General features: G+C 34.0%; 6 protein-coding genes and 1 long non-coding RNA gene across 7 annotated transcripts; 4 read left to right on the top strand and 3 right to left on the bottom strand.

The window, feature by feature from the left end:
• The first annotated feature begins 5914 nt into the window (after positions 1-5914).
• On the top strand, positions 5915-6486 carry LOC149940490 (uncharacterized). Its single transcript, XM_090180178.1, has 2 exons — positions 5915-6075; positions 6167-6486. Exons 1-2 carry the CDS (start codon positions 5925-5927, stop codon positions 6415-6417), a joined length of 402 nt encoding a protein of 133 aa, XP_090036304.1. The 5' UTR covers positions 5915-5924; the 3' UTR covers positions 6418-6486.
• A 36233-nt stretch (positions 6487-42719) lies between these two features.
• LOC149940489 (uncharacterized) lies at positions 42720-43367 on the bottom strand. The gene is made up of 2 exons (XM_090178315.1): positions 43256-43367; positions 42720-43165 (listed from the first exon to the last, which is right to left on the bottom strand). Exon 2 carries the CDS (start codon positions 43155-43157, stop codon positions 42849-42851), a length of 309 nt encoding a protein of 102 aa, XP_090034441.1. The 5' UTR covers positions 43158-43165; positions 43256-43367; the 3' UTR covers positions 42720-42848.
• A 52-nt stretch (positions 43368-43419) lies between these two features.
• Positions 43420-44649, bottom strand: LOC149940488 (uncharacterized). Its single transcript, XR_016481264.1, has 4 exons — positions 44176-44649; positions 43905-44116; positions 43683-43822; positions 43420-43576 (listed from the first exon to the last, which is right to left on the bottom strand). It is a non-coding gene; the product is annotated as an uncharacterized LOC149940488 (long non-coding RNA).
• Positions 44650-45433: 784 nt separating this feature from the next.
• Positions 45434-91976, bottom strand: LOC149940485 (cytochrome P450 3A14-like). The gene is made up of 14 exons (XM_090178439.1): positions 91841-91976; positions 91336-91435; positions 84209-84261; positions 78536-78632; positions 72899-73018; positions 72549-72637; positions 71642-71787; positions 69177-69292; positions 67558-67702; positions 66878-67038; positions 51348-51436; positions 50656-50799; positions 49548-49710; positions 45434-45700 (listed from the first exon to the last, which is right to left on the bottom strand). The coding sequence occupies exons 1-14, from the start codon at positions 91921-91923 to the stop codon at positions 45626-45628; spliced, it is 1581 nt and encodes a 526-aa protein (XP_090034565.1). The 5' UTR covers positions 91924-91976; the 3' UTR covers positions 45434-45625.
• On the top strand, positions 62457-64378 carry LOC149940487 (uncharacterized). The gene is made up of 3 exons (XM_090177483.1): positions 62457-62763; positions 62833-63404; positions 64292-64378. The coding sequence occupies exons 1-3, from the start codon at positions 62745-62747 to the stop codon at positions 64376-64378; spliced, it is 678 nt and encodes a 225-aa protein (XP_090033609.1). The 5' UTR covers positions 62457-62744.
• On the top strand, positions 64350-64964 carry LOC149940486 (death-associated inhibitor of apoptosis 2-like). Its single transcript, XM_090178440.1, has 2 exons — positions 64350-64370; positions 64555-64964. The coding sequence occupies exon 2, from the start codon at positions 64563-64565 to the stop codon at positions 64923-64925; it is 363 nt and encodes a 120-aa protein (XP_090034566.1). The 5' UTR covers positions 64350-64370; positions 64555-64562; the 3' UTR covers positions 64926-64964.
• Positions 91977-98213: 6237 nt separating the features above from the next.
• LOC149940484 (cytochrome P450 3A25-like) lies at positions 98214-126348 on the top strand. Its single transcript, XM_090177476.1, has 14 exons — positions 98214-98331; positions 98946-99045; positions 100908-100960; positions 101644-101740; positions 113730-113849; positions 115338-115426; positions 115785-115930; positions 116505-116620; positions 117003-117147; positions 118330-118490; positions 119849-119937; positions 120282-120425; positions 123409-123571; positions 125830-126348. The coding sequence occupies exons 1-14, from the start codon at positions 98249-98251 to the stop codon at positions 125902-125904; spliced, it is 1581 nt and encodes a 526-aa protein (XP_090033602.1). The 5' UTR covers positions 98214-98248; the 3' UTR covers positions 125905-126348.
• The last annotated feature ends 17831 nt before the right edge of the window (positions 126349-144179 follow it).

The raw sequence follows: 144179 nt of genomic DNA, 5'->3' as shown, positions 1-144179 counted from the left end.
CATCTTTGGAATCCATCTGTTAAGCTCAGAAATGTCAATTCCTAGAAAATAAAAACATTATGTGGCCTAGAAAAATAAAAAAGATAATTATTTTAACGGAGCAATATTTTTATCTTTGATTGTTTTATTATCGATAATAAAATATAAAATTTATATTTAATTTTTACCTCTCCGAGGGGACAAAGTCCCCTAGGAGCGGTTACATAATCACCGTGTCTGTCCGTTTGTCTATCCTTGCATTATCCGTGCAAAGGTTAATCATTGCGTGCGCAGTTTCTCGAAGGGTTGGCAAAACAACCATGTGACGGTAACGCATTAATTTGCGATTGGGTTTGGTTTGGACGGTTTTTCTTTCGTTAACGTTCACTGTCGCGATGGCTTTAACTACGCTGATTGGATATTTCGATATTGTAATGTTAATGTGTAGGTTGTGAATGTTGAGTTCGTGTTATGACAGTTGTGGGTGTTGAGTTTGTGGTGTTTGGGTTATGATGGTTGTGAATGTTCAGTCTGTTGTGTTGTTACGGGTGTTTTCTCTCCATTTTCTTCTTAGTGACTTTGGGACGGACCGAGTGCTGAGTGTTATGCAACCTCTCAACGTCCAATGGCAGGGTTTCCACCAATTGTACACGGTATTTATCTTGGTATCAATTTGCGATTTATTGGCGCCGGCCGGGAATCGAACCGGGGTCTGCCTCGTGCAAGAGATTTAGTCTAACCACTCAGCCACCAACGCTTGTTAAGTTTGGGTGTTTTTCTAAAAAACAGCTTTGGTGAATGTCCTTTACAAAGTTATAATATTAGGTACTATAATTTATTCTACATCATTTTAAATATTTATAAATTATTTTAATCTTATATTTAATGAAATATTTATAAATTATATTAATCTTATATTTAATTAAATATTTATAAATTATATTAATCTTATATGTAATTAAATATTTATAAATTATATTAATCTTATATTTAATGAAATATTTATAAATTATATTAATCTTATGTTTAATGAAATATTTATAAATTATATTAATCTTATATTTAATGAAATATTTATAAATTATATTAATCTTATATTTAATGAAATATTTATAAATTATATTAATCTTATATTTAATGAAATATTTATAAATTATATTAATCTTATATTTAATTAAATATTTATAAATTATATTAATCTTATATTTAATTAAATATTTATAAATTATATTAATCTTATATTTAATTAAATATTTATAAATTATATTAATCTTATATTTAATTAAATATTTATAAATTATATTAATCTTATATTTAATTAAATATTTATAAATTATATTAATCTTATATTTAATTAAATATTTATAAATTATATTAATCTTATATTTAATTAAATATTTATAAATTATATTAATCTTATATTTAATTAAATATTTATAAATTATATTAATCTTATATTTAATTAAATATTTTTAAATTATATTAATCTTATATTTAATTAAATATTTTTAAATTATATTAATCTTATATTTAATTAAATATTTTTAAATTATATTAATCTTATATTTAATTAAATATTTATAAATTATATTAATCTTATATTTAATTAAATATTTATAAATTATATTAATCTTATATTTAATTAAATATTTATAAATTATATTAATCTTATATTTAATTAAATATTTATAAATTATATTAATCTTATATTTAATTAAATATTTATAAATTATATTAATCTTATATTTAATTAAATATTTATAAATTATATTAATCTTATATTTAATTAAATATTTATAAATTATATTAATCTTATATTTAATTAAATATTTATAAATTATATTAATCTTATATTTAATTAAATATTTATAAATTATATTAATCTTATATTTAATTAAATATTTATAAATTATATTAATCTTATATTTAATTAAATATTTATAAATTATATTAATCTTATATTTAATTAAATATTTATAAATTATATTAATCTTATATTTAATTAAATATTTATAAATTATATTAATCTTATATTTAATTAAATATTTATAAATTATATTAATCTTATATTTAATTAAATATTTATAAATTATATTAATCTTATATTTAATTAAATATTTATAAATTATATTAATCTTATATTTAATTAAATATTTATAAATTATATTAATCTTATATTTAATTAAATATTTATAAATTATATTAATCTTATATTTAATTAAAAATTTATAAATTATATTAATCTTATATTTAATTAAAAATTTATAAATTATATTAATCTTATATTTAATTAAATATTTATAAATTATATTAATCTTATATTTAATTAAATATTTATAAATTATATTAATCTTATATTTAATTAAATATTTATAAATTATATTAATCTTATATTTAATTAAATATTTATAAATTATATTAATCTTATATTTAATTAAATATTTTTAAATTATATTAATCTTATATTTAATTAAATATTTTTAAATTATATTAATCTTATATTTAATTAAATATTTTTAAATTATATTAATCTTATATTTAATTAAATATTTTTAAATTATATTAATCTTATATTTAATTAAATATTTATAAATTATATTAATCTTATATTTAATTAAATATTTATAAATTATATTAATCTTATATTTAATTAAATATTTATAAATTATATTAATCTTATATTTAATTAAATATTTATAAATTATATTAATCTTATATTTAATTAAATATTTATAAATTATATTAATCTTATATTTAATTAAATATTTATAAATTATATTAATCTTATATTTAATTAAATATTTATAAATTATATTAATCTTATATTTAATTAAATATTTATAAATTATATTAATCTTATATTTAATTAAATATTTATAAATTATATTAATCTTATATTTAATTAAATATTTATAAATTATATTAATCTTATATTTAATTAAATATTTATAAATTATATTAATCTTATATTTAATTAAATATTTATAAATTATATTAATCTTATATTTAATTAAATATTTATAAATTATATTAATCTTATATTTAATTAAATATTTATAAATTATATTAATCTTATATTTAATTAAATATTTATAAATTATATTAATCTTATATTTAATTAAATATTTATAAATTATATTAATCTTATATTTAATTAAATATTTATAAATTATATTAATCTTATATTTAATTAAATATTTATAAATTATATTAATCTTATATTTAATTAAATATTTATAAATTATATTAATCTTATATTTAATTAAATATTTATAAATTATATTAATCTTATATTTAATTAAATATTTATAAATTATATTAATCTTATATTTAATTAAATATTTATAAATTATATTAATCTTATATTTAATTAAATATTTATAAATTATATTAATCTTATATTTAATTAAATATTTATAAATTATATTAATCTTATATTTAATTAAATATTTATAAATTATATTAATCTTATATTTAATTAAATATTTATAAATTATATTAATCTTATATTTAATTAAATATTTAAGTATTTTAATGTAAAATGTGATCGTGATCAGGAATTGAACTCGGGTCGCATTGTTACCATGCGGATAATTCACCGCCGAGGAGCGCGGTTTTAGGACTTTGATTCGTTGCCGCTGTGTTATTGATTCCTTTTACGGTGTGTTTTAAATCTGTAATATATTATTCAATGACGATGTTAAACTCTTTAATTGTCAGTAGGTTTAGTTTTTTCGGATACTCTTTTTTAATATAATATGTATCTGGGTTTTAGGCAAAGGAAGGGTCGTATGTTATTTATACTTATCGAGATAATGTTGTTTTTTGTCTATTCTTTGATCTTATATTTTTATCTTTTGTTTTTTGAGTTAATTTTTGTTTCACGAAAACGTACAGTTTTGGAGGAGACTTTATAGTGTGTACGTCGTGTTGTTTAGCTTATCCGGTTTCATGATAATAACGTCGAAAATTCCTGTTTGTTAATGGTAAGGTGTCGCACTAACTATTCCGTCTACGGTCATTTATTGACAAACGAGCTGTGGTTTAGTCAAGTGGCTTTCTGTGCTTTGTGATGGTAAGTTTTTCGCTTCTTGTTAATTCATTTTTATTGGTGTGGATATTTGGACATATACGATTCCTAATGCAGTCATTGATTTCCTGGGTGTGCGAGTCATTATGTGATATTGGAAATTGGACGGTATTGGTCTTTTTCATGCGGTATGTGTCACAACGTGAACCGGAAGTTTACGAGTCGTCCAATACCAGATGTCGAATACAGCTATTCTAAGGGCGAGTGTTGAAATAACATAAACGTTAAAGATGCGGCTAGTATTTTGTAAGCGAAACAAGTTGGCAAGCCAAAATATACCTCTCCTCGGAAGAGTTTCTAATTTTTTGTATCCGTGGTTCTGTGGTAGAATGCTCACCTGACGTGCAGGAGGGCTCGGGTTCGAATCCCGCCCGGTGCTAACGCAACTTGAAAAATATTTATAATACACCCAATGACAACAAAAAACGAGCCCTTTTGGAAAAACCTTTTCCCTAATTCTAAGAAACTGCGTACGCAGCGATTACCCTTTGCCCCGAAAATGCGAACGCGTTCGCAGGCCTGACAGACAGACCCACAGACAGACAGACAGACCCACAGACAGACACGGTGGTTGTATAACCCCTCCTAGGGTAAAAAGTCCCCTCGGAGAGGTAAAAATTTACAAAAGTGTAAAATGTTGTAGGAATAAAATTGACATCAATAACTTAATAACAGCTTAAAGGACTATCGCTTAGCTGTTTTTGAAAAACACCGAAGCTTAACAAGCGTCGGTGGCTGAGGTGTTAGAGTAAATCTCTCCACGCAGCAGACCCGGGTTTGATTCCCGGCCGGTGGCAATAAATCGCACATAGACACTAAGACGAATACCGTGAACAATTGGTGGAAGTTGAGAGGTTATTAAACACTCAGCATTCGGTCCATCCCAAAAGTCAACAAGAAAAAGTTGGAGAGAAAATGCATGTACACACAACCAACCCAAACATAACCCATACATAACACAACCAACACTAACACAACCAACACTAACATAACACACTCAACACCCACAACCGTCATAACACAAACTAAACATTCACACCCTACACATAAACATTAAAATAACGTAATATCGAATGAAACTGCATCCACACTGTCGCGCCAGTGAGCGTAAAACCATCAAAACCAAACCCAACCGCATTGTAATCCGTTAACGCTCACCGTCAAACAGTGGTTTTGCCATCCGTTAGACTTCGCTCCCTAATTCCTAGCAACTGCAAACGCAATGAGCCCTAGCAACTGCGAACGCGGTGATTTCAACACAAAGCGTACGCAGTGATTACACTTTGCCCCGAAAATGCGTACGCGTTCGCAGGACACACACACCCACACACACACACACACCCACCCACAGACACGGTGATTGTATAACCCCTCCAGGGTACAAAGTACTCTCGGAGAGGTAAAAAGTACACATACACTCTGAAGATATTTCTTTCATTTAAATTTGCTTTGAAATATATTTAACTGTTAAACTTGTTCTGTAAATAGGGTTAAATTCAATTGTGCATTGTTTTAGTACGTATAACTCGCTGTTGTAACTACTTAATTTATATTATTCTGAATAAATTAAACTCGGTTGTTTCGTCTCATTTATTTTAATTCAAATTAAAATTTTATACCGGGCGGGATTGAACCGGGATTACTTTTTTAGTAAATAACTCTGAATTGCGGAGATATCTTTAAGTGTCATCTCGATAAATTAATACCACTAGGGACAATTCTTCAGAGGAGAGGTATATTTTGGCTTGCCAACTTGTTATATCCAGCTATTAAAAAATTTAACGTTAAGTATATAAATACATACATCTAACAGAAGTAATTTTTTCCGAGTTAGCAGCACGTCGAAATCGTAATCATGGGAGGTTTAGTTTATATCTTTTTGCTCACAAGCGTCATTTTTCAATTGGCTTTTACCAGAGTAGAAGGAATTCATAATAACTCAATCTTGAGTATTTATGATTCAAATTCGAATTCGACTGGACAATCCACATTCGAAAATGGAACCGGTAAGTTATTTTTAGCTTTTTTACCACCAGGAAATAAAAACTATGCAGTTAAAGATATCAGTGTAAAAATATATATGGTTTGCATCTTCAGAATATCCGATGCTTATTACGGAACAAGGATCCGTTGAGTCATCGTTAAAACTAACTGTATCTGCAATGGACGATGGAACAACTACTGTCTCTAAGAATGAGTCTGTAAATCAATCGGATAGGGACTTCGAAACCATTTCGAATTTAACAGATCCCACCGGAAGTACGAGTGTCACTGACTTCTTGGACGTGGACCAACTTGCGGATCAACCAGAACCTAGTACGTCAAGTGACCCTTCTTTTAACTGTTAAATAGACGACGAAGACACGGTTGTATTGTTACCCCATCCAACGCTACCTGGCAGTTTTTATAAATGTTCTCACGGTGTAGCCAATCAACTTTCTTATCCCGCTGGCTTAATTTACAAATCCGACATATCAATCTGTGACTGGTTCTAATTTATCACGATACTTATGTAAGATAAGACGAAAATAAATTATTTTTAATCCAAATTCCACCGGAGTCTGGAAATCAACTCGAAGCAATTCTTATCCAAGAAATTCCAACTTTTCCCGGATGCTTCTTACTTTTGACCATTATCGAACATTACACCACACACCGGCACCAGATTTTCGCATTAGAGAACGTCATCTTATACGTAGCTTGTATTCTTTAAGGACCTACCACTCCTGGGGTGTTTTTCGACTAACCCACACTGCAATCAAAAGACGAGCGGTACAAACATATTTACAAGGAAATATTTTTGTACGTGTTCTTTCATTAGCTCGAGGAAAAGAGTTTTTCTAAGTAAGGCCATGGAGGAAAGATAAGGAGGGCTGACTCCCCCGATTTCTTGAAAACTGGTTGGTAGCACTGCAAATTATACTTTATCCGCAAAATTTATAGATGGCGCTATGTTTTTTTATCTGCTGTTTAAAAATTGGCGGTAAATTCAATAAATAATATTTTAGTTAATACAAATAACTACAAAGAGTTGACAGAGGCAAGATTAGGAAAAGAAATTGATTAAAAAAGTAAAGTTTTGTTTAATTTTAAACTATGACTATTTGTGTGTAAGTTTTGAGAGGTTACGCATAGCAGAGTCCCTTTTAGACTTTGGAAATGATTTATTTTCCATTAGCTGTTTTGCTCTCTTCTTTTTCTCATTCTCCTTCCTTTTCCTCTCCTTTTCTTCAAACAACCATCTGTTTTTGAATTATCATCCGAATGTACGTAGAGCTTGATAATTTTTTCTTTGGTTATTTCACATATTTCAGGAAATGAGATTTGACTAAGACCACTCAAAAGTGTTTCAGCTAGTCCTTTCTCCCAGATGATTTTAGGAAAAAACTCCTTATAACTAATTTCCATTTTCTCAACTGTCTCAAAGAAATTTTGTGTCACCAAAGTTAATTTCCCAACATCGCTACCCTCTTCTTCACGGTGAGCTTTCAGTAAAGTAAGTGTTTCCCTTGATGATGTTATGGTTTTTGTGTCTTTAATGATTGAATTTTTGCAAACGTTACAGTCGTGAAAGGGTAAATATTTTTTAGCCATGTAGCCGGCAATGGACGTTACAACATTGGCGTGTTTACCTTCCTCTTGTTCTGGAATATTTATATCGCTAACTGATATTTCATCTGGACCAAAACATGATACTTTTTCTTCTGTATATGTATTTGACTGACTTGTAGATTTTGTACTCAATAAGTCACACAAAAAATCACCTACATCTGAACTGCCACTGCAATTGGCCGAAAGCGGAACTTGAAAGAGAGATGATGCCATAACCTTTCGAAGGTGCAAACGGAATAGCTGTGGAGTTGGATTTTCGCAACAACCACCCAATCTTCTAATTTTTCCAAAAGTATTTTCCAAGACATCTTGGCTAACCAGATTAATAAAAGGAAATTACCCGTGCACATTACATATATCACCTTTAGTCTGACTAGATACTGATGGTGAATGAAAACATGAAATTTCTTGGCTACGAACAACAGGGGTTAGACTAACTACAGAACATATAGAACATAAATGATTTCCTAAGCTTTAGATGACCAGATTAATAAGTGTAAATTACCCGTGAGCATTACATATATCACCTTTAGGCTGACTAGATACAGACGGTGAATGAAAACCTGAAATTTCTTGGCTAAGAACCACAGGGGTTAGACTAACTACAGAACCTATAGAACATAAATGATTTCCTAAGCTTTAGATGACCAGATTAATAAGTGAAAATTACCCGTGCACATTACATATATCACCTTTAGTCTGACTAGATGCTGATGGTGAATGAAAACATGAAATTTCTTGGCTACGAACAACAGGGGTTAGACTAACTACTGAACCTATAGAACATAAATGATTTCCTAAGCCTTAGATGACCAGATTAATAAGTGGAAATTACCCGTGCACATTACGTATATCACCTTTAGTCTGACTAGATACAGACGGTGAATGAAAACCTGAAATTTCTTGGCTAAGAACCACAGGGGTTAGACTAACTACAGAACATATAGAACATAAATGATTTCCTAAGCTTTAGATGACCAGATTAATAAGTGTAAATTACCCGTGCGCATTACATATATCACCTTTAGTCTGACTAGATGCTGATGGTGAATGAAACAGTGGCGTAGCTAGGAAAATTTGACCTATGGCAAACCATAGAAATTGCGCCCCTTCCTAGGTGGTCAGAATTATAGGAAATGGAATATAAGTGAAACCATAAGTAGATCATTCTCTCTACGATCAATGAAGTTCCATCTAAGGCGAATCGTGGGACTGACTGCTTTGACGTTCGAAGAGATGAATACCTTACTATGCCAAGTCGAAGCGTGCCTGAATTCTAGACCCTTGTCAGCATTATCAACTGATCCCGACAGCCTTGTGGCTTTAACACCCGGACATTTCCTGATTGGTGACGCCTTGACTGCAATCCCAGAACCTGACCTAACGACTACCAAAACAAACCGTCTCACACGATGGCAGTTGGGACAACAACTCCTTCAGATTACAACAATGCCCTAAATGGCTTTCAGTCAAACGAAACTTACAAGTCAACGATCTCGTCCTACTTAAGAACGAAGATCTTCCTCCGACCAAATGGAAGCTGGGCAGAATACAGGAGATGCATCCTGGCGCAGACGGTTGTGTAAGAGTGGTCACCGTCAAGACAACTGACCGTGTGTTGCAGCGACCCATCAATAAATAATGCTTACTACCAATGGAATAATAATAATTCCTCTGAATAATTAAAATGAGATTTTAAGGACACCGGGATGTTCGCAACTACACGTTTTTATTATTTGTAATGTGTTTTTTAATCGCAGAGTAAGATGATTGTTATCTAAACTTTATTTTTATATTCTGATTTTCTGTATAAATATCATGGCCTTTCAATTTATGGGCAGTATTGTTTAATATTCGAAGTAGACATGAACAATAAATAAATTACAATTCGGTACTTTTAATTCGTGAGTTATTATTTCGGTCACTAACTGGGCTGATATGCGCAACATTATTGCGATGTTACAATTTTTAACGATTAACTTGTTGTAAAAGATACGAAGTCTAGCTTGTAATTGATTTTGAAGTCTTTCTATTAACACCCGACGCGAGTTTAAAATAATTTTTCTCAAATAGTTTCGTTGTATATATGTTACAAACCCGAAAATATTAAACAACTGAAATAAGCTTTGACCAATTTGATTCGCGTCCATTTCCACTCTGGAAAGTCCTCCTAAAAAATAATAAAAAAAACCTAAAAAAGATCGCCCCGATTTCCCGTCGGTCAAAGTTCGACCTTGTAAACCCGTTTCGAAAACGCGTCGAGCAAAAGGATTAGTAATGGTGCGGCTTCGAATGGTTCGACGCTACGTATGTAAACCCCCTCTCACAAAACCTTCCTTCACCCCAACGGGGGCGCATTCGAAAAAATAAGTTGCTTCTCTGGTGAAAACGCTCGTTCTTTCCTTCCTTCTCTTGCGCAGACGCGAGTGATGTCACTGGCTATCGCTTTCTATTTAGGGAGACCTTTTCGGTTTACCGGTATTTGTCTGTCACCTCCGTAGTCACGTAGCAGTCGTAAATATTAGACCGTTATTTGGGAAAATTTTCAAAGTTTAATTTTTTAATTAGAATAGATTAAACATAGCATACATAAAATATTTAGCTTTGTCTAAAAATTCTGAGACCTATTTTAATTAGTTGGGACCATTTAAATTCAAATTAAAACATGTTATGTTGCCATGACCAGGTGTACGTTAGATACCGAGCTTTAAAAATGCTATGATAGTAAAGTAAAATAAAAACATCTAATCAGCACCAGGTTTTACCAACGCTTTGCAATAGTTATATTATTAGTTTCAAAATAACTTGACTTCTTAAGCAATATTGACTTGATATACATAATTAATTGCAATTATTTTTAGTAATTACCTGCGATTATTGATAATTCGTAACCTTTGCTAAGTTATACGATTATTTTTAATTGAATATATGTTGAACAATTCGAGTGATGAAGCACATTAATTTAAAAATAGAGCCAAATAGAAAAAAAAGTTCAGACAGATACCAGAAAAATTATTCAAATGATCATTATATTAACTTTGAAAGTTTCGGTTAAGAAATTTCAATAGGAAAAATCTACAGATTTTAATTCAATTATATTTAATCGTGACTTAATAATTAGGAGATTTTTCTTAACAAGGCTAAATATCTATCAGCCCATAAAATTTAGTAACCCCTGAACGATACTTTGGCCTTTTTCAAGTAATTAATTAATTAATTAATAATTCATTTACCAAGTTAAATTGATGTATTTTTGATAAACGTTTTAAGTGTAGAATGTTATTTTTTTTTACATTTCGACTTAATTACAACAATACTAAATGCACGGCTTCTGTAAATCAAGCCATAACGGCTAAATTTTAAACTTTACGCGCCCAATTCGAAGGAAGAAGAAACGAAGACTGAAAATGTTCTTTTTTCGAAAAACTTTCTTGGGGCTAACAATAGAGGCAGATGTATATCTATTGAAATCAGTGACAAAGAACTTTTACATTTCTGAAATTCCGCTGTCAAGTGACCATGCTAGAAGTTGGATTGAAATTCTTGTAAAAAAGGAACAGGGACGACTTGTTGTCTGACATCCAGTGACGTTTCTTTCGGGGAATAAGTCGATGTCTTTCCCCTTTTCTCTCCTTCGCAAGTTTTTATATTTACTCGTTTGAAAAGGGGCTTTATGCGCCAACCTAATTGTAAGCGTAGCTTTTTTCTAGGAACCTTGTCTTCACCCCAGGCATTTTTCCAGGAAGTAACCTGAATCTAATTTCAACTTAGAGATATATATAACGGAAATATAAACATTAAAAAAAACCTAAAACACAACACCAAAGCAGACCGCCAAAAAAATTTAACACATAATTTGGCGCCCCCCGTCGAGTTGCGCCCATGGCACGCGCCATGGCTGCCATACCCTAGATACGCCTCTGGAATGAAAACATGAAATTTCTTGCCTACGAACCACAGGGGTTAGACTAACTACTGAACCTATAGAACATAAATGATTTCCTAAGCTTTAGATGACCAGATTAATAAGTGTAAATTACCCGTGCGCATTACATATATCACCTTTAGGCTGACTAGATACAGATGATGAAAGAAAAACTGACATTTCTTGGCTACGAACATCAGGGGTTAGACTAACTACTGAACCTATAGAAGATAAACAATTCTCCCAGTTTAGAAATAATGTTATAACCGTAGTAATATTTATTGCATCTCCATTTTGACTAGATATTGACTGATTATCTGAAACTGTGTAAACTGAGGTGACATTTTCCTTATATTTATCTGGGACCGCATTCCAAACTAATCTCGATCTATAAAGGTTTTTAACTTCAGTACTTAACTAGCCTACTTTATTATTATTATTACCTATTTATATTACGGAACTGACTATGGGTAAAATGGTCACTACAAATTGTCCACGGTTTTTTATACACATATTCCTCTCTTCCCAATAGATCCTGTCTTCTAACTTTTTTTAGCCATTGCTCACATCTATAAAATTATGTAAACAAAGCCATGTGCTTGACTAAGGCTAAGCCAAAATCAACTTTTTTGTGTGAAAAAACCTTTTATAATCCCTCGGAAAGCCAAAAAAAGAAGCTCCGGGCTTTTTTCTACCTTGAGCATTGCTGCAATTTACGTAGCAACAACTTTTACCGTTGTAATATTCCCTATTTTTCCAATTATTGGCACTAACAGCAGAAACAGACGCCATCACGATAATAAATAATGAAGGGATTTTATCCGCAAAATGTATAGATGGCGATAGCGTCGCGTTTCAAAAAATAGTTTTCATAGCTCAAAGGCAGAGTAAGCCCTCCTTGTCTTTCCTCCATGGTAAGGCCTATACTGGTCAAAGCGGGGACATAATAACATGGATAGGCCATTGTTAGAATTAGTAGGAATAATATTAAATTTAAGTAAAAGAAAATGAGTCGATAAATTAAAAGTTAAGTTGAAATTTGTATAAAATTATTTATTTCGTCGAATCTTACATAAGTTACGCGATATATTAAATCCAGTCACAGACTGATATGTTGGGGTTGTAAATTAAGCCAGCAGGACAAGAAAGTTGATAAGCAACACCGTGAGAGCATTTGTAGAAACTGTTTGGCAGCGTTGGATGCAGAAACAATACAACAGTGTCTTCGTCGTCTTTGGGACAGTTACTGGAAGGGTCTCTTGACGCACTAGGCTCTTGTTCATCCGCTAGGAGTTGAACATCCACGAAGTCGGTGACATTCGCACTGGAGGAGGCATCTCTTGATTTAATAAGTTGTTCATGAGAAAATGAGTCAGTGACTTCCGTGATATTCGAAGTCGTTTCGTTAAATGAGCTACCACCATCCGACTGACGAACCGACTCATTCGTAGATAGAATTATTGTTCCTTCGTCAGTCGCCCTTGTATCAGATGCAGTTAGATTTAACGACGGCTCAACGGATCGTTGCTTGGTAAGAAGCACCGGGTATTCTAAAGAGGGATCGATATTTATAGATTAACTGTAGCTGCATGGTTTTTATTTTCTGGTATTAAGAGAGTTAGATACAACTTACCGGTTTCATTATCGACTGATATATCTACCGTCGTATTTGAATCAAATGTGCTAAATCTTAAGTTATCAAAAAATCCCCCTTCGCGGGTAAATACCAGTTGAAAAACTGCGCTAGTGATCAACAATTTATGAATTAAACCTTTCATGACGGCAATTTCGACGTACAACAATTATAAACTAGCTTGGAAATAATAAAGTTTGAGAATTGTATTTACTTATATACTGAACATTTTCTTTTTTAAATCTGGATATAAAAATTAAATATAAACATTGCTTAGTGATTTGATCGATAATAAAAAAAAAAATATTTTTCCCGTTAAAATATATATATATTTTATTTTCATAGGCTTAGATAAATAACCACATAATTTTGATTTATTTCTTCGGAATTGTCATTTTCAAAAATCCTAAGATGGTGTTCAGATAGCCTGTTGTTTTGTTAAAAAAATATTTTTTTTAAACCTTTTTTTTATATAATCTTTTTTGCAATTCGTACTTAACTTCTAAATTAATGAATAGTCACGTTGATTTTAGCTTATAAAATGAGAAAGTGGTTTTCACCTTATATTAAAGAATTAAATAAATTCTAAAATAATTAAAAATATTTAAATTGTGGACTATTTATACGAAAGCAGGCTACCTACAAACTAAAATTTATGAAATAGGCGAAACTTTTCCAATTATTGTGGTGGCATTAATTTATTTTTCAAATGACTTCTCACTGTTTTTCTATAACGACATTGATAGAAATTCGGACCATAAGTCGCGGTACTGCGAATCAAATTACTTCTTATGATCGGATATAACTTGCAAAAATGTTTTTAAGCCCATTCCATATTGAAATTCATCTTTACGGGAAGGCGACTAAGCAGACGACGTTATATCGTAGATTAAGTGATTTTTCAGAACAAAAAGGTAAAGGTATTAACAGCCACTCAGTTTTGGAATCGATCTATTTAGTTCAGAAATGTCAATTTTGAAGAAATAAATCAAAATTATGAAAATAAAAAATATATATATTTTAACGGGAAAAATATTTTTATCCTTGATGTTTTTATTATCGATCAAATCACTAAGCAATGTTTATATTTAATTTTTATATTCAGATTTAAAAAAAAAGAAAATGTTCAGTATATAAGTAAATACAATTCACAAACTTTATTATTTCCAAGCTAGTTTATTATTGTTGCACATTTAAATTACAGTCATGAAAGGTTCAGTTTTTAAAATTTTGATCACAAGCGCATTTTTTCAACTGGTATTTACCAGCGACGGGGGATTTTTTGATAACTTAAGATTTAGCACATTTGATTCAAATACGACGGTAGATACATCAGTCGATAATGGAACCGGTAAGTTGTATCTAACTCTCTTAATACCAGAAAATAAAAACCATGCAGCTACAGTTAATCTATAAATATCGTTCCCTCTTTAGAATACCCGGTGCTTCTTACCAAGCAACGATCCGTTGAGCCGTCGTTAAATCTAACTGCATCTGATACAAGGGCGACTGACGAAGGAACAATTATTCTATCTACGAATGAGTCGGTTCGTCAGTCGGACGGTGGTAGCTCATTTAACGAAACGACTTCGAATTTCACGGAAGTCACCGACTCAGTGGCTCATGAACAACTTATTAAATCAAGAGATGCCTCCTCCAGTGCGAATGTCACCGACTTCGTGGATGTTGAACTCCTAGCGGATGAACCAGAGCCTAGTACGTCAAGAGACCCTTCCAGTAATTGTCCCAAAGACGACGAAGACACGGTTGTATTGTTTCCGCATCCAACGCTGCCGAACAGTTTCTTCAAATGCTCTCACGGTGTTGCTTATCAACTTTCTTGTCCTGCTGGCTTAATTTACAACCCCGACATATCGGTCTGTGACTGGATTTAATATATCGCGTAACTTATGTAAGATTTGACGAAATAAATAATTTTATACAAATTTCAACTTGACTTTTAGTTTATTGACTTATTTTCTTATACTTAAATTTTAATATTATTCCTACTAATTCTAACAATGGCCTATCCATGTTATTATGTCCCCGCTTTGACCAGTATAGGCCTTACTTAGAAAAGCTCTTTTCCTCGAGCTAACGAAAGAACACGTATACACATATTTCCTTGTAAATGTTCGTACCGCTCGTCATTGATTGCAGTGTGGGTTAGTCGAAAAACACCCCAGGGACCTACGTTGGTAGTGACGTAGGAGTGGTAGGTCCTTAAAGAATACTAGCTACGTACAAGTTGAAGTTCTCTAATGCGAAAATCTGGTGCCGGTGTTTGGTGTAATGTTCGATAATGGTGAAAAGTAAGAAGCATTCGGATAAAGTTGGAAATTCTTGGAAAAGATTTGCTTCGACTCGATTTCCTGAATAAGAGTGAATCTGGTTCAAGTCCTGTGGAGATTTATCGCTCCAGTCATCGGAACCACCAAAGCCACCCGCAATCCTGTCGTTGGATCGTCCGCTCCAATTAGCCACGGCTGAAGAAAAGTACACTTCACGGGCTACGCGTACTAAAAGCCGCAATGTCAGTCATTCCTTGGCGTTGAAAGAGCTTCGCTTGAGATTCGTCTCCTGCGAAATTTTCAGGGTATTATTTCTAGTGTGGGATCACTTTAATTTCGTGTTTTTGTAAAAAATATTTTTCACCGGTAGGTGCTAGAAAAAACGTTTCAATGCGAAAGTTGTAGAGTGCTGTCGAAAATGTTCTAAGAAATTGGTTTCATTGGAAAAGAACACGCTGTCCATAGGGGCCAATAGCCTTTGCATTTTTGTACGTAAATGAAAGAAATGTCTGAAAGATTTAATTGAACATTTTATTCAAATAAACATCAGAATTTTACAAGTGAGTTTCTTTGATACCTCCGTTTGCCGCGATACATGTTTGGGCACGATGAAGCATGTTTTGAAACGAGCACCTGATCATATCAGGAGTGACAAGTTTGAAGGCTCTAATGATTCGGTGACGCAAATCTTCGATGTTCTCAACGGGCGTCACGTAAACTTGTGCTTTGATGAAAAAGTCCATCGGAATTAGGTCCGGTGACCTTGCAGGCCATTGAACGTGACCGTTTCTGCCAACCCAAGGCTGACGTAACTCGTTGTTAAGATGCTACACTACGTGGGGTGGTGCTCCCGCGCTGTTATGTTAGTACCACATCTGTCTGTAAGCTTCCTGTGGAATTTCTTCTTAAGCGTCTGATATTTCACTTTGGAAAAGCGCCAAGTAGCGTTGTCCATTAAGACGAGCTGGGATGAACATTCAGCCGGATTTTTGTTGGTGATGGCGAGGAAAACCGCAGTGAGGATTTACGTCACACCACATGTGCGTATTTTGATGGTTGAAAGGCCCATCTCTCACAAAGGAACACTCGTCGGTCACCAAAATTTGAGTGATGAAATTGGGGTTATCATCAGACATGGTTATTTGACAGTTGCAGAAATAAATCCACGTTCTATATCTCCTTCGTGCAAAGCATGGTCGAGGGTTGCTTGTTACGGATCTAAGTTGTGATTATGAAAAGTAGACCTCACGTAGTTCGTCGATAATCGGAGATCGTCTCTTGCACCTCTGACGCTTGCTCGAGGATGCGCAACAAAATAGGCTAGAACGGAGTCTTCCATGTTAACGTTTTGACTACCTGGTCCACGAAATCTGAGACTGAAAGTCACCAACAGCTCCAGGAACGGTGTTGTGGCTTGGTCTTCTCTCTGGATAGACGGTGAACAATTCACTAACCCTATGCGCGTTACGATTGGATTCACCATAATGGCATGTTGATTAAATTCAATAAACGCTATAGAATGGTTGAAAACAAAACGTTTTCACATTAAATACTAATTGAAAACTTGACCGGTGTGCGTAGTTGGCCTACTGATATGTTTTTATGCCTAATTTGGCATTTTTGGTAAATTACGTGTACTTTTTTTATGAAATAGGCAGTTAAATAAACCCCTCTTTGACTGTCTTGCCCCCCTGTTGAAAAAAGCTGCCAGATCTAGGCATGGAAAATTATCAACTTTGGCAGTATGAAGAGGAACTATAGACAAGCCCGTTATATGTCTAGTCGCAACAACACCAATTCTATAATCGGCTATGCATGATCTTTTATTTAAAGGACTATTTAATCTTTTAACGTCATTTCTTTGCTGCTATGGACAGCTGGTTTTTTTTAAATGCCCAGTCAGAGCAATTCAAAACACCCTGTATAACGGTAACACGGTGTATAAGGATCACCTAAACAAATTATTATTTCGTCTTGTGTGGTCGTGCACCCTACTACATCATTTAAAATATGTCACGTTTGAGGGAAACGATAAAGTTTTAGTCCCTCTTTCGAATATGTAACGTCCACAGTCCACCCAGGTTGGTTCTTACGCTTTTAAACGGTTAATTCAGGATTTTATGCAATTACTATATGTATTAACAAAATCATGTAAAAATAATGAAGTTATAAAAAATACCGAATAGAAATAGAACTTACAAACTTAAATTTCAGTGTCAACTGTGAAATGAGTGATCTACATACAGAGGCAACTACAAGGTATCCAATTGTCAAACCGTTTTCTAACTCAAGGTTATTATTACGTTAATAGCCGCCGGACTCAGGAAAGCAAAATAAGTATAAGGATAATACTAATACAGATGTATGCATATTTATGCTTTATTATTTTCAAGTTTTAGATAAATATTTTCACTGCTCGAACCTTTTTGACCGCGATCAGGGGAACTATGTTTGGCACTTTAGGGGCGCCGAGCCCTTTTTTACCCTCGGGGCGCACCGGGCGCGCGCCCGATCGCCCTTATGACCAGTCCGGGCCTGTGTCTTATGTTAAACAAACGAAATTTGTCTGGGATAAAAATAACATAATTTTTATAGACATGTGCGTTATACAGTTTCTAAATAAGTGCAGGATCTTAGTTTTTAACCTTGGTGCTCGGGCGGAATGATGCTAATCAGTTGACTTGAAGAATACCTTGTTTATGGATAAACGATAGTCAAAATTATATTAATTTCAACAATAAGCACCCACTCGTCTGCAATTAATATGTTTTTGCTTCTCCTTGTTCCAAAGATGTTATTATGTCAGTGAAATCCTATTGAAAATTGTGCTACTGACTGGTTCACTACCCACTACTTTATTAATAAAGGATACTTGCCTTCATTTGTGAAATTCGTTAAGAGTCTATTGATAAATTTGGTGACCGCTTATTCATGTCTTTTTTGCAAAATTCTGCGACATTTCCAACAACCATTTAAATGCGTTATTCACTTAAATGATGCAATTTTATTATTAAGACGATTATTCGGGCATAAGCGTTTTAACTATTCCGATAGATATAACAGCGGGGAACTTAAAATCGCTGTAGTGGTGTAAGAGGCGTCGAAGGGAATGTAACTTTCAAAAGCGGAATAATGGTACGCATGCTGTCGTAGAATCCGTACTAAAGCTCAAACATGTCGTCGTTTCTAATAGCTGTTGTTCAGTCAATTGTTACTTTCAATTAGTTGATTATTTTCGGCTACGGTGCCTATTCCTACGTTTGTTTAAAATCGATTAAATTTTTAAATGCACCTTATGGTGTAAGCTAACACTTTGTTCCTCGCCAAAATAGGACGAATCAGGTCTATCGTTGGAATTTCTGGTTATTTTAGTTTTTAACTCGAAGACATATTTGGTTCGAGATTAACGTATTTGTCTTTGCTCGAAGACCTTATGTATGTAAGTAGAGTAGGACTAAATATGAACATGTAAATCCAAGATGGCCGCCAAGATGGCCGCCATAACCCCACCAAGACACCCCCAAAATATTTTCCAAAAACAAAATTTTTGTCCTTGGAAAAATAGAAAAACATATTTTTGTTTTCAATCTCAACTTTCACCTTGAAGATGATCCTTGACCTCGACGCTCGAGCACTGTCTACCACCCCTAAGCCTCGGACTATCACCCCAACAAGTTGGGACACGATCGGACAAGGTCGGCCCGAGATATGGGCGGTAATATGTAATCCCCCCGATTACGTCAACTTATTTTCTTTTGGTGTCACTTTTTTCGTTTTTTCGTTTTTTCGCCATTTAAAATGCTAATTAGTTATTTGCGAGATGGGGAAACCTTCGTTTTGTCATGCCATCTGATGAGCAGATGGAAGCTATTATTTTTTTTCAAGAATATTGTAAAAATAATCAAATTTTAACTCTTAATCAAGTTGAAACGCCCATCGAGGTTTTAGAAAATCTTGAACAAACTTGTCAAATGATTGAAAATATGTGAATAAATATGTTTTCTAATAAATATATTGTGCTTATTTTTCCTACGTAAAAATAGATAATTTAACTCTTTCGTGTTAAGGTTTAGTGTGGTAGATCGGTAGCGTTGCAGGATGTTAATCAAATAGTCTCAAGTTCAACTCCCAATACTTTCGATCTATTACGCTAAATCTTTTATTAATATAAAACGAGATGTTTCTACCTTCGAACGCATCACCCGATATTTACTCGGAAAATACGCCTTCTAACTTTAAAGTACAGTTATCAAAACCTTTAAATTTTAACAATGAAAAATGGGCTTGCTCATTAGCAGAAATAATTCTTCCTGAAACTTATTCGAATATAACAAATGAGTATTCGCATTTCCAAGTAGGGCACGTGTCAGATGTTATTTCACCCGAAGGAAATCAATGGGATTATATTAAAATTGAAATTCCACCCAAACGTTACGAGTGTGATCTAGACAGAAATAAGAATAATATTCCAACATCTCTTCAAAATAATATACTCAACGAGTTTGCTAAAACTATTGAGGCCAATCAAACACTTAAAGGAAAAATACAAATAAATACGGTAAAAGCAGATGAAAACGAAGCTAGTTCAAAATTAAAAATACAGTTACAAAAAGATGTGCAAGTAAGAATACCTCAAGCATCGCCCCTAGCGTCTGTTCTGGAATTTCGAGAAAATGATTTTGTCGACAGTGATTATCATTCTAATTATCCACTCTCGAATCACGCCAAAACTATTTCTTTAACTTACGCAACAAATTTTATCGAAGTACGAATTAAAAAAGCGTTAGTTGTGAATAAATATCAACAAAAATATTTACCACGACAAATTCCCGTGGAAGAAATACAATCACAACCCAGGAGGAAAAAACAGAAAATTAACAAGAAACCGAAACTAAAACTAGAAGTAAAACAAGAAGAAAAACCAAAACTTGAACCAAAAACAAATTTAGAAGAAAAGTCAAATTTGAAACCAGAAGAAAATCTAAACAACATTTTACCAACTGACCCTTTAATTCCAAATATTAATGGAGACGTCAACCAACCAAAAGTTTTAAATCCTTCCGAAGAAAATAATCTACCAAGTTCTCTTCCAATACCAGTTAATCTACCATCTCAGTCTGTTATTAAACAAATACAATGGAATAATTACGCAATTGTGTTTGAGGCGGGCAGATATGAGGGAGAAAGACAATATAATAATGAAATTCAACCATTCACATTACACTTAATTATACGCGATTTATTAGAACGATGTAAACCAAGACAGTTTGATGGATTAAAAACCGCGATATCGTACGATGATGAAGATAATTTATATTTTAATTTAGAAATACCGGTAGGGATGGAAATTAAATTTCAAAATCCATTAGCAGATCTTTTTAAAATTCCACCAGACACTTATTTTACGGGTATTCAAAAATTTGGCCCGTTAAATAATTTAAATAATATTACTTTTAGTTCGAGCAACAATTTTATCGACATACCTATTGAGACTACAAAAATACCGCAATTTGAGCAGGAAGATTGGGCTTTCTACTCCGTATCAATTATACAGCCTTTTTATTTGAAGGTCAGAGAGATGATTTTGGAAATATTATCCCATTATCTTTGCATCGGCAATTTAAAAACGAGATTCCACAAGCTACAAACTACCCCCCTTTGAATCGGTACGAAATTAGTTACGCAATAGAAGAAATAAATCGAGGTCATTACTTAAGAATTTCATTCCCTCAAGATCTACAGATGGCCTTCACCGGGAGATTAGCAAATATTTTTAATATAAACGCGCCAGAATTTCAAAATGGTGTAATTAGCAGTCAAAATCCTTTAAAAGTGTATGAGGAAAAATTTTTGTCAGATGAGGAATCTGTTATAGATTTTAGATATAATAAAAATTTTCCAATTGAAGCCCCTAACTGGGAAAATGACAGTTATACGTTTGAACGTAATTATTACGAGTCTGATAAGGATTTAAGTGGGAATTTTAAACCGTTATCTCTTCATTTCAAAATTTTAAATGAACTTCAAAGATATTTTGATTCGCATTTCTCACTTAACGCTGGATTTTTTATTTTCAAAGAAAATGGAAATTATTATTTTCAAATTGAGTTAATGAGTGGGTTGGAAATTAAAATATTCGGTCCTCTAGCAGACCTCTTACAAATTGAGTACAAAGTAGATTATATCTCCTCAATTTATAAAAGCAAAGCATTAGACCCACTTCAAATTAGATTAGAATTAGATAATACAGTTAATTTTATAATTTTTCGAAACGGTTTAAACAGAGTTGAGAATAGTCGACGACAAAAACGTGATATTGATTTCCCCAATTACGAACATGGTAAAAATAATAAACTAAATGTTGTAGACAAATTCCATTGTCGAATTCCAACTGGTGTTTACCACACTATTGATAATGTTTTAATTGCGATGAAACATTCATTACCACATCAGAGTTGGGCTAAATTCGAGTTTAATTTTAATTCAGATTCGACAGTTTCAGTTAAAGGTTTGGGTGGAAACAGTTTTTTAACCTTTCCAATAGATAACCCCAAACTCGGGCAAATGTTAGGTTTTTCAAACAATCAAATTGAAAGACCTCTTTTTAACGAAATAGGTATGTACCCCGCAAATCTCAACCACGGAATATCCGGAATTTATGTCTATACAAACATTATACAACCTGTAATTACAGGCCACACTAATACACCCTTGCTGAGAATTATCAAATTTAACGAAAATAAAAATCGAGCACAAGTTGAAAGATTTCATTTTTTAGACTATTTTCCAGTTCTCTACGATCAAATACAAACTATAGAAATTTCTTTAAGGTCGGATTACGATGAACTCCTGCCATATAAAACAGGCAAGACTTTTATAAAATTAATATTTAAAAGATTGGATTCTTAGTCTAAAGTACACTTAAAACAAGCTCATCATGGAAAGATATTATCATCATTATGTACAAACAGGACGCGGATATAACATCTTTCGAGGAAGCCAATATAAAACTGGTCGTGGATTTGGGTCAATTTTTAAAAGTTTAGCAAGATTCGTAACACCTCTTTTTCGACCCGTAGCTAAATCACTCGGTATTCAAGGGTTGGTTATGGGGAAGAGAATTATGGATGATGTTGTTGCGGCTCAAAATTTTAAGGAGTCTTTTAAAAAAAATAGTAAAATTGCTGGAACAAATCTTTTAAATAGTCTCGGTGATTCCATATTAAATACACAGAAAGGCTCTGGAGTTCGGAGAGTAAAGAAGCGCAAATCAAAATTACGCAATAATCAAAGAAAACGCAAGAGAACAAAAACCGATTTTCTTGACTAAAGCATTATGCCTCAATTTGAATCTATGTGTTCAGAGTTAGAGCTTTTTAACGAACCCCTGATTAATGGCAATATTGAGGGGAATAAATTTGTAGATTATTTCCCTATAGCTCCCTTGTCTAATGCTACACAGATTGATTTTTCTATCCCCGGGGGAGATTATTATATTGACATGTCAAAATTGATGCTTAAAATTCGAATTCGTGTTAAAAAAGAACAAAACGGGATTTTAATAGATATTCCTGCAGTCGAAAAAAAGTATCCCTATGTAACCTTCCATTGCATTCTATTTTTAGCCAAATAGACGTATTTATGAATGAGACTTTAGTACAATCTAGCAACAACTGCTACCCATACTTAGCATATTTAGCAACAGTTTTAAATTTTGATAAGGGAGCCAAACAATCTTACAAAACCGCCGAGGGCTATTACGAAGACGGTTTTTGCGACCCAGCGCTAGCGTTTGACGATGTTAATAAAGATAAAAAAATAATGGAATTTTAAAAAGAAGTAAAGATATTGCGGGATCGAAAGTTTGTGAATATATGGGTAGACTTCATGTAGACTCTTGTAAAATAGACAAATTTCTTTTAAACAAAGTGAATTTAAGAATTCGACTCTTGAAAAATTCCGATGAATTTATAATTATTTCCCATGAAGATGTTAATAAGAAATTTAAATTGATTATCGAATATGCGGTTCTTACGGCTAAGCATATTCTCGTTAATCCAGATCTCCAGCTGGCACATAATGTGATACTGCAGAAACAGAGAGCTTTGTACGATCTAACACAAACTATTGTTAAAACTCTGACAATCTCAGCAGGCACGAGCGATTTCGTGAAGTCAAATATTTTTTTAGGTAAAATTCCAAATCGGGTAATAATCGGAATGGTAAACAATTCTGCTTACAATGGGTCTAGTCGAGAAAATCCCTTTCAATTTAACCATAATAATCTCTCGTTCTTACAACTTTCATTAGATGACCAGAATATACCAGAAACTGCTCTAACTCCAGATTTTAATAAAAATCTCTACACTAGGTCATATTATTCACTATTCTCGGCAATGGATTTAATTGGAAATAACTCTGGTAATTGTATTGATTACGAAAATTATAAAAACGGTAATTCGCGTTTGATTTAACTTACGATTCCTCGGCAAACTCTAACAATCTCTCAATTCAACGAAATGGTAGTTTACGGATGGTAATGAAGTTTTCTTCCCCCTTAACTAATATTCAAAACATAATTATTATTGGAGAATACGAAAACCGATTTGTCATTAACCAAGAGCGTCAAGTTACGTATATTACGGAATAAAATCAATCAACGAGGGCAAAGATTGGTTAGTTGTTTGGCGAAATCGTAGTGGTAAAGATGTCTCGAACTCACAGTCTCTCACCTAAACAAGAAGTATCGGTGGTAGGTTATGTTAACCCATCCATCAAAATTTACCGACTAGACACTTGCGCCGAATTTGAACTGAATTTGGAAGCCTGGCAATCTCTATTCACATTCGAAAAGGAAATAACTGATTTTTTTGAAGACCATGTTGCTAGTTTTCACACCTGGCTTCCTCTTGAAGGTTCAAAGATAAAAATCGACTGTTTCAAGGGACAAAAGGAAAAAACTCGTGGATGTACGCGCTTGTGCAAGAGGAAAAAACCATTTGTATCATATTTTTTATTCAACAAATTATGGTTTTACTCACAACCAAGCAGGGTGGAAAAGATTAAAACATTGTAAACATACAATCGATCAGTAGATTAATTTAATTTTGTCGGCAAAAAATATTATGCGTGACATAATTGTACATGAGCTCACAGATAAAATGCTTGAAATTACCGAAAATTGTGAGAATCCACATTGTAAATCTTCGATTACTCACGATCTCTCTTGTAAACTAGGATTTAGCACAAATTTTGAAAACCGAGTGGAAAATATGATATTATTAGCTATCCCCCAATTAAACTACGATCATATTGTTGTTAGATTCCAAAAGGAATTTGGTCTTGACCCCTTAATAGTAGAAAGTCAATTATATTTTGATATTGTTCAAAATGTGTCAAACTTAAAATGTGATTTAATTTATTAAAATAAAAACTTTTACTATAATCTGTTTTTATTATTTCTATTCATACATTTAAAGATGGTGGTGTCAAAAACAGACAAACAATTAAGTAAAGTTTATTACGATGTTGAAAGCCCATACAGTTATTCTGACAGTGTTACTTTAAGAAAAAATTTTCCCAAAAATTCGGAAAAAGGAATTAAAAATTTTCTCAGCAAACAACCAACTTACACGCAACACAGAGCTAGGAGGTTAAATTTTAAACGTAACAAATTATATGTAACAACTATTGATGAGACATTTATGGCCGATTTATTAGACCTCCCTATTTTACAAACTTTTAATAAAAATTACCGTAAAACGTTATTAGTTCAGGATATCTTAAGCAAATTCGTTTTTATTCTGCCAATTAAAAATAAAACCTCGAGCGAGATTGTGAAGGTTTTTAGAGAGATTTTCAAAAAACGGGTACCCCTTAATTTATGTACCGACGCAGGGTCAGAATTTCGAAACGCTCCATTTCGCGCTCTCTTAAAGCGTTATAACATCCACCATTACCTCACATACTCCGAGAAAAAGGCCTCAATGGTTGAGAGATTGGTTCGTACGGTAAAATCTAAAATTTTTAAAATAATTAGCAAGACCGGCGATTTAAATTATCTTAATAAACTAGCATTAATTGCAAAATCTTATAACGCTCGAAAACATTCAACAACAGGAATCGCCCCTAAAGATGTCAATAAAAACAATGAATCGGCAATTTGAAAAAAAAAACTATGGCAACCTTAGTATGATTGGGAAGTCAACTTTAAAAATTGGGGATAAAATTCGATTAGCCGTTGCAAAAGCAACATTTGATAAAGCATACAGAGGAACGTTTACAGCCGAAATATTTGAAATTCATAGAGTAATTACGAGAGATCCCTGTATGTATATTGTGAAAGATTTGACCGGCAATATAATTAAATGGGCGTTTTACGCTCAAGAAATAGTTAAAATTCAAGTGTAGAGCGCTAAAGTCTTTATTCAACATTTTGTTAACCATGGGTTAAGTACACATTCTCCTGGGTCTCGCGATTGTAATATTTGGCGTTAGTGCCACAATAGTGACATCCGCGATGAAATTTAAATAAAGAAGTCCCGAATATAGCCTAGACATTGGAGTTTGTGACAAAGCATACGATCTAGGAAAAGACACGTACCTCGTAAAATGTAACGAGACTTTCGACGTGCGACATTTCAAGAAAGAAGACGGGAGTTTGAAGCCATCTATCAGGGGAATCAACTTAACAAAAGATCAATATGAAAAATTATGCATTTTGACAGTGACGTGAAAAATGAACACTAATCAAATCCAATCTATACTTAAGTGTGACCCCCGCTTGAGAGATAAATTTATCGGAGTGTTTCCCGCTAATAGATTACCAAAAGTTCCAATTAAAAAAAAATCATATTGTTTCGTAATCAACACCGATCCTGATACGCTTCCAGGCTCTCATTGGACGGCTTTTTACAAATCGGGCGACACTCTGGACTTTTTTGTTCTCTAGGAAGATCACATCGTGACTATGGATTTTTGCTAGAACGATATAGCAAGCGTATTCAATTCAATACTCATAAATTTCAATCAAATAAAAACCAAAACTGCGGACCACATGTAATTTATTTTCTAACCTCGAGATGTATGGGGATTTCTTACAGTAAAATAATTAACGAATTGTATAATTTCGATTTAAAAAGAAATGATAGTTTAGCGTTGTTGAATATATGTATTCATTTGATGAAAGAGTGGAAACAAAATAAATCGATTTGTTTAAAATAAAAAAAATGTTTATTTATTTCACACATAATTATTTTTACACATTTTTATTATTCTTGCCAACGAGAAGGAGGCCGGGTCTGTCTTTTGGGCCTGGGAGATTTTTTAGGGGATGGTAATTTTAATTTTTTTTGCGGCGATATTGGAACGTCACCAACAGCACCCTCCTCCAAAGATAGCTTCGATCCCAATCATCTTCCTTGCTTAATTGACTTCCAATATCGGTATTTTCTAAGTATTGTTCAAATATTTCATTTTCTCGATTTAATCGTTTTTGTATTCTATCCTCAGTAATTGTCTTTTGTTGCTTAACAATCGGCGTAGATGATTTCCTTTTCCAAGAATCTACAGTCTTTAAGAAACTCGGGAATTTCCTAGTTTGTTCATTTTCTCTCTCGCTGAGATAGTCTTTCATTTTGCGTGTCATAGTATTTAAACGCAGCTCCGCAGCGTCGCCAGCGTTAACTCCCTCGGGCGTTTTGAAGGGTGAATAAATTTGCGAGGTGAACGGGGAATTTAATGGGGCAACAGGTACGGGTGCTTGAAAGTTTGTAATTTCAACTTTAGGTACCGGTATCGCTTTTCTCATTTCCCGGGCCTCGCTCAGTATTTTTAGAAATTCTCGTAATTTAGAGCGGCTGTTTAAATTAGAAGTTAATATATTTTGCATCTTATTATCTAATAAGTTATAATATGTTTCCTGGGGAGAAACAAGCTGTTTATTTTCTTGAGATATTTGTCCGACACTCGATGCGGGAACTAAAATCATTTTTTTCATTTTATCTTTTATTGAATAAATTGGCAATTAAAGGAACAATAGATCCTAATGAAGCCGGTATGAAGAATCCCGTACCTTTCTGAATTATTAGAGCACGCTTCCTTTTTTGCGAAATTTTCGGACTGGCTAAGAACCGTATTGTTTTTTTATATTTAGAAAGTTGTTTTTTTTGGCTTTAGATAATATAATTCCACCCCCTTTCAAGTTTTTGCAAACGGTCTGTAAGGCTTTTAATTGCGTTGGAGAACTGTTAGCTAATAAATTTTTACGTATCCCTCCTTTAGATTTATACAATAAATTTAAATATGGATAGTGTGTTTTAAACCTGTCAGAGGGATTTGCAATAGGAGTCGTTTTTTTACGTACTGTCTTTTTTGGAGCCATTTTCTTTAATGAAGTTGCTAATAATATAGTAAATTATTTATTATTGAAAAAAACTACCATTTGTGGTCCGTTTTGATTAAATGTGAACGATCTTAATCGTAAGCTATCTGGAGTGGTGACAGATGTGTCTATAAATAGGGAATTGTGAGGTTCTCTAGTAGCCATATCGTAGGCCATTTTAATTATTTTTGTATTATTTGGAGATATTTGATTGGCCAGATATTGGATTTGACTTAGATCTCGAGGAGATTTAAACAGATTTAGATATGACATATTAAGAGAGATTAAACGAGATTGTTTGCCTCGAGGAAATAGGGTTTGTGAGATTAATACGACTGAAATTTCATAATGATGACTGTATACGGTAACCAATTTAGCAATTTGATCATTTTTGTAAAGTTCTTCTGCTAAGTCGTCAATAATAAGTAAAGAATTTCTATTTGATTCCCAAAACTCGCTGTCCATCGGAGGAAGTCCTTGAATAAACTCTATATCTGTTAAAAACTGAGATAAATCATGGTAACCTGATTGCCAAACCGAATAACAATAAATAATTTTAATAGGAGGTTTATCGATCAATTCATTCCTCCATCTAATTAGTGAGTTCGTCCATGATGATTTGCTTGACATAGTAGGCCCTGACACCATCATTCGAAACGGTGAAAGAAATTTTATATAAGACATTACTGTTTAAACAAAGACAACATACTACGTATTTTGTTAGTAAATTGACTGATTTATAGAATATATGTAAAAATAAACAAACACATTTTAAATTAAAAAAATTATTGTGTTAAAGAATAATGTTTCTTATCAAAATCCATTCCTTTACCAGTTATATAAACTTCATAATAACATACAAAAATAACATTTTTGAATAAAAAATAAATCATAATATCTCTTTCACCAAAAAAATTATTAATTCCCGTTTTTTAGTAAAAATTCAATTTTGGAAGTTAAAAGTTTAAATCTTAGGTTATTTAAAAATAAAGTATTTACTCGATTTTCGGAAGAGATTTCATTTTCGATAACTATGTTGTTAAATGAAACCTGTTTTGCGGGGGTTTTTTTTACATAATTTTTAGACTTATAATTAAAAGATGACAATTTTATTTTACAATTCATCATCTTCACATTCTAAATAGCCGTAGGGGACACTAGAAATATTCTCTTTTAGCACACGTTTACAAAAAGTTTTTTTGAAAGTTTTACTTAAGTTGCCAACACGTAAAAGCATTTTGTACTTATCTTTTATTACGTTAAAGGGAATTTTCACCTTAAACTCGGTATTTGGTACAAAAATCATTTGTTTGAAGGCGTTGAAATGTATGATGTCTGAATTCTCCCTGGTAAGAGTTATTCCTTTTAGTTTTATAATTGTCTGATTATTTTTAAGTTGAAAACTGTAGCTTTTTGGTCCAGTTGATACGAATTTTGTGATATATGTATTCGGAGTCTCGCACGTTAGTTCACCTAAATTACCACCGAGGGGGGGTAGCCACTCGTTTGGTTGATGTGTAAATTTTACTCCATCCGTGTCATAATAAATTACACGCTTTCCCAACTTATTAATTAACTTATGCAGATGAATACGCCCGTAACTGGTGACAAACGAAACAACAATAACATTACCTTTTGAAAATCTTGGGGCTAGCTCACTTTTTTTTATAGCTTACCATGGCAACATCGTTGTTGATTAAATGAAAGTCTGTTAATTTATTCGTTGTGTCTGCTATAATCTCGGTTAATTGGGAGTAGCGATGGATAATTTTAGTTGATGATTTATCCATTCTTACCGCCATTCTGCCATATAACGAATTTTGCGCCAATTTCGCGGAAGTTCTTAAGGATGGGTTATCAACAATTTCCTCAGGCTCTAACCTTACTCCTTCAGCTTCGTATATCGCGTCTAAATACTCTTTTTGCTCTTGATATGTTTTAATATTGGGTGGAAATCCTGAATTTTTTACTTTTGCTCTAAAAAAATGTCAATATATGGTTTGAAAACATTTGTTGTAATACTATAGTGGTAAACTTCGAAAATTTCTAACAGTTTGTAGTTACACTCTTTTATTGAGTAGTAGATTTCCACCGAAGGTAAAACTACCGTTATAGCTCGTTCGTCAATACTATGGGTACATTTTTCATCATTATTTATCACACAACTTCCGCATAAAGGATAATAAAGTTTCTTATTAAATCAGTAGGGAAGAACGGGTAAGTAGAGGTCTCTGGGGGGAAGTATTCGACAACTAATTATTCCAAAATAGGCGTCCGGTGCATAATCAAAGTTGTGTGTGATAACTTTAACATTTTTACAACCGTATTCCATTTTTTGTAAGCAATACACATACAGACTACAAAAATCAAAATATCGGATTTGTTTTCCAATTAAGGGTTCTACTTCATGGTACAGCTTAATTGTTTCTACACGCCCTCCAACTAAAGAATCTCTAGGGTTAATTTTAGGAATAATTTTAATTGTATTAAAAAATGCTTTCGCCTCGGCATTTTTTCTCAACAATTCTAATATCTCACATTCAAAAATTTGAATATATGTGTGGTTTGGTAAATTTTGTTCAATAAATTCTTTTCGGTCTAATTCTCTTTCTATAATTTCTTTGAATGTTTTTCCGACAATTGAATTAAAGCTCGAGCCAGAAAAATGTTTTGGACAACCGTGCCAGAAATCACCCATTACATCAATTACTATGGGTGGATTTTCACAGTAGCCATCTACGAAATACGGACCTACAGACTGTTCCCCAGCCGCGGATCTGACCGTTTGCAAAATTAAATTATTTTCCTTCTCATACCAAGATAAATATTTTAATGCAATCTCGCTTTGATTCTGTCTACTTGCCAAACCGATAGCCGGTATAGTACATAGTGTATATGGTTCTAAAAACTTGTCGATAAATACATTATTAAGTGCCCCAGAAAGAGAAATACCACCATAATTACTGATATCAATTTCAATTAGTTCTTTATATAAGATGCGAAATTTCTGCATAGCTAAGCGTAATAAATTACAATCTAAAAGACAATACGCTCTGGATTATGATTTAATACAATATACCGGTTCGAGCTGTTTGTGTGAATACCAATTTTTAAATTCTCTGTATTACAATTTTTTCATTTTATTAGGCTCAAAATATTTTTCGTCCGGAATTGGTCCTGAATAATTCTAAGTTGTTTTCGTCCAAAAAATATAGGGAAAATATCCTTTAGATTGAGGCAAAGAAAACATTTTAGGCAAATGTCTTAGTGGAGCACTAACATAGTTTAATGAATCTACAAAACGAATGTCTACCCCTTTAATATAAATAGTAATAATTTTGGCTCCATCGTAAATAACCTCGGGAATGACATGATTAATTAATTTAGAAATAATAAACATTCCGTCGAAAGATCTTAGATTATGGGCCATTACGATGAGGTTGGTAAATTTCGGTCTAATTGTTTTTCTTTTCCGTTTCCCATCCGTAAGTAAAATAGTTTCATGTTGAAACAAAAAATTGAGAAAGTTATTTACACAATATTGTCCTTCAAAAACCGTGGTTTCCACAGGCTGATTTAAAATTTCGCTTTGGGCCACTAGCAGAATAGGTTTATGCATATTATTCTCGATTATAGTTTTAATATCGAAATATACATAGGATCGTGTTTTTTTTTTAAATGTCGACTGTTTAACATAATGCTGGTTTGGAGGATGTTCAATTTTACAAGAGTTGCAAGCTGTTTCACATTTGTGAGTTTTTGAAGTTTCAAATTAAATACAGCATTTTTCACATCTGTGGAAAAGCTTGCAAGTTTCATTTTTCAGGTGAAAACTGTAACATTCACCTTGTTTTAAATACCTATTACAAAGTTTACAACGAATTAAAGGAATTTCTAAAATTTCGTGAAAATCTCGACCTAAATACCTTTTACATTTAATATTTCTAGTGTCAAAGCAGTGGTGTTTGTTCCTACGAGCGGTGGAATAAAAAAAAATTCACAGTCTAAGCACGAAGCTACCCCACCCCAAATGGAATGTAGATTTTTAGCTAAATGAACGTGCGTGCCAATTTTTACAAGTAGAATTTTGTTTTCGGCAGGGGGAAAACCCTTGAAATAAATTTGAAAATTTTCCGTGGCGTTAAATATTATTATCTGATACTTTGGGGCTAAATATGATTGAAATTTAGCTATGTCACCAATTTCTACAGCTCCTTGTGCAATTCCTACATCATCATGCAATTTCTTAGCGGCTTTAGTTTGCAATTTACTACGAAAGAATGTTAAGGCTCTATATTCTTTAAGAACACTTGTTAATGGAAGTTTTTTCTTTTTATACTCGGCAATTTCACAGAGTTTTATTCCGACTGTGAGGCCTCTCGCTACGCATAAATTATCGATGTTGTTTATATAGTAAAAATTGGTTTTAGTTTTTAAAAAAGCATCAAGATCGATAATGTCTCTGTTTTTTAGAGATAAATTTTTTTTTCCCATTTTCTGTGGGGATTTCAAAAGAATTATACTAAATTTAATTTCTCCATCTAGTAAGAAATCTTTTTTCGATTGAGCAATGCGAGCTATATGGTTAAATATTCGAGAAACAGTTAACTGATCAATTTTAATAAATTTAATGTTAATTGGATGTTCTAAATTTTCCGATTGAATTGCAAATCTGAGGAAATCGCAACCTGGTGCCTCTTGTCTTACGTATTTGATAATTTTGGACAGAATCTTTTCAAATACTGTAAAAAATAAATGTGTGGGGATTTCGTTTAAATCTATTAGTTCTAGATCAATATCCAGTTGTTTACATTTCCACTTTTTTGAATTTCTAGGGCTTAATTTTTTAATTTTATAAAACTTTTTATAATTAAAACTGTTTAAAGATGAAAAGTCTAAATCACTGTCCGAATAGTAATCACTGGAGTCTTCCATATTCTAATTTCGTTTCCAGGTCTAAAATATTATTCTAATTACTATTACGAATAATTAATTAATGAGTTTAACTTGCCTTCGTGGGTGGGCAAACAATTTTTCCTTCCGTCTGGTCAATTATCTTTTTCAGATTGTTTGTTGAGTTTATGATTCGAATAACGTCCATGGATAGGGTGTTAGCTAAGAATTTCACCCTTTTATAATCACCTTTCCAGAGTTCATCTTGGGGAAGATGTTTAATGTTTTTATACGAATATATCTGAATATCTAGATATATTCCCTTGTCGCACGCTTTTTTTCTCGGAGTTTTAGTTTCGTAAGACACTCCACCTTTTTTAACTTTCACTGATTGTTCGATTCCAACTTCTTCGATGTTTGACATCCTACGGACCTCTTGAATAAAGTCCCCATCCGATTCGTCCGACTCTAATAACATCTCCTCTTCAGGCCTATCAAAAACTGAAACTGCTTGACTCGCGGAGCTTTGACTATTGCTTGTGGAAGCCATTTTAGCCTGTTATGTTTTAATAGTAAAATTTTGCCCTTTTATACCAAAAGTTTTTATTTTTTCATTAATTTTTTCAAAAATATAAAACCTTGAATATTAAAGTGATTAATACTACAAGGATAGAACCTAGTTATAATTTATCAGTATGTAAATGGTATTTAAAATTGTTTGTGAATGTCAATTTAAATATAGATATGTATAAAAATATAAAATAATTAATTATTTTTTTGAAGGACTTTATATTTAATTCCGTGACAAAAAAGACAACGCCCTAAGAGTTTTAATATTTTTGCTTTAAAAATCGATTATAGATGTAAGAATTTTGTTAATTACAGGGTTAGATGTTTTAAAATTCTATGGGAAGAAATATATTTCTGCGAGGTATAAAATTTAAACGAAGGGATAAAATTATATTTCTGCAGGGTGTATTTGATAAAAAATTGTCTTTTGACTTGATTTTAAAACAGGTTAAAATCAGGATGTAAAAATTAGATATTCTGAAATTTTTCTTATAAAAAGAGTGTTTTTCAACGTATTCGTTTTATAAACCATGGGCTCTCGCGAAGTTTTGACTGTTTCTGGTAAGATTTCTCATCCTCTCGCTATTAACCCTTTTTCACTTAAATATCTAGCATTACGCAAAGTTAGGAATTGTAATCTTTTTAAAATTAACGAAGTTTCAATTAGAGTTGAAAATTACTGTATGAAAACAGTCTTTCTTGAGTGTCAAGCCTTAGTAGAACCTTTTAAAAAAATCATTTTTGCTTGCCCCTTTATAAAAAAATCTTTCAAATTATCACCAGCTGTTTTTGCTTCGGTTTTTTCTAGAAGAATCAATAACAATTCTTGTCTATTTGACGTTCATTCTATTAATTTTGTCTGTCCCCACGACGGTTTTGAGTTTGACGGGTTACTGTTCCACACTCAATACACTCTTGAAGGTTGGTTTTCTTACGAAATTTTACGCTTAATTGGAAAACATATGCGACTATATCAAAATTTAAATAAGATCCCATGGTTTCGTCAGCATAGAAATCGTAGGAATCTTCAACACAATCTTCTAATTCTCTACCAATTACAGCAACTTTCTTTCTTTCGAAAAAAACAATTAACTTTATCTACCGACTTTCATCTAACAAGATATACTATCCGTTTAGAATTAGGAATGATAGTTCTATTTTTTATTAATGATTTGGATCGACAAGAAGTTAAAATAGTTACAACTTTAGAGTAAGGAATACTAATTTTAAAAAAATAATTACAATAATTAAGATAAATATTTTTATTTAGTTGCAAATTATCTCGACCAATTCAAAATTTAAACGATCGTCGGCAACTTTTTCAATTACGACTCAAGGTATTTACAATATTTTTTTATTTATTTAAAAAAATTAAATTTATTATTTTTTAAATAGGACTCAAATCTTATAAAATTCTAATATTGTTCATCAGACTATTTTATTTAAAGACTTTATTTGTGTTTTTTATTTTAATTGTTTTATTTGGTGAAAGATTTTAATTTTTGAAATGTTTTATATTTTTTATTTAAATTGTTTTTATTTTAAAAGGTTTAAGTGTTTTTTAAATATGTTTTCCAAAATAACTAGTTTTATTAATTTAATTCAGGCGGTGGAGGCTCTTTTTAATACTTCATAATCTACTTTTTCTTTTTTAACTAGCTTTATTAATTTAATGTTGGGATTGGTGTAAAGTTTTTTTCTCTATATTAAAAATCCTTTGTTTTCATCTTTTTTATCCAGTGAATTTTCAAGAAATTTTATTCTTATCTTTTTTGTCAGGTATCAAATTTTTTTGGTTAAATTAATTCGGTTATATAAATATCTTTTTGTTTTTTTATTAATATTAGTTTTTTTATATTTTTTATTATTATTATTATTATTATTATTAATTAATAATTAATTAATTAATAATATAACGGCCTTTGAAGTGACAAGTCGCTTAATTTTTCGCTCCGCGTTTATCGAGTATTGCATATAATTCTTGAGTCTTATAGTTTATCTAATTGATTGAGTGTCGGGCTTTCCATTGGTGTGCTCGGTATCATCGTCTGAATCTTCGTTCAAAAGGTATTCGAAATTCGCTACTACTCATCAAGTGCTTCGGCCTAAAATTACGGCTTTTCGCCGTCGAGTTTCGTCGTGCGGGGTCGGCGTCTAGCCTCGATATCTTTTCACCGCGATCTGTGACCCCAACGTTTTTCGTATGTATATTGATGTGCGCTTTCTGGCCTTTGTGAAGATGCTCTCGGATTTATTGTGCGATTTGTTTCTACGGTGTTATTAACATTTTTGTGCCCTAAATGGTACATATTGAACTTTTTCGGTGATATTTGTTTTAGAATTTCTTTGGTACTTTGCGTTTCGTTTTATAAGTTAATGTATGTTTATTCATCGTGTGCGCGTACTCAAGACCAACATTTGGACACCTCATTTAGCCATATCGGTTAAGTACTTGTTTTGTAATCTCTAAATTTATAACTTCATATTTCATATTTTATTCATTTTTGGGCCTATTTTCTCAATTGTAAATTTATGTCGGTTAATTTTAAGTTTTAAACTCCTCTTATCGCTCACGTTCTCCATGCACGCGTGGAATGCTTCAACTTCTACATTTTTTTCTCATCGGCACGCGTTTTAAATTTATGAACTGCAATTGACTTTTTAAGTATTAAGTTGCAACAAACGTGTATCGCCGCTTCGGCTTTATTTTTTTCTCTATTTTATTTCCAATTTGTTTAATTATAGTGATCTCTTATCTAAATATTTTCTATAATTATAGTCCTCACGTTATTACGCCTGTATATCTGTATTTCATAAGGTACTTTGTCCATGCTCAAGCTGTTTATATATAATGGCGGGTTCTAAAACTAAATGCCTAAAATGTCAAAAGTCTTTTGTGGGGAAGCAAAGAAATCTAAAATGTCAATCCTGTAGCAGGAAGATTCATCTTAATTGCACGACTTTAACGGAAGAACAATATGTTGAGTACAAGGAACAAGATAACTACTGTTGCAAGAAATGTAAACAAAATAACTCGGACTCTTTATCCGCAAGTTGCTCTCAAGTTGAGGATTGCGACATTATTGGTCCATCAACATTAATTGATATACTAAATGAATTTACGAAGACCGACAGCCTCACGAGGGACAAAGATTCGGCAATTAACTTTCTATGCACGACTATTGCTGATATATCCTATAAGCTATCATCCATGCAATCTGCAATTGAGGAACTCCAAAAGGAAAACGTTCTCCTCTGACGGACGATTATCAGTAATAAGTCAGACACCGACATAGTAGCTATCCGGACTAGGTCAACCTCACCACCACGAGCGTCCACGTCTAAGGAGAAGTCATGCGCTGGCGTAGCCTCTCAAAAGGCACCTTCTACTCGAAATAGAGCCGGTGAGGACTCAACTACACCACAACCCCGGGACTCGACTAAACGCCCACAATCGCTTTCTGTACAAGCGCGTGGTAGTAAAGAGCGGAAACCCACGAACGACTCAAAGCTTAATGGTAAATTTAAACTAACGTTAAAGGGTTCGAAGTCTAGCACATCTATTAAAGCCGTTCCGAAGGTGGTAAAACCAAGACGCAAGGCAGTATTTGTCACGAGACTTGACCCCGCCCTTACGTCTTTGCAACTGATGGATTGTTTAATGGCTGAAAACGAGTTAAAGACGATTGAATGCGTACGACTTAAAACTCGTTATCCGAGTTACTCTTCTTTCTATGTTTCTGCTAATGAGTCTGAGTATCAGATACTAAAGGACGAGAACACATGGCCGGTGGACTGCCTAATTAATGACTATTTTGGCCCATTGCACGGAGATAGAAAGCACGAGTCAGAGTCCGTTGCTTCTAACTCTAACGAGAGCATGTCATCTGCGCAAATTAACAACATTGAAGAATCTAAGTCGGAGGTAGCTATCGCATTGGGTCCGCTAGCCCAACCCTTACCATCTAATGACCAACCGACCCACTAACGCGCTTACCAACCCGGTGATTTTTTACCAAAACACCAGGGGTTTGCGGACTAAATCTCAAGAACTTTATTCAAGTATTCTTCTAAATAATTATTCTATAATTTGCTTAACAGAGACATGGTTCACGGAGAACAATTTTTCTATAGACTATATACCTGACTCTTATCACGTTTTACGATCAGATCGACGCTCTGAGAATGGCAATCTGACAACCGGAGGTGGAGCTTTGATAGCCTTGATACATAATATGTCCTTTATAAGACGCACCGATCTGGAGGTTATCGATGAATGCGTATTTGTGCAGATCCGTACCATCGATAACGCTAGCTTCATCGTTGGAACACTATATATTACACCTCGATTGACTCCTGACGTTGTTTTAAACGCACTCTCTACACTCTCATCGAAACTATCCCTAATTAAAGAGGACGTAATCTTAATAGGTGACTTTAATGTCCCTGGTATTGATTGGGACATGCTATCCAATATCAACTGCAATCCTAACATCCGTACGAAAGCTAAGGCAGTGATTGATTTCTGTGCAGAGTGTAACTTTATGCAGCTAAACCGTGCTCGTAATGTGAAGGGAAATATTATAGACTTAGTTCTGGTTAATAACCACTTCGTGACCATGGACACAACAACCTTACCACTTGTTACAGAAGACCCGGCCCATCCGGTATTCTCCGTCACCTATCACAGCGCCATCTCAGGATTTAACGCTGTGGCAGACTCTAAATTTTGTTATCGTCGCGGAGACTACCTGAACCTTTACCAAGACCTAGACTGCACGGATTGGTCAGAGCTTCTCGCTTCTCAAGATGTAGACGATTGTGTTACCATCCTCACACATCGTGTGCAAGACGTAATGAATGAAAACATCCCGAAAGCGCGACGACCGAGAATTTCAAGCTACCCGATGTGGTATTCGAAAGAATTAATCCGAGCCATTAAACGTAAGGCCTATTTTCATCGGAAAACTAAACGGCGAGGTCAGATAGACGACAGAGAAAGATACGAGTCACTGAGAAAGGAAGTTAAACTGCTGCTATCCCGTGACAAACTTGAGCACGCTAAACTCACCTATGAAAACTCACTAGAGAATCCAAAACACCTTTGGAACTTTGTAAACCAACGGCTCAACGACAAACCACATCCGATTGCACTACACCTTCCATCAGGTGTGTCGTCCGTCCCTACGATCTTAGCGGAGGAATTCGCACGAAATTTTGAAAATGTGGCCACTGACACGTTAAAGGACACCACCAAATATTCTCTCGGCGACTTCCACCCAGCCGATAACGTGCTGAATAACATCACCGTAGACGAAGCAGCCGTTCGGATCACTCTAAAGAAGCTAAAAAACACTAATTCTACCGGCATAGACAACATACCAGTCTTCATTGTCAAGGGCTGTATGGACATTTTCGCTCCGCTTCTTTGCTATATCTTTAATCTATCCATCAAAACCGGATCTTTCCCGTCACTGTGGAAGAAAGTCATTATATCGCCGATATTCAAAGCTGGCTTCGCCGGCGATGCAAAGAATTATCGCCCTATTTCGCTACTTTGCGTCTTTGCAAAAATTTTCGATTCATTGATGCACGACATACTTTACAACTGGTTTAAACCTAACTTAGCTGAGACGCAACATGGATTCATCAGATCACGATCCGTGGAGACCAACCATCTTTCATTTTTTAACGACGTTATGCCCGTTGTGTTTGGACAAGGTCAAGTCGACGTGATATCGATTGACCTATCGAAAGCTTTCGACCGCGTGTCACACGGACTATTAATGACAAAACTGAAAATGTATGGACTGGTTGGTCCAGCGTATTTATGGGTGGAGGACTATCTGAATAACAGATATAACATCCTAAAATGTAATGGCACAACAACGAACGTTTCATTTCCAACTACATGCGGAGTCCCCCAAGGCAGCTCCCTTGGACCGTTGTTGTACAATATTTACGCCAATGACCTCCACCGCGTCGTTAAAAATTCCAACTTAAAGCAATTCGCGGATGACACTAAAATTTACCATGTGATTACGACCACCGATAACTGCCAACAACTGCAGGACGACCTCTATCACGTTGCTAACTGGTGCGCGTCTAACAATCTAATAGTTAATGAATCAAAAAGTGCAGTCATAACGCTAACGAGAAAAGTCAATACAACAATGTACTCCTACAAATTAAACAACAGAGCTATATCGAGGACTGACACTCTCAAAGACCTTGGTATTTTGTTAGACAAAGGACTTTACTTCCGAGAACAGATTTCAAACGTCGTAGGGCGATCTAAACGATTACTCTACGGCATTCTACGGCTATCCCGGGACCTAGGATCCGTACGATGTTTCAAAACACTATATATCGCTCTAGTTCGGACAACACTGACATATGGCATGCTGTCGTGGGGTGGATGCGCAGATTATTTAATTCAAAAAGTCGAAAATGTGCAACGAAAGTTCGTAGAATTGGCCCACACGTACTTTTTAAATAAAAAACCATATGATTATACATATATATTGGAATGCTTGAGCATGGATAGGGTACATTTATTTATAAATAAACGTGAACTCTTGTTTTAAAAAAAACCATATCCAAATCATCATGTACGGACCTAACTGGTTCCTTAAATTTTCACGTGCCCAATCATAATACAAGGCAAAAAATTACTTTCGTTAACGACTCCATTGGGCCTATATCACCAATGCTGCGTATGCAGAAAACATGTAATAAATTTTCCGAAACCCTAGATATTTTTTCTTGTAAAATCTCCGAAATTTTGAACATAACAGATTAACATTAAAACCCTATATACTACGCCTCACTGATACAAACCTACTATATTAAACTACATTATTTTTCCCTAGAAATTTTTCTGTCTTGTAAAAACTCCGAAATTTAAAAAAAATGGCTGTATTACTCAAAAACATTATTTTTTTTCCTATGTAAAACTGGCAATTTTATTCAACTGCGTGTACAACCTCGAAGGTTCAATATATGTAACTGTTGTTGTGCACATTAAACAAAACATTTCATTTCATTTCATTATAATTATTATTATTTAAAAAATTTCTTGAAAATTTCTTGTTTAAAACTGATTTAAACAAAGTTCATCTGGGATACAATCTATCGCCTGTATCAAACGACCCATTGCTTGTTTCAAACTACTCATTGGCTATTTTTTAATCTTTTTGATTTTTTTCATGTCCTCTATGTACTTTTTTATACTAATATCGGTTAAATTTAATGCTTTATGTTTTTTTGGTAATTGATAATTATATTAACTGAAATTGTATAAGTACATTTTGTACTAGGTTGTTTAAAAATTGAATATAATTGATTTTATTAATTTATAAAAACTTGTTTAAGAAGGATAGGGATAATTAGTTAACCTTAGTTGTATTAAAAAATTAATAATTATTCCCAAAGACAATATTTTTAAATTTTAAAATAAAGGTCGGGCTTAAACTATAAAATCTCAATGTAAAGGATTTTACCAGGAGAAATCTAGAATCAAGATGTTTGGTGAATTACATCTAAAGCCTGTACTCTCGAATTATATCTAAAGCCTGTACTTTCTTTGCCACGATCTTTAAAAATTATCTCTCTTTGAGTAGTAAGAATGTATAATCTTTTGTAATACTCGTCAAATTTCTTGGTGGAATCACAATAATTTAAAAAGTTTGAGTCTGAACTTTATGTGTTAGATCAAATTCAACATGTTGGCACTGTACAACATACCGTTCGATCTGTTTTAATTAATTCAGACATTCTCGAACTATATACTTCCGAAGCGATTAAGACCAAAACCAGTGTTTTTATTCGTGCGATGTTACAGCAACAAAAAAAGTTAAAGAATTCTTGTGGTAAATATTTTTTAGATATATTCATTTTTAATAGATTAATTTATTTATATTTATAAATTCTAGCCCAAATTTCCAACCCGACATCTCGTTTTGTACCGAAGAGGAAAAATACCTTCTACGAATTGATGTAATTATAATAATTTTTAATTATACACTTAAAATATTTTTAACATTGTGTTTTTTATATTTTTCAGCCTTCAAATTATTTATACCCCCTTCTTTAATTCTTTATTATTTATTAATTTAATTTGTTAGATTATATTTTAGTTTTATTGGTAGTGTTTCATATGTTGTTAAGTGTTTAAAAAAATATATTGTTTGAAATATCATAGTTATTAAATATTATAATAACTAATTGTGTTTTTACTTTTACTAAAACTAACATTGTTTTAAAATAATAAAACTATTAAAATATTTGCGAAAAATGAAAAACTTATTTATATTAGTTTAATTATTTAAAGTATTTTGGGTGGGGCCAAAACCGCCAAGGGTATAAAACGAAGGTCGCGAATTCGTTTCCCCATCTCGCAAATGACTAATTAGCATTTTAAATGGCGAAAAAACGAAAAAACGAAAAAACGACACCAAAAGTAAATAAGTTGACGTAATCGGGGGGGTTACATATTACCGCCCATATCTCGGGCCGACCTTGTCCGATCGTGTCCCAACTTGTTGGGGTGATAGTCCGAGGCTTAGGGGTGGTAGACAGTGCTAGAGCGTCGAGGTCAAGGATCATCTTCAAGGTGAAAGTTGAGATTGAAAACAAAAATATGTTTTTCGATTTTTCCAAGGACAAAAATTTTGTTTTTGGAAAATATTTTGGGGGTGTCTTGGGGGGTTATGGCGGCCATCTTGGCGGCCATCTTGGATTTACATGTTCATATTTAGTCCTACTCTACTTATGTAGTACAAGTTATTATTAATTTGTTTAATTTCCTTAAATTTATTTAGGGTTTTGCTTCTTTTTCAGTTTTCATTAAGGACTATTCTACCTATTTTCATGTTTTATCTCTAAAGAAAGTCATAACTTTCACAATGCTGAAAAGTCTCGTTTTCAACAATATTCTGGTTCGAACTGGTCGCTCCTTACTTAGACTTTAAGCGAACATTACTCCACAAACCTGCTTTTTGCATTCGGGAATTTGCTTCATAGCTAGTAGCTAATATCCATTTAGCTCACTGCGAACCAATATAGCCCCAGGGTTTTTCCACTAGCCAACATTTTCAAAACACAAAAAAAAACAATACCAAGATGTGTGTGGTACAAACATTTTTGAAATTAAATTTGATCTTCACATTATATTAGCTTTGAGAAAAACGTAGGTCTATAATTAAGCCTATTCGTGAGGGCTGGAACATTAAAATACATTCAAGGGTGCTTATTAACGTGTATAGGTTTATATATATATTAGTTAGAATAATATAAAAATTTAAGTGTTACGTCGTCACGTTATAAGTCAGGTGGAATTTGTTTTAAAAATTATTTATTTTCGTCTTATCTTACATAAGTAACGTGATATATTAGATCCAGTCACAGACTGATATGTCGGATTTGTAAATTAAGCCAGCGGGACAAGAAAGTTGATAGGCTACACCGTGAGATCATTTATAAAAACTGCCAGGTAGCGTTGGATGGGGTAACAATACAACCGTGTCTTCGTCGTCTTTGGGACAGTTACTAGAAGGGTCACTCGACGTACTAGGCTCTGGTTGATCCGCAAGTTGGTCCACGTCCAAGAAGTCAGTGACGCTCGTACTTCCGGTGGGATCTGTTAAATTCGAAATGGTTTCGAAGTCCATATCCGATTGATTAACAGACTCATTCTTAGAGACAGTAGTTGTTCCATCGTCCATTGCAGATACAGTTAGTTTTAACGATGACTCAACGGATCCTTGTTCCGTAATAAGCATCGGATATTCTGAAGATGCATACCATATATATTGTTACACGGATATCTTTAACTGCACAATTTTTATTTCCTGGTGGTAAAAGGCTCGAAATAACTTACCGGTTCCATTTTCGAATGTGGATTATCCAGTCAAATTCGAATTTGAATCAGAGATACTCAAGATTGAGTTACTAAAAATTCCTTCTTCTCTGGTAAAAGCCAATTGAAGCAGTTAAAGCAATAAATTTATTAGTTAATTACATGCAGGCAAGAACCTTTCCTTTCTTCAAAACGAGAGAAAAGTTACGTATCACAGTGAACAAGCAAATTTTTAATTCTGAATTGTCGTTTTCAATTGCGTTCATAGACCGGTGTCACCAGTGTTAAATAAAGTACGTTAAATTTCAACTTACCGTTGTAATTTACAGAGAAAAACAATGTCTGCAATATTACAATCGAAGTATTAATAAATTTTATTATTAATTTTATTATAAATAAAAATGGCTAAAAAAATCTCTAGTTTGGAAAAAATAATGATTTTATTTACTTTTTTAAAATTAGTGAACTCCAACGAAGCAACTGGTTTTGCGGACACCATACTGGGCTGTCTGAAGATGCATTTTCTTAAATCCAGAATGTATTTTAAGCCTCGTACCCTCGAAAGCGTAATGAACACCCTCGTGGCCTCTGGGCGGAAAAGAAAAGATCATGGGACCTTTACCCGTTTAAGTTGCTTTTCTGGGACAACCAAGCAAGATAACCAGCTTACTTTGGTACAGAAACGCGATTTTATAAGGTATATATCGCTGCTACTATTAAGCTTGTGGGAGTGGATGAGAAAACGACGTAACGGACGTTTGGTCAAAAGTGAAGCGTGTCTTCCCAAGATAGGGGAAGGGAATGTTCAGCCATTGACTTTCGGAATCGCCCTCTAGAGTCCTCTAGCGGCAATTGTTCTCGGTAAAAAACGGCTTCTGAGAGCTACTTCAAATATATCAAATAATTATAAATATATTAAACTTAAATTTTCGTGAAAATACCATTATTAATACTTAGGGATATGCCGTTGAATCGCGTCGGGAGACGTCAGTGTTAAGGGACCGATGAGATAAGGAGAACTGGTGCAAGGCTAAAAATCGTCTTCGCATAGTCATTATCTCTAAGGGTACGCTCAATAAGTCTCACCGATGACATCGGTTAGTAATCGCTGACATCAGTTTCCTATTGTACGCTTTTTCGCGTTTCTGGTTTTGACGGCCTGATCGTCATCGGTTCCTCACCGAAGTCACCGGCTGGAAGAGTCTTTTTTTCCGATGTCTTATGTCATTACTGACGTAAATTAATTTTTCTTTGGAGAGAAATTCATCTGCACATAGTTTATTGGAGCGCAGAGGATTTTTTTATCCTGGAATTGTAGCAATTATATCGCCCTGTTTTTGTGTTTTTGGGGTTTTTTTTTAAACGATTGACTGCCACTGATAGCTACAGTATTTTCTTCTATTTTTTCATCATTTACCATTAAATAAAGGAGTTTTCGCTTTCTTCGATTTTCTAGCCCGGGAAAAAATTAGCTTCATTTTAGAAAACACCGATGGCTGAAATAAAAGTGTTCAACCACTTACGACAAAATTAAGACGAAAAAGCTCATCCAATGAAATTTTAAAATCGTCGGGTTATTTTACGATGATAGTTATTGTATGTATATATACATAAATTCATTTTTGGTAGATTAAAATTTTAATGCACACCATTTTAAAAATTATTTGGAGAAACTAGACGATTTTAAAAATTAAGTTTCAGTAGCCCGTTTCACCGTATTTCACTTGTCTGAATAAAATTCCGCTGTATATCTTTGTCTTTGTTACTTAGTTCTAAAACAATCTCGGGCCAGGTGGGCGTGTGGGCAGCGAACCTTAAACCAAATACTGAATATTTTTAGGTAAAAATCAGTATTTTTAGGTAAAAAGCAGTATGTAAAAAGCAGTATTACCAGTATTACAGCTAAATCTCTGTCATTCTCTAATGAAATGACTAATATTGAGAAAAAAAAGTGTCCTCGATTTTCAAGAAATCAGGATTGGTACAAAAGCAAATAAAAGTCCGACTAAAACCAAAATGAACTCTTATGAAGTTTAAACATCCAACACGCATAAATTACCAATTTCACAAGACGGGCCTCATGACGTAAGTTACAATAAATATTTGTTATTAAATTCAATACAGCGTGGAATTCTTGAGACTTTGCTATACAACGTACTAACAAATTGTAAGTTTTATAAATGAATCGCGGCTTTACAATTTAATTAAATTTAAACAATGATATTTAGTAATAAAAATACAGTACAATAACAATATTATAAATTTTTATAATGTTTTGGCGACTACCTATATTTTACAAGGACAACAATATTAGTCTACTTTTAACACAGAAGGCTATTTTTAAAATTGAGCTAAAGAGTACAATATCCGAAATATTCAATTGTTTGTATTTTAATTTCTTTTCGTAAAATGAAGAATAACATCCTTTGGCTGGAGAAGTGGACTGTTGTGAAATTCAATTGGAATCTACAACAACAGAAAAAAAATATTTTGAAATACATTTTGTAGGCCTTAGATGGCACATAGTAATGGTTTACTTTTCGGAACGAACTCTATCATTTCAGAGGAAGCCGATTTTTGAATCATTATAAATTTGAAAAATATTTGATATCGGGATGTAAATTGTACACTTTTATTTGTTCCGTTCATCACATGAAACAATGTTCTTTTATTACCCATTTCACAACATATCTTAACATAATAATAATTCAATTTACAAATTACTTCCTTTACGATAGAGATACTTATTATTTAAAAGTTCAGGTTTTAGAAGGTTTTTTTATGCTCTGATTAGACAGAATTATATTCATCCAAAAACTCAATTCACCACAAAGCTGGTGTAACACTAAATATTGCGGTTTAATTCCCATTTAATATAATCCATATTGTATTAATAGTTAATTTAATTCTACTAGGGCTGTTCGAGTACTCGGCCTCGAATAAGTAACTGGAAAATGCTCGTTGACTATCGAGTACCAAAAAGTCGGGTACCCGATTACTCGAACATAGCCGTCTGTAATACAGGCCATATTATGAACATTAATTGTTTTTTAAATCTGTCTCTTAGCTTTCGCATTTGATAACCGCCAGATGTCGGTAATAAGTAGAAAAAACCACCCGTGTGACGTCAGCTTGCTAGTCAACTGCAGCTGCATTTAAACGGTGGCGCGTGTGAATTTTCAAACGTTTTAATACATCAAGCTAAGGCTTAATTGCTTACTTTATATGATAACCTTACACATTTAATGCAATTGACATTAAAGAATTGTCTGCTACTATTTAGTACCATCATGGTTCATTATTGTTTGATCAAAAATTGCTTGTCGACTAAAAAGCAAACTGACGCTGCTTTAACTAAAGTTAGTTTCCACAATTTCCTCAAAATAAACAACTTCGACGGAAATGGGAGAAGATTTCTTGTGACAATGAAAATAAACCAGTTACCTTGAACATAGACGAAAATCAGCGTTTTGTAGTAAGCATTTCCTAGTAAAAATTTTGTACAAACATGCGCTGTGATATATTGTGATATTACTCATCTCTATTCACTTGCTTAATATTTTTAAAATCAAATATATTAACAGATAAAGTATTTTGTAATATTTTCACAATCAAAAATGCGTAAATTAATCAAGTACTTTGTTATATTTTCATAATTACATTGATATTTTAAGGCTTAGGGTGAAACAAAATTTTAACTTTTGGGTAATGCCGCCCTCTCGAATTTCTCTATAATATGGCCTGTATTACAGACGGCTATGTTTCGAATAAGCTGCTGTAACACACCGATTTTGTTCAATCTCGGGGTTTTGGTAGACCTTCATGTAACTTGAAAAACTCTGAAGGGAAATGTCTCCATAGACAACCGTTTTGCCTTGGCAACCAAAAATGTTTTTGACAACACCAAATAGAAATTTTACTATTGAATATAACATGGGAATCGGAACCTGAAAATATTTTAATGAATTTAGAACTTTTTCATTATTTTTTTATATTTTCTATTTTAAGCATTTTCAAAAATTAAGATTTTTAAAATTGGTCAGATTCCCTTGTTTTTTTTTTCAATGGGAAAATTTCCAGTTTGTATTGTGAAAAACATTTTTGGTTGCCATTGAATAAATCCCCTCAATGGTTTTTCAGGGTATATGAAGGTCTACCAAACCCTCGAGTTTGAAGAAAATCGGTGTGTTACACCTTGGATCGTCTCCTTCAAAGAGAAGTTTTGGCAACTTTTTGGTGTGGAAATAATAAACGGTACCTACAAGACGCACAAACAACAAATGCTTTGACATTGGGGATGGATCACGGCTTTTATTACGTAGTGCGCCTGTGTGGTTTTTCTTCAAAGAATTATATTAAGTTTTGGTTTTGGTTTGGAGTTAGAGCTCTCAAGTTTTAACTTCATAAGCAATTTATATGGTTTTGTTATTGTATTCAATATTATTTACTATAATTAGGCTAGTAGGCTAGTATACTAGTCTTTAATATCTCACTACTCACTATAATGTGCAAACTGTGATTCGTTTAAATTAAAGGAATATCTTTCAGCATTGAAAATTAGTTTATACTCATTTTAATTTAATTTCCTAATTACTCGAATAAAACCAGCTCCTAATCAAGTATACTCGATTTACCGACTCGTTAAAAATATTACTTGAGGTTTTTTCTGAATATCGTGACTTGGATACGAGAAAAGTACTCGATACTGGAATCGATTTCCAAAATCCACTACTCTCACAGCTAAATTCTACTCATTACTTTTTATACCTACATAATTTTATCCATATAGAATACAGTAACTTTTATTTTCTAGTTCTTCCAATGCTCGTTTAAAAGCGATCAATCATCCGTTATGGACGCTGGTCATCCTTCCCTTTTTAACGGTTTTCGGTTTTACATCAAGCGCGCGGCGAGTGTCCCCTCCTGGTATATTCGCCGGGTCGCTCATGGCCCACTATTCCCCGTAATGTCACTTTTGACCTTGTTCCGAATGTGCTCGCGAAGCTTCACTTTTGGTCTTTGTAAGGACCCTCTCAAATCCCAAAATAGTTTAATTTTGCAACCCTTTTCTTTACCATACTTTGGTTTTAAAGATAAGAATTGAGAATTGCCAAAAATTCCAGTAATGGCTTAATTTTATATTTTCTAAGAATTAATAATTTCTGTTATTTCTATTTTTAATTGTATTTTACTCTTTTTTAGTTTCATTTTGGGCTTTTTAAGTATAACGAGATAAAACTACCTGACATCGTTTTGGTTTCTGCACGTGTCATTATTATAGTCAAAAGCAGAGTTTTGCAAAGAGTACATAAAAAAGCTAACTTTAAGGAAAGGTTTGAAAACCGTTTAGTGGTGCACCGAGGGGTGACGGCTCCCTCCCCACAATGTAACAGATACCCTAAATTTTTTTCCATAAATTATGGTTCAGTACACTGTACAGTGTACGATTTACTCTTAAACAAGAATAGAAGCACTGCGACCACTGGCTTGGAAATAGTGATTTTTTAACGTGGGTCTTTCGGGCTCCCGACCCTCTTTAAGTTTATTTTTATTGAGGGTCAGTGGGCCAAGGGAGGTGAAATGGGGGAAGACATTTTAAAATAGGGAAAGAAAATACAAGAATAAGAATTGGTTACGTTACTTACGTAAACATTAATTGACTTTAAAACGTTAACTTTAACGCTAGATTTCGCTCTCGACTAGAATAGGAAAACAGTGTTTCAGCAACGCCGTAAAAAATATTTTTCAGAAATTTCCGTTAAATTTTGTATAAATATTTTTGTTTAATTTGAGGGCCCAGGTGGCCCGCAACCCCAGTTCAAATGATTTATTTTAAGAGTCATTGGCCGCACGACTCCCGCTATTTCCATGTCTGAGCGGAACTAGCTTCCGTGAAGGAATATAAAATACGGCAATGGATAGTACACTATCAGATTAGTCAATTTGGAAAGTTTCAGCTTCTTAGGTATATTCAAAACTCATTTTCGGCCATGTTCAGAAGGGTATTTATCATTTGGAAATGTCCAAATTGACTAATCTGATGGTGTATTGTCTATTGCCGTCGCCGGGTTTTGATATTCCTTACGCCGCCAGGGGTCGCAGTGCTCCCGTTCTTGTAGAATAGTAAATCATACAGTGTAAAAAATATATCAACAATATCTTTCGTGGAAATTATTCAAAAATTTGGAGATCTCTGGAACACTCTGCTCAAGAGCGTTCAAAATTAAATAGAATTTTTGGTTTCATCCGAGTTCCTGCCCTCCTTTGAATGAATTTGTTCGCGCCAATGAAACAAGAGTTATGGAAGGCTTACCTTTGTTTGGGCGGATGGTGTAAGGGTGAAATCCCTTAAGATATAAAGAAGGCATAATTGGGCTTCGAGCAGTGCAAGTCTCATCGCGATGCAGCTCCTTGGACCAGCTCCGAAAGGCAAGTACGTGTAAGGATTCATATTCTGTTTCTCTTCATCCAAAAATCTGGAAAATGTATGATTTTTGATAATTTAACTTCCGTTACCTGGAGACAGCAATCAGGGCTATTACGCTTTACAAAAGATGCAGAGATATTTGTTTTTCAGGAAAGTAACATTAGATTTGAGAATAAGCTAGTCAAAATGACCTGGTCGGGGATACTGCCTCGTTCAAAATTACTCCTTTACTTAAATCCTTAACATAACAAAACCCTGCCGGTTACTGGACATGGTTGAATAAGAAGTGAAGATCACTTCCTGGATCAAACACTAACACTATCTTGAGAATAGAGTAATATCATATTGCTATAGACTTAAAGCAAGAAGCGACTCCATAAACCCATTTGATACTTTTCCGTATTACACCCAAACAACCCCATAAAGTATCTTCCCCTTTCGTAGCCTCAGCGCGAAACATTTGAAGTTTATCATCCGACGATTAGCTCCGACGATTTCTCGGTTTAACCACCAAAGAAAATAACTCGTCACTCTTTAAAAAATTGTTAATCAACTTACTTTGGTTTAAAAATTAACGCTAAGCTATAAGACGGTGAACGTGTTCTATTCTGACGTATGGCTCGACGTTGCGGTAGTTTCAACCAATCGTACCTTATACACGAAGGCAAACGAGCTGCTGAAAACGTCTAACATTCAGGTACTACACTAATAACAGTAAGGAAGTCTTAATCCTTTCTCTATTTTCACCCAGAAAGTCGATCCCAATAAATAGTAGTTTTTCATACTCCAAAGTTGAGCATCGTTTTTGTTCTACACGTTTTAGAAGCTTTGTTGAACTCTTTTCGGCACAACGTGGCCTCCTTGTTTGGAAATATCTCTTTTCGACCTGTTTGCCATCGGGAAAGAAAACACCGGGCTCTCTGATATACCGGGTCCGGGTTCCCGGTAAGATGGCTTACTATCAAATAGTTAATTAATTTGATAACCTGATTACCTTTCCGGTTTAAATATTTCGGGTTCTGGGAAAAATTCAGGGTCCCGGTGAATGGCGTAAACGGGAATTTGTATCAACATTCCTTTGGGTATAACGAAGCCAGTGTCCGCCAGTTCGTAGTCTTTCTCAGAGGTCCTTTCCACTCTGAAAATTCGACCAAAGTTAGGATTCAACTTAGCCATCCCACATGTTTCAAAAACCCTTCACCCATATACTTTATCTACAAAAGGTTGCCACTTTTTTCTCTAGCCCAAATTTTTTAAATCTAAAAGCTCTTTAACTTTACGAAGAACATATCTGATATTCTATTAACAAGCTGAAATATAATAACTACAAAACCAAATGAAAGTTTAAATCCTAACTTAATCACAAAAATAATCCCGCTGGCGATTAAAGGGAAAATATTTATTTTGTAGAATGATCAAAGTAGAGCTAATCCCAAAATATGTTATAATGATTAAATATCAAATAAGAGCTTTGCTGCTTAAGGTTCGGTTTGTAAGCGTTTTGTCGCAAGCCGTTCTTAATGTTAAAAATTAAACCAACAACATAAATTTAATTGATAAAATAATTTTTCGACTATAAGTGCTTTAGTTAATTTCTGAGCTCTGCGAAACCTGGACAGAGTGAGGAAATTAAAGAAAGTAGTGATAGGTTTGAAAAAAGATTGGTAATTATTTGGTTCATCTCACCGGGTTGCGGGCGGACACATCCTTAAAGTTTCGTCGATTGCTGCCGAAAGGTACTTAGCTTCGTGCAATGCATCAGCGTCGAGGAAAGTCTTTTGGGATAGATAGATATAAATCTTAAATGTATTTGTATCAAGGCAATGAAAGTCTTATTTTAAAATAAATATCTTTTGTTTTGAGTTTGAAACAACTTAGTTTTTCTTCGAAATACTAAAAATTATCTTTTCTAGAGGCTAGCTAAGGGAAGAAACTATATAATTGACACTTCTTAGGTCTAATATTACGATTTACTTTTCAGGTTTTTAAACTCGTGCCAATGAAGGCCATAAATTTTCTACATTGATACGCTTAAAATCAGTGTTTCTGATGAATCAAAGTATTGGAAATCACAAGTTACTATTTATTATTAAAATCGTACAAAAAAGAATGCACAACTAGCACTCGGAAGAATGAGGACATAAATCACTCTTAATAACAGCTGGTAGAATACTTCGCAGCTATAAAAAATACTAAGAAATCTAGACAATGTGTCTGATGCTTTTAACGGGTAACTTCGAAAATATTAAGGTCAAATGCTGGAGAGTAATTTGAGAGTAAATAACGTTCTAAAACGATTTGTAAAGAGGAACTGAAGTCATTTCTGTGTCACGATCAGTTATGAATTTCTGAAGCTGCTTTCTACAACAATTTTGTTACAAATTTAAAGCTCATATTTGAAATTATGCAGAAGATACTGAAAGAGGTAATCCAGATGAAAATTGCATTTCACGTACCCAAGCAGACCATTTAATTGTTACGGAGAATATGTCAATTATTAGGTCGAGGTATGTAGCATTGACTGAATGGTTTAGAATATAACTTAAACATGATAAAATGTTTGACCATTTGTTTGTTTTGTATCGTGAATCTGGGCGGGAATTTTCAGATCTGGAATCATAACCGAAACATGGTATCTTACAGGGTATTAAATTTGAATTATACCAGAATCGTGGAATCACCTCGGGAATCAAACTCTAGTGATGGAATATTTTCCAGTGAATCATGAAGGGCTTGAATCAGAATCGCACCCGCTCGATCACGCCACTGAATCCGTGCTTCTTCGTCAATTTTTTCATTTGTTTGCTACGTAGTTTACAAATCCATAACAAGGTTGGTGTGGGGATGGGTCGTTGGCCTTTCAAGGCCGGTGGGGAGGGTGGGCGGTGCGTATGTCTTCCGAGAGAGGCGAGGTTAGAGAGGAGTATGCCCATCCGGTGATTGAGAATTTCATTCTCAATCACCGGAAGGACACAAAGAGCTTGGCTCCCGCCGTTCACCCGCGCCTCTCCCGTTCCTCCCCCACCCGCGCCCCATCTCAATCACCAGAATTTCTAATCACCAGATTCTCTCTCTCCCCCACCCCCATTCACTGGATACTTTATCTCTCGTTCACCAGCTCCTTTCCCCCATTGCTTTCATCCCTTCTAATCACCAGTTGCTTTCCCCCATCCCCATTCTCCAGAATTTGTTTTGCTCGCGCAGATATCTGGAGAATAGATTTTTACCAGTTTGCTTATCGCTTCAGAACCCCTTAATTTCTAATCTCTAGGCAATAAAAACAAGAAATATACATTTCCAATTTTATTTTACTTTTAATTACATGATTGCGTAAAACAGGTTCTAATATTAGACCGACATTATAAATAACGCGTTTAAATCGCATTTTATCAATATAAAAAAAATTAACTCGATCTTCGTAAGGAATATGTACAATTTCATTTAATGGGCTGAAACGAACTACCTTCTGCAAGTGCGGATTGTATAAATAATTTTATTAAAAGTTCTACCTCACCACGTCTGACCGGAATAGATATGAAATCGTCATCCTCCAGTGCCGCTGCCCTTGGTGGTGCCGGGATCTCCCATTCTTGCGAAAGGTACTTTTTTTCCGATGATGAATTATCCCTCGACGGACAGTGTGGAAAGAATCTAGCATGTTCCCATTCTGGTACGTCTCCTGATTCCCATCCTTCTAATACGCCGTGGCACTTGTAACATCGTACTTCATCGCCCCGCTGAATATAGTAGAATCCAGCCTTCGCTAGTTGTTCCTTAGTAACGTGCGGATTTCTCCAGTGACGAAAAGTTTCAAGTCGATACGCTTCGATGTCCATACTGTAAACTGATAGTTTCTATAAGCTATTGTCAACATGCTTAAGCCTAATTGGTTAAGCCTAAATTTCAATAAATGTTTTTCTATTTATTTTGGTTAGACTCTATGACTATTTGACTAGAATCTAAGTCTATTTACTTCAATTTAAACAAGGCCTAATTTCCCTCTACAGTAAAATAATAAAGTCACTTACTTTTACGGAAATCCTGAAGCCTTTGCCAGTAAATAGAGTCGAGAAGGCGGGGAACGGAGCGCGAAAATCTACGTGTCTCTTCTCGATGAGGTCCAGGAACTAAAAGAACGTTGAGTCGTATATCTAGAGATCAAATAACACTCGAAACTTCAAGTAAATCCTGATTTCTCATTGGCTGAAACCAATTGACGTCACGGGAGAATGTAAAATGTAACCAAAAATAGAGGTTACTGCTCATCGGTTAGCGAAAAAAATTCGTCACGTGTTAAATTAGGCAAATTAGAATAGCTGAAAATACATTGCGCTTACTTCGCACTAATTTACTTCTGATACAACTTTGATAAAAATTAATCCTGTTTCGGGGGGAACCCCCAGGAGGAAATCTTAGAGACTATTAACTCGGTAGAATACACTATTTTAGCAATTGCAATTGCATATAATCCTTGTTATTGTAATGTTTGATATATACTGAAATGATTATTGTTGGATAGGAAAATAAAATAATCGTGATAAAAGTTAATTTTTTTATTATAAAATAATAGGGATGGTGAGTAGTATCCTACTGCTATGGATTTCGCCCCCATCGTCCCAGTATAACTGGTACTCTATGACTTGAAGAAGCATCCTTCGACGTCCCTTGGCCCGTCCCGCCTCAAGGCTAACAGAACAATACATAAAATTTTAACTTTAGTACAGTATAAATAATTCATGAAATTTAATTTATTACCTTATTCTAACTTCAAATTTAATTGACTCGTCGTTAGCGCTTTGTAATATAAACCCCTTGATCTCTTCAATTCTACATGAAGAAAATTAAAATCTAAAATTTTGGTTCTAAAAGTTATTTAAATCTTAAAATAATATTTACCTCATTTTTGATTTCGATTTAGTTTTTGCTCCAAGCATGAAAAAGGTTGGAATAATTTGTTCTAATTGATTTACTCCCTTTTTATACCATTTTCCATCCCCACCAATTCCTAGCCCCTATATCCTATCTCCTTCTTTTCCGTGATGAAATCTAAGTTAGTGATTGAGTGTGGAATCTATTCAGTGTGTAAATAAGTGGGTAAAGTCTGTAAATTTTTCCATTGGTTAAATAGTGTTCGTAGATAATTAATTTCGTGAGACTGGGAATTTCCACCATCTTCCTCTTAGCGTACGTCACGAGAAGATGGTTTAGGTTCGTGCAAAGTCTAACAAATTTACAGATAAGAGTCCGCATTGTAGTACGTTCTTGCATCGGACTGGTTGACTTAACGAAATTCTGGAAAAAAAGGGTAAGCGATTTTCAATAAAGAGTCTTTTTTTGTTACGTTTTTTAAAGTATTTATTAAGAGTGAAAAAAGTTACATAGGAAAAATTGTTTACAATTGTTTTTTTCGCGTACATGAGTTTATATTATTAAATAAAATGGCAGAGTCAAATTTCAATCTTTTTTATCATTACAAGACCCAAAGCTAACTAAATCCCTGTTAAATTATCTAAGGCAATGTTTTTTTCACCAATCTTATTTTGCGTGTACTAAAGATATTTTGTTAATGACGGGTAGAAAACATATTTCAATGGTTCAAGACGGTAACAGATTTCAATGACTTTTAGAAAGTACTTTAAATAGAACGTACAGGAATAATGCAATAATATATTTCTACCAATGTTTTGTTTTCATGCTAGATTGCGTAAACCACCCACGTTGTCCTAACTAGTTAACCAATACTTTCTGATTCTATTTTAATTTTTTTGTTTTTGGATGGTTTATTTTATTCGAAAGTAAATGGTTTGGCGCCCATAGAAGCGCGCGCATGTTTTCGAGAGAGGTCGGGTCATATCTCTAAAAGATACCAGATAGCGTGGGAATATATTGTTTTATCCTCTGGAACCGGATTTTTTTTCCAGTCAGTCACCATACCTCTCTCTCTAGCTAATGGATTCGCTAAATTCGATGTGATGATTTTTCTAGCATGATTTGCGAAAGATAAAAATATCTTGCTGTCGTTTTTTTCCCAATTTTTGGAAAACTTTTGGTAGTACGTTTTTGTACTCTGTCCTTTAGTTCTATGCAAAATATACATTACGCAATATTCGCCGCAAACGTTACTAGTTAGTCCTTGCAATCGTCTTTTGCTAAATGTCCACGTCTTACACATTGAATTTAAATATTTTCTAATTGTGGGTAAAAATGGGGGAAGCCCCATTGAATCAAAATAGAATCCCCGTTTTCGGCCATCGACGTAGACGCAAATCCAATGAGAACCTGTTTCTCCCCTTTTATCAAAATTAATGATAAGCGATTGCGGATATTTCACCATGGGTTTTAAATTATCTGAAGAATAAACGCCTAAAAAGTTCGGTGTTTTATACAGTGCCTGAGATAAGTCCACGTTTGTCGTAGTCATTTTAATAGTCTCGAATAATGTTCCTATTTTTATCTATCTGTAAACAAGATTGAAATTCAGCGTACACGATAACGACCGTAGAATCTTTTAAAGGGGTACCAAATCCTAAATCTAAACGTAGTTGCCCTCTCTTTACGGGGTTCCAAAACGTGACGTCACTGGCCGAATTGTCGGGGGTTAAATCAAAAGCATATAGGGCAAAGCCTAGAGGAAAGTGAGCCAACGCAATGTGATTTCCCTCGTCTTGGTAGAGTATCCCAGACCCCGAGAATAGCGAATGATAGGCTAGCGTAAATTGTTTACTATTAAAATTAGGGGTCAACGCTTTCGAAGGGATTTGTTCGTTATCAACGTATAGAGCCAGATAATTTAGGTCGAAATTTTCAAAATTATAAGGATTAGACTTAACGGAGCCCTTATACGCTTTGTTGGTGGCTAAACCAATAATGACTCTGTTGGGCATCGGACCTAAGAATATATTGTCAAAACTATCGTTCTGAATAGAACTAGCTAATGTTTTAACTTTAATTTCAGTACGAGTAAAGGGATATTTGGCATTGCTACGTAATAATCCTTGCTGATGGGCTAATAAAATTTTAGGCATAATTTTAACTTTACGTACAATTAGAGCAGCGTCTATAAATTCGACTTTATACGCGTCGACAGTGTCGCTAAAAAGGGTAAAATTATCGCTATTTCTAGTGAGTGAAACCTTAAGTTGTACGCCATTAATTAAATATTTGTTGAAATTAAAAATGTCACAAAAAATGTTCCCGTAAAGTTCAATTTCTTTTGATTCAGCAGCTAGAACCTGACGTTTTATGAATCCTGCGTTTGTTATCAGATCCATACTTCCAGCCGTGTCATCGTACCATCCAGATGTCGCAAGGTGAGTGTTTTTTGCATCGTACCCAAAGTTGAGCAAGGTTTCGATATAGGCCCTATAGGGGTAATTTGAGGCCGATGGTGAAACCGTCGTATCATTGAGTTTCACTTCGCATTGTTTGAATAGCGAATGCAGAGAATTGTTCACGAGCGAAACGTTAGACCCGGCATCCAAGTTGTCACCGTTGGTTTTGACGATTTTTACTTTACAATATATCATTGTCATTGCCAAATCTGTGTAAGAGTCTCCCGTACCCGGTACCACGAATTCGATGATAGAACTGCTGTCGATAGATGAAATTGGCTTACACCATACCGTTTGACCTTTTTCAACGCTGAGTTGAGTTGGTAGTTCGTTGAAAATATTTAATTCGCTTTTAAGTACCTCCATTTTTAGAGAGCAAAAATATCGCGAACCGTAGGCGTGAACTTGCGGCGTTTAACTGAACTCTTTTTCTTCTTCTTCAATGCTTTCTTAGTAGTTTTTCTTCTCTTGCGACGACCCGAACCTTCTTGCGCTGCCATTTCGTCCACAGTTTCTGTCATTCGTTTATTGGCTGACGTTTTTAAGTCCTGACCTTGCAAGACGTCTCCGAGTACTTTATTTCCTGTAGAAAGAGCCCTTTTTCCCACGTATTTGGCAGACTGTTTTAGGAATGGGAATACAAACCTAGCTAGCCCTGAAAAAAAGCTACCAATTCCGTGTCCTTTTTGTCCCGCAAACCCAGAGAAATAAGGTAAATCTACTCCGCCCCCCGCCTGATTTAAATAATATTGCATGTAGGGACAATTTCTATTTACGTACTGATAAGCCATTTTTTTTTTACTGAGCTCGTCGTAAATGTACTTTACACGTGACTGAACCAAACTGAAATGGCACGAATTCACCTAAACTAGTTCTTATATTAATGTCGATACAGTCAAAATAATTTCTACTCAGTTTAAGGTAATGCGGAGAATCGAAAGTTTTTGAAACGGTTGATCCATTGGGGGCGTTTTGGTCTACAACAATTGTTCGCAAAAGGGGGGCTAATGTATCCCCAACCATTTCATTTCCTACCAAATCGGAATACACGAACATAAGATCGGGGATGAATAAGTTTAATTGCATAGGGGAATCTGATCTGAATGCTACCTTAGGTGAAATATCAGTAACATTATCTCTAAATCCTAAAATTTTCCTCAACTTTGGCGTTAACTCGAGTTGATAATAATGCTTACTATAGGAAGTGTATTGTACGTGTCCACTTTCTAAACTATATTCAAATTTTCCTAATGAATCATTATCGAACTCTGAATTAGCGCTTTCCTTTAAATCAAGGTTCAAACTTTTAATACTTTCATTAAGTACGGTCAAAAGTTCATGAGGATTTTTGTAGTAGCCCTGAGGTATCTCGCGGAAGTCGTACGTATATTTGTAATCTACTATGTGGGCTGGAGGTTTCGATAGTAATTCCTTAATTTCTATTCCACATCCCATTGGCTCGCTTACGTTATAAAAAGATAAAGGATAAATAATTTCTACCAGAGCAATTTCCCAATCTCCGCGTAAACTAATGGGTTTGGCCAACGTTGTAGAATACGAGGCTAGAGTATTTTCTGAATTATTCTTATTCTTATCTCTAGTATTACTAGGAAGAGTTATGTAAATCCCAGACGTCATCTTGATTAACCCAACTATTAAACGATGGAGGATATCCTAGCCAACTAACGTACAATTGTTTTACTCCGTTTTTAGTTCTCTGACGTAAAATCTTGTTTAACTTGAACGAACGAGGCGCACTGACCTTTTGAAGCTCTCTCGAATAGAACGTCCCTTTTATATCGATTTCTGATAGGTCTTTTATTTTATAAACGGGAGGATGTCTTTTAACTATAGCTACGACTTTAAATATTTCTTCGGTATAATTAGCTTCGAATCCCTTTTGAAATATCATTTTAGTTGTATTTATTCTAACCAAATCCCCTACTTGGAATTGCGGTTTCATTTTCAGTTTCTCGGCATAATATTTAGAGTAGATATTATTGTACACACGTAATACGTTATTTTCCGAAACGTCATTAGGGGCCATTTTAATTGAGCTATGATAAGAGGAATTGTACGCTTCGACCAAGTCCTGTAAGACTTCCAAATATCTATTTGTGGAGTGATGGGTAAAATATCTATACATTTTTGTTTTTAACGTTCTATTAAACCTTTCTACGATAGAGGCTTTTATTTCGTCATTTTCGGTACTAAAAAATTTAACTTTATTCTTTTTGAAATATCCTTGTACTTCTTTATTCCTAAATTCCGTGCCCTTGTCCGATTGAAATTTATCTGGAATTCCGTCTTTAAAAACAATTTTTATATTTTTCAAAACCTCTTTCCCCGATTTAGTTTTAAGAGGCAACCCCCACGCTTTTCTACTAAAACAGTCTATAATTGTTAAAATGTATTTGTATCCGTCATTATCTGCCTCTAACGAGCGCATATCGTTAATATCAGCCTGGTATTGTTCCCTTATATTACTAATTACTATTTTATTTCGTTGAAACTTTTTATATTTCGGCCTATGCATCGTAAAAGCGTCGATTCCTCTTAACCATTTTTCTACAGTTTCCCTACTTAAGCCATGAGAATTTACGGACTGGAATAACCTTTCAGCGCCTCCGAAAGAAGCCGGATGCTTCGGGTTAAAATATATTTTTTCTAAAATAGCTTCGCCCATACTTTAGACTTTTGCGCGCGACTCCTTGTTTGTTTATAAGAGTGAAGAGAAGAGTCAGACGTGGAGGAGTGATCTCGGTCAAGGCTACGAGTGGGGCGGGGCTTATCTGTCCTGCGCGCACGCCCACTTTGAGGAACCGGATACTCGCGCTTAACGGGAGAACGTCGTTGTCGGGTTCTCGGAGCTAGCGGGGAGGGAAAGCCTTGGATAGCCGGTGAAGAGTTAAATTGGGTTAAATTGGAAATAAACGCGAAATATCCGATAGGTTTTGGGTGGGTTTTAGGATTTAAATACGCTTTGGTAATTTCGCTAATATTGGAACCTTTAATAGGTCGACCGTTTATTACGAGCTCCCCGTTTTCATCCCACCGTATTCTTTCGGGTACAGCTTCCAACTGATCCACCATGCTTTGCGCTTTTTGGTAATATATCAAAGGCAAATCGTCTATCCAGTCCCTACTTAGCGAGTCGAATGCGGGGGCAATTTCGATTTCTTTAGGAGCCGAGGCTTGCTTACGAAGATTTCCGTGTCTCATTAAAGCTTGTTCGTATAAAATCCATTTCGAGGCGTCGTCTAAATCTTTCATATTTAATATTTGGTCCATCTTAACGTCTAATTCAGAGACTGTCAGAGCGAGGGGGTGCGGGAACGGGTCTGGATTTAAAACGCCGCTAGGGACGAGAATCATTTTTCTGGCGTGTTTCATTGTTTACTACCGAATATAGAACCAAGAAGGGTTGAAACGACGGGTAGAAGAAACGAGAAAAATCCGCCCCCAGACTGAACTAACAATTTCTTTTTACTTTTCCAAGCTACCCGCTTACTAGCTAGTTTTCGAAGGGTATTTTTATGACGAGATAACCTGGTTTTTTGGGTATTTGATAGTTTTACGTTACCAATTAAAGTGTTATGAATACATTCACTGATAGCGTCTATGAGGGATTTGTCGGCTTTAGCTAAAATGGCTTTTCTTTGAACGGGTTTGCAACGACCGAGATATCTGAGAGCGTCTCTCTCGATACGTACTCTACGAGACATGATTCATAACTGATTGAAGTTACGAAATGTAAGTTCTATTTATTTATTTAGGGAGATAAGCGTAGCACGTTTCTCCCGGTAAAATATTAGTCAAGACTCTTTGATCTTCGGGACAAGTTTGAGTTAAATTGAATACTAGGTAACCGTGAGGTCTCGAAGTCGCGTCTTCGTAAGCGTCAACTACAAAACGCCACTTATCAGGGAACATTTGTCTAGCGAGATAAGCCACTTGCTGACGGTCTCGGGGGCTTTTCAATAAAATTATGTAATGCGAATTCAGGGAAATGGATCTGCTATCTTTTGATTGATGGAATAAGTTCTGTGTAATAAAAATAACGCTTAGAGAACGGTGATGGGTCCCTTTCACGAATAAATCACCAATTTGACCTTTACTCTCGCTCATCTGGTCGTCGATAACTAATAATATAGGATCTTTTCCGTCATAATCAGATAAAACAGGCAATCCTTCTTTAAAAACTACCCTGTGCTTCATTTTATCGTATAGAGCTTGCCATTCTCCGTAATACCAATGTATTTCTTTGAAACCCGGAACAAACATTTCTTCTTCGTGATTAATTATAGATTCAATTAAATAGCTTTTGCCACTCTGACTCGGGCCTGCCGTTACGCAATTAAACGGATGAATAAATTGCATGGTTATCTCCCTTCGAGTACTAGCGTACAAATGAAAATTGTACGTTCTCAGCTAAGCGCTGAATGCTGTCCGTACTGAGGGACGACATGATAAAATTATCTTCCAAAGATAAAGAGTGACATGTGTCATCTGATTCTAGAAAGGGTGAGGGAGCATCCATAGGCGTATACGAGGGCGAAAAACGTACTTCGTCAGGTGGAATAGAACTAGGTCTTAAAAGGGGTGAAGGTAAATTATCGATAGGGGGCGAACAGATTTGATGGGTTAGTTGATATTCTCTAAGATAATCTCGTACCATTGTCATTTCTTTTAAACGTTCCAATTGCGAATCAGTTACTGTAGTTAAGGAAAGGGTAGGGTCTTGGGTATCAGTTAAATCTATTATTTCCATTTCTGGAGAATTGGGTAAAGTTACTATGGGTACTTCCGGGAGCTCGTTATCAGTTATATCATTCAATTCAGGGGAGTCGATTATAATCATTTCCGGGGTATCAACTAAATTAATTTCTGGGTATTGTACACCTTTCATTTTTATGCCAATTTACTTAAACCTTATTCAAAAAATTACGATAAAAAAAATCAAAATAAACTTACGTAGAGAGAGAGAGAGCGCGCTTCAAAAATCCTGGTACTAGACGCACAAAGAACAACAATAGAGTGACGTTCCCCCGGTTCAGGCACCCCCCCCCCCTTATATAGGGCCTAGGGGAAGATAGTAAGCTTATCTCTTATTCCCAAAGAACTTGTTCAGTTCTCGAGAATATATTAGGGTTATGCTAAAATTTATACTTATTTACGCAAAATATTCCATTTAACTTCATTTCCGATATGGACACTGAAGTACAAACATCTGCCATAATCACCGTCCTGAAACAACCTTCTAAAATTATAGCCGTAGTGATTATTTTAATTACAATTTTCTTATTTGAGTTCATTTTGTGGTATTTTGAAAACGTTTCTACCGTAAAATTGTAACTTTTTTCACTGTAGTTCACAAAATGGTATTAAAAGTATACTAATTTTATGTTAATTTCTATTAATTGTATTGTTTTCTAGGATATGGTTGCATCACAAGCTCTCGAGAGGAAACTACAATGGGTTTTTTTCTTCTTCCAAGTGGATTAATATGTGACGTCAATGGGAATAATTAGAGGCAGTTTCGAGCACGGGACGGTTTAATTTCGAGTGTCTAGAACTGTTATCTCAGAGAGAGAGAGAGCCGATAGAATTTGAGGGTTATTTGAAGTTTAGATCACGTGATGAATTAATCTCAACAAGATAGGAACTGATTAATCTCACATGCGTCATTTCTCTCTGAGACGCTGAACTGAAAAGAAGTGCATCCGCTTTGCTCTCCTCATCTACCGTAAACATGGAAAAACGATCTATTGGTAAGCATTATTTTATTAATACTATTACTATTTCAATAGACAAAGGCTTAACATTTTCATTTTCTATAGCCGAGACGCATACCGTATCCAAACGCAGGGGCCAAGAAAGACGTATCAACATAAAAATCACGTTAGGAGGATCAGTCTACATTTCTTTTGGTTTCGACGGATCAAAATTACAAGTTCTCTTCTTCAAAAAATCGAACGAAAATATTCTGTTCCTGACCTCCGAAGCTTTCACCAATCTACTCTCTCTTTGGGGAGAGCTTTTCGCCGCTACGCAAACCGGAGCATCGTCTCTAACCCACAACATCATCGACTATCACGACAACAACGTATCCGTCGTCGCCACAACCAACAACATCAAATTGAACTCTGCCTACGGTCATGTTCTGGATCTGGGAGCTCGCGAAATCGGTGAGTTCCAAAAAAAAATTGATTTTATTCGGTTTCAAATAAATCTTTTAAACGAACATAAAAATGTTATCGAATGCATGTACTTAGCTATTGTTAAAAACCTTAAAAAAATTCATGAATTATTATATGGAAAACCTTTCGAGGGTTTATTTTTGTACCCAGATCAATTTAATTCGTACCATCAAGTAAAATCTTATTTTGGCTGTTTTAAATCACCCTCGGAAGTACTACAAGATCTTACTAATTTACTCGTAGATAATCAATTAACCTGTAAACTTAGCTACTTTAATTTGTTTTCATTGTGTAATGCACAAAATAACCATCTAATGGAATATCTGATAGTACCTACTAACATGTAAACAAAGTTCTAAAATAAAAAAATTAAATGTAAATAACTTGTTTTTATTGCCTAGAGATTAGAAATTAAGGAGTTCTGAAGCGATAAGCAAACGGGTAAAAATCTAATCTCCAGATATCTGTGCGAGCAAAACTAATTTTGGAGAATGGGGATGGGGGAAAGCAACCCGTGAACGAGAGAGAGAGAGAATCTGGTGATTAGGAATTCTGGTGATTAAGGGATGAACGGGAGAATCTGGTGATTAGAAGGGGTGAAAGCAATGGGGGAAAGGAGCTGGTGAACGAGAGATAAAGTATCCAGTGAATGGGGGTTGGGGGGAAAGCCACCCGTGAACGGGAGAATCTGGTGATTAGAAATTCTGGTGATTAGAAATTCTGGTGATTGAGAGAGAGAGAATCTGGTGATTGAGATGGGGGAGAGGCGCGGGTGGGGGATGAACGGGGGAACAGAGGGAGCCAAGCTACAGCCCCGAAACAGGATTAATTTTTATCAAAGTTGTATCAGAAGTAAATTAGTGCGAAGTAAGCGCAATGTATTTTCAGCTATTCTAATTTGCCTAATTTAACACGTGACGAATTTTTTATCGCTAACCGATGAGCAGTAACCTCTATTTTTGGTTACATTTTACATTCTCCCGCGACGTCAATTGGTTTCAGCCAATGAGAAATCAGGATTTACTTGAAGTTTCGAGTGTTATTTGATCTCTAGATATACGACTCAACGTTCTTTTAGTTCCTGGACCTCATCGAGAAGAGACACGTAGATTTTCGCGCTCCGCTCCCCGCCCTTCTCGACTCTATTTACTGGCAAAGGCTTCAGGATTTCCGTAAAAGTAAGTGACTTTATTATTTTACTGTAGAGGGAAATTAGGCCTTGTTTAAATTGAAGTAAATAGACTTAGATTCTAGTCAAATAGTCATAGAGTCTAACCAAAATAAATAGAAAAACATTTATTGAAATTTAGGCTTAACCAATTAGGCTTAAGAATGTTGACAATAGCTTATAGAAACTATCAGTTTACAGTATGGACATCGAAGCGTATCGACTTGAAACTTTTCGTCACTGGAGAAATCCGCACGTTACTAAGGAACAACTAGCGAAGGCTGGATTCTACTATATTCAGCGGGGCGATGAAGTACGATGTTACAAGTGCCACGGCGTATTAGAAGGATGGGAATCAGGAGACGTACCAGAACTTGAACATGCTAGATTCTTTCCAAACTGTCCGGCTAGGGATAATTCACCATCGGAAAAAAAGTACCTTTCGCTAGAATGGGACATTCCCCCGACGCCAAAAGCAACTACGGTCTCTGACAAAAGCTTATCACCTGTACCAGAAGAAGACGTTTGGGACTGTCCCTCGGATGTCAGACGATACTGTTGCTAAAACACTACAAATACGTGAGTTAGAACTTTTAATTAAATTAAGTTGCAGGAGATCGTTTCACCCCATTTAAATGCCTGTAAACTTAACTACTTTAATTTGTTTTAATTGTGTAATGTACAAGATAACCATCTAATGGAATATCTGATAGTACCTACTAACATGTAAAACAAAGTTCTAAAATAAAAAATTAAATGTAAATAACTTGTTTTTATTACCTAGAGATTAGAAAATTAAGGGGTTCTGAAGCGATAAGCAAACGGGTAAAAAATCTAATCTCCAGATATCTGCGCGAGGAAAACTAATTTTGGAGAATGGGGATGGGGGAAAGCAACTGGTGATTAGAAGGGGTGAAAGCAATGGGGGAAAGGAGCTGGTGAACGAGAGATAAAGTATCCAGTGAATGGGGGTTGGGGGGGAAAGCAACCCGTGAACGGGAGAATCTGGTGATTAGAAATTCTGGTGATTAGAAATTCTGGTGATTGAGATGGGGCGCGGGTGGGGGAGGAACGGGAGAGGCGCGGGTGAACGGCGGGAGCCAAGCTCTTTGTGTCCTTCCGGTGATTGAGAATGAAATTCTCAATCACCGGATGGACATACTCCTCTCTGAGGTTTGACCCCAAGTTTGATAATAATAATAATAATAATAATAATAATAATAATAATAATAATAATAATCTGCAGCTAGGCTAATACCCAAGGCACCTCCGTAGGCTCAAGTCATCTTGCGACTTTTTAATGCGTTATTTTTAGGTAGTATCATTTTAAAGGGATGTGCAACACCTAATTTGCAGAAAAATGGTAAAAGATGGGTGTAGTGGGAATTCGTAGTGAACGCTGTTTCTGGTGGAGGGATAAAAAACATTATAATCAGACTGATAATTTTAAATGCTGCAACTTAGGTTGCGGTACCCTAGAAATGCTAAATATTTTATTTCCTGTTCCCTTTAAATATAAATAAAGAAATAAGCTTAATCAGAATCAACTAAGAGTATGAAGGATCAATTAAGAAACACGGAATTGACGTAAAATTGTGATTGTTTGAAATCTTAGCAGAATCTTGAAATCAACGGTTTTTTGAAGGTTATCCACCGAATCAAAGGAGAAATCAGAAAAAGCATTTTGGATTACATCCGAATCAGAATAGAATCAAGGCAGAATCACGGCATTAAATTGAATAACGTATTTTTGGAATGAACGAAATTCAATTCTAATATTCCTTGATTCCGAATCTTGTACGCATATTTTTCGCGGTGAATGTTTTAAATTGAAGGTTCTTAAAACTATAAGTGGAAGCCAAAAATATGATCTAAGCAATTTCAACATTAGCGAAATCGTTGGGGTATTTTTTTTTATATAAACTAAGTTGTTAATTATTATCTCGTAAGATAGGGTATTATGTTAGAAATTCAAACTATAATAACGGATGAACGTTATTTTTTACGACTCGTGGAGCCGTCACTGGCTTTCCTTGTGCTATTTGGATAACGGTATTGAGAGTCGTAAAAATCAACAAACTAAGCTCAGCTGCCAAAACAAACACATGATTTTAAGTGGGCTAGCTAGAATAAATACACCTCAAATCATAAAAAGATAATGGACACCTTCTATACTTACGCTGTACTGAAGGTTTAATGGTCTTAACGTAGGTCTTTGGGTGCGATGACCATTTCTGACATTTACGATTGGGATTTGACATAATTATCTTTCGCGTGGGAAAATATGCAAATTTTTAGAGGTATTCCTAAGTTTAGCAAACTACGAACTCCTAGCATTGTCTAGTCAAATCTTTTAAATAAACCACAATACGACGACTCACCGCAGTTTTGACTGTACCTTTCAATTATTGTGTACCTTTTTTTGAAGTATAGTAAAAACGTTTCCCGTTTTAGAAGCTTAAAATGTGTTAAGCATTTATAAAATACAAAGTTTCAGTGTTGTCAAATAATCCCTACCCTGTTTTTCCAAATGCGATCCGCTTCTTTGGCGGCTTTCTTCTGGCAATCCGGATTCACAGCCAAGAAGTAAGAAGCTGCCGTGATTGTGGTCGCTGTGGTGTCGTACGCCGCCAGAAAGAACAGAATGGTTTGAGCCAAGAACTCGTCCTTCGTTAGAGCTGCCAAAAAAGTTCCAATTCGATTAAATTAGGCAAGAAAAACATCTTAAATTACTTTAAGTGACCTATAAAAGTGTTTTATTTTCTGCTTAAATGTTTTAGAGTTAAATCTCAATTTCTTAATTTTCTTTGGGTCATATTTTTTGCCTACACAAACGATAATAAAAATAGGCCTAAGTCATCAAACGACTTTTAAATCCATTACAATGCGTATAGGAGGGGGGGGGTGGCAAGCCCTTCATGCCACGCGAGTCAACAGCTCACTACACTAACAATTACCGTTAAACTAAACAAGTCTTTATGGAAGGGGAAACCGAAGAGCTCGGGGAATAACCCCTTAAACCAGTGGGAAGAGAACTTGCAAACTCAACGCAAAAGGAGTTATTCCAAGTTTTCACCCAGTGCCACAAGCGGGGATCGAACCCGGCTTTTCTTGCTGTAACTAGACATAAAAGAATGCACTCTTCCTGAGCAAAGCATTTGGCCCCAACCATGAATTAAATAAAAATCTTGGCTTACGTTTTCGTTTGATGCTTTCGACATGGTCTAGTCTCTTCTTAGCTTCGCCGTTCGTCAGATAATGGGCTTCACTGTCCAAAGTTTCGTGATGGGTTTCATTCTCTTTCATACTGTCAATCATTATTTGCAGAAAGTCGTGTCTCTCCTACATAAACAGATCATAAGCGTGTTATTTCGATACAATCACCGTCAGTAATAAGCCACGACTGTGAGAATGAAACTAGTACCATCTGGGCGCAATAAGGCAAAGACTACGTTCCTACAAACCCTCCGAAATTCTTTAATAGGCTTTACTAGCGCGTGAAATATCTTTACTATTTTTGTAGGAAATGCGAAACATTTGAAAAATAAATTTTCAACCAATAATGAATTAAAATAGTTCATAATAAATGAATTAATTATTAATTTCCCCAAAAACATTCGAGCTTTTATCCATGCTATAACGAAAATTTCAGTTTTAACCAATATAAGGCAGTTTTACGAATTTTCCTGCTTCTAATAAACCAGATTTTGAGGTTTGGGGAATTGTAATAGTGTCCTGGTGAACAGGGCCGCAGCGGAATACTTTATCTCGGATATTGGTCATATCACGAACTTCATTTTAGGTAAAATAAATTCCGAGGTGATACCGAGAGTTAGGGGCGGCAGGTTATATAGCTTCCGCCCAATTATCGTGTCTACCTCTTGCCGAAATTGTGCTAAGCTTTAATTTTACTTTTATTTTCTTTTTTCGGGATAGGTGTTTCCATATAAAACAATAAAAAAAAATTTACTAATAAAATATTATTGATTAAGTTGATAAAATATTTTTCACCGAGTCACAAGATTCCGCTTTTTAGTACTTTACCGCCACCTACGAGCAACAAACACAGCACCCCACACAAGGAGAACGCAACCCGTCCAAAGTCTTGGAATTTCTTGGGTCCAATTTTCATTGCTTAGACCGAAATTGTCTTCCTCCCCGTCCATAAAACGTTAGCCGTAAAGGTTCGTACACAACACTACCGTAATGTGTTTAAAGGCTGGCTGCGTTCTTCTTGTGATTGTTGCTCCTAGACCGCCACGCGCGTTTCACACGCGGACTTCAAACTCAAACCATAGATATATATGAAATAACATAGATACCGTACGCTGCACACTGGCCCGTGGGAAAACACGGAAGAGGCAGCTAGCAGAAGACCCTTATTTTCTGGATGCGCTACGTAATAGTGCCATCTAAGGGTGACAGAAAGTATAAAATGGAAAAAATTACGTGGTAGATTAGGCCTAATAATGTTGATAGCCCCAGAGTAACGTGGAGTTTAAGTCACTAGTTGTTTTTTTTTTCGGAAAGATGGCGCCATAACGTAGCGCATCCAGAAAATACACTTTGTCTGCTAGTTGTCGCTTCCTTATCAGGCCCAGAATTGTGGATCTATAATATTTCATATATCTATGATTCCAACATCTATATTGACTCGAGCACGTGCTCTCTATCTTCAATAACTGTAGCTATTGATGTAGAAAAAACCTTCGCACGTGACCTACAGTATTTTATAGGAACACCAATTGTGCACGCTTTTTTTTTCGTTAACCACGTCACTGCCTTCAAAATTATATTTTTTGTACATAGAACTCACCTCTTTGGTCTCTGCTCTTCGTTTGGCGATGGTCTCAACGGTGTCTCTAAAAAAGTAGAGGGTATCCTCCGGGAAAATAGGAATTCCGAGGAATCTCGCCAGTTTCGGAAACAAAACTGCAATGAAAGCGGATATGGGGGTTAAAACTCAGAAATATTAGGTTACCTGAGGTTGTTATAATTTTCGTGAAATAGATAAGCTAAAGGTTAAACCCTGCTAATTTTAAGAACTAACGTCTGACACTAGATGGGCCACTTTAATATGAATTTAATTCTGTCTAACCACAGGCGAAAAAGAACTGGTACACGTGAAAAAACCCATCTTTAAAAAAATATATCCATCGTAAAGAAAGTAAACGAAAGCGTTATGTGTAATATAAAAAAACATCATTTTTAGGTCATATACGAATCATAAAACATGACAAACTTGATCCTAATGCACACTTGATCCCATTCTAATATTTATTTAATGAAGTTCACCAAACCCCAACCATATCTCAGACCGTTCTATCTTAAAGTGGTCCGTGAAATGAAAGTCAAATATATTTTGAATTTTCCTGCGTATTTTCTAAAAACAAATTCATCGTTCAAAATCTAATTAAATATAATTAAACAGACAGCTATGACGGAAGTACTTGAACATTATAAATATTAATACTTTGAAACCAATTGTGTTTCATAAAAACATGACATTGTTAATAGTAAAAGTACCATAAGTAATATAATTACATTAAGCATGACAATTTAGAAAAATTAACACCAGGGTCATTCCATACGATTTCGAACACTCATGTCACCATTGGTCAATCGATTTTTTTTAAATTTTGACCACAGATAGACCTGTCTAACAAACGGTGATATCCAAGGTTTTAGCTGAAAATATTGAGAAGTTTTAGAATAAACACAGTTTAACCGAAACCCCACATTTTTTGGTATATCGTACCTCGATTTCAGTACCCCTTCGCTTTAAGTTTAATAACTTTTTATAAATATATTTTATTTTAACAAAATAACACAATCTTACACATTTTGGCAAGGCCAATTCAATGGTCGAGTTTATATAGTCCTAACTAGAATTTATACCACACATTATAGATGATAAAAGGTAAAAATAAAATTTGGAAATATTTATTGTACCATGTGTTTCTTAATGTATTTTCCAAGCTAACCAAAATGGTGGATAGAAAACATCAATACTGAAGGGTATAAGGTTTTGTCTAGTTATTTATAGATTAGGTTTAGTTTTCAGTTACAACAAACATTGCAGGCGATACTAAAAAGTTCAATGCCTCAATTTAACACGCAATTATTTTCAATTAAATATTTTATCAATCTACTACTCAAAATTAAGGGTTGAAAAATGCCATGTACCTCTTAACTTGATTTTGCGACTGATATCAACGCCTACAGCGACTTCTCCCCGGGCTAGATCCTTTATTCTTAAAGATTATGATTTAGAAAATATTCGAGCATTATTTATCACACATCGTTAAATACGTATTATTAATTTCTAAAACATTAAACCATTTGTATGATATAAAAAATAAAAAATTTCAAAAGTGTTGAATTTCAAGAAAATAGTTATTGATTTATCAAATAAAAACAAGGAAAATATCCCCTTTTTTAAGAGCTTATTTTAAAGCTCTTTTATAGAGCTATCTAATAGTGTATTTATATTTCGTGTTTTCAATCGCCCACAGGATCCTTTAACCCCTCGAATGAGACCCCCCAAAAATAAAAAGTTACATTTTGACATCCAATAATCTGGTATCAATTCTAGTTAGGACTATATAAACTCCACCATTGAATTGGCCTTGCCAAAATGTGTAAGATTGTTATTTTGTTAAAATAAAATATATTTATAAAAAGTTATTAAACTTAAAGCGAAGGGGTACTGAAATCGAGGTACGATATACCAAAAATGTGGGGTTTCGGTTAAACTGTGTTTATTCTAAAACTTCTCAATATTTTCAGCTAAAACCTTGGATATCACCGTTTGTTAGACAGGTCTATCTGTGGTCAAAATTTAAAAAAAATCGATTGACCAATGGTGACACGAGTGGTCGAAATCCTATGGAATGACCCACCAGTTTGATTTTAACGGCTATTGCGTAATCAAGCGTTAGTTCAGCACAGAGCCCCCAAATGTATAAATATGCAAAATATACTAACACGAAAAACGATAATATACGACTCAGATCGGGTGCAAGTTTAAGAGGGAACTGTGAGAGTGTCAGTATCAAAAAGAAGGTTCAACAAGAAAATTAGCGCTAACGCAATTATTATGTTATTTACGATAGTACTTATAAGCCCACCTTGCAAATGTCAGGTGGGTTTGTTAACAATATACTTTTCAATTTATAAGTGATCATTTCTATAAATTTTTGTAGCGAATTTGAGAATTCGTCTTTGAAAACTTATTGGTGTGGTTAACGAAACGTAAAAGATTTAAATTATACAACTTACATGCTAATGCGGATTTCCAGTTTAACTCAGCGGAAAAAACTTTTTTGGCGTGATGTATGAAAATGTTGTTCGGATCATTATGAGAGTCCAGCTTTGTTCCGAAAGCGACATTCGCAATCACATCCAAAGTGTAATTTCCATACAAACTAAAATAATGAAATATTTGGTGTTCGATATTGTTTTCGTTCATGTCATATCCTCATTAATTTAATCAGAATTAAGTCAACTGATAACAGTATTATCAAGTACTCATATTGTTCGTAACTCATCATTTAACATCTTTTGTGTGAAACCAGAGCCGCCGAAAACCCAGTAAAATAAAAATTCCGGACCCCAAAGAGAGCCTTTTCTACTGTAGATATATAGCTATATTCTTTCTGAGATAAACCAGGGTCCAATATACCTGGATTTTTCAAACCAGGGCCCCTAGGCTGCACGGTCCCCGGTAATTTTTACCGGTTTCTCCCTCTCTTGTCGGGCTGTGTGAAACACTAACAAGGTCACACTCAGGAAATTAAGCGGTGTCTTGAGGAATGCTTAGAAACTCGGATAAAACATAAAAACGATCAATTCTTAGTTTACCATTGATTTTTTTAAAGACTATTAAGTTCTGTGAAGCAATTGTGAAAGCTAAAGTGGGTCTGATATCGTTGATGTGCTAATAGATTTAACAGAACCATGGAACGTGTGCTGTTTGCAACGGGTACAATTAGTTTTTAAAAAATGTGTGCAGCATCAATATTTTATTTGTTTATTGTCGGATACTTATTTTAAGAACTAATTATATAGACATCAATGACTGTAATCTGTTTAGATACAGGTTTTTGTGATACACAAATTGAAATTAAGTTCAATTTCTCAGTATGCTCATTCATTTAGCATAAAAGTTTTTAATTTTAGAATTTACCTTTTACAATTCAATGGGCTTCCATCTTCAGAATGCTTCCTGAAATTGTCAGAGGTTATTTGAGCAGTTTCCGAGATTAGGGGAATCATCTGAAACAAAGATACAATTACAAAACAAATCCGAAATGAATAAGCAGTCAGTTATTTATGAAAAAGCGAAAGTTATTTTAAGAGCAATTAGTCAAGCACAAAATACAGGAGGGTCTCAGCTTATAATTTTTTTAAGTCATGAACACGCTGGTAACCATTAATTTAGCCATAATTTAAATGTATTGTACTGAGACAATTGTGATTTATTAAACGCATACAATGAGGTTACGTGAGCAATCAAATAAGTGAGAATATCTTTACTTTTTTAAGCCTTCCCGTTGAGAAGGCTGGTGTCATCGTGTTGCGGAGGTTCCTCCAATTGTCGTCACCTTTTAAAGCTGAAATCATGTTGTCCAACAAATTATTTCCAGATTTAAATTCCTGGATAGAAAGAAGAGCGAGACAATTAAGTTTCGTAAGCAGCCTATTGTATTCGATCACAATTTGTAGCAGTTAAATTTTGCATTTGGTTTTAATAGTGTGTGATCTAAGGCACCAAAAAAATCGAATAATAATATCACACGTGTTTCAATGTACGCGCTAGGTCTCTTAAAATTAGGGGTGGCAGAGAACTATCCAATCCGGCTAAAACCACCCGGATTTTTCCAGATAAAGCCACTTAAAAGAATTCACCGAAAAAATCCATAGTTTTTCAAATCTCAAAACAGTAGACCGTTTTCACCCTTTTGGGTTAATATTTAATATTTAATATTCAATACAATTGAAAAAATTGCAGGTCTACGACACACTACCGAGAAAATAATAATTTGGTTGGAACATATTCAGAACTGTCCTAATATTAAAAAATCAGGATAAAACCAATAATATCCGGATATATCTAAATTAATCCACCGTCTGGACATTAAAATTGTATTGTTATCTGTTTGGTTCCCGTAAAATATAAATTTAGTTATTCTTCCTTAATATTATAAAACCGTGTCTGTACTTCCCAGAAATACGAGGGTGTATTGTCAGTTTGAGAGAAATCCAGTATAAAAGTAGGGATTGGGTCACAAGTTCCCCATCCTCTGCCATGCAGAGGAGGAATTGAAATTTACAGTCTTATAGAACAATCATCTCTAAATAAAGCACTATTTCTTCTGACTACTACAGTTTATCAGAATTTTTAACTACATGGCCATTATCATCATTTATTTTCGTTATGCTTAAATTTTGCTACATTTAAACCATAATTAGAAAGGTTCAAAGAGGCCACTGTTTGCATTTGTTACGCGTAAACGAAATCTTTCGCCATTTTGATGAAATAATATGTTTTGTTTATTCCTTTTTACACACAATCCCTAAGGAATTGTGTGTATCTCAGGTACAGTGTAGCCACGGATACAACCTTTTAATCACTTCGGGCTAAAATGGTAAATGACGCATGACACGTCAAAATAACGGCCAATAGCGTAATAATCAGGGGCCTAGAAGTCGGTCATTTGCTCATTTCAGTTATTTTTTACGATTTTTCTTAAAATGTACGTATATATATCTAAATTAAGACCGATTTAGTTGAAAAATATAAATATACTACGTTGACGGCTGCTGTAATAAAATTTAATTTTACGTGAGATTTATGACCAACTTGCGGAACCCCACAACTCGCGTACGCACTTTTGTGATATTTTAATTACATAGCAAGATTCAGAATAGAAGCGCCATCTGTCTCCAAGTATCTGATCTTTAATCTTCGAAACCTCTACGAACTTCCAAGTTCACGTCAATGAAGAACTTGCTACGCCCCATTCGGTTCTGCAAGGAGTTCTTCAGGGAAGTGCAGTCAGTCACATTCTGTTCAACATAATGCTGGACGGAATCCCGCAGCTCTGCCCCCCCCCCTCGATCGACTACGGGCTACATGCTGATGATATTGCTCTATGGACTAGTGGTCCCGCTCTTCCCAGGCTATACCCAGTTATGCACACCACCCTGGATAGGGTTTCAGCCCACGGGGTAACCTGGGGGTTGAATTTCCAACCTCTCAAATGCGAGTACAGTATACGGTGATCTCGAAGGAAAAACGTCTGCCGAACGACCTCTCGGTCACGCTTGGCTCCACCACTCTGACTCGGGTGTCTTCTTATCGATATCTTAGGAGTTTATGCGATGACAGACTCTCTTGGCTTCCTCACATCGAAACTCTCCGCACTTCCTCTTTAAGCCGCCTTAATCTCTTGCGGGTGGTGTCGGCTACTCGTTGGGGTGCCGGTTGAACTTCCTTTCGGCTTCTCTACACCCATCTAATTCGCTCCCGGTTGGACTTCTCGAGCCTTTTTGACGCTTCGGCGTCCGCTTCTTCTCTAGCCAAACTATATAAAATGCAAAATGCAGCGCTTCGAGTTATCCTTGGGGTTCCAAACTCCACGCCCATCTCCCTGATGGAGGCTGAAGCAGCCCTTCCGCCGCTTCGGTACCAGAGGGATTAAATCGATTTCTGCACTCTAGCTCCTTGTGGCGCAGCGGGCACTGCTGTTTTTAATAGCTCTCTTTTCATAGAGGAATTGGGACCCCTGGACGTACTTGAACACAGGTTCCCAGCAAACTCCCTTTCGTGCTTCTTCCACTCCTCCAGGAGTCACCTTCCCATTACATACTCCCCGCCATGGGTGCCACCAGAGGCCACGATCATTCCGCGCTGGCTATCTACTCCCAAGGAGTAATTGAATTCTGTACAGCTACGTCAACTATTCTTTGAATCCTTAGAACGGTGATATAAACGGACGGCTAACGGCCCTGATTCAGGTGTCGCGGGTGCGGTATTCTCGATTCCCTCTCTCAAGTTGGGTGCGACTTCGCTTGTGGACTCGGTTCAGACTCACAAAGTGCTCTCACACAACTGTGTCAGCGATCTCTTGACCCAGTGGTTACGCTTATTCATAATTTATGCGATCGGTACACTAGCTCAATTACCTTCTTGTGGTGTCCGGCTCACGTTCGAGTTCCTGGTAATGAGTCCGCCGATCGGCTCGCATCTGTTACTCGGTTGATTCGTCCTTCGAAGGTGAACTTCCATCTACCTTCTACTCTTGCGTGGTTGGTCCACTCCGCGTGGACACAGCACTGGCAGTCTATTCCGGGCTCCTGACCCCTACGCGAAGCGAAGCCATTCCCCAGTTCTAGGGATGTCTTCACCGTTAAACTCTCGCGGCGTGACGACACTCTACTGGCGCGGCTCGGGTGTGGACGGCTCCCCACCAATTCTACCCTCAGTTGATTTCATTTAAGCCCCACAGACTCTTGCCCTCTCTGTGGGGCACGGGAAGATACTCAGCATGTTTTATTGTACTGCCCCAAGCACCGTTAGTGCCGACGTTTTCTTCTACCGACATCAAGCAACTGTGCATTTCCAGAAACTGTCGTTGGGGTTCTCACGGCGGTGCATAGGGGTTCTCCAGCAGTCATCACAGCTACGTGTGCCTCATTGCGAAAGTAACCTATTCAAACTTATTTTTTTGTTAAATTGTTTATTTTTCTGTGCCCCCTTCTGTATTTTTGTACGCCCAGGCTGAATATTGTGTACCGCAGTTCCCTTTCCGGGTAAACGTTTGTAAATTGCGCGCCTGGTGTGAAGGCTTCTCGCTATATACACCAATCTCACTCTCGCACGTTAGTTTGCCCCCCCCCCTCTCTACGAACTGTGTTCTTTTTAGGGCACAACGTGTTTGTTATGCAGATGCTATGTTATGCTATCTTGACTATTGTTAGATAAGGTGTGGGCTATGCTAATTTAGCTAGCCTATTTTGTACTTTCGTGTGTTTCTTTTTAATGCCGTAAATATTCTTGTACGGGGTCTTTTTTCCATACCAATGAACATGAAGTTCATAGATAAAACTGATTTTACTCTGGTTGACTGACAAGGTGATTAGGATCGTTGTTAATGCACTAGTTTGTCGAGCAAGTGCTCTCATTATGTTTAAGGTCAGGGTGATGAGTTATTGTTAAGGGCGGTTGATATTTTGCTAAAAAGTCCTTTTAGGTTTTGTGTTGTAATTTATTTTTCGTGGTAAAGTTACCTTGCGGTTGTCAAGAATTAGTTCCCTGATTATCTTAAAGGACAGGGTGATTGAGTTATTGTACAATGTGGTTGAAAATTTGGTGAAATTTACACTTAAGTTTCAATAGTGCTTTTATTCATTTAATCATGAATTTATTCATTTTACCCATGAATATAGAACTGTACCTTATCTGTATGGTGCAGTGCTTACGAAGCTATGACGCTACTACGTCAAATTGTTTAGCCAATTAAAAGCTAGAGGAAATGACGGACATCTCCATAGAAGAGTAGGGGTTCAAAAATCAACTGTGTTGCAATTCGGAGACTTTTTAATAATTTTAGTGTTTGTACTCAACTATGAATTTTTCATATGATTGTTAGTAAATTTCCAGGTTTGAATTAAGACTACTTTCATAATTTTCCCTTAATTATTTCACTCGTAATCTACTTTTCAAATCAACGAAAATTTTAAGGCGGGGAAATGAATTCCCCGCCTTTGGGACCTGTATATGTCCTAGGCCTCGGTTTTAATGTTTGGAATTTAAAAACCATTGCGCTATCAATGAAAAAGGCTGGTTTGTTACTCGTTTGCACCTATAGTGGGGTTTTAACAGTGAAATGGATTGGATAATAGGGCATTAAATGTTGTTTATGCTTTATCTTTCACAGATGAAGAACTTTATCTTATTTCCAATTTTTTCTTTGTAACCCATTTGGCAGTAAAATATTTACTATATTCAGAATTAACCGGGCTGTTCATTGCTTGAATGAAGAAGCTGCTTTTTTTAAAGCAGAGCAAAGAAAAGATGGAAAATTAGATTAAACTTTGATTACCAGCTCATTTTGTCTTCCATTTCACAGTTAAAACCCCACAATAGAAGCAAACGAGTAACGAACCAGCCGTTTTCAATTATTGCGCAATGTTTTTTAAATTCCAAACATTAAAACCGAGGCCTAGTACAAATACAGGTCCCAAAGGCGGGGAATTCATTTCCTCGCCTTAAAATTTTCGTCGATTTGAAAAGTAGATTACGAGTGAAATAATTAAGGGATAATTATGAAAGTAGTCTTAAATCAAACCTGGAAACTTACTAACAATCATTTTAAAAATTCATAGTTGAGTACAAACACTAAAATTATTAAAAAGTCTCAGAACTGCAACACAGTTAGGAAAACAAAGTCCCGTAGGAAAAGCATTGGGGAGAAAAACCAATTTTCACGAAAATTCGTCCGCTGAGACTCAGCTCGTGTCTTGCTATATTCTCTATGCTTCTATGGAGATGTCCGCTCCTATTGACTGAAGGCAATATCAGTCACGTGCTTCCTCCATGGTATATCCGTCAGGCGTAAGAGGGGCGGAGCTTATATTTCCGCCTCTTTCCGACAGAGATAGAAACATATCTAGAGCGGTTCTATATTCATGGGTAAAATGAATAAATTCATGATTTAATGTATAGGGCTATGAAAAATTGTCAAAATTTAATGCACCCGGTGATTAATAAAGCGTGATCATGGGTTTTCTTTGAGTTAAAATACTAATCGTACTCCTTTTTCGTTAATGCTTAGTGGGTTAGTTGTGTTAATCGAGAGGGTTAATGCTCAAATTTAAATTTAATATTTAATACATCGGGGGGATTGCGTTTACTCAAATGTCCGTGACATCTTGTTTCTATTCAATTTCAGTTCAGTTACTTACTTTATACTTAAGTTCTTACTTTCGTTTTTACGAATTAACGAATCAAAACATACTTGGCTCCACCGTTAGAACGGTCATAAATGTATCCATGGGCACCCAAATTTGAGGGACAAAAGTATAACGTTTCTTTCCTTATAAAAAGATCTGTGCCCCATGATAGTATTAGTGGCAGTAGAGTGTAGCGTATAAATAAGATTATATTACCCTTCTCGTCGGAAAGTAATTGAAATCCTTCACTAGAATGAGCTTCAGCAAATCGGGATCGCCAACGCACAGTGCCGGTACAGGGCCTGAATATGATCTAAATTGCAAAACAAAAACACGTAATACTTTCAATGTGATTGTTAGTTCAGTTTTCAAGTATTCAATTCAATAGGCTTTTTTTTTTATAAAATAAGCTACGCTACGTAGAAGTTCAGTTCAGTTTATGCTTAAAAACAGGGTTCCTCTTAAAATTTACTCTTATCTCCAGGGATTTTCATAGTAAAACGTCCTTGATATATATATAAATACGCCCTCCCCCGTAACGCAGCAGCAACATCAAACCCACAAGAGAAAGGCATATAGCAGAAAGGATAAAAAATGAAATCGGAAATGAACACTCTAATTTTATTGGTTTAATGCCAATTTACTTTCTTTTGTTTTGTCGCTGAACATCCTCGAAAGATGTTCATGTTAGCCCGATAGAAATTCCACATTTTCTCTTGTCCATTACCCCTATTTTCCCTTTCGGAAATTATGAGAACCTAGCCTATAGTGACGGCTTTATTCGCTCTGTTCACCTAAATGTATTCTTGGTGCTATGAATATCATCATCGTTTAGAAGAAATTTTCTAATCACAAATTAATACAATATCTCGAAAAAAAGTTTCGGCCTGTGAACATTTTTTGCAGATATTTTACACTGTTTATTTTATAAGGTGGATATTTTATTTATAACATAAAAAAATCTTGATTAATTTGGCCAAAATAGGGTAAAGCCCTTTTCCGGGATGATTTATGATGCTATTCCCATTGTAGCGAAAGTTTGGGTAGACCTCGATGATTATACTGCGATAACCTCAAATAATGAACTTTGGGGGGTATGGCCGATCTGTACGTGAAGAAACAATTGCACGCTACACCCTAAAATAAATCAGGGTACACGTCGGGCTTTCACTATTGGGGCCAACGTTAAAATATAAATTAAAAATAAGGCTTTGTCTAGGGGAATGATTTGGAATAAACACTAAAAGGGAATAAAAGGTTACCAACTAAAACATTTAATAATAAAACACTTAGAAAATATAATTCAACACTACCGTAAACTAAAACTACGGTGCACCTAGATAATTAACTAACTAATAAAATAATACTTAAATCTAGAACAATAAAAAAACCTGTTAGGCAGGCTGTACTACGCGACTATAAAAGTTACAACACACATTCGTTAGGCGAGATGTGCTGATTCGAATTGGGATGTTAAACTAACAATAAAGCGAAGAGGAGATATAGCTTATAGTTCTTAGCATTACGATACTCAAGTGTTCGAGATGTCGAAGAGGTCGATCATACGCTACTGGTGTAACTTATTTATTTTATTTATTTGGTTATAATAACAAGGTCTACAAAGCCTAGGCGGGATGCTTTGTATGTGTAAACATCAGGTCAGAGTAAAGCGTAAAACAATATAGATAATAATAAAAGAAAACAGTAAAATAGGAGGCGGTAGAAACTTAAGGTGTTTTTAAGAAATCAAATAGTAGGGCGCGAAATTTTGGATAGGGTTTTTTAGTTACAATATTGTAAGGGAGTGAATTCCAGTCATTTATTACACTGTGGGAGAAGGAGTTCAAACGGACATTAGATTGAGCTCTGGGTTTGGAAAGTTTTAATTTATGACCCCTGGTACGGGAGGAATTGCATGTAGAGAAATAGTCATTGAAATTTAGATCTAAATTATTATAAAACAAGTTGGCGAGCCAAAATATGCCTCTCCTCGGAAGAATTGTCCCTAGTGGTATTAATTTCTCGAGATAACCCTTAAAGATATATCTCCGCAATTTAGAGTTATTTGTTAAAAATTTTATCCCAGTTCTATCCCGCCCGGTATAGAATTTTAATTATAATTAAAATAATTGAGACGAAACGACCAATTTTTATTTATTCAGAATATCATAAGTTAAGTAGTTACAGCAGTGAGTTAGACGTACTATAACAATGCCCAATTGAATTAAACCCTTTTTACAGTACAAGTTTATCAGTTGAATATAAAACAAAGCAAATTTTAATGAAAAAATATCTACAGAGGGTATTATAACGACCAATCGCTTTTTAGTTAATAATTTTAACGGAATCGGGCCGATTTTAAATAAACGATAGTTTATCGAAATTTTGTTAAAAAGAATATTCCCAAAGGCCGCGCGATAAATTTACGAGAATAATTTCCCGTCGCCGTTAATTTGAAAATTTATTTGATTCGGGATTGCCAGACTCTAATGTTGTGGGCGAGTGATTAGAAAATAAAATGGCAACCAGAATTATGCAAAATTATAAATTTTTATTTTTATTCAGAACAGTCTATGGAACGTTCTAGATTTAACTCTCATCAATAACCCAACAATATATATCCCTTTACGTAATTCTACAGAACTGGTACTCAAGTGTCTAAGACTAGATTTGTCTTAGTTCATCGTGATTGAAAAATAAACCAAAACACACACTTAAGTAAATATAATAAATTATATTGAGTAATTTTAACTAAATTCAAAGTACCTAACTATAAACTGTCTTAATTAACAGCTGAGAGCTGTTCGCTAATAATTACTTCCAATCTACTTAATAAGCCTCACAGGTTGAGTTGATAATTTCTAGGGTATAATTAGGTTATTCCAATACAAAAAATAATAACAATCAATTTTATCTTACAGCTGACTTGAGTTAGTTCACAATTATTTTAACACTTTCAGTCTTAAACACGCACTGTTCATACACTTAAGTCCATTCACTCACGGTCCAAACGCGAAACACAATTTAACTCTTTTCTTGACCAAAGACGAACATACTAATTAAAACAGCAAAGTTACCTCATAACTTTTGACAGACACCAGGATCCCGTCCTGTAGTATTTCGTCTGACAGCCAAGAACTAAGGAAGACTAAATCTTCTAAATTGACGGCAACGGCCTTATATACATTTTTTTCGTGTTTTGTTTGAACCCTCGAGATTTGACTAAAGTTCGAAAAATTGAAGAGGTTATATTTTTTACCCGGTTTGATTGATAATTCTCCACACGGTGGCGCTATATTATTACTTTGATATAGTTTCCGTGGAAGTTTTGAATAATTATTCTTTTTCTAAGCGTTATTAATAGGTAAAAAACCCGCCTTATCATAATGGTTTCTTTACTTTTTATTTTCCTAAAGGAAGTCAATGGCTCGGCATTGTAACTATGCGACCCGAGTTCAATTCCTGAACACGGTCAAATAAATTAAAATACTCAGATATTTAATTAAATATAATATTAATATAATTTATAAATATTTAATTAAATATAAGATTAATATAATTTATAAATATTTAATTAAATATAAGCTTAATATAATTTATAAATTTTTCATTAAATATAAGATTAATATAATTTATAAATATTTAAAATGATGTAGAATAAATTATAGTACCTAACGTTATAACTTTGTAAATGACATTCGCCAAAGCTGTTTTGTAGAAAAACACCGTAACTTAACAAGCGTTGGTGGCTGAGTGGTTAAAGTAAATCTCTGGCACGAGGCAGACCCGGGTTCGATTCCCGGCCGGCGCAAAAATTCGCAAATTGATACTAAGATGAATACCGTGAACAATTTGTGGAAACCCTGCCATTGGACGTTGAGAGGTAGCATTACACTCAGCACTCGGTCCGTCCCAAAGTCAGTTAAAAGAAGTTGGAGAGAAAACGCGCATACAAACACAAGAGACTCAACATCCACAACCATCATAACACGAACTCAACATGCACAACCATCAAAACACAAACAAGACAAACTCAACACTCACAACCGTCATAACACGAACTCAACATTCACAACCTACGCATAAACATTACAAAAACGTTATACACGGTGAGCGAAAAAACAGCAGCCAAACCAAATCCGTTAACGCTCACCGTTACACGGTGGTTTTGCCAACCCTTCGAGAAACTGCGAACGCAGAAATTTCGTGAAATTGCGTACGCAATGATTAACCTTTGCACGAATAATGCGAACGCGTTCGCAGGACAGACAGACATACCGACACACAGACAGACAGACGGACAGGCACGGTGATTGTATAACCCCTCCTAGGGGACTTTGTCCCCTCGTAGAGGTAAAAATTTGTGGAGGAAACTTAAATTATTGATTTTGTGGCGAGTTTGAACAGACGGAATAGATAAGGACTTTAGTCTGGTTGGTGCATCGAGTTTTTCGTATTTTGTGACTAATTTAGTGAAATTATTTTGGGCCTTTTGTAAAGCGGAAATATCTAAACTGAGTTGAGGGGTCCAGATGGGGGAGCAATAATCAAATATACGGAGGGCAAGGGTGTTATATAGTTGTTTAACAAATTTGGGACTACGGAAGTTAAAATTACGACGAATGAGCCCGGCCACCGAACGAACACGTTTTGAAACTTTGTTGGTATGGGTAGAAAATCTGAGGCTGGGATCAACAAACACTCCAAAATCTCTTTAATATCTTAATATTTGGTCCGCTCACTCTCAGGAACGCAGCAGTCACACACCTGGGTGACCTGGCCTGCGGTTGACTGAAATACGGCGATGTCGAGGTGCCAGCCTCAGCGGTCGAGTATCAACTTGACGTCCTCGAATACACTGGCGGGTGGACTGTAGACCTCCGATTATGTTCCGTCAAATCCTCAGAACATTTGCTGCGTTTCTGGTATTGACCGTATTAAATATGGGACTTCTTCACCAAGAGTTCAGCGGTACAAATAGAGGTAGAAACTTACGACTGCTATTGATGGCAGTTCTTCGATCCGAGAGCAAGATTAACGATCTCCTTTTCTCCTAATATCAAAAATCTCCTCAACGACTTTTCTACTTTTTTAAATATAATTCGAACACGAGCCAAAACTTCAAATCCTCCGCGCGTGTTTTACGTAAAGAGTCGATTTATATCCATATTAAACTAACGAATTTTGTTGGCACGTGCCTTATAGAAATTATTCCAAACTTTTATAATGTTGGCAACCTTTTTTTAGCATATTTGAAAATGAAGGGGAGCTAAAAAATAGTAGTAACGGGAAACGTAAACGCCAGAAATGCATGGAAATATTCCACGGTTGAGCGCGGGGGTCGGAACTCCCTGGCCAGACAAGTCTCGAATACACAAATCACAATCTCCGAGTGACCAGCGCCCAGAAATATAGGTTTTAAACGACCGTATAATTCTGGATGGTAGAATTAATAATAAAATTAAAATAGTCAATCAAATTTTGAAAACATCAGAATTCCACGTTACACCATTTAAATGTAGTCCATGATCAGGGCGGGATTAAGACCTTATGGGGCCCTAGGCCCAAGTTAATTTTGGTGCCCCCCTTTCAATAGCGAGCTAGGCGCTTCCTCAATTTATAATTGAGAAATGGAAGGAAAATTAATTCATTTGGCTGCCAGATTTAGTATGTCGTCAGGGGCTAGACGGCAGTCCGACAGAGAATGTGACAATCAAACGTTTTTGGTTCATAGGGGTGGACGCTTTATTAAAATTACTACGGAAAATATTTTTTGTACTTTTATTTTTTTCGAACCCTCTTGGTGCCCCTTGTAGGCTTGGTGCCCTAGGCCCAGGCCTATTCGGCCTATTGGTTAATCCGGCCCTGTCTATGATGAACTCTGCTTACCCAAATAATCGACCATACTTCTCGTACAACCTTTTATCAAAATTATGAAATCCCTGAAATTAAAAGAATTCAATTTTAATATCGAAATTTATTAAGTTTCGAGAAATACGTTAATCGAAGTTATCATTTATCTATTTTATCACACTAGGGTTTTAAATTCTGTTTATACACAATAACTAAGGGATTTGTGTGTACCGGGATCACGTACAATGTAGCCGATTTCGTTGCCTATACCACCGAATTGCACATAACTCTCGAAGAATTAGGCTTAAAAGGGCCAGGGATATCTTAATCAAAAGGAAATATCATGTCCTAGGTATGCCGTTATGATGTTTGGAAATCGGGGCTTACAGGTTGATAATTTGGTGATTTTTGTGATTTTTGGCAATTATATTTAATAATAAATTTATCAATTAAGGTTTCAGTTGCTTTAAGAAATTTGAATTTTAAGTGAGATTTTTGTACAATTCGCGGGACTCACAACTCGCGTATGCACTATCGTGATATTTGAATTTGGTGGCAATTGATACAAACTGTTAACTTGTAAATGGCAATCAAAAAACTAAAGAACTTTTCGATTGATCAAATTGCACTATTTCTTTGAACATTTTAAATTATAAAAACTCTGAAGTAGACAGCTGAAATTATTAATTTTAGTTTCTAAAATATTACTACTTTGAATTTTAAATTTCTGGAATTTCACGGACAATAAGCCTTTCTATAAAGTCGTTAAGCTTGCCTAACTTGTTTTAATGTATCGCTTTCGTCACGAGAAACGTAGGAGTTCAGTTCAGTTTTGAAGGTTAGATCTTTATAAAAAGGGCGACTCGTCGAATTTTAATTAGTGCCTTGTTCAACTTGTTAATATGTTGCACGCGCTCTTTAATATTTTAGCTTAAAATGCTCGTACATTTTTTTTATTTATTGGTGCACGTGCTAAATCGCTCAAGCTAATTTACGCTAAAATATCCAGACGCGCGTGGAACGTTTTAACAAGTTGAATAACGTCTATTGGCTATCATAGTGAAACGTCACTTATACGTCACGAGTGACGCGCCCGATACATCTAAACAAGAAGGCCAATGTTACTTTATAGAAAGGCCTATTGAGTAACTTAAACGATTTTATGAGTTTGAAGGGAACTTAGACTTTATAAAATATCCGTTGGTTTTCAGGACTGAATAATTGACATGAATTGGTTTTAACGATATTTTGATATTGTTTAAAGTTTGTAGATTTTCTGGCAGTTTTTTAACAATTTTCCAAATCAGAGCTATTAATTTCCAAATCCCCGCTATTAATTTCAAAAAGCCCGCTATTTATTGGAAAAAGCAAGCTTTTAGTTTTGAAAAATCCAGTTATTAATTTCAAATTATCCGCTATTAATTACAAAAGGACCGCTAATAATTTCAAAATCCCCGCTTTTAATTTCAAAAAGCCCACTATTAAATTGAAAAAGTAGGCTTTTAATTTAGAAAAGCCCGCTATTAATTTGAAAAAGTAGGCTTTTAATTTGAAAAAGCCCGCTATTAATTTCAAAATCCCCGCTAATAATTTCAAAAGGACCGCTAATAATTTCAAAATCCGCGCTAATAATATCAAAATCCCCGCTAATAATTTCAAAATCACCGCTAATAATTTCAAAATCCGCGCTAATAATTTAAAAATCCCCGCTAATAATTTCAAAATCCGCGCTAATAATTTCAAAATCCCCGCTGATAATTTCAAAATCCACGCTAATAATTTCAAAATCCCCGCTAATAATTTCAAAATCCCCGCTAATAATTTCAAAATCCCCGCTAATAATTTCAAAATCCGCGCTAATAATTTCAAAATCCCCGCTAATAATTTCAAAATCCGCGCTAATAATTTCAAAATCCACGCTAATAATTTCAAAATCCCCGCTAATAATTTCAAAATCTGCGCTAATAATTTCAAAAGGACCGCTAATAATTTCAAAATCCACGCTAATAATTTCAAAATCCGCGCTAATAATTTCAAAATCCCCGCTAATAATTTCAAAATCCCCGCTAATAATTTCAAAATCCGCCTAATAATTTCAAAATCCGCGCTAATATTTTCAAAATCCGCGCTAATAATTTCAAAATCCCCGCTAATAATTTCAAAATCCGCGCTAATAATTTCAAAATCCGCGCTAATAATTTCAAAATCCGCGATAATATTTTCAAAATTCCCGCTAATAATTTCAAAATCACCGCTAATAATTTCAAAATCCCCGCTAATAATTTCAAAATCCGCGCTAATAATTTATAAATCCCCGCTAATAATTTCAAAATCCGCGCTAATAATTTCAAAATTCCCGCTAATAATTTCAAAATCCCCGCTAATAATATCAAAATCCGCCTAATAATTTCAAAATCCGCGCTAATATTTTCAAAATTCGCACTAATAATTTCAAAATCCGCGTTAATAATTTCAAAATCCGCGCTAATATTTTCAAAATTCCCGCTAAAAATTTCAAAATCACCGCTAATAATTTCAAAATCCGCGCTAATAATTTCAAAATCCGCGCTAAAAGTTTCAAAATCCGCGCTAATAATTTCAAAATCCCCGCTAATAATTTCAAAATCCCCGCTAATAATTTCCAAATCCCCGCTAATAATTTCAAAATCCGCGCTAATAATTTCAAAATCCACGCTAATAATTTCAAAATCCCCGCTAATAATTTCAAAATCCGCGCTAATAATTTCAAAATCCGCGCTAATAATTTCAAAAGGACCGCTAATAATTTCAAAAGGACCGTTAATAATTTCAAAATCCACGCTAATAATTTCAAAATCCGCGCTAATAATTTCAAAATCCGCGCTAATAATTTCAAATAACCGCTAATAATTTCAAAATCCCCGCTAATAATTTCAAAATCCCCGCTAATAATTTCAAAATCCGCGCTAATAATTTCAAAATTCCCGCTAATAATTTCAAAAGGACCGCTAATAATTTCAAAATCCGCGCTAATAATTTCAAAATCCGCGCTAATAATTTCAAATAACCGCTAATAATTTCAAAATCCCCGCTAATAATTTCAAAATCCCCGCTAATAATTTCAAAATCCGCGCTAATAATTTCAAAATTCCCGCTAATAATTTCAAAATTCCCGCTAATAATTTCAAAAGGACCGCTAATAATTTCAAAATTCCCGCTAATAATTTCAAAATCCGCGCTAATAATTTCAAAATGCTTGCTAATAATTTCAAAATCCCCGCTAATAATTTCAAAATCCCCGCTAATAATTTCAAAAGGACCGCTAATAATTTCAAAATTCCCGCTAATAATTTCAAAATCCGCGCAAATAATTTCAAAAGGACCGCTAATAACTTCAAAAGGACCGCTAATAATTTCAAAAGGACCGCTAATAATTTCAAAATCCACGCTAATAATTTCAAAATCCGCGCTAATAATTTCAAAATCCCCGCTAATAATTTCAAAATCCGCGCTAATAATTTCAAAATTCCCGCTAATAATTTCAAAATCACCGCTAATAATTTCAAAATCCCCGCTAATAATTTCAAAATCCCCGCTAATAATTTCAAAATCCGCGCTAATAATTTCAAAATCCGCGATAATATTTTCAAAATCCGCGCTAATAATTTCAAAAGGACCGCTAATAATTTCAAAATCCCCGCTAATAATTTCAAAATCCGCGCTAATAATTTCAAAATCCGCGCTAATAATTTCAAAATCCGCGATAATATTTTCAAAATTCCCGCTAATAATTTCAAAATCACCGCTAATAATTTCAAAATTCCCGCTAATAATTTCAAAATCCGCGCAAATAATTTCAAAAGGACCGCTAATAATTTCAAAAGGACCGCTAATAATTTCAAAAGGACCGCTAATAATTTCAAAATCCGCGCAAATAATTTCAAAAGGACCGCTAATAATTTCAAAAGGACCGCTAATAATTTCAAAAGGACCGCTAATAATTTCAAAATCCACGCTAATAATTTCAAAATCCGCGCTAATAATTTCAAAATCCCCGCTAATAATTTCAAAATCCCCGCTAATAATTTCAAAATCCGCCTAATAATTTCAAAATCCGCGCTAATATTTTCAAAATCCGCGCTAATAATTTCAAAATCACCGCTAATAATTTCAAAATTCCCGCTAATAATTTCAAAATCCACGCAAATAATTTCAAAAGGACCGCTAATAATTTCAAAAGGACCGCTAATAATTTCAAAAGGACCGCTAATAATTTCAAAATCCACGCTAATAATTTCAAAATCCGCGCTAATAATTTCAAAATCCCCGCTAATAATTTCAAAATCCGCGCAAATAATTTCAAAAGGACCGCTAATAATTTCAAAAGGACCGCTAATAATTTCAAAAGGACCGCTAATAATTTCAAAATCCACGCTAATAATTTCAAAATCCGCGCTAATAATTTCAAAATCCCCGCTAATAATTTCAAAATCCCCGCTAATAATTTCAAAATCCGCCTAATAATTTCAAAATCCGCGCTAATATTTTCAAAATCCGCGCTAATAATTTCAAAATCCCCGCTAATAATTTCAAAATCCGCGCTAATAATTTCAAAATCCGCGCTAATAATTTCAAAATCCGCGATAATATTTTCAAAATTCCCGCTAATAATTTCAAAATCACCGCTAATAATTTCAAAATCCCCGCTAATAATTTCAAAATCCGCGCTTATAATTTCAAAATCCCCGCTAATAATTTCAAAATCCGCGCTAATAATTTCAAAATTCCCGCTAATAATTTCAAAATCACCGCTAATAATTTCAAAATCCCCGCTAATAATTTCAAAATCCCCGCTAATAATTTCAAAATCCGCGCTAATAATTTCAAAATTCCCGCTAATAATTTCAAAATCCCCGCTAATAATTTCAAAAGGACCGCTAATAATTTCAAAATCCCCGCTAATAATTTCAAAAGGACCGCTAATAATTTCAAAATCCGCGCTAATAATTTCAAAATCCCCGCTAATAATTTCAAAATCCCCGCTAATAATTTCAAAATCCGCGCTAATAATTTCAAAATTCCCGCTAATAATTTCAAAATCCCCGCTAATAATTTCAAAAGGACCGCTAATAATTTCAAAATCCCCGCTAATAATTTCAAAAGGACCGCTAATAATTTCAAAATCCGCGCTAATAATTTCAAAATCCCCGCTAATAATTTCAAAATCCCCGCTAATAATTTCAAAAGGACCGCTAATAATTTCAAAATTCCCGCTAATAATTTCAAAAGGACCGCTAATAATTTCAAAATCCCCGCTAATAATTTCAAAATCCCCGCTAATAATTTCAAAATCCACGCTAATAATTTCAAAATCCGCGCTAATAATTTCAAAATCCCCGCTAATAATTTCAAAATCCCCGCTAATAATTTCAAAATCCGCCTAATAATTTCAAAATTCCCGCTAATAATTTCAAAATCACCGCTAATAATTTCAAAATCCCCGCTAATAATTTCAAAATCCCCGCTAATAATTTCAAAATCCGCGCTAATAATTTCAAAATCCGCGATAATATTTTCAAAATCCGCGCTAATAATTTCAAAAGGACCGCTAATAATTTCAAAATCCCCGCTAATAATTTCAAAAGGACCGCTAATAATTTCAAAATCCCCGCTAATAATTTCAAAAGGACCGCTAATAATTTCAAAATCCCCGCTAATAATTTCAAAATCCGCGCTAATAATTTCAAAATCCGCGCTAATAATTTCAAAATCCGCGATAATATTTTCAAAATTCCCGCTAATAATTTCAAAATCACCGCTAATAATTTCAAAATTCCCGCTAATAATTTCAAAATCCGCGCAAATAATTTCAAAAGGACCGCTAATAATTTCAAAAGGACCGCTAATAATTTCAAAAGGACCGCTAATAATTTCAAAATCCACGCTAATAATTTCAAAATCCGCGCTAATAATTTCAAAATCCCCGCTAATAATTTCAAAATCCCCGCTAATAATTTCAAAATCCGCCTAATAATTTCAAAATCCGCGCTAATATTTTCAAAATCCGCGCTAATAATTTCAAAATCCCCGCTAATAATTTCAAAATTCCCGCTAATAATTTCAAAATCCGCGCAAATAATTTCAAAAGGACCGCTAATAATTTCAAAAGGACCGCAAATAATTTCAAAAGGACCGCTAATAATTTCAAAATCCACGCTAATAATTTCAAAATCCGCGCTAATAATTTCAAAATCCCCGCTAATAATTTCAAAATCCCCGCTAATAATTTCAAAATCCGCCTAATAATTTCAAAATCCGCGCTAATATTTTCAAAATCCGCGCTAATAATTTCAAAATCCCCGCTAATAATTTCAAAATCCGCGCTAATAATTTCAAAATCCGCGCTAATAATTTCAAAATCCGCGATAATATTTTCAAAATTCCCGCTAATAATTTCAAAATCACCGCTAATAATTTCAAAATCCCCGCTAATAATTTCAAAATCCGCGCTAATAATTTCAAAATCCCCGCTAATAATTTCAAAATCCGCGCTAATAATTTCAAAATTCCCGCTAATAATTTCAAAATCACCGCTAATAATTTCAAAATCCCCGCTAATAATTTCAAAATCCCCGCTAATAATTTCAAAATCCGCGCTAATAATTTCAAAATTCCCGCTAATAATTTCAAAATCCCCGCTAATAATTTCAAAAGGACCGCTAATAATTTCAAAATCCCCGCTAATAATTTCAAAAGGACCGCTAATAATTTCAAAATCCCCGCTAATAATTTCAAAAGGACCGCTAATAATTTCAAAATCCGCGCTAATAATTTCAAAATCCCCGCTAATAATTTCAAAATCCCCGCTAATAATTTCAAAAGGACCGCTAATAATTTCAAAATTCCCGCTAATAATTTCAAAATCCGCGCAAATAATTTCAAAAGGACCGCTAATAATTTCAAAAGGACCGCTAATAATTTCACAATCCCCGCTAATAATTTCAAAATCCGCGCGTTTAATATCGTCAGAATGAGAAAAAAGTAAACGCTTTGACCTTGACCACATTGACGCTTTCGAAAGCGTTTGTTCGGCAATCTACAACTGTACGTAATAGTAAATGTGAGGCCAATGAGATCATTCTCGCAATCCTTGTCAAAGCATGCCGAACGCGGAATTAACCTACCTCTCCAGTAACAATTCCAATCGTGTTGCCAACAAGGGGAATTGGATTGTCGCTCTTTATTGGTTTTCCAACCCAGAAATTGAATCTTCGGAAGTACACCCTTCAAAATAAAATTGAAACAGATTTATTGTAGTCCTAGCACATACTTTAAAAGAGAATTAGCAATAGTTGTTTTTATTGTAAGTGATGTGGCCTTATTGTTTAAATGAAGCTCTTACGTGACAGTATTTTAATACAAGAACGCGCTTCAGTCGTGATAAATATAGATTTTCTAGCGCACGTGCAACATATTATACATTTTTAACTTTTATTTCTTTTAATTATATTATGTTATACACTATGTGCAGTAATAACGAATTTTTAATCCAATGAAACTTTGGTTCTTAGAATAAATCGTCTATTTACAGCGGAATATTATTGGTGTCGGTCGATATGCTAGTCATCATAAGAATGAAGCTCTCATTCGTCTATGACAAATTGAACAGGTTAATAACAGTAAACCTACCAGTAAGCGGCATATCCTAAAACCAGCAGGATAATTAGTGAGAGAATAAACTGGGCGGTCGTTAGCAGCAGTGAGAGAAGCATCGTTCCGCCTTCGTCGCCGTCAAAACGCGAACTACAAGGACGTCCACCCGCTCTGGCAGGTTTCAATTCATTTTGAGGTTGTGTAACGGTTGGAAAGAATATAACAGCTACGATAACGTAACTGTGCGCGCGATAGGGATAAAAGCTTAATTTTTTGATGAAGTTTTTCCCAAATCATTAACAACCTATTTTTAATATTATCGTAAGATATACACTCATGTATGATTGTTATCTGAATTCAAAGGAATTTAGCAATGAAAATTCCGAGTTGCTATAGTGTTTATAGCATAAGCCAGACTGAGAAGTATTGGTATCCGGACTTCTGTTTATTCATCTGTTTTTTTCTCAATTAATTATCATCAAGGACGTAATGCTACAATATCGTTCTTTCGTTTTTTAGGCTATTGTTACATTCCCGCAGCTACCTACCTTAGACTGGACATCCGTTTTTTTTTTCTGAGAATCGGTATTTATTGGATTACCAATAAAAATTATTGATAGATGACGTAATTTAAGAGTAAATTTATCCCGGCAAATTCAAATTTACAAATAAGAAATGCGTGTGTCATCTTTTGAGTAAACCTCCCAGCAGCATTGGGCTCAGTCTTGGAAATAGCAGGAGACCTAGGGCTCTTAAAAAAACCGGGGGCCCTTAAAATAAATCATTCGAACTGGGGTAAATATTTTTTACGCCGTTGCCGAAACTCTGTTTTCCTACCCTAGTTGAGAGCGAAATCTAGCGTTAAAGTTAACGTTTTAAAGTCAATAAATGTTTACGCAAGTAACGTAACCAATTATTATTCTTGTATTTTCTCTTCCTATTTTAAAATGTTTTCCCCGATTTCACCTCCACTGGGCCACTGGCCCTTAATAAAAATAAACTTAAAGGGGCCCCGTTAAAAATATCACTATTTCCAAGTCTGATTGGGTTTCCATTTAACAGTCGACTAGCAGTCGACTCAGTCGGGTAGGAGACAAAGTTGGCAATTAGTCAGCGAAAATCTGTAGAAATGCAAGGATTGTAGACCATTGGACCGAAATCCCATTCGTCCGAATGTACCATTCAACCGAATTCCAATCGACCGAAAATCGCTTTTTGCGCGGTTTTCATTCAATATACCGTTAGTGATACATATTTATATATCGTAGGTTCCGTGACGATAGTATATCTAATTTGGACTAAACTATGTCTTAAATGTTTATTTTTTCGTACCGACGTGTATTTTTAGACCTTTTTCCCTTGAAATTTGATATTTTCCGGGTTTAATTTTGGAAAATAACCTTGATAAGACCCGACGTGAAATAGTTGCCTACCATATCTAACCTAACCCAACCTAACCTAACCTAACCTAACCCAACCCAACCTGAACTAACCTAACCTAACCTAACCCAACCCAACCTAACTTAACCTAACCTAACCCAACCTGAACCAACCTAACCTAACCCAACCTGAACTAACCTACCCGAAGTGAAAACGAACCAGATTTAAATTTCCCATTCAACTGAATCCCGCCATGTTGGGCTATAAACGAAAATACTTTTCGGTTCAATGGGATTCGGTCAAACGGGATTCGGTCCAATAGTATACAACCAAATGCGAGCGGTCGAAATAACTACTCAGATAGTTGTCGACTGAGATACGGTTCGACGCTTTACCGACTTCGAGCCGACTCATAAAATACTACTCATTCAGTAAATGGCTGAGAAACGGTTTAAGATCTCTGTTGACTCCCAACCGACTAAAAAAATATTACCTGTATATGGGTCGGATATGAACCGGCTTTGGCACTTTGTTGACACCCAGCCGACTCAAAAATTACTGCCAGTATAGTGGTCGGATATGAAATGGTTTAACACCAGTGGCGTGAATACGTCAATGCGGTGCATTGGGGTCCACCCCAGTAATGGGGCCCATAAATGTTTACTTAGTCGACTGTCCGATCGGCTGTCTCCGGAAACAACGCCGTAAACATGTATATTTTTATTGAGAGTATTACCGTGATGTCATTATCACGATATTGGAACCCAGTGGCGTAAATAGGCCAACGCACTTATAATAGGAATGCACAAAAATTGACATGTCACAGGAGCCCATTTTCTTATCTTGCATTGGGGCCCAATTTTCCTAGCTACGCCACTGTTTAACACTCAGTCGACTTCCAGCTAACTCTATTAATACTACCTGTATTATAGAAATGGCCAGTCAGAGCAATTTCGGACACCCTGTATACATCCAGGGTGTATATTAGTTTTACCGATATCGGAAGATCTTCGAGAAAAGCTAGAGTTCCTACACAGAACTGTTGAGCCCCAAAAGGGCGAAACCGGTTTACTTTTGGAGCCTCTGGCTGAAATTTTGACTTTCAATAAAACAATCTTAACGTTCGATTTCAACAGAACGTAAAACTGTCTGCTGTATAGCAACCACCATTTAATAATTGGTGATGAATTTCACTATAAATTGCAATGGGCTGCTAAGATATAGGGCACCCTAGATGTATATTAATTTAATTTATATCTTATAAATACAAATATTCGATACCTAAATAGTTATTCGATAGCAATTATATAAATAATTTGTTTAATAATTGTTAAAAAAATAAAGGGACGACAGTCACAAAGAATTAACACATAATGCATAGTAGTTACGTCACGCTTGAATCCTATCAGTAGCATTATTTAAATAGCATGTTTAAATAATCGGAAAATATATAACGGGTGGCGTTAGCGAGATACATGCTGCCGAGTGAATATATCAACACTTCAACTAGTAGATTTTAATTGCTTTCTGTTATCCTGAGTGAGAAAAAATGAGAGGTACCCTATTTATGGAGGTGGGATGCTTAATAAAGGGGGCACAGTTAAGTTTCCTCTTTTTAAAATACTACTATACGGGTAGTATATTTTGAGACGGCTCAGAGTCGAAAAGGTCTTATTACGGTACATCAGCCGGCCACGAAGTGGGTAATCGTTTTCGAGTCGACTCAGACCACTAAATGAACGGTCATTTTTCAATTGGCCAACAGTGTGTCAGAATTTATAGCCCAGTGTACCTAGTAACAGAGACCATACCCCCGGAGGCCTATCATCATAGTGCCCTACGCCAGCGTCCACCTAGCACGGGCAGGTGACAAATACATCATGGGTAGCAGTACCCTACTACTGATGGTCGCACCTTTGACGCTAGCCACTCAACCCAGCAGAAGGAGCAGCAAAGGGTGCCTAGGTGGACCAATCCCCACTTCGCACACAGCAGTGGGATTAAGAGTGGATGCTGTAGCAACTCCAGCCGACACCCTACCTACGTAGGTAAAGAGTCAAACCATTTGGATGTTTAGGTACACTCCTGCATCCATTGAACTCAAACGCGAGGAGATTCTATATTTAATTGCACCTTTTCTACCTTTAAATATAAACCACTGTTCGTTCGTACTGACTAGCAAGTTGGTTCTGGTGGTATGTGCGCCCCATTCGCGTTTTGCTACCTTATAAAACCAGTTAGCTCAAAACCATACGCTTTGAGTATTTTGGTTATTATCCATAAGGCTGACTAAGCAGAAGCCCATGGACCCACCCAAAGAAAGGCAGTTGGAGGTGATATCTAGGGGCCCAAAGAAGCTCAAATCTTAGCGACTTTGCCATGGGTTTAAAGTCTGTTCAAGGAATGATTCGTTCAACAGTGAAGTAAAAAAAAGTTGGCAAGCCAAAATATAACTCTCCTCGGAAGAGTTTGTCCATGGAGCAATAACAGGAGAGCCGACTCGGCCTTAGCGCTTTTTAAGTTTATTTTGAAAGGAGATGCTAGCGTCACCTGGCTGTCGTACTCTAATAAATAGCACGGCAAATTTAAAATTTTCTTGTTATTCCTTCATGGTTTGTCTAGGATATTATATATATTCAATTTGAAGACGTGAACCAATTCGAAATGACAAAACACTCGTTATTTCGTTCGGTAAATAAATAAAATAAAAAACTCAACTGAAAGTAGCATAAGATCCTACTTTTGCTCAGTGAAGTTACTGATGATTATTAATAAGTGACGTATGTGTCTGTGGTTCGGTGGTAGAGCACTCGCTTGGCAAGTATAAAGCCGCGAGTTCAAGTCTTATTTATTTTTAGACAAGTGCTCGGTCCGTCCTAAAATTCAGTAAGTAGAAGTTGAAGAGTTGAAACTCCGTACATACACGGTTGAATATTGAATTTCCAAAAGACGCTATGGCATAACGGAAAATATATTTTATCCAAATCAGACCGTATCTAGATTTTAAGCACAAATCGGAATAAACCACTAAAAAGGGTATAAATGACCAAATTGTGAGTGCCTGATCTCCGAAACTATTATTGGAATATCGAGTCATTAAATATCTGTAAGTGGACGTATAGTTTATCCTAATGGTTAAATAATTAAATCAAGAACAGGGGCAGCGGCTGCACTTTTAAACAAAATCCCTAAATAGAGACAAAATATATTATGAGTGAGGTCAGAAATTGGAAACGTTACACCATAGATCTAATATCACTGGTAGAAAAACAAGTGGGTCACGCCGTGCCCTATATAATAGTTTAAGACGAGCTAACCTAGAAAATAATGTAACCTTCGTAAATCGTCGCTTCTTACTCAGCCGTACTAAAAAACATAATGAAAAATACGGTGTATACTTCAAAAAACTGTGTATACCTTTAAGCAAAAATATATACATAGTATTCAATAAAATTTGTTATTCAACATAAAATATTGTGTATTATATTATAGGGGTGCGAAGCTTCCGGCTCTATCCACGGAGTATTTCTGTCTCTACTCTATCTAGGTATACTTTATATATACTTTATAATAATTAACACCTTTAGACTTAAAATTTTATTAAAGATTGTTAAACTTTAAAATTTCACGCGGTCTCTAAGTATATATATTTCCTAATTATTTACACCCACTTAACAGTTATTAAATATTGGGAAACTTTCAAATTTCGCGGGGTTTCGTTGATTTCTTAGTTTACCCTTTCCTAATGCCATATCAAAAAAATCTTGTTTCTGTTTCCCCTTCCGTCTCTCTCGCGCTTGGCCCAGTGCCGTTGTGGAGTTTCCTATCCGGCGTTGGCCCCGCGGATGGGTACGGAAACCGTAGAGTACAGTGTCAGATCGTGATAAAGCGCGTCTTCTCGCAGTTTCTTCGACTGAGTCCGGTGCGTGGCTAAATGTTCTTCCGTCTCCTTCTCTTGGAAGCCATCTCTCTGATGATTCCTTTCGCGTAGCCGTCGGCCTTCGGTTGGGAGCTACAATTTGTGTACCCCACTCCCGTATTTGTGGTAGCCTGGTTGACTCCTTCGGTTCTCATGGCCTCAGCTGCAAAACGAGTTTGGCCGTCGCTCCCACCACAGTGCCGTCAACGATATTTTAAACCGCTTCTTGTGATTTAGGCGCTGGGTTGTATTTGACTGTAGTAGCGCAGTGTTACCAGATGATTTGTGGATGGTGGAGGCAGCGGGGACTGTAAAGTAGCATGAGTCTTACAATAGCCTATGCTAGGCTCGTGATGCTTGGCAAATGAAAAGGAAATTGTGTCTACTTATTATTTAAAAAAATAAAAATTGTACGCTATTCCTACTTACAATTTGTTGTTAATGACCCATTAAATGTCGATGCAAAGAATAATGAGCTGTCCAGTCTTACTTTTGTAGTTGAAACTACTATAATATTTATGTAGCTTAAAGGGTTACACCCAGAAAATCAGGTAGCGCTCCCTATGTCCGGTGGGGCCCTTTAAAGGCGAGGGGAGACCACTATCCGTAATCGGTGGACAGGCTCGTAGCTTTCATTGTACTTAAGTGATTACGTAATCAATTACAGATTTAGCACTACCAAAGGTTGGCTATACTCACTATAATCGGTGTACAGAATTTAAGGAAATGGTTAGCCCGTTGCTTAAACCACGATATAACGGTTCTTATATCATAACGTCCTGGATGGTAGCTTTATAAATCCAAAGAAGGCGAATAAACCAAAGGTATAACCCTACGCTGCTTCGGGAGCGACTCGTAATTTTCAATGTCAAAAACCTTTTCAAATTAGATAACAATCATAGTATGAAAAATAGGCTGCTGAATTTACATGTATGGACTTGAGAATTTGGAAGAAATATAATCACTAGCCATCTCTTTAAAAACAAAGCCTTTATACGTCAGCTTATGATACACAATCACGTTATTTCCTTATCGTAGTGATTGTATTCATTCGAACCTTTACACTGTGTTAAAAATGTATAAAAGCTGTCAGAGCGGATAAACGTCCTTGTAGTACGCGTTTTGACGGCGACGAAGGCGGAACGATGTTGCTCTCACTTTTGCTAACCGTCGCGCAGTATATTATCTCCTTAATTCTTCTGCTGGTTTTAGGATATGCGGCTTACTGGTAGGTATACTTTTATTTTTCAACTCAATTTGTGATATTCATATCCAGGCTTTTTGTTCAGCATAATTAACAAATACCAATATCGCTCTTTAACATAATTTAACATTAAAATTGACTTGATAAAATTTTTATTGAACTGACAATTTTTTTTGCTGTATATAGTAGCAAGAATGTATTAATTTATACTCAGGGAGAATGAATATGTCGAGACTATCGACGGACACGTTGAGGCCCTAAACCTGTCACGTTAAGGGGGGGGGGGGGGGGAAAGGAGGCGGTCTTTTTTTTGCGTCCTCGCAGCAGCCTTAATCGCGTCGAAAAACGTTATTTTTAAGAACCAATGAGATTGCAGTGTTATTTGATTTTATTAAAGCAGAGGAGCATACCGGGGGCCCCAACGGGTGGAATTGGAGAAATGCTAAAAATAATCTCGACATATTCATTCTCCCTAAGTTGAAAAAATACATTCTTGATAGTAGCTTAATAAAACTTGAAGGTCATATTTTCTATAGATTTCTTGTGCTTTTCGCAATTAATTTATCGATTGAAAAATACCTTATTTCGAAATGAATTATAAATAAATATCTTAACAGTCTTTTAAACTTGTTTTAAAGGGTTTATTTCCGAAGATTCAATTTCTGGGTTGGAAAATCAATAAAAAGTGACAAATCAATTCCCATTTTAGGCAACACAGCCGGGATTTTTACCGGAGAGGTAGGTTCATTATTTGTATTAGGCTTTATTTAATTGTAAGTTCGTTGGAGTTAAAAAGCTAAATTGGCGCTGAAAGTACTAGTTATCAGACTGTAATAATTAAGAGGGTTGTAATTGGCTAGCAAAGTATGTGCACATACCTGTTCGATGGCAATTATGGGAATGCAAAACTTTTAATTGGACTGTATTGTAGATTCAACGTGTCTGAAGTTGATCTGTTGGATCTGCTAGGGGCTGTTGGGTTTTGAAAATTAGCTAAAGGTAGTCTGCCAAAATCTGTTAGGTTTCTGCAACATTGCTCCTCATTATATTTTTTTTGCAATATTTATCTTATTTTGACTTAGTCTTGTCACAGAGTAATGACATCACTTAAGCTTTCTGTGAACGGCAGGCGTGAAAGTTTTTAATTGGTTATTAAAAAGACGCCATTGTCAACTTATTTCGGGGGAGTTACAATATTTATGGGGACAATACACAGTGTTTGGAAAAATTTTTTACATAAATACTTTATTTTAGTATTTTAAAAAACAAAATACTCTATTTAAAAGGAACATTTGCTTTAAGTAAGAATAATTGCTCGACATGATTATTTATTTATTTATAAAGCTAAATATCCGTAACATTACCTCATTCGAAATCACCAATAATGTAGCCCTTACCAGAAGATTTGGTATTGCATTCGTTTGAGCCGAGAGAGTAGTACTGGAACAAACGTACATTTTGCTTTGACGTTCATCTTTATTATATTAAAAATAACTACTTAAAAAATATAAATTTAAAATTTATGGAAAATTATCATTTTAATAATAATTATCAGCTAGGCCAATACCCAAGGCACTACCTTAGGCCCAAGTCATCTAGCGACTTATAATGCCTTTAAACAGGTGGCCGGGTAACAATGGGGGATATGTATCCATTTTAACGGTAAAGATAGACAACTAACCGAATTACGCACTTGTTCCCGCGCTGCTGCGTACTTAAAATCATATGAAATCCACAATAACAATATGGGAAAGAGTCGCTAAAATACCATCATATATTGGATTGTAATATTATTATTGTATTAAGTATTTTTTTTGTTAAATTTCGGTATTTTGTAACTAAATACTACGAAAAAGTAATTAAAAAAACTAAATACAGAAAATGTGTTTAAAATACTTCCCAACACTGATAATACACCGGCTTGTTTCCGTAGAAATTTTAATTCAAATACGTTGAACCAGGGTGTCTCATTCTAAAACTCATTTATCCATTTAAATCACATGATCTTTAAAACACTAGCTTTTTATTGTTAATAGATTTATTCATATCATATACGAAAAGCAATCGATAATCGTTTCATATTTCAAATATACGATAGAATCGTTTGAAGACATCCTTTACTTTACCTTGTTTTCTACACACAAAAGTGTTCGAATTACAAAGCACCATACAATTACTCATTTTCAAGAAACGATTTTTGTGCAACTTTTTTGATAATTGACTTATCGGGATACGTATATCTTTGATGCGACACTGATTAAAGTTTTCACAAAGGATCTTTGGTAAACTAATAGTATTTTCAAAACCAGTATAATTAATGATAACATTATTCGCAATTTTTCAACACTATCAGATAAACCAGAGCCTTTTATAACTGCATATCTTTCTTATCAAAAACCATACATGTATGATTACAGAATCTTGTTGTTATACACCACCAAAAGTTTGCAGAATCTGTTTTAGTTTTGTTTTCGTTTTTTCCCCTGACAATATAGAAGTATTAAATATTTTTGAAAATTCACTTTGGCGTGACATACAAGTACCTAGAGATAAGAAAAGTTCTTAATTTCAGAACTAAGATTACATTCTTTACATTTCAGGGATTTCACGGTTACGATAAAAAGCTGTACGAGAAATATGGTCGATTGTTTGGGTAAGCAGAGTTTAAACATTCACTTACACAATAAATATTCACAAAATTACTTCAATTTATTGATCGATATTCCAATGTTCAGAAGGTTTGATATTTTAAGACGTTCTTTAAGTAGTAGAATTGTCAGAGGCCAGGTGGGCTGGTGGGCAAAGCTGAACGAGTGAAAGACCATATTTTGGTTTGGGGCTGTAAGGGAAATATGCACACCTGACTAGTATGTCGCCAGTTCACTCCTGGAAATTTATTGAACCTATTGTAACAAAGGGAATCGTATCCTATTGTATTGTTAAAAACAAGCTCATGAAATGGAATCTCATGTTAAAACATTTCATAAAATTACACTACAAGTCTAAATATTGAAATATGATTAAATTTTCTAATTTCTTCTTAACTACGATGACACTCACGGTTAACGTATACAAACTATTTCAATATCAAAATTTTCTTAAAAATTAATTTAAGTGAGGGCTCATTTCCGAATTTATTTGAATTATCATCTGCAGCTGAATCTGCAGTAGACTTAAAATCGAAATAATTCGATAATTGGTTCTGAAGCCTTTTTATAAAACTAATTGAATACTATGAAAAAATACAACTGAAAAACAGTGTGTTTAAATCACAACTAAAAAATTGCGTGTTTTATCTTCGATTATGTAATACTAACTTTCGATTTCGCAAATTAGATCATATTCGGGGCTTATACCAGCGCTGTATGTGGGCGATCCCGAATTGCTGAAGCTCATTCTAGTGAAGGATTTCAGTAGCTTTTCTTCAAGAAGGGTAATATGATCTTATTGTTGTCCTACATTCTACCGCTGCACACAATATTTCATTATTAAGAGTTAATTACAGACCTTGTATAATCGTCATTGCTTGCAAGGGCCTGGTTATTCAGGTTGTAATTATCAGATATCTGAAGATAACAAATTAGTCAAGTCAGATTGTTCCCCTCACCTAGTAACCGATCTGCTATAATTCATCTCGCCAGGTTCAGTTCTATAGCTGACTTATATACAGGGTGTTTCATTTAAGTCTGTCACAAATTAACAGGCGTGTTCTTTGGGTAACAAGGAGTGAAAATGATCTTAAGAAACGTTTTCCTAAATTGAACCGTGTCTGAGTAAAAATCGGCCTCCAAAACGTCGAAAAACGCGCAAATGTGCAGTTTCTATTATTCCTTGAACATAATTGTTTCCTTTCACTAAGCATTGGTTTCTGATCTTTTTCGATAAAAACAAAAGTAGTATCAAAAGTGCGTAATTAAAATAAAAGAAAAAGCTACGTGTAAAAATACGTGTTAACAATAACAAGGTATTTCTAAGTTACTACTACTATTAAACAAGTTGGCAAGCCAAAATATACCTCTCCTCGGAAGAATTGTCCCTAGTGGTATAAATTTCTCGAGATGACCCTTAAAGATTTATCTCCGCAATTCAGAGTTATTTGCTAAAAATTTTATCCCAGTTCTATCCCGCCCGGTATAAAATTTATAATTAAAATAATTGAGACGAAACGACCAACTTTAATTTATTCAGAATATTATAAATGGAATTTTACAGTACAAGTTTATCAGTTGAATATAATACGAAGCAAATTTTAATGAAAGAAATATTTCTACAGAGGGTATTTGTATTTTTCTCGCTTACGAAATACTATAGCCACACCTTTAACGCTCATTTTATTTCAACACTTGCCCTTGATGAAGATACCGTAGAAAAGCTATTTTCGACATCTGGTAATGGACGACTCGTAGACTTCCAGTTGACGCAGTGACACATACCGCATGAAAAAGACCAATGCCGTCCAATTTCCAATATCCCCAGGAAACCAATGACTGTATTAGGAATCGTAGATATCCAATTATCCACACCAAATGTATTAACAAGAAGCAAAAACCTTACCATCAACAAAGCACAGAGAGCCACTTGACCAGGGTTGTAGAGAGATGGTTCGATTACTTAGATTTTTTACTTGGATAAATATTTTTTTAGCACGGATGGCGCTAGTGACGCTTAGTAGCCCCTACAGATATTTTGTGGGCTTTACCTCATTACACTGGAGTACCTACGGAAAGGGAACACTACCAAGTTTCCGTGTCGATCGATCTCGGTTCGTTATGATCTCTAAATTAGTTAATTTTCGCTTTGTTTTAAATTCATTAACAATTTAATTTTTGAAAATTGCGAACAATCTAAGCAAACCGAAGCTAATTAAGAGCCAGAAGGCCAAAGTACGGTCAGTTGTATTCCTTTATTAATTCAAGTACAAAATTTGTATTTCAGTTCAAATAAATATCTGAGAAACTGAAATTTAATGTTCGCTAATTATAAATATTTAAAAAATTAATTTCCTTAAAATTCACACGTGTAAAAACGAAACAGAAATTAACGCGATCCCAGTTAGCTTGCAAACTTTAAATTTCCCGTCGTCTCCTATAAATTAGGCTGCACCTCAGTACTTATGTGCATTGGGGAACGCCTATAGGTATCTGAAGGGGCTACACAGTGTCGGGCGCGCCATCTATTTGCCACTTTTTCTTTAGCTAAACTATCCTATGGTAGAATTGCTAAGTGATCGAACCATCTCTCTACAACCCTGACTTGACTAAACGCAAGCTCGAATTTCAATAAACGTTAAATGAACGCCTTCGCTGTATTGCAACTATATTTAAGCCGATTAGAAAACACGTAAATAAATAAAAAAAAAAAATGGATCACCCACAGGTTTTACCTTTAACCCTCTAATTTCTGCTGACTGTACTAAAACGATTTGACCTTAAAAATTTCATACGCGTACAAGTTCACAAAAACAAAGTGGCCAGCCAAAATATACCTCTCCTCGGAAGAATAGTCCCTAGTGGTATTAATTTCTCGAGATAACTCTTTAAGACATATCTCCGCAATTTAGAGTTATTTGTTAAAAATGCTATCCCAGTTCTATCCCGCCCGGTAAAAAATTTTAATTATAATTACAACAGTGAGTTAGACGTACTATAACACTGCACAATTGAATTTAACCCTTTTTTACAGTACACGTTTATAAGTTGAATACATGTATAATACGAAGCAAATTTTATGAAAGAAATATCTACAGGGGTTATTATAACGACCGTTCGCTTTTTGGTTTATAATTTAAACGGAATCGGGCTGATTTTAATTAAACGATAGTTTATCGAAATTTTGTTAAAAGAATATTCCCTAAGGCCGCGCGATAAATTTACGAGAATAATTTCCCGTCGCCGTTATATCGAAAATTTATTTGATTCGGGATTGCCAGAACTGTAATGTTGTGGGCGAGTGATAAGAAAATAAAATGGCAACCAGAATTATACAAAATTATAAATGTCTATGGAACGTTCTTGATTTAACTTTCATCAATAGCCCAACAATATATATCCCTTCTACGTAATTGTACAGAACTGGTACTTAAGTGTCTAAGACTAGATTTGTCTTAGTTCATCGTGATGTAAACATAAACCAAAACACACTTACACTTAAGTAAATATTATAAATTATACTGAGTAATTTTAACTAAATTCAAACTACCTAACTATAAACTCCGTCTTAATTAACAGCTGAGAGCTGTTCGCTACTAATTACTTCCAATCTACTTAATTAGCCTCACAGGTTGAGTTGACAATTTCAAGGGTATAATTAGGTTATTCCAATTCAAAAAGTAATAACAATCAATTTTATCTTACAGCTGACTTGAGTTAGTTCACAATTACTTTAACACTTTCAGTCTTAAGCATACACTTAAGTCCATTCACTCACGTTCCAAACACGAAACACAATTTAACTCTTTTCTTGACCAAAGACCGAACAAACTAATTAAAACCGCAAAGTTACCTCATAACTTTTGACAGACAAAAGGACCCCGTCCTGTAGTATTTCTTCTGACAGCCAAGAACTAAAGAAGACTAAATCTTCTAAATTGACGGCAACGGCCCTATATACCTTTTTTTCATGTTTTGTTTGACCCCTCGAGATTTGACTAAAGTTCGAAAAATTGAAGAGATTATATTTTTTACCCGGTTTGAATGATAGTTCTCCACACGGTGGCGCTATACTATTACTTTTGTATAGTTTCCGCGGGAGTTTTGAATAATTATCCTTTTTCTAAGCGTTATTAAAAGGTAAAAAACCCGCCTTATCATAATGGTTTCTTTACTTTCTATTTCCCAAAAGGAAGTCAATGGCTCGGCGGTAAACTATCTGCTTTGTAACGATGCGACCCGAGTTAAATTCCGTAACACGATCAAAAAATTTAAATACTTAATATTTAATTAAATATAAGATGAATATAATTTATTAATATTTAATTAATTATAAGATGAATATAATTTATTAATATTTAATTAAATATAATATAAATATAATTTATAAATATTTAATTAGTGTAAGATTAATATAATTAATAAATATTTAATTAAATATAGGATGAATATAATTTATAAATATTTAATTAAATAAAAGATTAATATATTTTATTAAATATTTATAAATTATAAGATTAATATAATTTATAAATATTGAATTAAATATAAGATTCATATTATTTATAAATATTTAATTAAATATAAGATGAATATAATTTATAAATATTTAATTAAATATAAGATGAATATAATTTATAAATATTTAATTAAATATAAGATGAATTTAATTTATAAATATTTTATTAAATATAAGATTAATATAATTAATAAATATTTAATTAAATATAAGATTAATATAATTAATAAATATTTAATTAAATATAAGATTAATATAATTTATAAATATTTAATTTAATATAAGATTAATATAATTTATTAATATTTAATTAAATATAATATAAATATAATTTATAAATATTTAATTAAATGTAAGATTAATATAATTAATAAATATTTAATTAAATATAGGATGAATATAATTTATAAATATTTAATTAAATAAAAGATTAATATAATTTATAAATATTTAATAAAATATAAGATTAATATAATTTATAAATATTGAATTAAATATAAGATTCATATTATTTATAAATATTTAATTAAATATAAGATGAATATAATTTATAAATATTTAATTAAATATAAGATGAATATAATTTATAAATATTTTATTAAATATAAGATTAATATAATTTATAAATATTTTATTAAATATAAGATTAATATAATTAATAAATATTTAATTAAATATAAGATTAATATAATTAATAAATATTTAATTAAATATAATATAAATATAATTTATAAATATTTAATTAAATGTAAGATTAATATAATTAATAAATATTTAATTAAATATAGGATGAATATAATTTATAAATATTTAATTAAATAAAAGATTAATATAATTTATAAATATTTAATAAAATATAAGATTAATATAATTTATAAATATTGAATTAAATATAAGATTCATATTATTTATAAATATTTAATTAAATATAAGATGAATATAATTTATAAATATTTAATTAAATATAAGATGAATATAATTTATAAATATTTTATTAAATATAAGATTAATATAATTTATAAATATTTTATTAAATATAAGATTAATATAATTAATAAATATTTAATTAAATATAAGATTAATATAATTAATAAATATTTAATTAAATATAAGATTAATATAATTTCTAAATAATTAATTAAATATAAGATTAATATAATTTATAAATATTTAATTAAATATAAGATTAATATAATTAATAAATATTTAATTAAATATAGGATGAATATAATTTATAAATATTTAATTTAATATAAGATTAATATAATTTATAAATATTTAATTAAATATAAGATTCATATAATTTATGAATATTTAATTAAATATAAGATGAATATAATTTATAAATATTGAATTAAATATAAGATGAATATAATTTATAAATATTTAATTAAATATAAGATGAATATAATTTATAAATATTTAATTAAATATAAGATGAATTTAATTTATAAATATTTTATTAAATATAAGATTAATATAATTAATAAATATTTAATTAAATATAAGATTAATATAATTAATAAATATTTAATTAAATATAAGATTAATATAATTTATAAATATTTAATTTAATATAAGATTAATATAATTTATTAATATTTAATTAAATATAATATAAATATAATTTATAAATATTTAATTAAATGTAAGATTAATATAATTAATAAATATTTAATTAAATATAGGATGAATATAATTTATAAATATTTAATTAAATAAAAGATTAATATAATTTATAAATATTTAATAAAATATAAGATTAATATAATTTATAAATATTGAATTAAATATAAGATTCATATTATTTATAAATATTTAATTAAATATAAGATGAATATAATTTATAAATATTTAATTAAATATAAGATGAATATAATTTATAAATATTTTATTAAATATAAGATTAATATAATTTATAAATATTTTATTAAATATAAGATTAATATAATTAATAAATATTTAATTAAATATAAGATTAATATAATTAATAAATATTTAATTAAATATAATATAAATATAATTTATAAATATTTAATTAAATGTAAGATTAATATAATTAATAAATATTTAATTAAATATAGGATGAATATAATTTATAAATATTTAATTAAATAAAAGATTAATATAATTTATAAATATTTAATAAAATATAAGATTAATATAATTTATAAATATTGAATTAAATATAAGATTCATATTATTTATAAATATTTAATTAAATATAAGATGAATATAATTTATAAATATTTAATTAAATATAAGATGAATATAATTTATAAATATTTTATTAAATATAAGATTAATATAATTTATAAATATTTTATTAAATATAAGATTAATATAATTAATAAATATTTAATTAAATATAAGATTAATATAATTAATAAATATTTAATTAAATATAAGATTAATATAATTTCTAAATAATTAATTAAATATAAGATTAATATAATTTATAAATATTTAATTAAATATAAGATTAATATAATTAATAAATATTTAATTAAATATAGGATGAATATAATTTATAAATATTGAATTTAATATAAGATTAATATAATTTATAAATATTTAATTAAATATAAGATTCATATAATTTATGAATATTTAATTAAATATAAGATGAATATAATTTATAAATATTGAATTAAATATAAGATGAATATAATTTATAAATATTTCATTAAATATAAGATTAATATAATTTATAAATATTTTATTAAATATAAGATTAATATAATTTATAAATATTTTATTAAATATAAGATTAATATAATTTATAAATATTTAATTAAATATAAGAGTAATATAATTTATAAATATTTAATTAAATATATATCACATATATTGTATTCATCCGTTTCGTAAAAAAACCCGCCTTATCATAATGGTTCCTTTAAGATTAATATAATTTATAAATATTTAATTAAATATAAGATTAATATAATTTATAAATATTTAATTAAATTTAAGATTAATATAATTTATAAATATTTCATTAAATATAAGATTAATATAATTTATAAATATTTCATTAAATATAAGATTAATATAATTTATAAATATTTTATTAAATATAAGATTAATATAATTTATAAATATTTTATTAAATATAAGATTAATATAATTTAAAAATATTTAAAATGATGTAGAATAAATTATAGTACCTAACGTTATAAACTTTGTAAAGGATATTCGCCAAAGCAGTTTTTTAGAAAAACACCGCTAATTAACAAGCGTTGGTGGCTGAGTGGTTAGAGTACATCTCTTGCACGAGGCAGACCTGGGTTCGATTCCCGGCTGGCGCCAAAAAATCGCAAATTGATACTAAGACGAATACCGTCTACAATTGGTGGAAACCCTGCCATTGGACGTTGAGAGGTTGGATAACCCTCGGCACTCGATCCGTCCCAAAGTTATTAGGAAGGCGTTGGAGAGAAAACGCCCGTACAAACTCAACATCCACAACCATCATAACACGATCTTAACATCCACAACCATCATAACACGAACCCAACATCCACAACCAACATATCACAAACATAACAAAGTCAACACCCACAATAGTCATAACATGAACTCAACATCCACAACCAGCATAACACAAGCACAACAAACTCAATACCCGCAACCGTCAGAACACGAACTCATCATTCACAACCTACACATAAACATTAAAATAACGAAATATCAAATCAAACTGAATTAGAACCGTCGCGACGGTGAGCGTTGACGAAAAAAAGACAAACCAAATCCCAATCAATCCGTTAACGCTCATCGTCACACGGTGGTTTTGCCAACCCTTCGAGAAACGGCAGAAATTACCCTTTGCCCCGAAATTGCGAACGTGTTCGCAGGCCTGACAGACAGACCCACAGACAGACACGGTGATTGTATAACCCTCCTAGTGGACTTTGTCCCTTCGGAGAGGTAAAAAGGGAATGATTTAATTTCGTTTTTTTATTCTTAAAATGCCATAAGTAAGTAAAAATATAACACATTGTGAGGCGTTATGAAATGTATCTAACTCATCTCCGGGGATTTTTTTTCGAGTGCTAGTTGGCTTGTGTAACTAATGGTCTCATTAAATAGTAACCCCCAAAAACATGTTTTTAGTCTAAAGAAGGTTCAATCTCTTAATGAGGCCGATTATCCAAGACGATTAAAATTTGGTCAGTGGTTTCAGGAGTGTACTAACGACGTCAATTAGTTAAGTACGCTCCTAGTTTCTACTACCGTTAGGTCACATCAATAATAATAATAATAATCAGCTAGGCTAATACCCAAAGCACCATCATAGGCCTTAGTTTCCAAGCGACTTTTAAAGCCAATAATTCAGGTGGCCGGCCTACAATGCATAGCAGGGTGGTGCAGGGCCGGTGTTTGGGGGGGGGGGTAAGCGGGGCAAAAGTACCCCGGGCCCGGGCCTCCGAAAGGGACCCGCCGGAACGGGTGCCTAACTAAAATTTTCTGACTATTTTCAAAAAACCAAATTTTGGAGTAAAAATTACCTGGGGCCCGAAAATCATAGCGCCGGCCCTGGGGTGGTGGCAAGCCCTGCATGACACGCGAGGCAACAGCTACCTACACTTACTATTGCCGTTATCCTCTACAAGCTTTTATGGAAGGGGAAACCGAAGTGCTCTGGGGAAAACCCATTAAACCAGTGGGGAGAGAACTTGCAAACTCAACGCAGAAGGAGTGGTTCCGAGTTTTCACCCAGTGCCATAAGCTAGGATCGAACCCGGCTCCTCTAGCTGTGAGGCGAAAGTGCTAACCACTCCGCTACCCCACCTAGACCACTTCAAAGTTTAGTCTCAACGTCTTGTGCAGGATTGTTGGCGAACATTTAATTGGACTTTTTTTTAATACCTAGACTAACTTGAGAGTCATATTTAACCTTTCTACAAGATAATTTACCAGAGCTACTTGAACGAATGTGGGTTATGCAATACTGATCACCTCCTCTTTTTAGCCTTCGGGTGAGAGCTCATCTTGATGCCTCGTTTCCTCATAGGTGGATTTGAGCCCGTGTGATTTCTATCTTTGGGGTCATATCAAGGACCTGGTATACAATACTGAAGTTTGACACGTTGAAGACCTACGTCAACCCATAATTGACGCCTGCGACACAATTTGAAACACGCCAGAAATCTTTCTTCGAGTTCAAAAATCTTTTCGAAGATGCGTCCTAGCTTGCCTACACGCGAATGTGGGCTATTTTGAACATGTAACCTCTGATAAACCATACAACAAAGTAATCAATTTTTAATTGTAACGATAGCATACTTCTAGATGCGAACTCTTAGTAATCTTTTGCTAGTAGACATTTTTATTCCCTTATCTCATGAGACGATTTTACTTCTTGTTACTCAAATAACACAATTTCTACACATACCCAACTTTTAGTTTTAAGGATATCTTGAAAAATTGGTACACAAGACTAAAGTCCACAACATTGACGACCTACGACAACGCATTACTGATCACTGCGAAACTATACGAGACCAAAACGGGTCTAGATGACGCAACGGTGCCGAACCGTATAAGGGGTCTAATAACGTCAAGCGTCTGCTTAAGTTTCTAACTTGCTACCACCGCCGTTAGGGAGCGTAACCATAGTTTTTGGTCGCGAATTAGTAACACGCCTCCAATCTTCGAACTGGTTCAAGAATGATTTGCGTGTGCCCCAAGTGATCATTATGTACATTTGTTGTATTTTAGTTAAATTGGCCATTATAGCATTTGTAGTAAAAAAAAAGAAATTCAATAAGTAACTTTCTTTCAATTGAAGTGGTTACTATGAATCCCCTTGTTATTGATAATATCTACAATTAATAATGAACTTTTGATACAAGTGACCGTTTTCTTATCTTCATTGATTAAAAACCAAATGCTTTGTAAAACGAAACCATTGCATCCCAGGAATAATAGAAACTGCTTTTGTGCGCGTTTTTCGACGTTTTGGAGGCCGATTTTTGACGGCCAATTACTCGGATACGGTTCAATTTAGGAAAAGTTTCTTTGGACCTTTTTCACTCCTTGTTACCCATAGAAGACGCGTGTAAATTTGTGCCAGACTTCTCTGAAACACCCTCTATAATTAAACGTATTTTATGTTGTGGATAGGAATTAAAAATAAACAGTAATCAAAATTTTCAAGTGAATTAATTCAAGGGATACGTAAAATCGATCACGTTTCGGGCAACTGTACTTTGCTCACCAATAATAATAAATTAATAATAATAAATTCATATTCGTTTTCTGTTTAAACTATCTGGTTTGCATTTGGACCCAGATCAACAGATCTGATAATACGTGAACGTAATTGCGGTAAATCTGATATCTGATTTCTTCGAGGGGCTGATCACTCCGCGTAATCGGTGTACAGAGCCGTACCTTTGACTGTACTAATGGGATTAAGCGTAATCTTTGAAGTCCCTGCCTTTGGTAGTGGTAATCTAAGCGTAATCCGGTGTACAGATTTTCTAAGAGTGGTTAGCCCCTCGGATTTCTTGGTATTAAAAGCTCAGGTCAGAAAATGGAGATGACGCAACGGTGCCGAACCGTATAAGGGGTCTAATAACGTCAAGCGTCTGCTTAAGTTTCTAACTTGCTACCACCGCCGTTAGGGAGCGTAACCATAGTTTTTGGTCGCGAATTAGTAACACGCCTCCAATCTTCGAACTGGTTCAAGAATGATTTGCGTGTGCCCCAAGTGATCATTATGTACATTTGTTGTATTTTAGTTAAATTGGCCATTATAGCATTTGTAGTAAAAAAAAAGAAATTCAATAAGTAACTTTCTTTCAATTGAAGTGGTTACTATGAATCCCCTTGTTATTGATAATATCTACAATTAATAATGAACTTTTGATACAAGTGACCGTTTTCTTATCTTCATTGATTAAAAACCAAATGCTTTGTAAAACGAAACCATTGCATCCCAGGAATAATAGAAACTGCTTTTGTGCGCGTTTTTCGACGTTTTGGAGGCCGATTTTTGACGGCCAATTACTCGGATACGGTTCAATTTAGGAAAAGTTTCTTTGGACCTTTTTCACACCTTGTTACCCATAGAAGACGCGTGTAAATTTGTGCCAGACTTCTCTGAAACACCCTCTATAATTAAACGTATTTTATGTTGTGGATAGGAATTAAAAATAAACAGTAATCAAAATTTTCAAGTGAATTAATTCAAGGGATACGTAAAATCGATCACGTTTCGGGCAACTGTACTTTGCTCACCAATAATAATAAATTAATAATAATAAATTCATATTCGTTTTCTGTTTAAACTATCTGGTTTGCATTTGGACCCAGATCAACAGATCTGATAATACGTGAACGTAATTGCGGTAAATCTGATATCTGATTTCTTCGAGGGGCTGATCACTCCGCGTAATCGGTGTACAGAGCCGTACCTTTGACTGTACTAATGGGATTAAGCGTAATCTTTGAAGTCCCTGCCTTTGGTAGTGGTAATCTAAGCGTAATCCGGTGTACAGATTTTCTAAGAGTGGTTAGCCCCTCGGATTTCTTGGTATTAAAAGCTCAGGTCAGAAAATGGGTTTGAATACTATTTTTTTAGATAACCTTTATCCAACTTTTAAATTGAAAGGGGGTGGTTTCCCAAAATAGATTAGCAGCTTGCCGTCAGGGAGTGGCGTTGCTACATTGATTATCCAAAACTTCCATGTATTGAACATTTGAGGAAAATTTTACCCTTACGAAAAAAGACGGCAATCACAATTAGAGCTCGGCGTTAGGATAAAAATTAACTACTTATTTTACGTTTATCCATAACCTACAATTATCCGCAAATATAAATTATTTTTTGCATGTTAAATCGTTGTTTATCCATGGATAATATCCATAAATAAACAGTGAAACAAAATATTTACGATTAATCGAAATTTTGTCAGTTAATTTATCTGTTACACAGAGCTTTAATTACAATACACGATCGATCATGCTACGGGCCAGCATGGGGTTATCCGGTACAGGAATATATTTAAATAGTTAATTTCTGAACATGGCAACAAATATTTTAGTTATGAATATAACTACTCACAAATAAGGCAAAGTTCGTTCAACAAATGGTTATTTTACCTAATACTCATAATATTGGAGATACCGAAGAAGGTGTAGCAAATTCAGAAATTTCATGGATTACCACAAATTTAGACGGAATACAAGATGCTTCTTACTTATCTCTTTCTTACTAATTTGGCTCGCTCTTTTATAACCAGGAATTTAAAACTGGGAATCCTTTGACAGACAACATGCTATCCATCTTAAAAGGAGACGAGAAATGGAGGAACCTACGAAATACAATGACACCAGCCTTCTCAACGGGAAAGCTCAGGAGGGTAGGATTTTTTTTCAGCCGTGCTACATATATTCTACCCAGCGTGATGGGTTTTTGTACCTCAATTAGTAAATTTGATAAGTTTAAATATCTCAGTACGTAGGGAATTAGGTAGAATTCGCGTTTCGAAAGTCGTTCACAATTTTGTATTTCGGTAATAAGTAAGAAAGTAAAAAGCTTTCCATGCTGAGACAGTAATTGACCCTGTAAGGATTCCATGTGGTTGTATAAAAACAAATTAGGGTCACGTTACAATTGGACATCATTATCACCCTTCCCAGATTACCACCGAAACATAAGTTCATTTATCGAAATAGTATGGTTAGGAAGCCCAAGTTTCCCAATCTATATTCCGACAATTTGAAGAAATCTCAGGAACTTAATACCTCAGTAGGTGCCCCAAAATTAAATTTTTAAAGCCGATATTTTAAAGTCTATAAGAGAGCTAGCTAGTAGGGATGCACCGATATATCGGCCGATATATCGGCTAATTTTTCAAATATCGGTATCGGCCAATATCGGCTTAAGTGAGGCCGATATTAGCCGATATTTCTGGTATTAGACATTTTCTAGTGTTTCTTTTTGATCGCTGTTGTAGGAAATAATTATTCGCGTCCAAAACGGTCAGGAATCATAAGTGGTTTTTAGACTCCAAAAGCCTTAGATCATATCATTTTTTAACAGGTGGTTACGAGAGTAAACAAAAAAGCATAATATTGTGATAGGTAACTTTGTTAATATCGGCCGATATATCGGCTATCCTAGGCCGATAATAGCGGCCGATATATCGGCCACGATTAGCCGATATATCGGCCGGCCGATATATCGGCTGTACCCATATCGGTGCATCCCTACTAGCTAGTTGTCAGAAACTGCTATTCTTGAAGCGATGACTATGCTACGTTATGCCTTCGGATAAAAACAGCGAGTAACTTGACGCAAACAACGAGTTAGAGATTTTCTTTGGCTACTACAGCCTATATTTAACTTTTAGATCAATGTTGTGCTATAAAGGATATTTTGAGAATGCTCAGAAAGAATTAGTCACAACGAAATTTTTAAAATGACAAAAAAGCCACGAAGTACGGTGATTTAACAAAGAACAAGCATTTTCTCAAATATAAATTTAGCCCCAAACTTTCGCCAATGCTAAGAATTTTACTAAATTAGCAATTACGATGACACTGCTGAATGTAAACGTTACGTATACAATCTATTTCAATTTCAGAATATTAATTTTTTTGAACAGACTGGTAATCTGACACAAGGTGCTTCAAAATAAGTAGGATTCTGTGCATTAGAGAGAATGAAGAACCCTTCAAAGTATTACTCTTTTGGCAAATGATGAGCTATCGAATCATTCTCACGGTCTTAGACCTCCTCAATTTATTGTAGTTTAGAATTGCTTTTTAAAAACTTTCGTTTCCTCAAAAATATCTGCGAATAAATTCGCTCCCGATTTGATGTTCTAAATGTATTTTCCTTTCAGATGATCCCGCTTATTGGAGAAGTTGCTCAAATTACCGCAGATAATTTCAGAAAGCATTCAGAAGACGGAAGTCCAGTGAACTGTAAAAGGTAAATACCAAAATTTTAAACAGAAAATTTCAAATAGGCGATCGCATCCTGAATTGATAAAATAATTCTATAAATAAGTAACCATTATCGTTACAGTATATTAACGATGGCCTAAAATAGCGAGTTTATTTGAAGCTTCAACCAAAACTTCGAAATGTTTCCAAATGCACGCAATTAAGTGCGTTTAGGCCCTTAACTCATTTTCTTTTTTCGTATTAGGGAATAAATTTTAATAGCTACTGACCCCCTTGATATTATTTCTTTCGAACATGAATTACGAAATAATGGAAACCACCAGTATAACAGATAAATTTACTTTACGTTATAAATATCGAACACCAAATATCTTTGATTTTAGCCTATACGGAAATTTCACTTTGGATGTGATTGCGAATGTCGCTTTTGGTACAAGGCTGGATTCTCATAATGATCCGAACAACATATTCATATATCACGCCAAAAAAGTGTTTTCAATGGAGATAAACTGGAAAGCCACGGTTGGATGTAAGTTGTGAAATTTGTTCTTTTAATATTCGTTAACTCCACAACTGCAGTGTAAAGACAGCTTAACAAATATCGTCAGTTGAGATAGCACAGATGTCACAGACAGTTTGATAGTGATGGTACTGTCAATGAAATTATTTTAAGTTTTAATGATGTTCATTTAATTCCGAAATTTACATATTATAACGTTTAAGTACTCCTAACTGGTAGGCTAATTATGTCAAATTGGATTTTGGCCAATTTTTTTGTTATTTCTTAAAAATATTTTTTTTTAATTTATTTTATTTTATTTTTAACAAATATATATATATATATATATATATATATATATATATATATATATATATATATATATATATATATATTTGTTAAAAATAAAATAAAATAAATTAAAAAAAAATATTTACACTTCTTGTGTTACACACAAAATAATTTAAAGTTAGTTATAAATCAATTCTTGATTACTTAATAGCTATAACTTCAAAAAGGTAGTGACGATTCCTAAATAAAATTTGAAACATTTCTGTTTCTGAAATCATGGAATTAAATACATGCGTATCCGTTTTTATTGCAGTTTTGTTTCCAAAAGTGGCCAAGGTCCTAGGAGCTTCTTTTTTCCCAGAGGATACTCTCAATTTTTTCAGGGACACTGTTGAATCGATTGTCAAACGAAGAGAAGAACAAAAAGAGGTAATAAAACGCTTCTTCTGAAAGTTAGACATTTAGTTAGCATAGAGAAAATTATTTAACTACAAAAGATGGAATATTTTGGAAAATCCCATAAAACCCGAGAATTTTGGAAAATATTTAAGAAAATTAGAATTGTAATTTTAATAATAAATTAATTTCATTTTAACATAATTATTATTATATTTTATATAAGTAAAATTTAGAAAATAAATGTTTTATAGAAAAATATTATTGACACATTAGTGTTATTAGAACATGTTTTTAGCTTTGCCATTATTTGTGTTTACTAGTTTACCATAATTTGTTTTGTATCGTGGTTTGAGGTCGATCTACTTGCTTGTTGCATCTATGAATATACCACACTTATGATCTGTTTATGCAGGAAAGACACGACTTTCTACAAATGATGATTGAAAGCATGAAAGATAATGTAAACGAACACGAAACTCTGAACAGCAAAGCCACTCATCTGACGAACGGCGTCTCCGAGAAGCGACTAGACAATGTTGAAAGCATTAAACGAAAACGTAAGTCAACATTTTAATTTTTCAGGTAGAATGAACATTTCCTAGTTATGTAATCCTAATCCTCCTTAAACCCTTTATGCGGAAACGTCCAAAGTAAAAATGGAATATTTAGATTGCAGTTTTTAAGAACACTTTTTTAAGCTAGGCTAGTACCCAAAGCACCACCTTAGGCCCAAGTCATCTAGCGACTTTTAATGTCTTTAATTCAGTCGGCCGGATTAAATTGTTTAGGAGGGTGGTGGCAAGCTCTTCATGCCACGCGACCCAACTGCTCCCTACACTTTGATATAAATAGGAAATATTTTTAAAATATACTTTGTAAAATTGATTTGTTGATATACAAAAAAGTGTACGTTTCTTAACATGTTTTACACGTTTTTGAAAGCGTCGAGACATAATATATTTTTATTAAAACGATTTCAATGTATTTTAAGCTCTAAAACAGTGATGAAAAAAAAAGAATTATAACGAGATAAGTGGCAGTTTGGTGTCATTCCATGTAGAATGGGCAAATAGGCTACCAAAGGTTGCCTGATTTCATTGAAAATTGCTACAAATGGTAATATATACCTATAAAAACAAAAACTCTAAAATATAATATTTTATGTTATTAATGAATCACTTTCATTCAAACAATTGTCGGGGGTTTCATGATCGAGCCAATCACACAAAGGACCGAATTAAAAAAAATCGAAGTTATATTTTTTTGCAGCTTAATTTAAAATGAAACTAAACAATACTTAAAATTTCGAAAGGAATTTAATTCCGGGGATATGCCGAATCCATAACTGTGAGGCATCTGTAATCTGATATCATAATTATTTCCTCGGGTTAGATATCGTAATTATTTCTTCGGGTTAGATATCGTAATTATTTCTTCGGGTTAGATATCGTAATTATTTCTTCGGGTTAGATATCGTAATTATTTCTTCGGGTTAGATATCGTAATTATTTCCACGAGTTAGATAACGCTACTGTTATTAATGAATCGGCTGGAAGCACTATACTTGTGGATATAGTACCATTCGTAGCAGTTTTCAATGTAATACGTTTGATTCTGTATGGAATGATCCTTTGTTATTCTTAGCACACCTGTTTTTTTTATGCGGAGAGTTACAAAATAAAATGATATTTTTTCTTGCCCTAGAAGATTTAAAATTTTTAATTGGAACTTTTTGACAGCTCTAACGAAGGACGAGTTCTTGGCTCAAACCATTCTGTTCTTTCTGGCGGCGTACGACACCACAGCGACCACAATCACGGCAGCTTCTTACTTCTTGGCTGTGAATCCGGATTGCCAGAAGAAAGCCGCCGAAGAAGCGGATCGCATTTGGAAAAACAGGGTAGGTGAATTTTTTTTTCTAACAAACAGGATACAATATCTTTGTCATAATTAAAATTTATGTTTTATACATTCTAAACACGCACTCGTAATATCTCAAAATTTATTTACGAAACAAAAAACATAATAGTTGGAAGGAATAGTAAACATCTACGATGAGTCGACGTATTATTATTTATTATTATTAATAATTATTTTTCCTCATGCCAACCACTTTTTAACGGTTATTGCTACTTTATTGTATGAATGATAGTTATAGCCTAATGCTTATAATTATGCAAATTTTGGTGCATTACAAAGAGCTCATAAAACTTCGTAAAACGGTTTAACGTTTAATTATAAATTTTAAACTGAAGTAAAAATGATGGAAGGTTTTAAGAAATTTCTGTACTTCCAAAATTCGATGCAAAACATTACAAGTAAAAGATTCCTCCCGAATTCTGTCTGTTAATCATTGGCGTGCTTAAACATGAACCTATCTGTATTATTTAAGTTAAAAAGGGTATATTATACAAATTTAACCTCATCTAGTTGCTTCTGAAGTGAAGGAAACTCGTACATCGCTCAACAATTGAAATTTTTGGATTAAGAAATAAATAACAAGCTGGCAAGCTTGCCAAAATATACCTCTCCTCGGAAGAGTTTTTAATTTTCAGTGAAGCGTAACTGTATCCGTGGTTCTGCGGTAGAACGCTAACCTGTCGTTTAAGAGAGCTCGGGTTCGAATCCAGGCCGATTAAAAAATTATACTACACCCAATGACAAAAAGAGGGCGCTTTTGGAAAAACCTTTTCCCTGATTCTAAGAAACTGCGTACGCGTTCGCAGGCCTGACAGACAGACAGACCCACCCACCCACAGAAAGACAGACAGACAGACACGGTGGTTATATAACCCCTCCTAGGGTACAAAGTCCCCTCGGAGAGGTAATAAAAATAATATATTGATTTAAACTCATGGAAAATGGCACGGGTTGACGGACGGAAAAACGTCACCGTATAAGGCGCGGCAACGCGTCGTAAGACGTTGGTTTTAAGGAACCAATGAGATACCAGTTTAATTTAATTTTTTGGGGGGAAGGAACTTCCCGTTCGAGCAGGGCAGGCTTTGTTAGCTACACTAAAAATCGTTTCAAAAAGTCATTCGTATAAATACAAACGTTCTTAAAAATTGCTTACTTCCAAATTGAAAAACTATGAATTTAGCGACGGATTTAAAAAACAATACAGACATAATTTGGAGGATAAGTTCAAAGAGGTTTAAACACTTATGTTTTTAAAAATTTACTTCTAAGGGAAACTTTGTGACACGAACAATTTAATACAAACATTTAATTTAAGTTATTGACCTTATCCCAAAGACTTCAATTGACGCTGAGGCAGTGCATGAAGCCAAGTACCTCGCTGCAGCAATCGATGAAACTTTAAGGTTGTGTCCGCCAGCAACTAGGTAAGACAATCCATAATTAAAGTACTTGAAAAAGGAATTTTAACTACTTTCTATTCTTGAAAGACATCTAATCCCGTTATAAAAACATTCTGTTTGTGTAATTATTAAATAACCGGCTCTTAATTCTATAAGAAATGCTTATCGAAGTGTCCAAGAGCTATTAGTGAAAATAGCGTAACTTTTTGTAATTGGATAATTGTTTTTTTTATAAGTACGATGTGTTTGTAACACCAATGAAGAGGTTTTTATCTCGATAAAATTTTAATAAGCGAAAACAGTGCTCACTTTCTGTAAATAAAGCGACAAATTTGCAACAAAAACAATTGATCGACTTTACTTATCAGATTGGAAAGGACCACCGAGAAAGACTACGAACTGGCGGACACTGGTTTTGTGGTACCCAAAGGAATGTTGATTCAAATTCCTATTTACGCCATTCACCAAGACCCAGAATTTTTTCCAGAACCAGATAAATTTAGACCTGAAAGGTAGGCTACAAATACCGATAAATGTTAAGAGATCAAATCTTTTAGAGAAAATTCCTAAACACATAAACCAACATTTCCGAAAATCACTGTTGAGTCGCTGCGTGGTAGTAGATAAAATATTTTCACAAATTTTGGGGCACCTAAATATTTCCACAACATTTTGGGTACCTAAATATTTCTACAACATTTTCGTTACCATATTATTTCCACAACATTTTGGGCATCTAAATATTTCCACAACATTTTTAGTACCAAAATATTTCCACAATATTTTGGGTTCTTAAATATATCAACAAAATTTCTGTACCTAATTTTTTCCAGAACCCTGTGGGCAGTTAAATATGCCCCCAAAATTTCGCTCACCTTAATATTTGCATAACATTTTAGGTGAGGGGCTGACCACTATCCGTAATCCATTACAAGCCCGTAGCTTTGACTGTACTAAAGTTGTTACGTAATAAATTACAGACACTACCAAAGGCTGTACTCGCTGTAATCGGTATACAGAATTTGAGGAAGTAGTTAGCCATTCAATTTTAGGTACTTAATATTTCAAATTTTGAGTTCCTAAATACTTACCCACCATTTTGGGTACCTTAATTATTATTTGATCGAATAAGTTAATCGAACACATCCTTTTTGAATAAATAAAACTGTATTAAAATATGAATATCACCCATCTTTATTATTTGAAAATTTGTTCAGCAATTTGTTTCACAAATACAAATTTCTCCTTTGGTTAACTCAAGAGGTCTCAGAAACATTTCGTGTAGCGTTGAACAAAAATTAAACTTGTATAAGTGTTCGCAAAAATCAATTTATGGAGAAATCCCCCCCCATAAGAAATTTTTCCTTAAAAACAAAAGGGATAAGTGTGTCAAAAGTTTAGGAATGTCTTCTTAAGGTCCAAATGAGAAGAAAATGATGATTTAAATTGTTCAATTCGGTCTCTAGCCAATATGGCACATTTCTCCATTAAAAAAAACGGATATTTTCTTATTTTACGGACGGGCCGAAGGAAATGTTATAGAAGCTCAAAGATTTACCAGTAGATGATTCCCCCAGATAGACGAACGTTCGAGGTCGTAGATAGATGGCAAACTGAAAGCTGACAAATACCATATTATACAGGGTGTTACGGATAAGAGTACCGAAACTCTCTATATGCATTATATGGGTCTCTATTAGTAAAAAATGTCTGGTAAACATGGGTCCTAAAGTGCTTCGTTTCAGAGATATGGGCTCCCAAAAAACTACCCCAAAAACCGGACACAGCCTTAAATCCGGCAAACAATATTCTTCCTTGAACCAAATTGTTTTCATTAAACTATCAATTGTTTTTTTATCCGTGAGGCCAGAAACTTTAATAACAAGTGGCAAAAGTTCATTAATGTCCTTTTAGAAGAAAAATGAGTTTGTTGACAAAGCCATTTTAATTTTATTGACACGGTTCCAAATAAAATAAAAACATTTTGTCGTTACGAACGATTTTAATTATCAAAATTAAAGATACAAATGTACTGATATTTCTAAAAGAATGCTTTTAAGTTTGTCTGTTTCGTTCTGTGGTTAATATGTCACTTCCAAGACCCCTTATTGGGTTAGAAGTTCAAAGATTCAATGGTTCGTCTATTTGGTAAAACCAGTCGAAATATTATTGATATCTCTCTCCAGGCTACATGCCAATCACGCAAAAAAAATGTTTAAACTTTGTGTTGATCTGACACCAGTCTTTTTGGAATCTACTGCTGGTTGAATCTTTGAGCTTCTAGCCTATTTATCTTGAGAGCGTCCGTGCAATAAGCGTTCCTAGACCAATGTGCCATAATAGCTACAGAACGAATTAGACAATTTTAAAACCATTCCTTTAGAATTTGTATGACATATGTGCCTTTAAATTTAATAATTAAAATCGTATCACTAAAATTAAAATGGCTTTGTCTTCAAACTCATTTTACTTGTAAAAGGACATTAATGAACTTTTGCCACATGTTATTAAAGTTTCTCGCCTCACGGATAAAAAACCATTGATAGTTTAATGAAAACAATTTGGTTCAAGGAAGAATATTGTTTGCCAGATTTAAGGCTGTATCCGGTTTCTAGGAGTAGTTTTTTGGGAGCCCATATCTCTGAAACGAAGTACTTTAGGACCCATGTTTATTGATATTTTTTACTCATAGAGACCCATAGAATGCATATAGAAAGTTTCGGTACTCTTACCGTAACACCCTGTATATTATATCACTTCATTGATAAAAAACAACAGATCCTTTTCTACAAATAATTTGGTTAAAGGCACAATTTATTTCGTCAGGTTTTAGGCTGTGTATGGATTTTTGGGGGAACATTTCGGAAGCCCATATCCCTGAAACGATACACTTTAAAAATATGTTCATAGGTCATTTGTACTAATTTGGGTCCATATAACACGCTCCTGTATTTTTGACATTGTTATTCGTAACACGATTTATATTAAGACTAAATAAAAACGAATGCAAAATTCAGTTTCAGGCGTTTTTTCCGACGGTTGGGCAAAATTTCGGCTCAAATTACTCGACTATAAATTTATTACATTCAAATGTTTCATTTAATCTATAAAAATTCTTTAAATTGGAATATAGACTTTTGATCTATACATGTATAAATATTATTGATTAATTTATAATAAACAATTTTTTAAATTTATTTAAACATGCACGCGCAATTAAAAGTTGGTAAATATATTAACTGAATTTATTTCTTAGAAGTTAATTTCATGTATGTTAAATTTTTTTCCAAGTTAAATTTAAAAATTGTTTCAAATAGCGGTGAGGGATTAATTTTTAATATCACTATTTGAATGCACATTGAAGGTAATTTTCAACAGCAACCTCCCCCCCTTTGCATTTAGCAGTTGCCTCCAAAACCAAATTAATAAGTAGACTTTGGAATTACAGTCTACAGGTAAATGATTTGTAAATTTCGAAAATTTTAATTGTTTCAGATTTTTAGGTGAGGAGAAACACCACATGAATCCTTACACGTACATGCCTTTCGGAGCTGGCCCGAGGAACTGCATCGCGATGAGACTCGCACTGCTCGAAGCTCAATTATGCCTCCTCTATATCTTAAAAGATTTCACCCTTACACCATCCACGAAAACCAAGGTAAGTAACCACGAGTTTTGAGCGAGTTTATCAATTTGTCAGCTGTTATCGATTTCTTTCGAAACATATCTACTTTTGACGCAAAACGGACGTCAGCAAGTTTCGAGATTAAACTTTGAATAGCATCTCGGCTGTCCCAAGATAAAACGGACTAAGGGCATTTTTTGCGATTATCTGAAAATTACAATTTATTAACCCTTATTTGGAGTCTGATATATATGCTTAATTTCAATCGTCTATTCCTTTTAGTTTTTAAGATATTGTAACACATTTTTTATGCAAATTAGCCTATTTCCAATTTTACCAAGGTAAAAAAGGCCATAAAATGTATTTAGATCGTTCTTCCTTGGTAATTTTATATTACTATGGTAAAACGTACTAAATTTAAATAAAGTTCGATTTTCCAAAATAAAGATTTAGTGTTTCACTGAGCAAAACGAACTAAATAAATATTTGGGCCGTTTTACTATAAACAAAGGAAATAAGTTGCGATATGAAAACAAACTATAATATTTTTTAAGTTTGTTTTGGCGGTAGCACTTTGTTTTTCGAATGGTCCAAAACAAACTATATTTTTTTTGGATTGTTTTTCCATTAGTAAAGCTAAAATCTCTTAAAAAGTGTTATGTCAAAACATATCATATTTATTTTCAAAGATAATTTTTTTTTATAGTTTGTTTTTCCATCTGTAACTTTAAAAGTCGTATTTTAAAAACATATTAAAAACATATTTAGTCTCTTATACCGCTATGCATGAGTTTGTAAATTAATATTAAAACGGACTACAAATAAATATAGTTCGTTTTACTGCCAAAAATTATAAATTAACAAAGTGAAAAACAGACTATATCCAAATATAATTCGTTTTACACGTTGAATTTAGCGAAAAAAATTATTTTGAAGTGGAATAAAGAATTTCCTTTATTTAAGTTGATTAATTTGATTTATTTTGAAATTCTGAGAAAACCATTAGATTCTAAATTAAATTTTACTATAGGGTAACCTAATATTCCATGAGAAAATATTTTGATTTTTGATTTCCTCACGGAAAAAGATAAAAATCTTTGAGGCTTCATTTCTCAAAAAGGGGAAAATGCCTATAGTCCGTTTTCAAATTCAAATATTTGTTATTGTGAGGTCAATTGATTTTAGATATTCGAGGGCCAAGTCTTCATGTGACTTATAGCCCTCTTATATAAATAAATGAGTTCAAAAGATTTTTAACTTTTAACAAACGTAAATTTAAAATTAAGAACAACTGTTAATAATTTAATCCAAATGAAAAAAAGAGAAAAATTAAACACAGACACAAAATAAACAAAATATAGACACTTATTTTAGAAGTTAACTTGAGGTTATTATCTTGGCTAATTTTACCTTTAATGATCTACGAACTTAGCATTTTTAACATATTTTTTAACATCGGCTAAAGTATGAAGGTTTTTTACATTAACATGAATTTTGTTATAAAATTTTTTTCATAAATATTATAATTAGTTAATTTTTTCGTAGTTTGACATGTGTAATAATGTTGATATGAGAGTAAAATTTAAAAGTCACTGATGAAATGTTAAAAACATGCTAGTCACACTCCTTTATATTTAAATTAGTTTTTATCAGCTGCCAAGGGCTCAATCCAATTTTAGCTTCACAGAAATTATATCAGATTTCGCTATAATTTCTATGACGTAGTTCGTCCACGTGGGTTTAACGGTAGTTGAATACTCCTACCTCTTGGAACTTCCAACTTTCGTAATTACTCTTGTAAACACAAACACTGAACTACCAAAGAAAATCAAAGACATATAGACTTACTATCAACCAACATTTACTTTGGTTTTTTTCTAAGACGCAATGTAATTAGATCGTTATTTCACACAATGGTTTGTTTAAAAATTTGACCCACAAATAAGAACGCTTTTATATTGAAATCCTCGCAAATCTTCGCCCCTTTATTGTTGAGCAATGGAAATATTTTAACGCGAAACAGTCTCTCACGACTCATAAAGTAACTTTTTGAAATAAATATTACTGATATCCAATTTGAGTTGTAACAACTCCAACGATTAGGTTTTTATGTGTTTGTGTGTGAGAAACCGATCACTGATTATGTTTAGTGCCAGTACCTAGCGACTCGAGCGTATAAGAACGTCTCGTCTGTGACAAATTTCACTTCAAACGTCTCTTCAAGGATACTTGTATACTGAGTTAAACTTTGAAATTTGTATAGTTACGGTTTTCTGTTTCTATCTCCATAGATTCCATTGGAATTTCACAACAGCCCTCTTCTTCAGCCCAAGGATGTTATTCTACATTTTACGAAAAGAAATTGAAATACAAATAACCAACAGATTAAAAGTTATGTATATTGTGTTCTTAACACTGTAAATTATATAAATAGTCCAGTGCTACCTGTAAGTTTCCCTAAAACCTTTGTATACATTTCTTAATATTATAATTATTTGGTGTGTATATAACTTCTTAAATTACATTATATTTGATCAACAAGATTTGTGAACACTATCCAACTGCTGATAAAATAAAATTGAACATTAATATTCATAAAAATAACAAAAAATGCATTTTCTTTTAATTTCGGAACTAAAACGCACAGCTATTGCGATCGCAAGTGGCGTAGACACGGAGAGATTCCGTATCTGAACGTCTTTGACCAAATGGCGCGTTTCAGCTCCTCGTGTAGTTCTTCCATAATCTAATCTACTTGACCTTTGCCGTGAATCTGGTAACCAAAATGCTCAACACAGATAGTTCTTATGTTACAGAAGTTCCTTAATTATTTATATATCTGTGCCTTCTTAGCCGTACATATTCCAAGAATAAACACGTGTTTTTCAGTTCAGAGAACTGGTTTGTATAATGTTATGAAAATAAAGTTTCCCTATCTTCAAGGTGGCCTTTAATGCATCTTTGTAGAAGATTTCTTTCGCAGGTACATAATGAGAATAGGGCCCCTCATCTCGGCCCCCTCATGCCAAAGTCTTTTTTCAGAGTACTATCGTCTGACATTTTTAAATAGTATGTATTAGTCACTCTTCACCTCGTATTCAAGGTTGGATATAAGGCACTAGTCACGGCTTTTGGCTACTAAAATAAATGCTCTGACTAGTAAAATTAATCGAAATTTGGTGACTTACTAGTCAATTTGACTAGTGGAAAATTTACATAAATAATGGCGAATATGGCGAGTCATAAATTCATCATTCATGAATCCCATTTTTTTAAATCACATTATGTAACTCAAGTGATAATAAACTCTTATTTAAATTCTGACGGGTAAAGGAAAATGTTGGCTTTTCTGGTTTTTACACCCCCATTTTTACCCCCACTAGTCAGTGACTACTAAAATAAATTAAGATAGGAGGCTCACTAGTCAGGCTGACTACTAAAAAAATATCCTGATGTCCAGCCCTGCTCGTATCTATTCATGGAGGCTGCCATAACCTGCAACAAGGCCGGGATCCCGGTTATGAGGGTAAATGAAAAGGAAAATGAAGCTTTATCGACCTACGCTTGTAAAGAAAAATGTGGGGTAGGAAAGTGAGTAAAGGAAAACGGGTGGCTATTCTTAAGGATAATAAATGTCTAGTTTTCCTAGTTCTATGAGTCGGGGTAGAAAACGTGGCCAGAGTGCGCTTCCACCGTGTCGGAAGATGTTGAGTTTCAGGGAAGCAATGAGTTGCAGGACTAATTTATTTAAATTTAATGGGGAGGAGCAAACTGACGAACCGTGAGGTGGATTGCCATGGCGACTTCATTTCGCGCTGGGGCTACGGTAGGGGTTGATATTTGACGGGGTAGTTTTGGTGTAATACTTGCTTGAGGTCTATAGCAATGTGATTTTACCTTAATTAATCCATTAATTGATTGCACTACTTTTAAAACCATGTCCAGTTACTGGCACCTTGAAAAAATGTTTAGGATTAAGGCGAGGGAATATGTGCACCTTTTGCCAAGCTTAATACCCATTATCGCTGTCTCCGGGTACAGAATCTTAAATTATTGTAAGCCATACATTTTTTCAGATTTTTGGATTAAAAGAAACCGAATATGAAATCTTACAGTACTTGCTTTCGGAGCTGGAGCTGAACTGCATCGCGTTGAGACTAGCGCTGCTCGAGCCCCAGCTATGCCTACTTCTTATCGTAAAGGATTTTGCCCTTAAACCATCCGCCCAAACCAAGCTTTATTGAAATAATTAGTTAATAATTCGGTTTTAATCCGAACGTTGTGAAAGGGGCTGGTACCCCTGGGTACGCCAATATACAATTTAAAAACCTTTCTTTAGTGTTTAAGCTCTTATGTATACTTTTTGCAAAATAATTTAGTAAAACAATTCCGTATGCCATCTAACGTCTACAAAATGTGTCCCAAAATATCAGAAAATCAAATTTTCAAAGTATTTCCCCTGAAGTTGTGTTTCTGTTTTTGTAGATTCAAATTGAATTTTACAACTGTCCTATTCTCCAGCACAAAGGTGTTATTCTTCGTTTTACGAAAATAAACTAAAATGCCAACACCTGAAAATTGCGGAAATTGTACTCTTCACCATAATTTTCAAAATTACCTTCTGTGTTAAACGCGGCTCTAATATTAAAGCACCAAAATAAATTATTTTAATTTATAATTATTTACTGTTTGTATATTATTGTTTCAATTTAATAAATTGTCACAGCCTTGATTCATTTATAAAACTGATAGTTTATAAGTACGTTGTTAAGCTACGTCCAAAGAATTCCATTATGTATTGAATCATATGTAACATAATTACTCATAAGTATGCCTCTGCATAATATTTCCATTGAAAAAAATTCAATGAGACCTTGTTTCACGCGGAACATACATTGAGCGGACCCAAAAATGCAAAAATGCTTATAATCCTTGCGCTATTGAAAAGGTTACCATGGAAATTAAATCATGTGATCGCGAGGCACGAGCTAAACTTGACATGGGCAAAGCGAGGAATTCTCACTAACTTCCGTTTCCCATCAGTAAAGTTGCTGACGCGTATTTCGTCACGGAGTTGTAAGTGACGTAATTTACGTCATATCCCGTGAACAAGGTTTCATTAACGAAAATGCTTTTATGGCATACTTATGAGTGATTATGTTACATATGATTGAATTTATAACCCCAATACATAGTTTGCATCCCTACGTCATCAATGACGCAGTTCCAAGTATAGATACATGAACCAAGAATAAATATGTAATTTAGTCAAGAATGAACGGTACGATGTCGCCATTTTGCTGGTGTAGGTTTCTCAGTAAAACGCAAGGGTTAACAGTTTCAATCGTCGGTTTGTGGATTTTAATTATTTTTAAATGATTAAGAATTAAGTTTCACGTTAAAAATGGTTAACTGCCTAGTTAAAATTGTTCGAGTAGTTCCATTAGAAAGGGAGACCGAAAATTGTCATTTTATTCAATACCGAAGGTAATTGTAAAAGAGATCACCCCAAAAGCCTAATTTGATAAACTTTGCTAACTTCTTTTCTTAGATATTCCTGTCGTTATTTGCTATTTTATTTAAATAACCCGGGTTTAAAATCCTATCTGGGTTTTCTTAAGGCCCTTAACGATATTAATTTACAAATTTGAAAGTATAAATCTAATTTTCGTACGTTTTGTCGCTTTGATGAGATTACCAACAAAATGGCTACATGTACCTATTTGGCGAAATGGTTTGAAATTTTTACTCCCCTCCTGGTTTCCAAGGAGACCATAGGCCCCTCCCTTAGCTGCAAACTATGTAAAGTTTATATTTATTGTAATAAATTAAATTCACAAATAGCGATTATTATTACTTATAATTTTTTGGATATTTGTCAAGTTTGTTTGCATGGAGTATAACCCCTCTTGTTTGGTAGGGTGAGCTTAGACTAAACTGCTTTTAAGTCAGATTTTTTTGTTTATGTAAAAACATCTAAAAACCATTTATCTTCTCAATATAAGTCATTTGTATGACCACCTTTAGCGGTAATTCTGGTTTTTACGTATAATTATTCAGTATTTCGTTTCAGGTTCGCTGTCCATACACCTACCTGATCCAAGATTATTTTGGAAATAAGAACCAAAGATCGAGATCTCCAACGATATTTTTTTTAAATAATTTTTAAAATCGTCTAGTTTCTAAAAATAATTTTCAAAATGGTGTTTATAATGACTATGTTGAGAAGATTTTGAGCGTGGCTCCCAATTCTCTTTATTCCTTGTTTTTGTCCACTAAAACTGACCTCTCCCCCCACTGCTACTCGATCGTGATGACCGCGGATCATGTTGACATAATCTTTGTCCTTAAGTGTAAATAAATACCATTTAAACAAAATTTTATGAAAGTATAATAATTTAAAAATTATTTGAAATATTTAAAGTAACTCTCAGCAGCAGTTATTTTTATAAGCCGATTTTTTGGAGAAAAACGACCTTAGAGGGTGATACCGAAAGTCGCGATTTCCTTTTGACAAAACGTCTGTTACTCGATTTAACTTCTACTTTCATCAGCTGAGTTGAAAGAAGGCTACCTACAAACGAACATGCATGAAAATGGCGATCTTTTTATTTTTCTAAAGGGGGCTCACCTTTTTACAATAATGACACCTCAATAAATGATCTTGGTTTTGGGACTTGTTAGTTTTTAGCGATTAAAAATTGCGCCCTTCACACAGTTGAAAGTGGATCTGATTTAATATTGCGAGTAGAGGGAAAGTAAGGTCGACCCGTCAGTCCCGGGTTCGGGTTTGGGTTCGGGATCGAGATCCGGGATTTAAGGGTGAAATGGGGGTAAAATCGTCGAAAAGTCAATGTATTTATGATATTTCTCGCGACGATTTGTTTTCCCACATATCAATATATTGTGTTACGGCCCAAATTGTTTATTTATCTCCGCTTATCTTGAAAGACACTTGAACGTATATCTTATCGCGTTTTATCGTACGGAATAAGATTAAATGATGTAAGAAGGGATAACCTGGGCAGCGCGCGTGCGTGGATTACCCGGGGACGCGGTTAATTTGAATTTAAGAGTGTTTTGACGTCATGGAATATTCGTTGTTAAAGAAACGTAGAATGAAATTAATTTTAAACTCCATTTAATGTCATGAAGTGTCTATTTTAATCAATCAGATAGAATCGTTAAGTACTTTGCGGGAGTGGTTTGACGTCATGGAATTTCCGTATAAGGGCGTTTTCCGCGTAGTTTTTCCTCGAATGAGCACGTTTTTCGACATCGGCGCGTTTTCACGTAGTATTCCGCATTGGGGATCTTGTTTCTTGGTATGTTGATGAAAACTGAGAAACATTTTAGATAAACTGATAAAATATGACTCTGATTGACGGGAATTCTCGTCACTGCTTATCGAATGTATAACACCTTTTAAGGAAAATAAATTTTTGAGTCAAGGCTGCCATCTATAGAAGCGTTTTACAGTTCATTGAAAAATCTTTTTTTTTTAAATCATCACCTCGTTCGTAAATGCCTGTCTATCTCTTCAATTTTAAAAGTATATCCTAATTAATTCTATATTTTTAACATTAACAAGTCTCCAAATTATACCAACTTTTAACCAATTTTCCCCAATTGTACTAATTTTTAACAGAATTTCCAAAATTATTCTAATTTTTGCCATAAGCCAACTTAATTTCAAAACTATTGTCTATTTATGAAAATTGAGTTTTGTACGTATTTGGAATCGTTTCATTTTTATCCATAAAATGGGTGATTTGTGGAAATTTATATTATTTTTATTGGCTTTACGATATTTCAAGTTAATTTATAAAATTTATAAATGAGTTTAATTAAATAAATAATTAAGTTTCGTTCGTATATTGAATCGGTTTTTATTTATAATAATTTTTTCACCTAGATTAATTTACTGTGTATAGTCAGAGAAAATTCTATCCACGTGTATTCACAATGTTGCTATTTTTAATTTAAAAAAAGTTAATTATTTTTTATTTATTTTAAATAAATGGGTTTTGGAATTTTTATTGATTACGTAACTTAAAAATGTTTTTCCAACTTTAGAATATATTATTTTACTATTAAAAATTAACCAGACATCCATTTGCGTAAAATTATAGTCTTTTGAGTTGCAAAAGTTAGTGCTCGGCAGGCGATTAATTTTTATCCATGAATAAAATAAGCTCGGCTATATTTCAATATTTATTTAAATAACCAATAGTTTAATAAAAATTGCAAATTGTTTAAATAATTGAAAGTGAATAAGCCTATTATTTAAATAAAAACAAACAATTACTTAAATAAATACCGCTTTTATTCAAATAAATGCATGGTTGCGTAAAAAACATAGTTAAATAAGTTAAAATGATATTCTTTTTCCCATCTTTTTTTTAAATAAATTGGAAAATTTGTGGATAATGAATAAACATTTGCGAACACTAGCAAAAGTATCAATAAAAACAACATTGTATCTTCAAAAATGTAAGAATTATTTTTATATTGGTAAAGTAATACGTTTTATTGTAGGTGGATAACATTATACTTTTGAATTGCTTAAAAAGTAAATAAATTGAATTTTTTCATAATACATTAGTGACTATATCTCTGGCGGATATCGACCGATTAAGTTCATTGTAATGTTTTTAAAATGTTTATTGATTGTTTATGTTATTAATTTATTATTTTAAAATAATTGTTTTTCGGATTTTTTATATGATTATATTATTTTAGAATGTATTAGGGAACTATTGAAAACCAATTTCCCTGATAAAATTATACCTTTGTATTGCAAATGTTAAATAAATTGTATTTTATTTCGACCGGGGTAAAAAATAAGTGGTTATATCTCGGGTGGATATTGACCAGCCCCATTGTAATTTGTTTTAAAATGTGTATTGATTGTTTATTTATTTATTTCCAAAAAGTAAATAAAGTTTAATTTTCAACAGGGGTAAGTTGGATATCACGTGATTGGGTGTGGCCAAAAGCCGCCAAGGATATAAAACGAAGGCCGCGAATTCGTTTCCCCATCTCGCAAATAACTAATTAGCATTTTAAATGGCGAAAAAACGAAAAAAATAAAAAAGTAACACCAAAAGTTAATAAGTTGAAGTATTTGGTGGGGTTACATATTACCGCCGATATCTCGGGCCGAGCTTGTCCGATCGTGTCCACACTTGTTGGGGTGATAGACCGAGGCTTAGGGGTGGTGAACAGTGCTCGAGCATCGAGGTCAAAGATCATCTTCAAGGTCAAATTTAGGGTAAAAATTTAAATATGTTTTTTCAAAAGGTCAAAACCGGTTTTTTGAATTTTTTTTTGACGTCATCATTGGTGAATGGGTCTCTCGAACAATCAAGGTATTACCACATTCCAAACAAGGGTGTGACCACAAGGAAAAAACCAGGGGGGAACATAAGCACTGTTCAAAGCTATCGGCCGCCATCTTGGATTACATGTTTAAAGGGACTTACTATCTACTTAAGTTCTCAACTTATATTATGGCGAGTAGTAGATCCTAATTGACTGCTAAAATCCTTTCTGATGGTAGATTTTATTACATTGAAATATTCGGGAGTTCTTTTTCTTTCTAATTTTCTTGCGCGACTTGTCATATTTTTTTCTCTATTCTAATCAAATTTGTGAAAGCGTCACTTAGCCTATACAATTTATCATCAAACTTAGTGTTTTTCATAATAAATTTATGGCAAGCTAAACGATAACAGTTTTCTAAAATATGAAATTCATTTGCAATAATTGAGTCGAGGTGATTTTTGCAGAAGGGAAAAAAAACACGAATCTCCCGGTACCTTCTATGTTTATAGCTACTAGGGCAGTAGCAGTAAAAAAAATTCCGAATGCAAGAAGCTGGTGCTTATGAGTCTTTTACTATTCGCGAGAAGTTAGTGTGGCACCAATGTGGTTTGAAAGTTATTAAACCTTTTAACTTTACGGACAATTCAACAATCTATATAGGCAAGTTGCGCCAACGTTGCACTAGGTTGCACCATTTTAATAAACTTTGCAACGGCAAATAAAAAAGATATCGGGTTTGCTATTTTGGGGGTTAGCCAAATGACAGCCCCTAACATTTAGATTTAAAAAAAATTATAATCTGCTTATTATGTTGCACTTTGTGAATAGAAGCCAAGTCTTAAAACATTTTGAAAGATATTATACCACAGAATGATGGTTTTGCTAAGGAATTCGCTAAATGCGTTAATTGCCAAGAGTAAGTGAACTCTGAAATACTAATATACGGACTCCAGAGAAACGCGGCTTGTTCGTCATCACGATAATGTCCTAGCTGTTATTCCGCCCAGACAATGGCGTTTAAAATATGAGATAAAATTGGGTCGGTTTCCGGAATGTATATGTCCGGATATTCAACACGAATTTCACCAATACTTTTTAAACTATTTTTGAGTAATAAGGATAGTTTTTCCCACAGTCTGGCTACGTTAATGCTCTGGATATTTTTAATCTTTAGGGGTAAATATAATCAAGGTCCAAAAAACAAACAGAATCACAGGTAATGTGAGATATCATTTAAAAACTAAACAGCCAGATCTTATGTTTCTATCGATCCCCATAAAGCACGACATTAATAATATCTCTCGACTACAGCCCGTCCCAGTGGTTTCTATTCGGTAATAGCAGGAATTTTTTCACAATAAACTGTTAAGCCCGCATTTTTAATGTAGACTTTGTCCCTAACAGTTTTTCCCTTCACTTCAGATAGCTCTCTCGTTGTTTTGTACCAACGCTGCTGGGGAAGGCCAAGATGACTCATCCTCACTCGCGTTGTCCATGCACCTTCGGAATTCTCAAGCGACACATAAAAAAACAGTCGAATTTAGCGAGATCCTACCACTGCTCAACCAAAATCGCCTAGACATAGTCACTGTCCCTAAGTGTAAATAAATACAATCTCAAATGGTATTTAAACAAAAAAAATGAAAGTGTTATAATTTAATAATTATTTGAAATATTTAAAGTAACTCTCAGCAGCAGTTTTTCTTTCCAAGCCAATTGTTTTGGGGAAAAACGACCGCTAGAGGACTTTACAGGGTGAATCCGAAAGTCACGATTTTCTTTTAACAAAACGTCTGTTACGTCGATTTCTCTTCCACTTTCATCAGCTGAGTAGTAACAGCGAAATATAACTTAGAATAGTGTATCACGTCAGAGTTCTGAGACTCTGATAGCATATGAGCTACAGGATACTGCTACTAAGTTGTAGGGTCATTTACAGAGGCTTCGTGTAAACATAAGTGGGAGATTTATCTTTTAAACGGATCTTACAAATTTTTGTTGCACCTCAAGTAGCATCAATTGAAAATTTTGTGTTTGGCTTGTTGATTTCCAGGTATTTTCTTTAAACGTTAATTGGATACGCTGACCAGTACATAACTCGAAATTTGTTAAATACTTGTTCCATAATATTACCTTTATACGACCTCATTACCATCATTATGAGAATTGCTTCGACGGGATTGCTATGAAGATGTTTCTTCTTTAGCTCTTCGTGTTTCGCAACTCTGGGCACATTTTGCGAAGATAAATCACTGGGCTCTCTATTTTCATGCGAGTTATTTCCCATAGTTTGAGCAGAACGATTGAAAGCTGGTGTGTATTGAGAGGGGAGCAAAATTCTGGGACCCGCGCTGGGTGCCAAAACTCTAGCTACTCCACTGGCCCCCCCCCACAAAGATAATTTAGAATCATATCAAATGAGCGGCATTTATGAAATAAAGTTAAATTTTGATTCAATGTCTTTTGTCTCGGACAATCAAAAAGAAGTTTGAGGTTCAGGCTGAAATTAACACACTTGAAAAAAAAACCCACAAGGCTATTTTTCTCGTGTAAAAATATGCTGTTGGGGAATTGCAATTACAATTGCGGGAAAAATCACCACTTAGTAAGAAACAAAGAGTAGGGACCCAACTTTTTATCGTAAAAAAACAGCTTTTAATGTTTAGATAATTAAAGAAATCGATTATTTGATACCGTTGAACTTTATCGGGTGAAATTAATCAAACACTAGAAGACGACGTGGGTGCACGTTGAGACATATTGTGTTTTTAATTAAAATCTGATAGTGTAAAACTCGAATGTTCATTATTTTTTATTTTTTAAGTATAATATGCACGAGACAAAAAGTCTTCAAATTACTTAATAACTTTAGGCTTATAAGTTTTGTTTGTTGTAATTTTCGTTCTCAATCTGTGTACCGCGGAACTCCAGGGAACGTGTTAATAATCTGTTGGGCCCCAAGATTCCTCCATGCCCTGGAACGAGATCAGTTGCTAAGAAATCACGAGCCCAAATGTATGGGCTACGAGGGCCTAAAACGGGTATCGTAATCTATACGAAAATGTCTGATGAACATGGCTCCTAAAGCTCTTCGTTTCAAAATAAAGGACCCTCTTATATCAGCCGACCAAACACGGTAACAATCTTGAAAGTGAAATTTTGTATCTGCCTTGAGCCCAATTGTTTTTCTTTATAACCCAGTTGCATTTTATGAGATTTAAGTGCAGAAGTAGGAAACGTGTACGTGTAAATTAAATAGTTAGGTCGTTTTAAGAAGTCAACACAATTGTAAATTAAATGTTTTTTAGTGAATTTGTAATTTAGACAATCACGCACAAGTATCTGAATTAGAGAAACTGTTCAGAATGCTGGCCTTGAGCTATAATGGAGTTTTCACTAATTCATCACTCGCCGAGTGAGCTCGCGCGAAAAGAGTGAAGCTAGTCAAGGTCAGCTTTTTCACTCTTATCGATTTTCAACGCTATTAAAAGAAGGCGGGAAATTTGAATTTATATTAAATTTAATGACTTTACTGGAGAGCGTGGTGCCATCTATAAGCGGCAAAGAAGGCTAAAATATACTTTTGGGTGATAATTCAAATTTCCCGCCTTAAATTTCAAGTTTCCCGCCAAGAATTCGAGTGAAATTTCTGACCTCACTCTTTGTGGAAGAGTGCACTCGGCGAGTGATGAAAAGCGAGAGTGAAAAAGAGGGAAGATTTTTAATCGCACTCTAAATATCACTAGCGATTTGGCCCATGTCTGCTGGTGACTGTTATGCAGATTTAGTATTCCGTCACTTGAGAAATTGGCCTCATCAGCTGATAAGATGAATTTCGGAAACTCGTGATTTGCTGCAACTCTATCCACAAACCACTGCCAAAAAAACCAGTTTGCCTCGGATAGTCTTCGTCGTTAAGGATTGAACCTTTAGAAGGTGGTAGGAGTGATATTGGTGGCCGTTAAGAATTCGCCAGAACATCACACGTTGGACTCCTAATTGCCTTCCAACTCCCCGAGTACTCATTCCGGGATCATCATCGAAAATAGTAAGTACCTAAGTGAAACAAATTTAGTTCATTAACTAAAATTAAGCGGAAACATTAACACAAGCGGCGAAAACTCTCGTTAAATGAGCCTAGTTGGAAAACCAATTCTGTAGTGACTTGCTCTTCGACGTATTCTGGAACGTTTCGTACTCTTTCCAGGTTCTCTTAAACGTCTATCAACCGCTTCAAATGTGCGCCGAACTGCTACCCATCACCTTGGAAATTGTTGCACTTTAATCTCATAAAATGCAACTGGGTAATAAAGGAACATAATTGAATTCGAGGCAGAATACAAAACGTCACTCTCAGGATTATGACGGCTGATATTAGAAGGTCCTTAACGTTGAAACGAAGAGCTTTAGAATCCATGTTCATTAGACATGTTCGACTCAGAATGGACCAAAATATAAGCCCCAATAGTGTATGACATAGATCCCGTAACACCCTATATAAAATTGAAATATTATCTCTTTTGATGCACGATTAACATGTTTCGCTTTGAGACAGAACAGACACCATTTATTCCCTTATTTAGCTTTGGAAAATTCCTCTTCCCTTGGGATGCATGGGGCTCTTCTTTTGCTGCGCCCCTTGCCTAATGTGCAATGTGGCACTGAAACACCACATTTAGAAGAAAATACCCAAACCGAATTGTTTTGGAATAGTGCCGCATATCACCATAACCAACTTGCGTGACAGTATCCAGATAAAGTTGAAATGAATTATATTAAAAGTAAATAAAACATTTCAACGACTCTGTTGTGAGTTATATGGATATACTGGTGATCTAAATATACCTTAAGCCGTCCCAGGGAAATAATGCTAAATTAAAATAACTATTTTTAAAGACAATTCCTTAAAATCACTTACGCAAAAACCCCGGTGACCTAAGCCGTACTTGCAACTTCGGGCAGAGAAAATTTGTACAGAAATTCCCTATTACATAAAAACGAGATTGGAAGAATTGGTAACGGCACGATTTTGGGGCAATTTATATGTTACTTATATATACCTAATACCGCCCAAAAATATTAACCATTTGAAATGACAGTTCGGTGGAGGCGCTCACGCCAAGTTAATAAAACTTAACTACTACTACTACTGCTGCTATTACTTACTATTTGCATATTTTACAAATCATTTTTGCACAATTCTTATTTAAAAAAATTTATTCCCGCGAGAAATTTAATATTTAACATTATTTTATTCGTGATCCACTAAATCGGGTTGCCAGAAGAAACAGGCTGCGTAGGTAATGTGTCTCTAGCATTGAAACCAAAAAAAGGATCATATAGCATTACGTCATCAATGATATTTAATTGAGAAAAATATCATACAGCAACTCGAAATATTTAAATGCCAATTACCGATAACAATTATACATGTACGATAATATAAAGATATTTTCGAACAAATAGTATAAAAATATAACTCGTTTTCCCTCAACATACCGGGCGAACCTTTACACAGGTTCCAAATGTACAAAAAGCTGCCAGAGCGGATAGACGAACTTGTAGTACGCGTCTTGACGGCAACGGGAATCTAACGATGCTTCTCTCACTGCTGCTAACGGTCGCCCAGTTTATTCTATCCCTAATTCTTCTGCTAGTTTTAGGATATGCGGCTTACTGGTAGGTGTACTTATATTTACTTTTTTCAGACATAGTCAATTTATGGTTTAATGTTAAGGATGATTATAATAAAAAAGGATTACTGTACATAATGGCCTAATTTACGCCATCTTTTCTGTAAATTTGTTTGTAATTAGCAGACTTTTTCAATAAAAGGACTACAATAAATCTGTTTCAATTTTATTTTGAAGGGTGTACTTCCGAAGATTCAATTTCTGGGTTGGAAAACCAATAAAGAGCGACAATCCAATTCCTCTTGTGGGCAACACGATTGGAATTTTTACTGGAGAGGTAGGTTAATTCCGCGTTCGGCATGCTTTGACAAGGATTGCGAGAATGATCCCATTTGCCTCAGTCTTCACTTTACAATGGTGGCTATCCACTTTTACAAGATCGCGGAACCAGCGCTTTCGAAAGCGTCAATGTGGTCAAGCTCAAGCGCTAAATATTTTATCATTGCTGACTCACGGGAATTTCGAAATTAATAGCGCGGATTTGGAAATGAATACCGTAGATTTAGATATTAATTGCGAGGATTTAGGAACTATGCTTTCGGAATCATGAATTTGGTCCTAATTTTTTCCTTTATTTTTCGAAGGACGTACGAAGAGGGGGATGCAAGGGAGGCAATGCCACTCCCAAATATTTTGCTGGAAGGGGTAACTAATGTATATGACCTCTCCAACATTTTGATCGGTTCAAAACTACAAATTGACTTACTTAAAATATTAGAGATATTACTAACCTATGGTTCTTAAAGAAACCTTGGTTTTGAAACTTACTGAAATCTTTGATATTTTTGCGTTAAAGATCAACTTAAATCCTTCTAATAAATTTTGAAATACAAAAGATGCTAAATCTTATCCGTTATTTGCTTTAAACAAATAATACTAAGATCGTCAGGGGACTGCCCCCGCAGCCCCTGGGGTTTTAGCCTGTTTGCGGTATTTCCTTTTTTGGAAAGCAGAGAGATGAAATACCTTGATGTGATCCTTGACGGCAAATTAACATGGAAACCACATCTTGATTATATTATAAAGAAGGGCAATACAATTTTCATTTTTTTTTTCATTTTAGGGATTTCATTATTTCGATAAAAAGTTGTATGAGAAGTATGGTCGATTATTTGGGTAAGCAGAGTTTATTACTTACTACTTTTATATGGAAACAATCCAGGTGGGCAAATTCCCGAGGGACCTCGAATTTAATAGGTACCTTTGGATGTTATAAATAGCCTATCCACCTTACGAAATGCAGCGGAAAAAATTAACATATATGCTAGAAATGTTGAAAAAAATGTTACTTAAGTTCGAGATATCGGAATAATTTGAAATTTGAAAATTCCTTTTAAACGATGATGATACTAATGCATACGAAGAATGCATTCAGGGGATCAAAATATATGTAGCCACTATTATAGACTTGGTTTTCATGATGCGGTAATGCGAAATAAAATAATATTTAAAAAAATTATTAGACCTAGCTTATATAGTCAAAATTTAGTAAACAGCGGTGAATACGCGATAATTGACACTTCCCAACCGACTCTGGCACCAGAAGTCCTGATTTTGGACATATGGTTTATTTCTGTATTTAAAATTGATGAGTTATGCATTGGGGATTTTCTGGTTGTGGGAAGGCCTAGTTGCCATCCCTGCTTAAGTGGCAAGATAAATTTATCCGCTGGTGTATTTGTGCGTGTGTGTGTTGGTGGTGTAAAATGTTACCCCTTTTTGACCATTGGTCAGGATTAATCCCTCCTTAAACTTTCATTGGAGCTGGTCAAAAATTGGTTTCACTTGACCAACGAGTTAGGGTAAATAATAATAATTTTATTTTAGTGTGCATGCATTTTATTTTGTTTTTATATATATATATATATATATATATATATATATATATATATATATGTATAACCTGTTCGAGGTATCTCAAATTAAATACGGTTCTTGGTTTGGAAATTAATCAAATCCGTTTAAATCATTTATCAGCTTCCATAAATTCCCTTAGGCAACATTATTTTTAATAAATCCTCGCTAACCCCACCCAACAAAGTTATGCGAGCACCCGGGCAATAGTCATTTGTAGCCGTTGAGCATGGTAAGTATGTCGGTCCGTAGGATTAACTTTAGTTTACGTCAACTTTTGTTGCGCTACAATTCTCGGAAGATAATTTTGACCTACTGGGGGAGAGAGAGAGAGCATAAAAAGCTTTGTTTAGCCCGTTCAAAGTCAGAGGTACAATAATTATAATTAAAATTAATGCAATAAAACATTTTGGAATATATTAGAGTATAGAATGGGAAGTAACAATCAAGTTTTTTATATTCTGCATAGAAGAAGTAACCAAAATTCGGGATTTCACGAGCTTATGTTAGTTTTTTGTATAGCTAGCTTCTTCGTAGTATCATAGGCCACCATATTATTTTTGTACGTCACAGGATCGTCGCGTCGTCAAATACCACATTCTAGCGGTGGATCGAATTTTAATTTACGCCTCAGCTACTACGTTGAACTTGTAGCTTGTAAGTTAATCAAATTCATATAATATTGTAGTTTTCTACAATGTCTAAGTGCATCATCAGTAGTTGAAGCAGTAGAAGAAATTGGAAGAGTATGCCGTCATATTTTAAAATACCAGCCGCCATAATTAATCAGTGCGATAAAACTAAGGAACTATAAACATTACGGAGGCTGAAAAGGTTTCAGATTATTAATCATGATAATGTTAATGAACACACAGCAAAACCAAGAGCAGTTGTTTGTGGATTAAATTTTATTTCTGGTAATTATAGGCTTTTCTTAACAGCTAAACCTTGGTTTTATTACAAATTAAATTACTGGGAAACTTGCCAAATTATTTGATGTTTCAAATCCTAAAAGCTACCAACTTTACAATTAGATGATAGGAACGAAAAGGTTATTTTCCACGGAGTTTCTCCAGGAAATATTAGAATGAAACTGGGTTTACTCTTTGATATGAACAGCCCACCCAATAGACAACCCTAATTTCCAAACTGCTCACCTATAGTAACTGTTTCCGGAAAAGGAGTATCAAGAGTGGGTAATAAAGAAAATGCATAAGTAGATAGCGAGCCTATAAGAAATCATGAAACTTCGGTTATGAATAGTGGAACTTACATCTCTCCTATATCAATAGATGGCTATACTGCCACTATGAATCACTCGGCTACGATTGTATATAGCTCTACTCTAGCTACGTATAACTCTGCTCCATTACGGTATAGTTCAGTTTCAACCAAGGACAGCTCAACATCAACTGACGATGGTTCAGTGTCAACCAATGATAGCTCAACGTCAACCTCTAATGTTTCCGTATCAATTACTACCAATACTGATCCCTACAATTATACGCACAATGTTAAATGTCAAAGTGATCTGTCGGCATGTGGTATAGTTGCTCTAGAGAAAGATAATTTGTGTTTGCTGAAAGAATTGTACGCTCTTAGACAAAAAGGGCTGCAATTGTAATTAAAGGAGAAGACTTTTGAAGAAAATGACGATATGGTAAATTTTACACTGGTTTGCAATCGTTTACAATTCTAATGAATTCATTCAATTTTGTTTGCACAAGTGTATCCTTTTCATATCGCCACTCTTTGGCTAGGTTTCAAGAATATATGATTTTTCTAATGCGCTTAGGATTGAATTTACCTTTAACAGATTTAGCGTACCGTTTTAAATTTTCTGAATCAACGACAAGTAAAAACATTTTAAGCCTATATAATGTAATTTACTGGCCTGAACGGGAAGATCTTTATAAAACAATGCCACAACTGCCCATCGGACTTCAAAAATGCTTTTAGCAATGAGGTAGCTGTCATAATAGATTGCTTTGAGGTTTTTATAGATAGACCAACGTCACTCCTTCCTAGAGCCATAACGTGGTCACAATACAAAAATCACATTACTTGTAAATTTATAATCGCTATTACGTCTCAAGGATCAGTTAGTTTTATTTCTGATGGCTGGGGGAGAGAGGGGACGAACTAGTAATAAATATCTAACGGAACATTCGGATTTACTATAACATTGGTTGCCGAATGATTTGATTTTGGCAGACCGGCTATGCGATATTCCTGAAACCTTGTGCTTAATTAGCAATACAAGCATTTAACATAGGGAAAGATCAACTACCGTCTTTGGAAATCGTGAATACTAGGAAAATAGTTCATGTAAAAAGAGTTATAGGCTTCGTTAGAAATAAATACCAAACATTACAAGCTGGTCTGCTGGTTGAAATTTAAACTAAAAAGGAAGATGACAATGTTACGGCCCTTGATAAAATTGCTAGAATTTCTTGTGCACTAACAAATTTATGTGTCTTGGTAGTATACAAATATAAAAAACGTGCAATAAAAAATCTTGAAAATGCAATTAAAAATACATTTCTTTGGAAATGAAAGCTTTTTAAAATAGTTAAAATACATTTCTTTGTAAATGAAAACTTTTTGAAAAAGTGAATTAAAACGAAAGCATATTTTAATAGAGTTTAAACAAAATGTTCACGAAGTTTTTACCTCACAAAAATTCCTCAAACGCTGTGAACACACTTAACAGCTAGTGGAGAACAGTGTAGCATGAATGAGCTATTTTTTTAGTTCAAAAATTAATTTTAAAGCAATGTACAAAAACCTGGTCTAAAATTATAATTTAATAACTTTAAATTTAACTTTCTGCAGTCTGAGCAAAACTCTTTATATTTAATTTTTAAACATTCGAAATGAAACCATTTCTTATCACAGTCTTTGTTGTCGCAACAAACTATATACCCACTTTTGGGCTGCTGACAAATGAGTTTGTTGATTAAATCCAACGTTCCAATATTATTTAACACATGTTTTTCCGAAAACCATTCACTAGGAAGCTCCGGCAAAATAGCCACCTTAAAAAAATGTGTTGCTTTAGTTTCGCATTCTTGCCAAAATGGGAAATATTCTTTTTACTCGGACTTCTTTAGTGGTCTAAAACCCAAAATCGCAATTATAAGGTTTTCAAACTCTTCTCTGGGTTGGAATTTCATAGTAATACTCATGGGTGGGTGATAAATATATAGATTTGTCTTCATTTTGGCGTAAAAAAGAAGTGTTTACTTTTTGAGCTAAAATTTCTGGTACCGTATAATCTTTGAACTTAAATGAACATTTAATTTCACATATTCCTACTGCACAGCATTGACACGATAAATAACCATCTTGCGAAGCTCCAAAAAATGATAGATCTGTATCAATAACGAATCCCGAATCAGTTGTTTTGAAGTTATCATGTTTTCCTTACAAACTTTATCGTAAGCTGATTGACGGGCAAAATCTTCTTTTTCAAGGCACCATTTAGTCGCAGCCGGTGTTAAAGGCTTGTTTGTCAGGGTAGCATATGGTTTGATGAGACTAACGAAAGGATTTGCTGGATGTGAATAGCATATATTTATCCGTGATGCAGTAATTCTATCAGCTCTTTGGTTCAACCATTCCTTGCATTTGCTTTGCAGCCTAGTGGCTGCTTCAATTTTTGTTGCGGATTCTTCAGTGATGGTTATTTCCTTAAAATACTGCGTTAAATGAGAGTTTTACATTGTAGGTGGTATGAATGCGTGGCTGTATTTTGGCCACGGTAA

The sequence above is a fragment of the Leiobunum rupestre genome, chromosome 6, assembly GCF_980474605.1.
Source record: "Leiobunum rupestre chromosome 6, qqLeiRupe1.1.hap1, whole genome shotgun sequence".
NCBI lineage: Eukaryota > Metazoa > Arthropoda > Arachnida > Opiliones > Sclerosomatidae > Leiobunum > Leiobunum rupestre.
This window is presented reverse-complemented; position numbering and strand designations above follow the sequence as displayed.

Coding starts and splice junctions, on each gene's coding strand:
- LOC149940490 (XM_090180178.1), top strand. CDS start 5,925: ATGGGAGGTTTAGTTTATATCTTTTTGCTCACAAGCGTCATTTTTCAA. Junction 6,076..6,166: donor CACATTCGAAAATGGAACCG/GTAAGTTATTTT, acceptor TTGCATCTTCAG/AATATCCGATGCTTATTACG.
- LOC149940485 (XM_090178439.1), bottom strand. CDS start 91,923: ATGCTTCTCTCACTGCTGCTAACGACCGCCCAGTTTATTCTCTCACTA. Junction 73,019..78,535: donor ATTACTTTCCGACGAGAAGG/GTAATATAATCT, acceptor CTTTCTATCCAG/GAATTTAAATCTGGAAATAA. Junction 45,701..49,547: donor CACCATCCGCCCAAACAAAG/GTAAGCCTTCCA, acceptor CTGTTGTTGTAG/ATTCCAATTGAATTTCACAA.
- LOC149940484 (XM_090177476.1), top strand. CDS start 98,249: ATGTTGCTCTCACTTTTGCTAACCGTCGCGCAGTATATTATCTCCTTA. Junction 113,850..115,337: donor CAACGGGAAAGCTCAGGAGG/GTAGGATTTTTT, acceptor TTTTCCTTTCAG/ATGATCCCGCTTATTGGAGA. Junction 120,426..123,408: donor GATAAATTTAGACCTGAAAG/GTAGGCTACAAA, acceptor TAATTGTTTCAG/ATTTTTAGGTGAGGAGAAAC.
- LOC149940489 (XM_090178315.1), bottom strand. CDS start 43,157: ATGCTTATTACGGAACAAGGATCCGTTGAGTCATCGTTAAAACTAACT.
- LOC149940486 (XM_090178440.1), top strand. CDS start 64,563: ATGGACATCGAAGCGTATCGACTTGAAACTTTTCGTCACTGGAGAAAT.
- LOC149940487 (XM_090177483.1), top strand. Junction 63,405..64,291: donor GTTTTAAATCACCCTCGGAA/GTACTACAAGAT, acceptor CTCATCGAGAAG/AGACACGTAGATTTTCGCGC.